General features: G+C 43.5%; 9 protein-coding genes and 3 non-coding genes across 20 annotated transcripts in view; 4 read left to right on the top strand and 8 right to left on the bottom strand.

Moving 5' to 3' along the window:
* Positions 1-18338, bottom strand: part of LOC133108001 (diacylglycerol kinase delta-like) — a 34723-nt gene extending 16385 nt beyond the window's left edge. Inside the window, exons 1-5 of one of the 2 annotated variants that reach the window (XM_061217384.1) lie at positions 18195-18338; positions 13010-13120; positions 12026-12106; positions 570-674; positions 348-480 (exon numbers count right to left, since the gene is read on the bottom strand). In XM_061217384.1, the coding sequence (XP_061073368.1) occupies positions 348-480; positions 570-674; positions 12026-12106; positions 13010-13120; positions 18195-18329 (565 nt within the window). In that variant the 5' untranslated portion in view covers positions 18330-18338. Of the gene's footprint in view, positions 1-347; positions 481-569; positions 675-8309; positions 8760-12025; positions 12107-13009; positions 13121-18194 lie in introns of those variants that run through there. The other variant, XM_061217385.1, reaches the window with a different exon arrangement.
* A 3779-nt stretch (positions 18339-22117) lies between these two features.
* Positions 22118-23928, top strand: LOC133107544 (collagen alpha-1(X) chain). Its single transcript, XM_061216533.1, has 4 exons — positions 22118-22286; positions 22583-22663; positions 22839-22919; positions 23009-23928. Exons 1-4 carry the CDS (start codon positions 22118-22120, stop codon positions 23926-23928), a joined length of 1251 nt encoding a protein of 416 aa, XP_061072517.1.
* A 1047-nt stretch (positions 23929-24975) lies between these two features.
* LOC133108018 (S-arrestin-like) lies at positions 24976-30117 on the bottom strand. The gene is made up of 14 exons (XM_061217422.1): positions 30000-30117; positions 29518-29578; positions 29201-29245; positions 28771-28970; positions 28349-28408; positions 28068-28135; positions 27850-27985; positions 27660-27744; positions 27497-27569; positions 27205-27342; positions 26955-27032; positions 26703-26717; positions 26375-26434; positions 24976-25431 (listed from the first exon to the last, which is right to left on the bottom strand). The coding sequence occupies exons 1-14, from the start codon at positions 30045-30047 to the stop codon at positions 25323-25325; spliced, it is 1176 nt and encodes a 391-aa protein (XP_061073406.1). The 5' UTR covers positions 30048-30117; the 3' UTR covers positions 24976-25322.
* A 3165-nt stretch (positions 30118-33282) lies between these two features.
* atg16l1 (ATG16 autophagy related 16-like 1 (S. cerevisiae)) lies at positions 33283-45418 on the bottom strand. Of its 3 annotated transcripts, XM_061217395.1 has the most exons (21): positions 45248-45418; positions 44912-44979; positions 43770-43891; positions 43498-43591; positions 43106-43211; positions 42657-42730; positions 42304-42555; positions 41544-41609; positions 41204-41296; positions 40987-41046; positions 40759-40803; positions 40471-40573; positions 39907-40012; positions 37419-37489; positions 36633-36704; positions 35367-35487; positions 35044-35149; positions 34801-34950; positions 34680-34727; positions 34408-34509; positions 33283-34327 (listed from the first exon to the last, which is right to left on the bottom strand). In XM_061217395.1, the coding sequence occupies exons 3-21, from the start codon at positions 43879-43881 to the stop codon at positions 34234-34236; spliced, it is 1875 nt and encodes a 624-aa protein (XP_061073379.1). In that variant the 5' UTR covers positions 43882-43891; positions 44912-44979; positions 45248-45418; the 3' UTR covers positions 33283-34233. The 3 variants fall into 3 exon arrangements, with proteins under 3 accessions (XP_061073379.1, XP_061073378.1, XP_061073380.1); XM_061217394.1 differs by lacking the exon at positions 44912-44979; XM_061217396.1 differs by lacking the exons at positions 40759-40803; positions 44912-44979.
* LOC133108777 (small Cajal body-specific RNA 6) lies at positions 35790-36054 on the bottom strand. Its single transcript, XR_009704707.1, has one exon. It is a non-coding gene; the product is annotated as a small Cajal body-specific RNA 6 (non-coding RNA).
* LOC133108776 (small Cajal body-specific RNA 6) lies at positions 39567-39831 on the bottom strand. Its single transcript, XR_009704706.1, has one exon. It is a non-coding gene; the product is annotated as a small Cajal body-specific RNA 6 (non-coding RNA).
* LOC133108778 (small Cajal body-specific RNA 6) lies at positions 40141-40410 on the bottom strand. Its single transcript, XR_009704708.1, has one exon. It is a non-coding gene; the product is annotated as a small Cajal body-specific RNA 6 (non-coding RNA).
* A 1065-nt stretch (positions 45419-46483) lies between the features above and the next one.
* Positions 46484-51544, bottom strand: cldn15lb (claudin 15-like b). Its single transcript, XM_061217415.1, has 6 exons — positions 51417-51544; positions 49852-50092; positions 47470-47634; positions 47272-47353; positions 47001-47114; positions 46484-46840 (listed from the first exon to the last, which is right to left on the bottom strand). Exons 2-6 carry the CDS (start codon positions 50069-50071, stop codon positions 46741-46743), a joined length of 681 nt encoding a protein of 226 aa, XP_061073399.1. The 5' UTR covers positions 50072-50092; positions 51417-51544; the 3' UTR covers positions 46484-46740.
* A 2153-nt stretch (positions 51545-53697) lies between these two features.
* On the bottom strand, positions 53698-89632 carry LOC133108010 (presenilin-associated rhomboid-like protein, mitochondrial). 2 transcript variants are annotated; one of them, XM_061217402.1, is made up of 11 exons: positions 89470-89632; positions 58984-59152; positions 58085-58310; positions 57743-57883; positions 57430-57478; positions 57199-57294; positions 56777-56926; positions 56491-56561; positions 56293-56394; positions 55992-56089; positions 53698-55893 (listed from the first exon to the last, which is right to left on the bottom strand). In XM_061217402.1, the coding sequence occupies exons 2-11, from the start codon at positions 59058-59060 to the stop codon at positions 55761-55763; spliced, it is 1143 nt and encodes a 380-aa protein (XP_061073386.1). In that variant the 5' UTR covers positions 59061-59152; positions 89470-89632; the 3' UTR covers positions 53698-55760. The 2 variants fall into 2 exon arrangements, with proteins under 2 accessions (XP_061073386.1, XP_061073387.1); XM_061217403.1 differs by lacking the exon at positions 89470-89632 and adding an exon at positions 61329-61340.
* Positions 58291-69139, top strand: LOC133108008 (nucleotidyltransferase MB21D2). Of its 3 annotated transcripts, none has more exons than XM_061217399.1 (2): positions 58291-58402; positions 66188-69139. In XM_061217399.1, exon 2 carries the CDS (start codon positions 66190-66192, stop codon positions 67447-67449), a length of 1260 nt encoding a protein of 419 aa, XP_061073383.1. In that variant the 5' UTR covers positions 58291-58402; positions 66188-66189; the 3' UTR covers positions 67450-69139. The 3 variants fall into 3 exon arrangements, with proteins under 3 accessions (XP_061073383.1, XP_061073381.1, XP_061073382.1); XM_061217397.1 differs by lacking the exon at positions 58291-58402 and adding an exon at positions 60613-61186; XM_061217398.1 differs by lacking the exon at positions 58291-58402 and adding an exon at positions 61717-61765.
* LOC133108014 (fibroblast growth factor 12-like) lies at positions 71757-119145 on the top strand. 2 transcript variants are annotated; one of them, XM_061217417.1, is made up of 5 exons: positions 71757-72029; positions 104731-104841; positions 108095-108198; positions 116414-116612; positions 117071-119145. In XM_061217417.1, the coding sequence occupies exons 1-5, from the start codon at positions 72011-72013 to the stop codon at positions 117202-117204; spliced, it is 567 nt and encodes a 188-aa protein (XP_061073401.1). In that variant the 5' UTR covers positions 71757-72010; the 3' UTR covers positions 117205-119145. The 2 variants fall into 2 exon arrangements, with proteins under 2 accessions (XP_061073401.1, XP_061073400.1); XM_061217416.1 differs by lacking the exon at positions 71757-72029 and adding an exon at positions 88509-88849.
* A 2325-nt stretch (positions 119146-121470) lies between these two features.
* Positions 121471-133649, top strand: LOC133108006 (interleukin-1 receptor accessory protein). 2 transcript variants are annotated; one of them, XM_061217393.1, is made up of 11 exons: positions 121471-121541; positions 123815-123876; positions 124806-125076; positions 126851-127037; positions 127277-127439; positions 127880-127951; positions 128979-129105; positions 129203-129351; positions 129431-129574; positions 129932-130075; positions 130968-133649. In XM_061217393.1, the coding sequence occupies exons 1-11, from the start codon at positions 121528-121530 to the stop codon at positions 131447-131449; spliced, it is 1815 nt and encodes a 604-aa protein (XP_061073377.1). In that variant the 5' UTR covers positions 121471-121527; the 3' UTR covers positions 131450-133649. The 2 variants fall into 2 exon arrangements, with proteins under 2 accessions (XP_061073377.1, XP_061073376.1); XM_061217392.1 differs by having other exon boundaries at positions 121473-121995.
* Positions 133650-141466: the final 7817 nt, after the last annotated feature.

Raw genomic sequence — 141466 nt, 5'->3', positions numbered from 1 at the left:
TTCATGCCAGGACATGCAGGAATGGCAGAAGCTGTAATCATGAACTCCCTACAAAAAAAGCTGCTTCTTCAGTCCCTTCAGAAAAGCTGTGCTTATGAACACTCGAAGAGCAGCTCTGTATTTCTGAACCTGCTGCTCAGTTTGACAGAAACTGCAAACACACGGAAGAAAAGGACCCGGTGATCGGGCCCTTGAGCAAGGCCCTTAACCCACACTGCTCCAGGAGCTTCACTCCTGTTCTCTCTCTCTCTCTCTCACCCCACATGCAACTGTTCTCCCTGGCATTTCTCCCGGGGCATCCTTGTAAAAGACGTTTCGATGAAATGAAACCCGGCGCTGGTGGTTACCTTCGCAGGAGAGGCCGTGGGACGTGACGCCGGACAGCGCCTCCCGGCACACGTTACAGTACGTGGGGCGGGCGTGCGAGCAGGCGTACCAGTTGTGCATCCCGGAGAAGTGGTCCATGCTGTACTGGGTGGACTGCGGGAGGAGGAGGGGCAGAGGTCAGAGGTCAGAGGTCGGAGGTCGGCGGAGGTCCCAAGGCGACTGGACTGGAGGCTGGGACTCACCTCGAAGTGCTCGCGGTTCTGCACGCTTCGCACGGCGGCGATCCAGTCCTCCATCTCCTTCCTGTTCTCCGCACACAGAATCAGCTTCCGGCAGGGAGTGATAATCTGAGCAGGAAAGGAAGGAGGGCGAGCGCTGTTACTGTGCAGTCTCTCTTCCCTGGGCAAACAGCTACTGAGTGATAAAGGCCTCGGAAGTGGTCTGAAACAATGAGAATTCCCATAGAGCTTAACTTTAAAAATCATATCGTCTCATGAGCAAAGAACAACACAGCCTCTTTCTAACCCTAACCGTAAGCGAAAACAATGTGCTTCTCATATCAGCTGATTGTTGAAAAAAAAATAAAAAAAATTAATGCATTCTGTATTTTGGAAACTTTATTGCCAGATTTACAATATTGATGAAAAAAAACTGCACAACAGTGCGTAAACATCATCATGCTCTCGCTAGACAACAATGGAGTATCTCGCTGTTATGTCGTTTTTAACTACACTCACTGAGTGTACAGTCTCTGACAGGCTCTGGAGTTTTCAGAGAATGGCGGGAGAACATCCAGGGAACTCCGCAGGCAAAACACGCCTTGTTAATGAGAGAGGTCAGAAGAGAAGGGCCAGGCTGAAGAGCATCTCTGTACACACAACGTGTTAAACCACTTAAGTAGATAGGCTCCAGCAGCAGAAGACTAAAAAATAAGTCTTAGGAAAACCTAATAATGTGCTCAGTGAGTGAATATTGTTTTTTAGAATTAACTGATATGCAAACATCATTTGGAGAAAGAGGTTGTTTAACTGTCTGCATAAGAAGATACAATTTTTTAAGTTTTTCTCTATGTGGATTCCCATCATTTCAAACTATGTCCTAGGTCCAGTAACTTTTTTGTGGTGGGCGGGACTTTGACACTGAGTGATCCAACTGACTGAGATACAAACACTCTGCCCTCCAGCGCATGGACATCTTGTCAAGTTTGTTCTAATAAGGGCAGGAAGGACATTCGAGTCAGCGGGAATTTCCTCCAAATGGAACACATCGCTCTACAGTCCAAACAAACAGACTGTGAAAAAACGCACATCAGGGCAATTCCACAGTAACCGACCTTACAACTGCAGGATGTTTGAGTGGTAAAGTCCAATACAGCCACATAAGAGACTGACATTATAACCCTCAGGAGGAAATAACTCTTATTAGTCTCTATTATGTGAGTTATATTGGGCTTTACCACCCAAATATCCAGCAGTTGCGACATCAGTTACCGTGCAATTGCCCATCAGGTCCTCTAATCCTTTAAGGTGTGAGATCCCAAATATGCAATTACAATGTTCTTAACTGAACATATCAATCACGACTGGCAACAGAAAGCAATGGAGTTCCAGACTGTTCAAAGGGTTAAAGAATGAACTTTCTGCATTTGTCACACAGGCGAATTCTCCCAGGGGCTAAAGCTAGCAGAGGACTGGAAAAAGAGCGTGGCCCAGAGGACCCAGGCCAGAGGAAGGGGCACATGAGTGATGTCATCGGGACGGACTGCTGTGGGAAAGGACTGGAGGGGTTGCAACCTTTTGTGGCGCGGGGGGGGTGACGGCCCTTCCCCTGGGAGGAGGTAGGGATGAGGTCTGTTTGCGCTGGCACGGAGCTCGCTGACGTGACGTGGAGAGGCTCTACGGCGGAGTGGCATGGGGGCGCTGTGCCGGGGCTCCACAGCGGCACGGCAAACAACCCGAGAGCCGATGTCATTTGTGCTGAACGACTGGAGAGCCGATGTCATTTGTGCTGAACGACTGGAGAGCCGATGTCATTTGTGCTGAACGACTGGAGAGCTGATGTCATTTGTGCTGAACGACTGGAGAGCTGATGTCATTTGTGCTGAACGACTGGAGAGCTGATGTCATTTGTGCTGAACGACTGGAGAGCTGATGTCATTTGTGCTGAACGACTGGAGAGCCGATGTCATTTGTGCTGAACGACTGGAGAGCTGATGTCATTTGTGCTGAACGACTGGAGAGCTGATGTCATTTGTGCTGAACGACTGGAGAGCTGATGTCATTTGTGCTGAACGACTGGAGAGCTGATGTCATTTGTGCTGAACGACTGGAGAGCTGATGTCATTTGTGCTGAACGACTGGAGAGCTGATGTCATTTGTGCTGAACGACTGGAGAGCTGATGTCATTTGTGCTGAACGACTGGAGAGCTGATGTCATTTGTGCTGAACGACTGGAGAGCTGATGTCATTTGTGCTGAACGACTGGAGAGCCGATGTCATTTGTGCTGAAAGACTGGAGAGCTGATGTCATTTGTGCTGAACGACTGGAGAGCTGATGTCATTTGTGCTAAATGACTGGAGAGCTGATGTCATTTGTGCTAAATGACTGGAGAACTCATGTCATTTGCATTGAACGACCGGAGAACTGATGTCATTTTGCACTAATTTTTGGGGAAACCCTGCTGAAAGCCAGGTCAAATTCCAGCGCACACCCCTACCCTCTCCGCCACTTCAGCTTCTAAGGTAAATTCAAATCCAACCCTGGTTTTCTCTTCTGGTTTTCTAATTTACTGAACAATTAGTGCTACAATTAGGCCATTCTGTCTTCACACCAGACTCCCAGGTAAAGGGAGGGTGGAAAACCAGCAGTTCCCGGCTCTCAAGGATCATGATTCGGTGATCCCTATTATAAGGTGTTGATTCAGGAGTACCTCATTACTTTCAATTGAAGTGAAATAAATATCCAATGCGAGTGCCATGGATTGCCTTTATGCAATTCTGTTTATGTTTTTATGCTATTGAAATGGACAAAGAACCTGATGAATCAGGAACTCATTTTGGACCACTGTGTTTTACAGGCAGGTGCCTTTCCCCCCATTATCACTTGGTTGTTTGGTCATGGAAGAGAACATTATTCTTAATGGTGGCTGTACACCTCCATGACTACTGAATATTTTTGGAGGTCTTCCTTTGCTAGCACATCTCAGGCAGACCACAGCAACATTTCACTCAGAAAAGACTGTTAAAGACTGTTATGGGTAAGCTTGGTTCACCTATAAAAACACACAACCACACTGGTCTGGGATAATATATTTACATCCTCCAAACATCAGACTGACACATTTGAAGTTCATAGATTCAATATTACTCCATTCTGCTAGGTTCTTAGTATAAAATGTTTGTGGGCCTAGTATGTTCATACAGTGGGCTCCAGAATTATTGGCACCCTTGATGAATATGCAGAAACATACTGTAAACTAAAAAATAATAGTTATTGACAGAAGCAACATGTGCAGTGTGCTTTATTAATGATTATTAATTGTCTAACTTTAAAATAAAACAAACAACAGGTTTCACAATTACCATCACCCTTGGCAAAGATAACATCTCATGAGTCTTTTCCAATCATTTGTGAGAAGGTTGCAGAACACATGTGGAGCAATTCTTGACCATTCCCTCCATACATAACTTTTCAGAATCATCGATATCCTTGGATTTGTTTTTGACGGGATTTAAGTCTGGAGAAATGGCCGTTGCATAAGACGGATGTTGTTTTTGCTTTGTGTGTGGGTTCTGGGGTATGTTTGCAGTCAATGCCTAGCCTCTGACCAAGTCTCAGCTTCTGAGCAGAGACAACCAGGTTTTCTGCCAAACTTTCCTGGGACTTTGTTGAATTAATTGGGCCATTAATCTCAAATAGTGCACCTTCACCACTGGCAGCACAACAATAACCCAACTCCATATTTGACAGTAAGCATGAGGTGCAAGTATACCGTCCTCTTCTGGTATGCATGGCCAAAACGTTCAATTTTGGTCTCATTTGATCATAGCGCTCTCTTCCAGTCATAATTCCAATGAGGTTTGGCAAATTACACATGCTAGGTTTTGTTTATTGTGCCCAGTAAGGGCTGTCTTCCTGCCTCCCTTGCAAAGAGTATGTTGGTATGGAGATGCAATTTCATGGTTCTTTTTGTGACTTAGTGACCCCAAGAGGCAACCAATCTCTGCAATTCTTAAACCGCGATCCCTTGGTTCTTTATGGCCTCCCTCACCTTCTTCCTCACCGTCCGTGGGGACAATGTGCACTTGGGTCGTCTTCCTGGCAAGTTTGTAACCATTCCATGTTTTGCACTTTTTTCCTTTGCACCCATTACCTTGCGACCTCATGAATAAGTAGGTACACAGGTGTTCCTAATAAAGTGCGTGGTGAGTGTAGATTATTATGCGTGTCATTGTATGCAGCCATTTTTTTCATTTTTATCAAGGGTGCCAATAAAGCTGCAGCCCACTGAATCTGCGGTCCTCACACCTGGATCTGGAGACACAGCGAGTCCTTCATGGCCTGGAAAGCTGGCCCTTGGGGATGACTCCCAGCATTACTCTCAACACACAGAAAAAGATGGGTTCGACTGTGGGATCGACTGCAGTCAAGAAGGCTATTTTCGTTATGTTTGTGTAAACCCTGTGATTCGACTGAAAAAAAACTTGGATACATCATAATCTGGACCTACGCATTTTAGCAAAATCTACAGTTGTCCTTCACCAAGCCAGAGTAAACACTACATGAACAGACCAGAGCAGCATTTAGCAATAAAGAGTATTTCTGCTCCGCACTGACCATTGTTTAGCTTTTTTATTATTATTTCATGGATCATGTGATTTTCATCTGTATTTCACTGTGGTGTACCAACCCAAACCTGCCCCTTGTGAAAATAATAACATTTATCCTGGTATAGCATACTACTTCTTGCCCCAGATACCTGTATGAGTAATGAATAAGGAAATACCCTCTTCAGGAGTGTGTGTGCAGGTGGATGAGCGGAGATATTTTTTCAGTACCAGGGTGCTGAGTGTCCCATCACTGCTGGGGGTGTGTAACACACACTTTCACCGTTCCCCTGAACCTCCTTATGTTTCAGAAAGGAGGAGACTCACCTTCCTTGTGTAGCGCAGGAACCCCACGAACGCACGCACGTATGCATGCACGCACGCACGCACGCACGCACCTCTTGAATGGCTTTGTAAGACGCTGCACTATTCTTTCGAGAAAATTCAACCAGCCACAAAAGGCACACTGTAATATTTTTAGTCGCGGCACATTTAATAATAGCTTCCAACACACACATCATTGTGGTAACAGCGCTAGGGGTGTTGTTTTTGGCCGGGGCGGGAGGAAGGAGCTCTGTGCGTGGTTTCCTTCAAAGCTAACTCAGTAAAAACACTGTACCATCACAGTGGGAAACAGCTGGCAAATTGGTCACCGCCATAATAACAGTGTGTGGAGCTCTGGCTTTTTAGGGATATTGTTGACTTGTTCCGTCAGGTGCTCGATGCAGGGACACAGGACACACCAGACCGAACCTAGAGCGGCACGCACGCTGGTGCAGTGATCTGTCTCGCAAGGCAGGTTTTTGGTTTGAGTCCCGGCCGGCCTGATCATCCCAGCGTGAAGTTGGCGTGTCCTCCCCGTGTTTGCACGGGTCTCCTCCCACCCCGCAAGGCATGCATGTGATAGGTTAGGAGTGCGCCTGCTATCGCACTGGCCTTAGAACTGGAGCTGGTTCTGTACAGTGGCTATCCACTGCTCCCAAGTAGCTAGGATAGGTTAAATGCAGAGGACAAATTACTCCACAGGTTTCAATGAAAGTACTTAAAATAATTACTTAAAGTAACTTAAGAATTGGAGCAGATGCATGCTGAACTCTGATAGTTCCCTTACCGTTTGCCTCAAGTCTAATAACGAGGGCCTTTGTATTAAACTGTATGGTGCATTCTTAAATCTGTCTTTCCTCAATGTATCTCGCCGCCCTGCTCCCTTCCTCTACCCAGGAGGCCCCCGCCACCACAGGGGCCCTCTCTTTCCGGTGTTAGCATGTGCTCAGTCACATGTACAGGATAAGAGAGGGCCCACCTTTCTGCACTGAAACCCCAACATTAGTGTGTGCTGGGTCACATGCACGGGATAAGAGAGAGCACACCTTTCTAGACAAACCCCAACGTTAGCGTGTGTGTGCTGAAATGTACAGGATAAGAGAGGGCCCACCTTTCTACACTGAAACCAGTGTTAGCGTGTGCGTGGTCACATGTACAGGATAAGAGAGGGCCCACCTTTCTACACTGAAACCAGTGTTAGCGTGTGCGTGGTCACATGTACAGGATAAGAGAGGGCCCACCTTTCTAGACAAACCCCAACGTTAGCGTGTGTGTGCTCAAATGTACAGGATAAGAGAGGGCCCACCTTTCTACACTGAAACCAGTGTTAGCGTGTGCGTGGTCACATGTACAGGATAAGAGAGGGCCCACCTTTCTACACTGAAACCAGTGTTAGCGTGTGCATGGTCACATGTACAGGATAAGAGAGGGCCCACCTTTCTACACTGAAACCAGTGTTAGCGTGTGCGTGGTCACAGGTACAGGATAAGAGAGGGCCCACCTTTCTACACTGAAACCAGTGTTAGCGTGTGCGTGGTCACATGTATAGGATAAGAGAGGGCCCACCTTTTTGCACTGAAACCCCAGCGTTAGCGTGTGCGTGGTCACATGTACAGGCTAAGAGAGGGCCCAACTTTCTGCACTGAAACCCCAGCGTTAACGTGTGCATGGTCACATGTACAGGCTAAGAGAGGGCCCACCTTTCTGCACTGAAACCCCAGCGTTAGCGTGTGCGTGGTCACATGTACAGGCTAAGAGAGGGCCCACCTTTCTGCACTGAAACCCCAGCGTTAGCGTGTGCATGGTCACATGTACAGGCTAAGAGAGGGCCCACCTTTCTGCACTGAAACCCCAGTGTTAGTGTGTGCATGGTCACATGTACAGGCTAAGAGAGGGCCCACCTTTCTGCACTGAAACCCCAGCGTTAGCGTGTGCATGGTCACATGTACAGGCTAAGAGGGGGCCCACCTTTCTGCACTGAAACCCCAGTGTTAGCGTGTGCGTGGTCACATGTACAGGATAAGAGAAGGGGAACCGTTTCCACACAGTGGACGTCAGCTTCCCAGAACATTTCCTTCACAGCTGCCACACAAAGACACTTCTGTTCCAGGCGGATAAAAATATCACAGGCCCTTCCTCAGGCGTAGCGAGGCACACACATTCACAAACACACCCATGAACACACACACACACACACACACACACACACATATATATATACACACACAGGCCCCATTCATGGCCATTCAGCCCAAGGAAACCTCAGTATGGAGGAGCTCTAGAAGAGGGGATATAGGCGAGACATGGGAAAGAGGAGAAACAGGCAGGAGGTGCTGGAGGGGACGCTTAACCTAACCTAAACTAACGGCCAACATAAACTCAACTTGCACAATAAATAATATGATATCATGGTGACAGCTTTCATCCATTTTACATACAAATGACAAGTCTGGCATTAAAGATCTAGTTTCAAGCCAGCATGCTACCCTCCCAAGAAACAAAAGTGTTATCTTACAGCGCTACAAGAAAGACACAGAATTTGATACAATGTGGTTTTAAGGTTACCTCTACTTAAACCCAAACCGGGCTGTGTCTTTGTTATAATAAGAGGATTAAAGAGGCTACACCAGAGAGGCCTCCCGCTGTGGCCTGAGATAACCTGTACACAGAGACCCATCATCACCCCGGCGTGGGCTACAGACACGCTCAAACATGCAAGTGAGCTGGATACACACAACGCATCTCAGTCTGACCAGCCTCATTTACCGACAGTAGACGCACAAGCATTCCCAAACCCCTCCCACTCCCATTCCAGACATTTTTCACCCTTACTTTCAGAGTTATCCCGGCCTCAGGCTCCCTCTCCGGGGTCCACTCCCGGCTCACACAGCTGAAGGACTGCTATCTTTACGGGCCCGGCGGAAAGAACCAGGCTGACATCCCCCCAGCAAGGGGCAGAAAAGCCGGGTGGTATTCCTCTCCTTGTCCCGGGGGCAAGAGAAGCCGGAATCTCTCCAAAACGGGGCAGAAAAGCAGGGACGTTCTTCCCCAGGTGTAGAAGAAAGGCTGGTATCTCCCTGCTGGTGGGGAAAGGCTGGTAGTTTGGGTTGTGAGGCGGTTTCCTCTGGTTGTGGCAGTTAGTCCCCTTGTTCTCCAGTAAAGAACAGAGCCGGCAGAGGCTTCGCTCCCTACATTCCCCACATTGACTCGCTCCGCTGTGCTCTGAGCAGGGCTGTGGGCTAGACCCCTCCCTCATCCGCTGCAGTGACTCAGATAAACTTCCTGTCGTCATGGCGGCCCGAGCGGGGGCAGGGGAGAGAGAGAGAGAGAGAGAGGGGGTCTGAGGGCCCACAAGCAGCCTGAGAACTCGCTGACCACCCATTTGCGGGAATTGGAGGACGTGATTGGCTGTCTGGCTGCCTGCAAGTCCCGCCCACTGGGAGACGGACAACGGGGCCAGACAGCACTGCCGGGGCCCAGAGCAGAACCCCGGCCGTGCGCACGAAGCACTGATAAGAGCACTCCAGAGGTTATAAACAAAGGAAGCCGCATCTCAGACGGTCTAAATTCAGACCCCACAACTCTTCTGCAGTCACCGAGCCAGAACACCCCCCCACACAAACTTCCTTGGCATTCAGGGAAATATCTTTGTCGAAATATAAACAATATATTCATATAAATAGCTTTATTTATTATCGTTCCGATCACATATCCTGGCCTTTCCCCTCCCTCTGTTTATACACTCCCCTCAGGGTTTACACACTGCGTCATACACGACACTTACTGCGATTACACACTCACTCCGTGCTCACCCTTATCCCAACATCGTTTACACACTCACTCCGTGCTCACCCTTATCCCAACATCGTTTACACACTCACTCCGTGCTCACCCTTATCCCAACATCGTTTACACACTCACTCCTTCCGTTCGGACCACTTGCACGCCCAGGTTTCATACAGTCGCTCGGCTTGCCATCCACTCACAGTCGCTGAGATAGATAGTCGGTGAGCCGACCGAGGCGCAGTCTAATTAACGGATCGCTCTGTCAGTGTATACATATTCACTCAGTCTGTTTGCACACTCACTTGGACACAGTTTGTTTGCACTCTTTCAGAGACTGCATACACAAAGTACACACTCCCTCAGGCAGTCCGTTCAGAAAGCCTCAGTTCAAGGTTCTTACAGCATTTCTAATGCAAAACTCAAGGACTTATCATGGGCCTTCAAGGACTATTTCCAGTTTCCATAGAGCATAAATAATATTTTAAGGACACTTAGTAAAAATGCATGACATTCTCTGAACTGCATGTCCTACCCACTCACTGTAGACAAATTACAGGGATACTGTGTGCTTTGAAGACAGGGCACTGATGTTGTTGAATCCAGCAGAGTTCGGACTGTGTTTATTGCGCAAGATATACAAAGCTACTACACAAAAACGTATAAACCCACAGGAAATTGAAAACTTTCAAGGACGCCATGTGATTTCATATTCTTGGCTGCTCCCCTTTCAAAATCAAACCCTTGAGGTTCTTAACCTGCGGCATCTGTGAGAATCAGGCTGGCTGGTCTCAACTCCAGGGTCTGTGACGCCTGATATGTTAATAGAACAGGGCAGAAAGATGTGATGGGGAGGTTAGGGCCCCAATTTGATTCCTCACATCCATTATTCTCAACACTCATCAGGCATCTGTGGGCCATATAGAAACGTGAGGGACGCAGACTGTGACACTGAGCTTATCTCCTTACAATTAACATTTCGACTGAAAAATTTTCCACCATGTTGTATTTTTGTAAAGTGTTTTCACAGCACACCCAGCTGAGACAGTTTCATATATTTGCATGAAAATTTTAAATATTTTATTCTGACACTTCACAAAAGCCACGAAAAAAATTTGCAATGCAAAATGCATTCATGTACTAAACCAACCAATTCAGCCTTCGTATGCAAAGGTACAAAATGGTAATGATAACTGCTGGTAATATCAACTTTGGGGGCGACATGGCTCAGGCAGTAAGAGCAGTCGTCTGGCAGTCTGAGGGTTGCCAGGTCGATCCCCCACCCGGAGTCGAAGTGTCCCAGAGCAAGACACCTAACCCCCATTTGCTCCTGACGAGCTGGTCGGTGCCTTGCATGGCAGCCAATCGCCGTTGGTGTGTGAGTGTGTGTATGAATGGGTGAATGAGAAGCATCAATTGTACAGCACTTTGGATAAAGGCGCTATATAAATGCCAACCATTTACCATTTAACTTTGCCTCAATTATGGACCAGTTTAAACTGCTTTCAAATCAACATTTTTGACCTACATTCACAAACACATGCTGTATAGACACTTTCACAAGAGAGCTTTCTGTAGGTAGATAAATAGATAGAAACCTTTATTTCGACAGGGAAGAACAACAAGTACTCTAATAACTGTTGGGTTTAGGTTGCATGATACGAAATCCGGTACCTTAAGCTTTTGATCTCATTTAATTGCCATATTTGGAGTCATATTCACTGGCCTTTATCTAGCAGTCAGGAATGAAAGGATACAAACATCAGCTAAAGCACAAAAGCCACCCCCCTCCTGCAGTTCACTTTGCCCTTCCTGTGCAGATCCAAATGTGAAGACCTGTTATGGTTCTGCAGGTAGATGATTACTCCCTGGGAGTAATAGTTTATCAAAGCCTTACAGGTTCTAGTCACGGTGCTGTAGCAGTAAAAAAGGCCAACCGGACGCTGGGATATATAGCCAAAAGTATTGAGCATACATCTAAGGAAGTTATACTAATTTTATGCGATACCTTTGTCAATACCTTTATACAAGGTATTGTATAAAGTTCTGTGTGCAGTTCTGGTGACCGTATTATAAGAAAGATATCGAGGCACTGGAAAAGGTTCAAAGAAGGGCAACCAAATGTATTCCCGGAATAAAAGATAAAAATGACCACGAAAGACTAAAGATGTTTAATCACTTAAGCTTAGTAAAAGTAGATTTAAGTGAGATTTGATTGAGGCTTTTAGATTCATAAAATAGATTAAGAAAGCGAACTACAGGAGATTCTTCAGGGTGAGCTCTGTTGGCAGAACGAGTGGAAAATAACAAAGGATAAATTCCGCACAGGAATTAGGAAGTACTATTTTCACAGAGCGTGTGGTCACTTTGTGGAATAGCTTGGGGCTTTTCAAGACCAGGCTTGATATGGTGCTAGATACAATCTAGTTTCTAGGTAGACTCAGAATTAAGTACAATTCAGTGGTAGGAGAAAGGCGAGCATTGCAGCCTGAATGGTCTCTGAATGGTCTGTTCTCGTCTTTTTGTTATGTTATGACATGATATGTTATGTTAGATGTGTTTGTCCAGTATGGCACTAAATTCTCAAATATAGGCAGCCCATTGAGATTCCATAAATGCAACTTATTTTAAAAAGTATTGTATTGTACAGTATGCACTCTCACAGTCTAACACGGTGGACACCCCCCAATCTGACACACCTGCCCCCACACCAGACAAAGGACAGAGACAGTGAAAGATTGACAGAGAGAGAGGGAGGGACTTACAGTGAAGCTGTTGTTGATATTCTTTGTGCTGGATTCAGCCACACTCGCATCGGTCAGGTCAACTTCATCAAAGATGATTGACTGAAAATAACAAAAGATTACAAATATATGGAACAAAAAAACACAGCAAAGACAATCAAAAGACTGAGGAAACCAATTAGGAGTTTTACCTTTATCAGAACCCGAGAAAGACAAAACAATCGTAAGCTAATTAGCACCAGGGTGCTAGCAGCAGGGCACTACCGCTAGTTACTGTATCTTGGCATTGGCCACTGATAATTTTTCCCCATCAGTATTACTTGCAGGGAGACCTCCTGTCTTAAAGCGATGGGGCACTCCATCACATAATCAAGAAACAGCATCATCGCCTACTCCAAAAGAAACAGTAGACCAAATACTCATAGTTGGCCAGTTATAAATATATTGCAGTCCCAAAATGTCAAATGGGCCGCCTGTAGCGTAGTGGTTAGGGTAAATGACTGGGACCCGCAAGGTCGGTGGTTTGATCCCCGGTGTAGCCACAATAAGATCGGCACAGCCGTTGGGCCCTTGAGCAAGGCCCTTAACCCTGCATTGCTCCAGGGGAGGATTGTCTCCTGCTTAGTCTGATTAACTGTAAGTCGCTCTGGATAAGAGCGTCTGCCAAATGCCAATAATGTAATGTAATGTAAAAATGGAAGTGAATAGTCAAGACTCTGAGTAAACCTGAATCCATCCTCACAAACACCTTGGCCTAAGCACACAGAACTTGGAAGCAGTAAAGTCAATACACACTTTGGCACATTGGATGTGATAAAAGACTCTCTCCACAAACACAAACACACACACACACACACACACACACACACACACACACACAGACACAGACACAGACACAGACACAGACACAGACACAGACAGACACAGACAGACACACACACACACACACACACACACACACACACACACACACACACAGACACACAGACACACAGACACACACACCTTGGCGGTCTGGGCGTAATACAGGGTCCTCCCACGCAGCTTGAAGTAGCGTCTCTTCCAGCGCTGGAATGAGTTGGTCTGCTTCATCAGTTTACCCTCCTTCAGGATTGTCTGCAGGGGGAGACAGAAGCCAATCTAAGCCATTGTAGGAAAAGGCAAGCATTGCCGGGCTGAAAGGCTGGGTCTGGTCATTATATAACGCTATGGACTGAAAACAACCTACTGCCCAACCCAAGTACTGGCCACCATGACTGAATGCTGTACCATGACTAAACACACTACAATAGGCCATTAATGATAGAAAGTTTTGTCAAAATGAAACCTACCGTAAGCTACCAAAAATGTTTCACTTAACTACAGTAGCTGTGCTCTAGCCATGTCTGCAAACAAGGTAGCCCACTAGCTAACTACATTTGTTACAGATATCAAAAGTTATTATGCTAGCTAGACTGACTACCATAGACACTGGACATGTTAGGGGAAAAAAACTATTATCAAATCAGGATGTGTCAGCCTATGCTCAATCATAGGATGCACAGGAGTTGGTATGAGGTATAAGGAGAAATTGTAGCAAGTAAAACTCACAATCAACTGGCAGGTGGAGTCAATGATGACAGTCTTTGCTTAAAATAAACTTCAATGATAAATGCACTGAACGAGTGTCATGTTATGTCTCAATTCCATTCCAAAGCTCTCCTTAAACAGTCAAGGACCACAAGTTACTGATCTCTGCAATAAGGCTTTAGGTTGGTAACAGAGAAATCGGCATATAATATTGTTATGATTGTGCAAGCACTGAAACACTGGCCAACATCAGTGGGATCAGGTTGCGTAGGTCAACAAATTTCATTATTTGGTGCTACTCTGAAGTTTCGGTCACCCTTGAGCTCTTGTGCTTCTGCCTGCTTATGGACACACATCTCTCTCACAAATCAAGACCCACATCGGATAGTTTCTGAATCACATGGAAGCTCCAAACCAGAGCTAAGTGTGCCTCCGTATGTGGCAAGTCACCCTGAGATGCAACTCTGCTGCCCCCTACTGTCGGAAGCTCGCAAGTATGATTTCCTGACCGGTGGCATTCAGCAAGAAATAAAATACCAGCAAGAAGCAAACCGCCAAATGAAAAACCATACAAAGCATACAAACTCTCATTAAAATCTGTGATGTAGCCCAAAAGTGTGTTGAATTGACACAGACTTACCCTAACACAGTCCTCCACTACATGTATAATCAACTCATAGCCAAGGGAGGGAGGCTTTTCACTCAGCAAGGCTATCACACCTCACTGCACAACAGTGACACTTACACTTCATCTGAACCTAGCGTAAATCCTCAAATTGTGTCTGGGATTCTATTTGAAGCCGGGCCTCGGATAATAGCCGGGGGCGTGGTCGATTCGGACAAATAAAGGCTGGCCCCCAAATACAAGCTGGGGTAATATTGCCTAACAGTAGGGCTATCAGTCCATGAGCACTAGAAGAATTGTTTCGATTTAACTCAATGAAATAAAAGAGCTCTTCTTAATATTTTATATTGTTGGTTGGTTTAATACTGTTGCCAATGGAAAGTCGTTGTCCTACACCATGGGTCTCCAACATGTTGCTCTCAAGCTACCAGTCGCTCGCCGCCCCTTTATGAGTAGCTTGCCAAAGGCTGAAGCAGTATACATTTAAACACAATTGTTGCCGCGAGGCATTCCAGCCTACAAATTTAATAAAAAGTAAATCAGGCAAAATTAAAAATTCACTCAATTTAGGCTACGCAATAAGGTTTCCATGTATTTACAGCACAGCGCACGTTCAATAAATGAAATAAAGCGTTTGCCTTGGCTCGCAATAAACAGACAAGTGGAAATCCCAACACCCTTTCAACTACATAAAACTTAACAGTGAACCATCAAATACCCCCCAGATTTCAGTGCCCATCAGTCCCAACATTTAGCAATAGAATCAAACAGTCCAAATGTAAATTAAATCCCAAACCAAAGCGAAAATCTTTTGATAGCCTACCAGTATGCTGCTCACAATAAAACGCACTTTAGGAAAAAAAAGATCCTTAACTTGCTGTTATCTACGCTAATTTGTTATTGTTCATGAAGGCGTGTCTGGCAAGTTGTTATTTTATGTCTGGCAAGTTGTTATTTTATGGATTCTGGACTTGCATGTGATTTATTGTGTTTGAGAATATTTGCAATAAACTAAGTCTGTTAAGACTGACACTATGACTTACCAAACGGTGTTCCTGATTAGCCTACACTAATTGATTTCTGAACGGTTACAGGAAGTGTTGAACAGTGTTGGCCCACTTTAAGTGTAGCCTTTTACTTTATTTCTAAGAATAAAGCCTAATAACAACAGAACAACAGAAGCCTAATAAGAAATAAAGGCCTGCCTCGAACATAAGCCTGCCCCAAATAAAGGCCTGTGCTTTGTGCAGCCTAAGTAAATAAAAGACCCCGGCCACAATTTGAGGATTTACGGTATGTCTGCTTGTGCCAGGCTTGCAAGTTCCGCAGTCTTCTGACTGGACCAATTACTGGCCTAAAAAGGTGTTTGCATCTTCTCAAACTGATAGATGACATTGCAACAATGGGATGGACTTACAATTACAATTAGGATGTCAAAATTGGGGGTTAAAGAGAAAAAAGGAATAATATGTTGCCAATTTCAGCAATATCCCATAAAAATGAATGCTGGCCCATCAAAGCCTACATAATTGGATTAATTACTAAGCATAATCAACGCAGATAACCATATGCTGGATTTACTCAGCAGTTCACCATTCAGGCTCTTAATAATCAAACTCCTCCAATTTTGCTGAGACTTTGTGTAAATATTCTGTATATATTCAATGAATAACATCCAAATCCTTTGGATTTGTCATTCTAGAGATATTGGGTGGTGGTACCAAAAAGGTCACTTGCGAGTGGAAATTCTTATGCGTGTCGATTGTGGAGCATCATAACTTTGGAAACCTGAAAACGTGTACTCTGAAAGAATTTTCTGTGTACATTTTTACTGCTTAAAAAAGTAGTTATGGTCATTCTTCATCAATGCTAAATTGTGGCACTTGCTGTTTTTTTATATTTTTTAATTTTTTAATATATATTTTATGGCTTACTACATCAGCATACAGCACCATTGATGTATGATATATAAAATAAAAAAAGAAGATATTTCACAAACCATTTTCTAAACAACTTCTGTACTGAATAAACATTTGCAATTTATTTGTAGCTTTTTTCAAACCTGCATTTTAATGGATTTCTCATGTGACTTGTGTATTTGTTCCTGTAAATTGAGGTCCTATTTCAACCAATCAAAACATGCAAATGCATGACAGTAGCAAATACATTCTTTGTACACAAGTAGGCCTATTATACCTTTTGTAGTACTCAAAGTTTAATTTTGATCGTTAACTGTCTACCTTACCAACTATTGGAATATCTAACACTATTAGGACAACTTTGGCACTGTATAATTTTTTAATTTGCTATATCAGTCAAATTATCCTCACATCAGGCTCATAGATACACTCGCTCCCATGCAAATGTAGCATTTTTCATTTCATTTTCATTTAAAATGCATAAATTCAGAAGACTGGCAGTGGTCCCAAAGTCACTATCTCTGACAGATATTTGTCATACTCAGCAATATGATTTAGACTGCCACAGTACCACATTTGGCATTACTGTCTTTCAATACAATTGACTTAATGCAGTGATAAGCAGTGATGTAAAACTTGAAACCAGAATATCAAGAATATTTTGCAAGCAGCATTATTTACATATCTGAAAGGCGTACACCATACACTTCCGTGCAAGTGGACATATTTGACACATATAATAAAATAGGTTTATATATATATATATATATATATATATATATATATATATATATCTTGCAAATAAGTATCACATCACTCAATTCCTGTCCTTACCTTTTAAAGTTCCTATAGGCTACTCGTTTTATGCCAACCAAGGAGGGCAGAATTTAAAGTCTCAATAAATGCTGCGTGCCTTAGAAAGCCAACCTCCTCTGTTTACGGAACAGGTGGTCTTTCAGGTCAAACATTTGCGGTCAAACCGACAGAACAGTACAAATCTAAAGACATTAGGTCAGCTGGTGCCTGGATTATTATTAAACCCCTCGTCGAAAACATCTGGATTATAGAAACCACTGAATGTCAGAAACGTCAGTACTAGGAGCAACATTTTACAGAAACATTGTGCCTGTCCCGTTTAAACACAAAAGGAGTAGAATCATCTTGCCTAACGTTATGTGTTTAGCTGTCGCGCCACCGATTAACACCTGTTACTGTTGATCAACAAAGATTTGGACACCGCTATCTTTCTAAAGTAATATACAGCACAGAACAACTCGTCTTTCGAGATCAAATAACGTTAAAATAAATCTTGTCGACAGACACAATGTTAAACTAATGTATACTCCAGACTATGTACACATTGCACCAATTTACACCAAAACATCGAAAATAAAATTACTAACCTATGCCCTCATTAATGTGATTCCATTCGACACGTAGTGTTAACTAGGCTACAGACACCGTTTGCTAGCTAACTTCAGATGCAAGTTAGCTAACGTTATAACCAGCCAGTTTGTTACACTCCGTATAAATCAGAAATACGGTTAGCAAATAGTGGTGCTTAAAATATTAAGTTACCTGACCAGCAAGGTAACTATTAAGTAACTTACACAGACAATTAAATTACGTGATTCGCATTGTAAGTTACGTTCCCAAGAAAAAAAAATTGTATAATAACTTTGCTTGCTAGCGAAATCTTTTTACGGAATACTACATCACAAGCAGGTTATTAGCGCAATATAAAACAAACAAACAAAATAAAATTAAAATAAAATAAAATAAAATGTAACTAAACGAGCTTACGATCTGTTCATCAATTCTGGGCAAATGATCATATTAGCTAACCGTTAATACACACCCCCATGCAAAACCGTTAGAATACCTCACTGCTGCCAAGAACTAAAGCATTGCTTTTCACGTCTTAAGTCTAGGCATGTCTGACAGGAGACCGGATACATAACAAAACCAAGCCCGAGGCATCTTGCCGGCCTAGCAGAGACGCTAGCTAGCATTTCAGCTAGCTACGGTATTTGCAATTGCGGCAGCGTTTCTTTACTGTTCTTTTTAAAGCCGCTACCTTGCTTCGGATCTGGCCAGAAGTTGATACTTTCCGGATTAATTTCTGTGGAGACCCCGGTTCTTGCTCTGGTTCGCTATCAGAAGATTCGTCCAGGCATCTGCCCGCAGCCTCTACACCGGCCGCCACCGCCATCCCGACAGAATCACCCTGGTGATAAGTATTGTATATCACGGAGTTGGCGCCCCCAAGAGGCGAATACATTCAAACGCTTATTTGCTCACTACCGCCATAGTGGACATCGTTGAAATAATCGGGATTCGTTCCTTCAGCCACATGGAAAGGTCGCAGGTGAATTAAGTATGAAACTCATATATCAGTGAATGGCAGGCTACTGTATAATTTATCTGAAATGCGAATTTAAGAAATTTCATATCCACTTTATGTTCACTCAACAATTTTGATGTCAATGAAACGATAGCACATTTTAGCATTGTAGCCTACCATTGCCTGTGAGAGCTCTGAGGTGAACAATCCAGGTTCAGAAAGTAAATGTTATTTGTTTATTATGAAAGTACATTTTTAAAATTAAATTATAAAAGTAAATAGTCAGGAGGTAGAACTAATGAGTGAAATCAGCCCATTGGCAAGGAGAAAAAAGTGCCAGGACTTTTACTTTAGGACACATGTTCCTGCAGATTTTGTGAAAGCAGCATGAAATTAACATGCAGACCGATAACGCTTGAGTGGTACTTAAAAACGAATCTGATTTGATTTGTTTTATTTTAACGCTGTAAAAGAGGGATCACAAATGAATTACAGAATTCACTCATAGTTTTGCACCCACAAATTGTGCATAACGTAGGGAACTGTGTAGCCTATTACATGGCTACAAAGTAAACAAATAAACCTATTGTTTTAAAGAGTAATATGATGTAATATATTTTAATATGTACACAAAACAGACAGGTTATAGCTATGCTGCAGTAATGTAGTAATGTACCGTTAACATTCGAACAAACATGACTGGCCCTTTATTTCTGTTACTGCTATACGTCTTTCAATGTACTCCTCAAGTGGGATAGTAATAGTGACAATATACATTACGTATACCACTAGAGTATGCGTCAAGTAGCTAAAAGCTAAACATCTATTCATTCGTTTCTAGTAATAATAATGACAAAAATATCAATGTAACAAACGTAGTATATTAATGGTAGACCTTGTAGTCTTGTAGTACTTGGAAGTTGTAAATTCTCCATTAGACAATATAAACTGTGTTAATGAAATTATCTTATTAATATGTGATGCCAGGGACTGTTTTGCCTGTTGGTTAGAAATGTATCCATTGCCATTGTTTGATATTATCTAAGAAAATATAATCGAAAGAGTAAACTATGTAGTCCATAAGTCCATGAATGAATGGTCAAACACCATCCTTACAAAAAATTCAATGGTGAAGACCTCAAGCTTGAATTCAAGGAATTAGTAATATTCTGATTGACAGAATGCAAATAATTAAATGGGACAAGGATGAGTAAGAGCAGTCGTGAAATGTATTTAAGTGGGGTGTGTTTGCTTATCTTCTGGAAATGAGGGCAGTTATTGGGTGTAGGCATTAAGGTTACATTATCTCTTTGTGCCTAGACCTTGTTTTAGCATCTCCAGTTTCCATTTTGTGTTTGATATATTATGGAGACTATGTGAATGAAGTGATCTCTGGTTCCATAGCCTGAGGTGACTCTGGTCCCAGATCTCACAGCCCCCACCCTCCAACCACCAACCCCAAAGGGCACCATCCCAGGTGTAACATCTGCCCTTATTCTCCTCAGTATGTGGAAAGTACAACAAGTCCAGAGATCCCTCTATAGGGGCTTGATTGTTTCCAAAATGTCCTCCCAGCTCAAGGAGTACTAAGCGTTCAAACCCACCTTCCAGGCCCACCATCAGTCCTGACGCTATTTTAAGCCCTGGTGCCAGATTGACTGGAATATTAAAGATGTTTCTCAGTGTGTTACCACCCTTTTCCCTGAAAAGCGAAACTTCAGTGTCTAATATACATTTAAACAAACAGTACACGTTAGGTTGAATAATTAATGGTGATTAAGGCATAGAGAGAAAAAAGATCAACTTCTCTCTCTCTTTTCAATTCTCAGACAATATTATGCCCAAGATTCATTGGGTTGAAATACCTCTTTTGAAATGGAAAGGAAATGCCCCATCAGAGACCTGCCCCCACAAAATGACCATAACCAGGCCACATAGCCTTTCTTTTCCCAGAACATAGAAATAAACCACCTGACTCCATTGAATATGGTCAGGTGTCAGCTTGGGAGTCTGGGAGTGTAGTTGGAGGTGTCATAGTTCTGCAACACCATGAACCCAAACATGAGAGTTTTTTCCCCCTTCAGTCTATTATGGTTTTTGTTGGAGGTGTTGGTGAGGTCATTATACACATGTATGGGAAATACATAGTCTATGTTTCCTGACATTACACAAAAGGCTTTTATTCTTCTTCAGTGTGTCTTTGTGAGAATAGCAGAGAAGGTGGAGTCACACTGTATCACACATGTATAAATTAAACATTTCCTGGTAACTGGTGTTCATTCCATCTCATTTTGACGAAGATGACTCCAAGCTCTACAGGATCGGTAAGTGTGATGACCAGTATCTGGCATAGAGTGGTCAATGATGCCCAGATATATCTGTCTCATGGTGTGTCCAGGTGGGTTAGCAGACTGCGTATAACTGGGACAAAGGATTGTATGTAGGCACATTTTTAAAAAGTATAGGTGTCTATTCAAAGCATCTGTGTGTTATATGTAATTATTCAATTAATAATAATAATAATAATAATAATAATAATAATAATAATAATGGTGTAACAGTACTGTCCTATGCATAACACAATGCTAAATACATCCACTGATAAAATTGCCTTCATGCATGATTACATTGATGCTTAGGCAACTTTTAACAAAATGTCAATAACATAAATTGTATTGTGCAGAATCTTACTATTAAACTCAAACACTTACAATACAGTCTATTATGATGGCAGTTAAAAGCATAACCCCTGTGAGCATACATATACAGATTACCGTCAGAACTTTTATTCCCACCACTGACTGTAAGTTAGGTATAAAAATTTTGTCTGGAATCATTGCTCATTGTGTGACAGACTTATTTAATAATGACGGAAAGTGGAATGACTTAATATGTAGGGAGCATTTCCTGTGTATTCCCCAGAAAGACATTCCGTTTGGTTGCATGTATCATTGTTACATTTACTTTTTTTTTTTTGTTACTTTATAGTGTGTCTGAAGTGTAATCAGTCAATCTTCCTCTTGAGACCCGGACAATGACAAACAATGCAGTACTAAAAGATATATGTATCGTTTTTTTTCTTCTGTTTTTCGTATTTTTTTTTTTTTGATTGAATGTCCCTTGTAGTGTAGGTTTCAGCACAGTAGTTTACATGGTTCTTGTGATTAAGACCAGATTCTTACCCCCTAATTGTTGGGTTTTAGGAGAATATTTTGTCTCTGGTTTCTGGTGTAATGCATTCTGGCTGTCCCTTACCTTTCTGTTGTCATGTATCTGAACATATGCGCTGATGCTTCTGGTTACTTGTGCTAGAGACATGGCATCCAAATGTGTGAAACAAAATGCCCCTGTAGTGGGAGGCATAAGAACTTTGGTACTTTCAAGATAAAAAATAACAGTTAAAACTTCTCTGTATAAAGCAGGCATAGTATTTGTTTTCTTTCATCCTTTACAAATAATAAACATATCAATAATTATTATTTTAATTATGGAACATAATTACATACGTAGTGTTTGTGTACCCTAACCCCCCCCCCCCCCCCCTCCCGTTCTGTCTCCAGATGATGTGGACCCCATTCGGGCTGGTGCTTTGGATCTCTGGATTTGCAGCGACTATGGCAATGTCTGATCCAATGGGAAACTATTCTTTGGACATGATGTCTGCTCCGCACCCAATCATGAATGATGATGACAAGTCGTACTGTGAAATGCTGCTGTCGGGGCCAGAGCCACCACCCATAGAAAGTCTGCCCTGGTTCTGCATCTGCTCCCACTGCAAAGGCACAGTCGGACCCAAGGGCGAGCATGGGGACAAGGGTCCGCCAGGTACATATTCCTCCTTCCCCTGTGGCTAACATTAAGTGGCCATCCTGAGAGATTGCAATTCTGTTCAACATACTGCTGTTCTGACAATATATCATGAAATATAGGGATATAGCATTAAGTCTGGTATGGTTGGCACTCCTTGGAAAGCCTCTATTAGGATGACTTGCTACTTGCAGCTTGCATTAATACATTTTTACCAGTCTGGTCTTTGCCAGGCAGTGGCTGGTAGTAGAAATGAGCAGTCTTGAGAATCCTCCCATTACTCATTCTCTCTCCCTCTCGCTCTCCTTTTTCAGGATGTCCAGGCAGCCCAGGCAGAAGGGGCCAAACCGGGTTCCATGGACCTCCAGGATTCCAGGGTCGACCAGGCCTCAAGGGTAAGAGCACTACACCCATACTAACACAACCCAATGACCCAGCGACTGAACAACACAACCTGTCAATATTAGATTTAACTTTACCCTATTCTACAACAGAAAAGACCAAAACACACTCTCAAAATCCCTATTCCAATCTCAACATTGGCATGTGTGACCGTTTATTTCCTCCCAGGACAGAAAGGCGATGTAGGAATGAGGGGAGGACTTGGGCCAATGGGCTCGACGGGGGCGAAGGGCGATCCCGGCTTGAAGGGTGAGTCCTTTGAGGCCGGAGAAAAGGCATCTCTGCACGCGAGGCATTTGTGCTGCCAGCGCCCGCTCACCTCTGCATTCTGTTCGCAGGGGAGAAGGGGACCCAGGGTCTGGAGGGACACATCGGGTTACAGGGGCCCCCGGGCGAAGCGGGGGAGTGCAAAGAGCCGTGCGTGTCTGAGAAGGGTCCCCCAGGTTCGCCAGGGCTGCCTGGATACACAGGACCAAGAGGACTGCCGGGGGTCCCAGGAGGTTCTGGGGTCAAGGGCCTGAAGGGAGACACAGGTGAAATGGGTCCTGTAGGCAGGCCAGGGTCAGATGGTGAGAAAGGGGAGCAGGGAGTGGAGGGGGCATGTAACTGCCAGGATGGAGTAGATGGTGAAGATGGGACACAGGGACCCCCAGGTCCTCAGGGGGACCAGGGGGATGCAGGCCTTCCGGGTGTGAAAGGAGACACTGGAGAGAAGGGGGATATGGGAGAGATGGGTATGATGGGAATGCCAGGGCCTTGTTCTCCTGCCATCCAATCATCCTTCTCTGCACTCCTGTACGAAAATTACCCTGCCCCTCGCCGCCCAGTGCCCTTCCAAAATATCGTCTACAACAGACAAGGACACTTTAACCCTGAAGGTACCTATACTGCCCCTGTCAATGGTACATATGTTTTCAGCTACAACGTAGTTGCCTACGGCAAGGTGCTCAAGACGGGGCTGTTCCATAACTACACTCCTGTAGTGAAGAGCACTGTGGTCCCTAACCTCGGAACCGTCTCACAGCAGGTAGTGCTGCATCTGGGCACTGGTGATATGGTCTGGATGCAGGTGAAGAGCTACACCACCAACGGCATGTTCTCCAGCAACGAGCACAGCAGTTCTTTCAGCGGCTTTCTGCTCCACCCCGACACCTGTGGCATGCCAATGCTCCGAATGTTCCCAGAACCCCTCCCTACACAAGAATACGCCTGGGGTGACGAAGATGAAACCACACCCACACCCACCCTCACACCTTAAGTGTTCAGTCTAATCAACTTTCCGACTAAACCGCCAAACACTTCTCCTGTGTATCATGGGCTCCTCCCCTCTCCTGCTCCCTCACGGCTGTGATTTATATTCTGATTTACTCAGTCACCTCTGCAATTAAACTTCTGTACTCAACTAATGACACAGGGAGAGTGAACATACATGCCCTACCATTATTTCCCTTGTCTTGTTGTGAAAGTGATATCTACATTTACTTCCTGAATAGACATACCATAATAGATTTCCGGCTGGTTTTCATTGGAAAATGCCAGGATCAGGATCACTGGTATTTGGACATCATAGATTATATCAAAAGCCATATTATAACCTTTTGAAGAGTAGGTTTTTTTTCTTTTTTTTTCTTCAAAAGTCAGTGTTCTAGAACTGACCAATTACAAGTAGTGATTGTTACATCAGCATTAGGATGTTCAGTGATGAACATTATAATCACCTATTTGTGATCTAGCACCTTAACCCTTAGAGGTGTTGGTTTTTTGGAATGTTTTTTCAAAATTCTAAGTCGGTATTCAAGAACTCCATCTATTCTAATCTCCTATTTGTGATGCTACACCTTAAAAAGTGAAGTTAAAGAGGCATGCCTGGGTTGCAGGTTACTGCTAAATGTGCCAGACGGAGGCACATTTAGCTTAGACTCAGGGGGGTGGGTTCTTCAATCAGATGGTTGTGTGAAAGTGACAGGGTGGGACGACGTGGTGAAAGGACAAACGCGATGTCTACAAAAGGTTGAACTTCCTGTAACTTCCTTCCTCTATCACAGAGCCAGAATTATACTACCGCATAAGACCCACTGCACAGGGAATTGTGGGTTTATTTTTATCTATTGTATTTTATTGTATGTTTCCTCTGTATGTTGTTTATCCTTTCTAAAAAAACCACTCAAATAAAAGGTTAAAACCAAGACTCCACGTTCACCCCCACGCACCCTGCTGCCCTGGCCTCGTCATGTCCACAGAGACGTCCGCAATACACCTCCTTTTACTTATTCACGCCCAGTCATTAGAGGGGAACATTCTAGGACTTTATTTATAATAGCATAATTAGAACCATACAAAGCCAACAGCATTCTTTTCCGTTTGCATTTACACTGCCGCTGACAAAGTCTAAACACGAGACAAATCTCTGAGCAAAGGTGTGTTAAGCGGGAAACGGTGGAGCGGAAGCCCGACCGGCTCCCCTAGGAAACAGATCTACACAATCTAAACAGATCTTCTGTTGCCATTACCTACATTCCCCAATCCATCTACGTCGCCATGTCCGACTCTGGCCCCTGTGGGCCTGCCGTTGTGACAGCAGTGGCCTTAAGGGGGCGCTGTCAGCGTTGCTATTAAAGATGACATGGCTGGCTCCGCTGCGCCTTCATGTCATCACGACACCTCCGCCGGGGAAACGTTGTCCTCCTCCTCGTCGTCCCCGATCATCCCTTTCAGGTAGGTACGCTTGAACTCCTCAAACACCAGCTCGTCCTCCATCTCACTGTCACGTCCAGGGGAACGGACACGGACAAACAGGGGCTAACGTCAGTCTCGCACGCAAGAGCGCTCAGTTCCTGTCAGAGATCTCATTTAATCATTTATTTTCTGATGGCACAAACGTTTATCAGAAGAAGAAGGTGTGATAGATAAATAAGGAGTCATATTAATTGTAAATGAGATCAGTGAGAACCATCAGGTTTACTGTAGTGTACCTTCAAATAATTAATCCTGTATTACATGCGGACCAATGGGGATAATCACAATCTCACACTGACTAACAGACAACAGGGTAATATCTCACTGAGTAACTCAGACAGCTGGGGGTAATCACACACTGAGTAACTCAGACAGCTGGGGGTAATCTCACACTGAGTAACACAGACAGATGAGGATAAAATCACACTGAGTAACTCAGACAGCTGGGGGTAATCACACACTGAGTAACACAGACAGATGAGGATAAAATCACACTGAGTAACTCAGACAGATGGGGGTAATCACACACTGAGTAACACAGACAGCTGGGGGTAATCTCACACTGAGTAACTCAGACAGCTGGGGGTAATCTCACACTGAGTAACTCAGACAGCTGGGGGTAATCACACGCTAATACAAACAGACAGACCTCATCAATAAGTATAAGGATTAAGAGACTTACCTGTCTTTGACTGGAGTATGCAAAAGGAAGGCAACATGCAAAAACATGTTCAAATGTGTGAGTAAACATGCAAATAGTATTACACCAAACAATTCAAATAAAAAATGGCAATACTATCTCAAACTGGGCCAAACCAGACTAATACAATGTGTGTATTCTAATAATTCTATTAACACTTCAAATCTAATCTATACTGAAAGTGGTAGGTGTATTATCTGGTGGATGCAATTCTTTTTCATTTATGTTCATTCTGCATGATTTTATGTCATTTGGGCGGAATGGATGCACTTTACCTGCATCCGGTTTGGGGTGCATCAGCTGGAATGGCACCTCAACACCAACCTCACTGAAACAGAGACGAACGGGAGATCACTATGACTGAGAGACTGAAGCACTGTGAGCAATGGACCATCTACATGCCAGGAATATATAGAGTAAGACTAGTGAAACTTTCTAAGGGAGAATCTAACTGATACTTATGAGACAGCGAGTGTCTGACAGCCTCACTGGAACTGAGACTGACTCTGGCTCAGTGAGAATGACAGTTGGATTCATGGCACAGTCCTGACAGGGGAAACTGAATACAAAACTAAAAGTGACAAAACAAGTCTTACCTGGATCCAATCATCCTGTAAAATAAAAATGATGTGAGGATTAGATGTGAAGTCAGATTCTAAATCAGAATATCTTTCTATCTCAAGTGAAAGATCTCTCTATCTCTTTCTATCTCTCTTTCACACACACACACACACACACACACACACACACACACACACACACACACACACACACACACACACACACACACACACACACACACACACACACACACACACACACACACACACACACACACACACACTGACCCGCCAACAGTGAGCTTCACCACAACTCGGTACGACACCAGGATACCAAGCACCTCTTTCAGGACACCCTCCTTCACCCTGTAACGCAGAGAGTGTGTCGGCACCACGATCATTAAAAACCTACTACTGTGTTCAGCAAAAACTCCTTTAATCCAGCCAAAGACGGCAGGTTACAGCACTCCCAAACAGTGTATCTGTATTTAAAGACCATGATGCGTGCGGGAAGCACTATGACATCACAGTGACTCACAGGCTCGAGGAGGCCAGGTTGGTGTCCTCGTGTTTCAGCTTCCCATCCAGAACAATACCGCGCCTCTCGCGGTTATTCGCCAGCAGTGGAAGGAGGGTGTAGACCTTCTTCAGGCTGGTGGAGGGGGCCACTGAATCGCTGGAGCAACAGAGAACTTGTGTTAGTCCACCACAAAAAGCTCTGTTACAGCTGCCTATATGCTGGGGTGAATCAAACTGAAATTAATAAAATATAACAAGTTGATTTATTAATAAAAATGTACAGGGCGGTCGTGTGAAACGTATATACTCACGAGGTGTCCTCAATAGCCACAGGTTTCATATACTTATCATTGCAATACAGCACCACATTGGCTATCTGCTCCACTGAGGACAAAAAGAGGCATGAAGAGATAGGTGAGTTTCCTCTACACCTGAGGAGACGGGTCAGTTTCGCTTTGAGTCACACCTCCTTACCTGAAACAGAAATGGCCTTCACGGTTTTGCTGGAGCTGTTTGTGATGTTCACAAAAACATTGATGGGCTCTCCGTGGTAATAAGTCTGCAGAGTAAACAGATAACTGTGAGCGACAGTCCTCTTTCTCTACTACCAGAAACAATACGACTCAGTTCTGGGGCTCATTCTTAGTGGTGACTGAATGCTCACCTGCTTTTCCAGGCTGACCTCCACGTGTAAGGGTTTGTCAGACAGGACAAACTCACGCGTGGTCTCATTGCAGGGGGCTGGTCCATCTTGCTCAGGTGCATACTGCACTTTGCGAATTGCCAGACGCACAGAGCTCCTGTTGGGGGTCGGGGTTAGGGTTAGGAGGGGGCAATTATCACCTCTGGTTTTAGACACAGAGTGAACGCAGTTAGACTCACCGTTTATGGATCTTCTCATCCTGGCTCTCAGCAACAAAAGCCTTCACTTCAAACTCCACAGCACAGTGCTACCAACAAAACAGGAGATAGCATTTTATACATGATGCAAATTCCAAAATAATGAGCACAAATTAACATAGAGTGATAAGAGAGGAGCAGAGAGTAAGTACAATATGGAGAGGGCTACATTGTGCAGATACATAGATGGTTGGGTAAAGGGGGGATGAGAAAGGAGAATAGAATGAGAGTGAGAGAGAACAGCAAATGAACAGCGCTCTCACCTTTCCAACGTCTGTTGGAAGAGGCTGCAGAGCCACAGAGCATGGCAGGTTGTCTGGGAACTGAGAGACACACAGAGCACAGACTTTACACACAATTCACACAAATAACCCACTGTACAACCCACCCACTTTAATGCAATAGCCCACTCCACAACCCACCCACATGAATGTAATAACCCACTACACAACCCACCTACTTTAATGTAATAACGCACTCTGTGCACAGCCCACCCACTTTCATGTAATAACTCACTCCACAACCCACCCACAATAGCCTATCATACACGCCAGTACAGGCACAGCACACCTGCTTAAAGAACGCACACACAGTAGCTTTATTCAAATGCACCCATCACAGTTTTTGGCGTGAACTGAAAGGTCGCGCTGATGAGAAGCGCTGTCGCCCACGGCGGTCCCCTAACCTCGAAGAAGAAGGGGTACGCATTGATCCCCAGCTTGTGCAGCAGCCTCTCCTGCATCTTGGTGTGCATGCTCCTCTCTCTGTCCTGCAGAGGGGGGTACACCTGGCGGGTGGACAGGAAGATGTCCCTGCGGAACGCCACGCCCAACACGTCCATGTCATCTCGGCCATAACGGAATGTGCAGGAGAGCATGATGTACACTAGGGGGCGACAAAGGCTTTTATTTTCAATGAAAATTCTTATTTCTCAGCAGCTACCCGCATAGAAACATTACATTTTGTACTTGCAAAGTGGACCTAATATATTGACTGTTGAAAGATTTTTTTGCTTAGCAGAAACTCTCATCCAATGTGAATTATACAGGTAAATGTGTGTACATCTGTTTTACAGGTGAATGTTTCACTGAGGAACAGTTGATGAAAGATAATACCTTTTTTCCCTTTCAGTTGTTCGGGATCGACCAGAATGACACCATCTTGCGGATAAAGGAAAAGTATTGATTAGAACAGCTTGTGAAAATTCCGTACACCCACACACACACATGCTGCATACACACGTATTAGCACGTGCGCGCCCACACACACACACACACACGCACACGCACACGCACACGCACACGCACACGCACACGCACACGCACACGCACACGCACACGCATGACTCATTGTTCAGTTTGCCATTATTGAGATGAGAGGATTTATCTCTAATTCGAGTCTAAGACTAATTCGATGATTCTGTTGGACTCACCCACTGGGTCCACCAAGTCCACATGATCCACAAAATCCCTCCTCCCCATGTACATCCCCACCTGACCCAAGAGAAACATTGTTACCCAACAAAGCCCCTTTCCACCAAACAAAGCATCGTTACCCAACAAGCCCCTTTCCACCAAACAGGGCTACAGGACAGAGCAGGAGCTTCTAATTACATCATTTTATTGACACAGTTACTACCAGGGCCAGCTATCCAACCATATTAACAGCACATTTATACTTAACCACGGCTTCAGAGAGACAACTGGGAACAGTTCTATATTATATAGCAACCATTCGAGGGAAATAATATCATCAAGTTATGGTATGGTTTGTATGAAGTTACAGTGGTAAGTATGACATTACTGCTGTGAAGTGCATGTGCAACATTAAGGCATGCGCCGTACAAAGGTGCCTATGATGCAATAAAGCACGGGAGCCGCTATTCTACATTGACAAGACGAGTATTAGACTCACCGACTTGTCACGAGAGAACTTCTTGAAGACAACATGTTTGGGGCTCATGGTGACTGTTATAATCTCCTTACAACCTGAAGGACAAAAAGTGGCATCAGTCTAGCCCTAAGTCCTCTACCTCCACCCCACCCCACACCTATGCTTCAAGAACTCCACCTCCACCCCACCCCAGGCCTAAGTCCTCCACCTCACCCAACCCCAATGCTTCAAGTCCTCCACCTACACCCCACCCAACCCCAATGCTTCAAATACTCCATCTCCACCCCACCCCAAACAGTCCATACTGTCCAGAGATGAGAAGTGCTTCCACTGAACTGAAACCTTCTCGATGGAGTCAACACTCAACGGTCACCATCATTCCATCCCAAAGACGCAGAGACCCATTTATTACCCCAAGAACCAAGCATCCCCTACTACCATCTAACCAACCCTGCAGCTAAGCAGTACTGACTGCCCCCCACTGTCCCACCCCAACACTAAAGTGGGCAGTGGTCATGGACTGACCTGAATCGGCCGCTGTATCGAGCTTATCTGGATCCCGCGGAAGTGTGGAGTCGCGTCCCCCGAGACGGTATTTGTACCCCCGCGTGATCAGGTCCGTCCAAATCCACTCCCACGCCCGCCCGCCTCCGGCTAAAGACGGAGTGGATTGGGCCGATTCCACCCTGTCAGCGCGATTACACCCCGAGCCCAGGCACGAGGCTCTAATCCCTCTGCCCGGTGGTGCGGGAGACACACACACACCGACCGGAGAGGACACCTGCAGACACATCCATCACACACACCCTGGCCCGGCGTTTTGGGATGGGTGGGTACGACTGCAGGCTCGCGGTACATTAGTCACTCTGATAGGGAAGAGCAGTGTCGACGAGTATTGTTTACCATGAGGTAAGGTGAACATGCTGTCATCTTACATCACAGGACAGCGTGGGCAGAGGCTGTAATCCCGGGTGGTTTGTGTCAGCAGTCTTGGCGCTACGCTCAGCAGAGCCATTAGGAGATTACCTTCAGGAGGGGAAATTAATCATGATCTGCGCTAGCACTGAGCATCACGCATACACTGCCAGATGAGAACAGATCCAGCAGGGTGAAAGACAGGTCACACATACCTCATATGGACCCTGGGTCAGTACGGAATACAAAATTTGGAGATAATATTAAGTGAGATGCAACGTAAGGATTGGTGAATGATGCAGTGGAAGATTAGCAAATATGAAACATTTTCGATTTATTGCCAGGACTTCATAATGCGAAAAGGGTAAAGAACTGCTGGTTAAAACTGAATGATACACAGAAAGTAATCACCCCTTACCCCCCCCTGCCACCAGAATAACAAATGAAAGTCAGTTGCAGGACTCATGTTGAAACTCATATTCAGGTGACAGACGTAGAAGTCTCTAAAACTGAGACTGAAAATTATAATTCCCAGTGAGACATGAAGACATCTTGAGATGTTCTCATGAGTGACACCCTAAACAGGTGCACACAGCTACGGCCCTGTTGTGGTTACGGCCAGGGGGTAAATTTAAGCTCCACCTCTCCAATTCAAAACTGCACTCTGACAGGCTCCTTCAAAAGTCCAATATTACAGCCCTCCTCAGCGGCCTGTTCACAGGTCTGTGTGAGTGACAGACCGGCAATCCATCACTAAGCAAGCTAATGTTAATGCATCAATCCACAACATGGTTGAATGCTAAAACAGGAAAGAAGTTGTCGACGAAACCAGAAAGTGGAATGGAGCAAAATCCAACATGGCTCATGAAATCTAAATAAATCGGACAGGCATAAGCTGACATCCAATCAGTTTTATGGAGAGGCATAACAGCAGTAGTTAAGCAGCCAGCCATTAGCTAACACACAGGTCCAACGGATTACTTTCAAGCCATCTTTAGCATATTCCCAAGAGTTTCACTGTTCTCGTCCACAAAGAGTTCTATGGAGGCTAGGGCTTTTTCCGGAATAGTTTGGTTGTTCGGCAATCACTTTTTGTAAGCAAGTATTCCAAGGCATTTACAGTAGGGGAGATGGAATAGTTGTAACACTTTTTTTTGCACTGCCACACAAAAGCCATTGAAGGTAAACTGCTGATTTGTCTACATTCCCTTCTTAAATCGGACTGCCAACCAATTTAGAGTATAAAACTAAACCAAATAGTTAATATAATGCACAATTAATGTTAGATTGGTCTTGGATCATGAGGGTCAAAGAAGTGAGAGGCAGTAAAGCAGGCCCTCATGAGGCTGAAATTAGAATTAGAATTAAGAGACAGCTGAAACATCAGATGAGTAAAAAAACCAACTGTTAGTGAACAAGAACCCGCTGACTCCGCAAAACCCATTCAGACACAGGAAATCAAACGAAACAATCCGATATGTATTCTTTATAGAGTGCATACAATTCACATACAATATATTCATTTACAGTGCCAGTCTGATTGCAGCACAGAACATGATGGGCAGCTCACAGGTCATGTGACCTAGCCCCATTCCCGTCCCCGTCGTGCTTCCGAAGGGGCAGGAGAAAGCAGAGGAATAATGCAGAAGAGCCCGAGGCCATCAGCCAGAGAGACACCTGTCCACCTGAGGCTGCAGGTTCTGCCTCAACAAAAACAGAACGGAGAACACAAGCAGTGCATCGGACCAGATCAGTGCGACAGTGCCGCACCCTGGTGGTCGGAGGGGGTAAAGAATCAAACAAGGGGGTGATCCAAAAATAATAATATGAATACAACACTCAAGCATTTGCTTACACTCAGCGCAATGAGCAGCAGCAAGTATTTACAAATTGTTTACATCTGGAATGCCATTTGAACTATACGCATTTTGAGTACATAGACACGAGAGGCGATCAGTACATCTCGTAATATTTCTTGAGTTCTTCTAGATTAATAACAGGATAATACTGTACAAACGTTCAATAACCGCCCTCTTCATTGGAATCGTATAAGCAGCATCACATTAGAACGGATAAAGTATTAAAGCAGAGTGATTTTGTTTAGTTACCCCCAGCTTGTGAAAGCAGACCAGGGCTTCCTGCCCAACTTCCAAGTTTAAAAATAGCACCCGCTAGTGTCACAAACTTCTGCACCATTAAGTGTTCTTTAGCACGCAAGTGCACGATGGGAACATTGCCCAGCATTGTCTCCCTCTTAACTGTCAAACTGAGCACAGGGAACTATATTTTAAAAGGACACGAATCACATTATTTGCATTTGATATGCAATGAGCACAAATGCTATTTCTTTGACAGTTATGAGTTCTGAATTGATCACCCCCCCCCCCCCCCCACCCGGCACCACTAAACCATAGACCCCTCAATACTGTATATACAGATGTACAGGCGGAGGTGCCAGATGGCTTTCCCTCAAGGAGAACACATTTCATGGTTGCATCAAAGGTGACAGCTCCACCCACCAGACATTTTACACGACAGTCATGACCAAAGTTCCCCAACTCCACCCAGTCACCCATTCCAAACCAGAAGAACATACTCGCTGTTGAACAGCCTTGGAGCCCACAGCTTTCCAGTCTTTGTGCAGAAACCGTTCCTTTTGCCGTCATGAAGATTTTTTGAATTCCTGGTTGCTTCAAAGAACTGTTAGAACTCAATAATTTAAAGCCATAAATAAAAATGCATGCTTGTGACCAGGTAAACGACATCAAGACTGAATGTTCCAACGTTAACTTTTAAGACTCAACCCGATTTCCTTTCAAAAACACCTTTCTCTCTCCCCCCGCCCCCCCCCCCCCAAACTAAAAGGAAGAGGAAATTGGCTAAAATTGTTAACCAAACTAATATTAATGCAGCCAACTGGGCATGCTCATTTAAGCAAGCCAGAGAAACGTTTCACCCAACGCAAATTCAGTAACTGACATTCTATACAGGTTATACTGTATTACTTTAAAACAAAAAATGTAAAATTACAAACCCTGCTTTAAGTTCTGCATTGTCTTACACTAATTCTCCAACATACCTATTGGCAGGAAAACAGGAAATTGACAAACACTGTGCAAAAAAGCAAAACTGTGGGGGGGGTGAGGAGTTGAACAGAAGTATGAAGGACAGAGGGAAAATGAATTCCAATTTAGCGATTTCCTGCAGGCCTGAAAAATCTGCATAGACAACGCTCAGGAAGTGGTCTACAGCTCCCCCTGCAGGCGGATATTAGCATTGCTCCGTGTCCTTCAGTGTCACCGATGACACGGGGGATCCAGTGGGCATCGTGGACAGCCAATCACAGGTCGGACCACAGCACGGCCTTGCTCCCCTTCTCCACGCTGACCACGTGGGCTCCAGACGGAGACCAGGACACGGCGTTGATGGCGGAGCTGCAAGAGAAGACCAATCAGAACAAAGATGCGGCAGGGAGCGACCAATCGCGGCGGAGAACGGGGGCGGGGGGACGGACCTGTGGTGCTTGTCCAGGGAGCGCTCCAGCTTGCCAGTCAGCACATTCCACACAAACAGGGTTCCCTCCGCAGAGCCCGCCGCTACGTAGCACCCATCGGGGCTGAGGACAGTCACGCACACACAAAGCCACACGTTTAATATGCCTGGTATCACAAAGCAGGATAACCAACTTAACTGGATAACTGCACCGAGTAAAAGCCAGAATACTTAAATCTGGAACATGGACCTGGAAAAAGCCCAGTAATCCCCTGAAAAGGCACACAGGCTCACCTGAACGTTACTCGAGTCCAGTCCGACCCACACTTGAAGCCGTCAGCACTGTGGAGAGAGCAGAGGGAGTGTGAGGAAGGATAGTGTGGTCATGGGCCCTGCTCCAGGACAGAGATCTCACCTGAAGGTCTGCCGCACGCTGCTGCTGCGCAGGTCGATGATCTTGACCAGGTCGTCACGGGAACAGGTGAGCAGCTCGGAGCGGTCCTGGTTCAGGTCCAGCGAGGTGATCCGGCCCAGGAGCTCCAGCTCCCGAACAATACTCTCCGCCCTGAGCATGACACACAGCATCAGAGAGAGAGCACGAGAGAGACCACACACACACACCACACACACACACACACCACACAGCTTTAGAGCTCACCTGATGTCCCAGAAGCGCACTTTCTTATCAAAATGGCCGCTCATTACGCACTGCTCTGTACACACAATGTCATTACAGCTGGAGCCTGCAAATACTGTCTTCATACCTGAGACAGAGAGAGGAGCAAGTGAGAAACATTTAAAAATGAGGTTAATCCTACACTACATTACATACACAAATGTAATGAAATGCAAGGAATCAGAACTTATATTTTAACAAATGTGAATATCCAGGAAATTCAGGAGCGCCACCTAGTAAACACCTAGTAATCTGCCCCCTTTGCCCAATAAGCTACAGCAGGAATTGTGGCAAACTGCTCTTACAGACTTTGCTGCGGAGGTCCCAGAGCTTCAGGGTCCGGTCGTAACTCCCAGATACGATGCGGGCATTGTCCAGGAGGAAGCGCGCAGACAGCACTTTTCCACTGTGTCCCGTGAGGGTGTGCTAAGAGACAGAGAGAGAGAGAACCGGACACTAAAACACCTGAATGCTGCGCCAACCTGTCTACCAGGGATCAACCCAGGCCCTCAAATCCAAACAAAGCCATGGTTCTCTTCTCCTGGGTAATTATCTGAACAATTAGTGCTACTGCTCGGCCAGACTGTCTCCAGACCCGACTCCCAGGCAAAGGGAGGGTGGAAAACAAACAGCTCACAGCCCTCTGGGACCACGAGCTGCCAATCCCCCACTGGATATGCTACACAAGCACTTAAAATGTAATTTCTGTAAATAAAGTACTATGGGAAGGTCTCAGCTTGAAAACTGGAGATCATTTGCGCCTGTTCCTGCCCCAGACCCAAATACTCCTTGGCAATGAGTTATGTTGGACATCCATCATCACGGTGACCCCTTATTCTCGAGGAGACACAGGCTGAGAGGTCATCCCACCTGTCAGAAGCCCCTGAACCCAACGTCACACACCTAGAGCATGCTGGGAAAACAGGGGCTTCTGGGAGTTGGAGAAGCTGGGGGAAACTTGGGCATCAGACCTTTTACAGAACATCACAGACCTCCAGCAAACAAGAGACAAGTGTTTACAGTAAACATTGCCTGCAGGCAGCAATAGCACAAATTGTCATCTAGAGGAAACTGCTTATTGCTGAATGCATTACTTAAGAAAATAATCTTACAACAATTCTTTGTGTATTGTGGAATTTGTATTCCATTCGTAATTCTAACTCTGGTGGGATGCATTATAATATGGTAATTGCTTAACTGAAATAATTTTATTAAAACAATTATGCATTTGCATTAGTTCACTAACCTATAGGAAACCATGTTCTATAAATTAAAGGACCTTTGCACACACCACGAACAAGCAAAAGAAGTGCATGTCTTGACCCACCACCGAGAACCATTCAGAAATTATGTGGGTACAATACAGGAGTAGATATCTTTATTACAAAGCTGAAAAGCTCAAAGATTGACAAGACTGCACATTTGACAACCAGCACTGCTAGAACCAATCAACCAAGGTAGTTTAGGGAATTTCCAATTGGTGCTTCATGCTTCCACATTAAGGCAGTACAGTTAACCAGTACCTGACTGAGGGCGGTGGGAATGAAACACAGGAGAGCACAAGTACTCACCCGCAGCCTGTAATCGTCTACAGTCCAGATCCGGCTGGCGAAATCATTGGACGCAGCAAGCAGGTAAGAACCCTGAGGACAGACACCAGACTTAAACTAGCCAATGAGAGCTCAGCACTCTGACAATTGCCAGTGGTGCAGGACTGATCAGAAAGGAAGGCTGACAGGGAGATGACTGGCAAAACATTTTCCTCCCACCCCACCTCAGCTGGTACGTGGGGAGTGTCCCGGCACAAAATGGCTGCCATGCATCACCCAGGTGGGCAGTCGAGGTGAGATTGGCAAATCTTGGCATTCTAAAGCCTCAATGTAAAATGCAGTGTGTCAAAAACTGCTATACAAATGCAACGATCGGTCTAAAATATGTTTCACTCAACTGTGTGTGTTCTGTATTAGGGGGAGCACACCGATCATTCAGTGGAATTAGTGTTTTTGGTGTACACAGAGCTGGGGAAAAGGGAATAAGGGATTACGCTGAAGGCAGGTGTACACAGCAGAAAGAATAGAGTGGAAGTGTACCCGATTTCATCAGCAGGACAAAACCCTCGGGATACATCAAGCACTACAAGTACCAAGGGGAAAGAGCAGGAGACACAGAAGCACATTGGAAAGAGGGAGTAGATGAAGCACAGAGGGGTAGAGTAAGTTTGTGTGTGTGTGTGTGTGTGTGTGTGTGTGTGTGTGTGTGTGTGTGTGTGTGTGTGTGTGTGTGTGTGTGTGTGTGTGTGTGTGTGTGTGTGTGTGTGTGTGTGTGTGTACACAAACACGGGTGCAAGGCATACTCACCGCACTATCAAACTCAATGCTAGTGATCCCAGCGTTGCTGCCAGTCAAAGCCCCTTTGTACTCACAATGGCCTGTGGAGATCAGCACACATCACTAAGGCAGTGTTCCCCACCAAGACCAGACTGACTGACTGCAGTGGAGCAGCTTCAGAGCAAGCAAAGATCAAAGCCAACCAATTACAGCTCTGTACACCAGCAAGTGCTCCCAAGCAGCATTACCAACAACAGCAAGGGACCTATGAGGAGTAGGGGAAATTGCCCAACATCTCACTGATGCCACGCTGGATTACCAAAGGCAATATACAGTCAGGTCCATAAATATTGGGACATCGACAATTCTCCTCTTTTTGGCTCTATACACCGCCACAATGGATTTGAAATGAACAAGATGTGCTTGAACTGAAGATTTTCAGCTTTAATTTGAGGGTATTTACATCCAAATCAGGTGAATGGTGTAGGAATTACAACAGTTTCTATATGTGACTCCCACTTTTTAAGGGACCAAAAGTAATGGGACAATTGGCTGCTCAGCTGTTCCAAGGTCAGGTGTGTGTTATTCCCTCATCATCTCATTTACAAGGAGCAGATAAAAGGTCCAGAGTTCATTTCAAGTGTGCTATTTGCATTTGGAATCTGTTGCTGTCAACTCTCAATATGAGATCCAAAGAGCTGTCACTATCAGTGAAGCAAGCCATCATTAGGCTGAAATCAAAAGAAACCCATCAGAGAGATAGCAAAAACATTGGGTGTGGCCAAATCAACCGTTTGGAACATTCTTAAAAAGAAAGAACGCACCGGTGAGCTCAGCAACACCAAAAGACCCGGAAGACCACGGAAAACAACTGTGGTGGATGACAGAAGAATTCTTTCCCTGGTGAAGAAAAACCCCTTCACAACAGTTGGCCAGATCAAGAACACTCTCCAGGAGGTAGGTGTATGCGTGTCAAAGTCAACAATCAAGAGAAGACTTCACCAGAGTGAATACAGAGGGTTCACCACAAGATGTAAACCATTGGTGAGCCTCAAAAACAGGAAGACCAGATTAGAGTTTGCCAAACATCTAAAAAAGCCTTTACAGTTCTGGAACAACATCCTATGGACAGATGACAAAGATCAACTTGTACCAGAATGATGGGAAGAGTATGGAGAAAGAAAGGAACTGCTCATGATCCAAAACATACCACCTCATCAGTGAAGCATGGTGGTGGTAGTGTCATGGCGTGGGCATGTATGGCTGCCAATAGAACTGGTTCCCTTGTATTCATTGATGATGTGACTGCTGACAAAAGCAGCAGGATGAATTCTGAAGTGTTTCGGGCAATATAATCTGCTCATATTCAGCTAAATGCTTCAGAACTCATTGGACGGCGCTTCACAGTGCAGATGGACAATGACCCGAAGCATACTGCGAAAGCAACCAGAGTTTTTTAAGGCAAAGAAGTGGAATGTTATGCAATGGCCAAGTCAATCACCTGACCTGAATCCGATTGGACATGCATTTCACTTGCTGAAGAGAAAACTGAAGGGAAAATGCCCCAAGAACAAGCAGGAATGGAGACAGTTGCAGTAGAGGCCTGGCAGAGCATCACCAGGTATGAAACCCAGCGTGTGTTGACGTCTATTCGTTCCAGACTTCAGGCCGTAATTGACTGCAAAGGATTTGCAACAAAGTATTAAAAAGTGAAAGTTTGATTTATGATTGTTAGTTTGTCCCATTACTTTTGGTCCCTTAAAAAGTGGGAGGCACATATACAAACTGTTGTAATTCCTACACTGTTCACCTGACTTGTGTAATGTAAATACCCTCAAATTAAAGCTGAAAGTCTGCAGTTAAAGCACATCTTGCTCGTTTCATTTCAAATCCATTGTGGTGGTGTATAGAGGCAAAAAGATGAGAATTGTGTTGATGTCCCAATATTTATGGACCTGACTAAGCACCATTAAGGGTCAATATTGCTGCTAGTAGCAATGAAAAGGTGTACTTCTCACTACTGTTGAGCATCATGGGGAAGTGATGGGTGAGGACAGATGATAACTGGACGGATAAAGTCTATTACAGGTTTAAAAGTACAACAGCCCCTCAAAGGACAGTCGCTTCCATTTTGTGAGTTCAGGTCAGCATTCCAGCCCTGTTATTTAATGCACTGATGGTCTCAGCTTGAAAACTGGAGATCATTTGCCTGTTCCTGCCCCAGACCCAAATACTCCTTGGCAATTGGCTATGTTGGATGTCCATCACCACCGTAACCCCTTATTCTCGAGGAGACACAGAGTGAGAGGTCATCCCATCTGTCAGAAGCCCCTGAACCCAACATCACACACCTAGAGCATGCTGGGGAAACCGGGGCTTCTGGGAGCTGAAGGGAAGCTGGGGGAAACTTGGGCATCAGACCTTTTACAGAACATCACAGACCTCCAGCACCTGGGACATTGACGGCAGGTCATGCATGCGCTCCCTTAACTGAGAGCGCAGGACAGAGTGGATGTACCTGAGACAACCTCCCAGAGCTTCACCCGTCGGTCCATACCCCCCGTGGCCAGGAGACGAGACCCAGGACTGAAACGCACCGCGTTCACCTCTCCGTCATGAGCGTCCTGTGAACACACACACACACACCATGAAGACAAAATCACAGGAGCAATCAAACACACAACATTCACAAGTCACTCAGGATAAGTGTGCTGATTTCACTGTATAAGATTACTGTACTGATGGGGGTCAAGGTCTCAGCTTGAAAACTTGAGATCATTTGCTCGTTCCCATCCCAGACCCAAATACTCCTTGGCAATTGGCTATGTTGGATGTCCATCATCACTGTGACCTCTTATTCTCGAGGAGACACAGGCTGAGAGGTCATCCCATCTGTCAGAAGCCCCTGAACCCAACATCACGCACCTAGAGCATGCTGGGAACAGAGCAGGGGCTTCTGGGAGCTGAAGGGAAGCTGGGGGACACTCAGGCATCAGACCTTTTACAGTACACATCACAGACCTGCGCAGACGTGTGTGTGCGTGCGTGCGTGCGTGCGTGCGTATTGAGCAGGGATACTCACAAATGTGTGCAGGGCCGTTGAAGGGACTCGCACTTCTGCACACACCCCAGGCTGCGTCTCTGCACCGTCAGGTGAACTGCCGAACGAGTTTGCGGACCGCCGCCTGCCGGCACACAGCACACACTCTCACCATGGAAACTCTCCACCCGCACGCAGCGTACGCTAAAAACTACCCTACACACCCCACGCTACCACATCCTCTCCAGCCAAAGAACACAGGTGATCGTTCCCTACAACATGAACACATCCACGCACAAAAAGGCTACAAACTACATTGTGCAGCTTCACCTGCAGTCAGGCGGGTGGAGTCCAGGCATCACAGACTCAGACAGGCTGAAGACAGACAACAGAAACCAACATCCAGGACACACAGACGCAGAAGAGGCAGGAGGTGGAGGTTCAGTGGAGAGGAGAGAGAAACGAGCAGTCATGTCACACAGCAGAGGCTCACAGAAACCGTTTGTAAGAGCCAGTGAGATCTGAAAACACTACAGGAAACATGCTCACAGCACATACCCAAAGATACTGGATATGGAGTCCAGGAGTCCTGACGAGGGAGGCTGGGAGTTGCGCTTGCTGAGAGAAAAAAAGGACAAAACTCAAATCTTCTGAGCACAGCAACACGTTTTTCAGACACTCAACTCAAGTCAGTCAACTCTAATAGATAGTATTCACAAAAAAATATAGGAAACACACCACCTAAATTCAGACCCTAAGCCAGACTCAACCCTACCTCGGGGTGCGGGAGGAGGCTCGGCTGGGCGAGGTGTCCGCTGGCCCCGCCCCTTCTGGGGCGTCATCTGGCAGAACCTCGATGTCATCATCCCTGAGAGAGCGAGCGAAAGAGAGAAAGTGAAAGAGAGACTTGAATTGGCTGCACTCAGAACAGAAACCTCAGAAACCAGCCGAGACTGCAGCCCCCCAGGACTAAAGTTTGCCATCCCTGTCCTAAAGGTTTACAGAGTCTAAATTATGTATAGGCTATGGTTGCAATGAAGCAAAATCAATCATTTTCAGCATAACCGAATCGTGGAAATTTGAAATTGAGCTGAAGTGGAATGGGCTGTACTCACGGGTCGAGGGGCAGGGGCTCCTTGGCTGCCTCTGCTAGGTCCTTCTGCAGTTTGGCCTGTCTGCGTCTGAAACCAACAGAGGAGTCAGCATTCCCATCTGCACAGAGCATACCCCCACCGAAGTCCATCCTGGAACCCACCCAGTATTCAACCAACAGGTCAGCGATTACTGTACACTAAACTCAATGTCATCATTAGGCTCTAGGGCCAAGACAATCAAACCTGACCCTCGATCTGTTTGTCTGGCTAAACATTACATTCACTAGATGTGTCTGGACTAAATCAGTTCCAGATCTTAGGAATGAAACCAGCAGTAATACTGGCCTTGAGGGACAGTTTTTGAGTTTCCCTGCTCAAGGGTATCAGCATTATCTGATGCCCTTGGAGGTGGTTTACCTCAGCTTTTATTTGATTAGTTAACTCAGATTTCCTGAGTCTCAACCCACTCAAACCAAGTATCTACACACTCAAACCAAGTGGTCCCCAACCCTGTTCCTGGAGATGTCCCACCCAGTAGGTTCAAAGCACACCTAATTCAACAGCTACAGATCTTGTTGAGGTACCAATTAGTAGAATCAGGTGTACCAAATTAGGGTTTGAGCTAAAACCACCACCAGGACATTTGATCTCCAGGAACAGGGTTGAAGACTGCTGCAGCACCTAGGTGCCCTGCAGCACCTAATGAAGAGTTCTGCAGAAGGTCTCCCACCAGACTGAGCCCAGCGGACCCGGTCTCCCCGGCCCGGGGGAGTTTGGTCACCTGGTGTCCTTCTCGTTCTCTGCGTTGAGGCGGTTGGCCTCCTGGGCCTTCTCGGCCATCCAACGGGAGACCAGCTCCTGGTTGTCCTCGGTGGTGCGACGCAGCTTCTCCTCCAGCGCGCCGAAGGTGATCTGCAGGGCGTCGTACTCGTCCTTCAGCGTCTGGTTGGCCCGCTCCAGGTCCTGCAGGTTGCTGCGCAGGTCCCGGCACTCCGCCTCCAGCTCCGAGATGCGCTGCTGACATTGCAGCATCCTGCCAGCAGGGGGCAGAGCGAGGTCACGCGGGCCAAAACGTCTCGCATGTACAGTCGCGTAGGCGCAGCAAACACGTTCACGTTGCAGATTCACACTCACTTGGCCTCATTGCCCTGGATCTCCTTGTCCTTCTGCTGCATTTGGTTGTTCAGTTCAATGACATTCTGGGCCAGCTAGAAAGGAAGGGAAGCCATTTTGAACACAGGGATGCACTGTGGTCATTCATGAAAAACACACACAGCACTGTTCAATCTACATCTAGAACAGGGGTCCAATCATGTGCCATGGGAGGGGAGTAGGTTCCATGAGAGTGTACAGGTTCATATTCCAACAAATCAACACCAGCTGATCTCTCTGGTTGAAGCAGCGTTAAGTGAAATTGATTGATTGGAATGAATGAAAATCTGCACTCTCAGCCCTCCATAGCACATGATGGGTCCCCTCAGGTCTAGAGCTAGAATAGGTCATTGAGACAAAATAATGATATCCATGTATTGTTTGATTCAGTGTCCTAATCAGAGGACGCCTGGACAGACGGACAGACGGACCTCGCCGCGCTTCTTGTGCAGCTCGGTCAGCTCCTCCTGGTGCCGGATGCGGATCTGGGCCATCTCCTGCAGCAGGGCATCGCTGCGGCCCACGTCTACTCCAGGGCTGCAGGACACAGACGGTTACCTCCCATAGCCGCCCCACTAAACCTGCTGTTCCCCTGTCTGTCTCTCACACACACACACACACACACACACACACACACACACACACACACACACACACACACACACACACACACACACACACACACACACACACACACACACACACACACACTTCTTGTCTCACCCACATACAGAAACACACGCTGAAGCTAAGCACAACCTCAACGTATGCACACGTATACGAACACACATACTGCAGTCCAAGGGCCAGCACCCTTACCTACCTCAGATCATGTCTATTCGGGTGATCAGATTTATCTGGCTGAAGCCTCTCCGACAGCACTGCCTGCAAATCAGATTTCTCCAACAAACGATTATCTGAGAGAAAGAGAACATGCTTTTATTCCAAACAGTTTTTACTACACATTGTACTTCAAGTAATATTGCACTGAAGCATCAGCTTTGTGAATAACACAGGATGCATAATCAGGTTAACAATTGCAGGAATCCAGCAATTAACCAATCCTGTGAGAGAGAAGGGTGGAGCTGCTCTCACATTGGTGGATGATCTCCTCGAAGGCCTGCCTCTGCACCCGATCCCTCTGCTTCAGCTGCTCGGCGATGTGTCTTTTCCACCAGCACTGCGTCCGGCGCTCGGCCCCCGACATCGCCCCCTATCTGCAGACACAGAACTACTGAGGTTTTGTGGCCCCATTGTATACCACATGGTTTCCCCCTGATAAAGATGGTGCAACTGTCAAAAACAGGAAGATACATTTGCTTCCTTTCCTCAGCCTGCAACCTTTCCACCTTACAAAAATCTGTCAACCAAACGGAAACAGCACTGAAATCAGAGAGGCATTTCCTGTGGGTGACCCACAGAAAGAAACACGCCAATTGCCAGCTACTGAAACATGGATGATCCTAAATTGTTAACTGCACAAATGAGCTGCAGGTTGATTCCAAGATCGCAATTCAATTTAACCAAATAATTCAATTAGTGTATAGTGCTTTTGTGCCCTATATACCAAATATACAAACTACAAGGCCAGAGGACACTGCACAGGCCCAAAAGTGCACGGATTTAGCCTTAAGTAGCCATCTTTTAAAATAAGGCACTTCATTTAAAGATGGCCTGGCATTCGTTGATTTCAACCAGTGGTTGCGCCAGTATAGTAAATGGGAAGTACTCCATATCTGAATCTTAAATGCGATTAAATTAAATCAGTGTGGAATTATTACACTGCGGACTTATTTTAATGTCTCTAACGTTAAGTCACCCTTTATATACGTTTGTGCTCGGCAGACATGGAGTAAGTTAATCCACTCGTTACAGCTGCAAACCAGTCTTTGAAGCCATACGTGAAATTGCATTGCATATTTACCTAAACGTCCACTTTCATTGGACACGCCTGTTAAACTGCGAATCGTTGACTACTAACCAACTGACCCGCAATGCATAGAGTTGAATAGAGCCAGGGTAATGGGGGGAGGAAAACCACTGCTCAATTTAATGTCGTGAAGAAATGTCGTGAAAAACACGTAACGTTAACCTAGTTGTTTGTTAACTTTATAAACCCGAAACCTTACCTGGTTGTTCAATAAATTCCAACTAGTATAAAAACACCCCCATATTCCTTGCGACTTTCTCCATATGGCCCGTAATTATCCATAATGAGAACCAGCCGCTTAACTTACCGAGAAGTTACCGGCTACAACCATCCAGTGTAACGTGCTTGTGATAGCCATGCTTGCTACCTTCCCATCTACGGTTTAAACGGCAAGTTAGCATTTGCTGGGATGCTACAGATCGCAACAGAAAACAATGATCCAGTACAAACAAGTGACCAAGCTTAACTTGTAATATTTAACTTCCACGTTCATTCATAGGTCATCTTTAACGTATTAGCCCCGTTTCATAATTTAGCACCGTGCATTTACTGTATAACTCGGTAACGTTAGCCGTATTAATGCACGATTGCACAGTCACTGCTGATATTAACCAAAAACCTTTAAAATGACAATACTACTTACCAACTATAAATACGTCCACTGTGTCCGAAAACCGCAACCAGTACAGACGTGGTTAATGTCGGAACTGTGCTGAAAAAATACAAAAATGTATTCTAATGCTGCTTTTGCCAGTTAAACCGCTAGCTAACTAACTAATTCCTGCGTCTAGCAATTCATCCGCCATCTTGGCTGTTCGGGTACTTCCTGCGGAAAGGCCTAATATTTGGAAATCCGTCGCGTGAAAATGACGTCTACAATCATCACGATCAATTTAGGTCCTTTATGCGGTTTGAGCGTTGAATGAACTTGAAAATAACTGTTGTCCGGAAAGTATTTATTTATTTATATAGGCTAACTGGAATGATATGTTCCTAAATTGTAACCTATATATTTCGTAATAGAAATTTGACCTGAGACAATCTTTAGCGCAGTGAGTAGCCTACTGTGCAATGGGAAGTGATTGTCACCCAAGAAGCTGAATTGTTATTGTTCTCATTTAAGCTAATAATACCAATTTACTAACTTGCTGTTTTTACAGCTGTTCATTGGAAGCTGAAATATAATGCTTTTTCTCACTCAAGGGAACAGCAGAGTAGCACCCAATAACCACTACTGGTTCTTATGTGCTGCTGCTTTATTTCCAGCAGAGGACAGTACAATGCAGCTACCTACCGTGGAGACTGGGCCTTGCCATTCATTTGATCTGATAAATGGTTTGAACATAAACGCATCATATGTTTGTTGTTTGTCCAATATTTCAATCCAATATTTCTACCTAAGAATGTGTGTGTGTGTATGTGTGTGTGTGTGTGTGTCAGGGAATGTGGTGAATATTCATCTCTGGCTTGTTTTCAAAAATTTATAGTAAAGTTTTAGGCATTTAGCTGTCACCTGGATCACAATTTACTATTTTCATACAACCCATTTTTTTTTTTTTACACATGGACACATTTACTGAACCAATTTAAGTACCTTGCTCAGATAACTGGCAGTTTCCAAACAATTAATCAAACCTGAAAACTTGTGAGTAACATGTGCAGTCCCCTAACCATTGTATGATACTGCCACCCTTTTGAAGTTTTTTGATTTAATTAATTAATTATTTTTGGTTTTTGTTTTTTTTACAATTCTCCACATTCTCCTTGTGGGAACTGACCATATTTGTCTTGCTATAATTACTGCCCTGTGCACTAATATATATTGTTTGGAACTCTGAATTACATAACATCTGTCAAATAAAGAAGCCATGCAACTTGATACCAAATAATGATTTATTAGTCAATGAATGAATTACAAAGTATGTATTTATTTAGTATATATCAACGGTTCAAACAGAACTCATATTCAATTAGAGCTCATAATTACGAAACAATTTACAAAAAAAAGAAAGAAAAAGAAATATATAACAAAAATTGGTTAGCAAACCAGTCAAATAGGCTAGGGACAACTGTAAAAACAACAATTAATATACAGACATGTAAGTGTTTCCAAATCTAACGATTTCTGAAATGCATTTAGACATATGCCTTTGTACTTCCAGTATCGGTTGAAGCCGGTGCCGGTTTGTAGATCTTCTGATCTTGGCCAGCTGAAGAGTAGTTATAACCATAATTTCTGCAAAGTAGAGGACAGCATGTCATTCTTACTTTATTTTTTAACACTGAGCAGGACATTTTACTTTAGCTTTTTTGGGGGGAGGAGGAGGAGGGTTGGGGAGTTGGTAAGATGGTATAATTTGGCAAAGGGGTGAGTTTTAGAGAACTGAATGACTTACCCTTTAGCCGGAGCAGAAACAGCCCTCTTGCAGGAACAGCACAGGAAACCCCCTCCCAAAATGGCCAAGCTGGCTCCACCCCAGCCCATGTACAGGCCAGCTCCAAGTTCAAACCTACCGAGAGATGGGAAAATATCTGTCAGTGTTCGCTAGAACTAGGAACAAAATCAGGCAGTGGGAAATTATCACATGAAAGTCCTGTTCCTAGACTGTATTACATATATGATCACAAGAGAAAATGGATCGTAATCACGCCGTTCTCTAAACTCACTTGATGCCGCCAAAGAAGGGATCGTAGAATTCCTGCACGACTCGAGCGGCATACCAGGAGGCAGCTGTCAGGCTACAGAGGCCTGTAGCAGAGAGAAATGAGACAAAATTGTAGAGCAGCTCAAACTATTATTTCACTCTTCCTCTTTGATGTCATATTTCATCCAGCCATTGATTTTGGGTGGATAATGGAACACACCTGACAGCAGGAACAGAGCACCTCCAGTCAGGGCAATCTTGCCCTTGGCCTCTTTAGAGGCACTACCGATCTTCGTACACTTCAATCCCAGCAAGGAAACAATAATCCCAATCAGGCCCAGCAGGAGGGCAACAATCATCAGAGCACGGCACGCCTGCACATAACCTGCACACACAGGGAAACAAGCATATAAATTCACAGATGCATAGAGTTACGATGACAGATAGGCACACAGAAGCGAATGTACAGCGCTATAGACATAAAGTGATGCAGAGTTTGGAATGTATAGGCTGGGATTTAGTCAACTTTGACTAACATTTAATAGCAAGACATTTTTCCTTCACAAACACAGTTTGGTGAGTTCAGCACTCACTGAAACTACCTCCCAACTGACTGTAGTGCTGTTCAGATGACGTTAAGGGCAAACGCTGATTGAATAGAGGTCACAGAGTTACAGAGATTCAGGCTTACAGGAACATGGGCTTTGGTACACTCAACTTTTACTTTTCTTTAAAAGGAACAGTTTTTTAGGTGATTGCAAAACCTGCCTTACTGTGGCTAACCAGCATTTTCATTTGAGTGTGAGTAGAGGCTACAGACAAATTTAATCTAATACATGGTGTTACAGAGATTGAGAAAAATGCAATAACAGAAATAAACCCAAGTGACTTGATCCATCACTCTTGGGCCTTTATAATGTGCTGTAGAGTGACCACAAACAATTATCTAGCCTGCTGAGGGAAAGGGCACTGTCCTCTAGCTCAGGGCATGATAAGTGGGTTAACTGGCGAGAGACAGGGTGTGGTTGACTCTCTTCACTTCCTGATAAGAGAGATTGTGACACAAAATGGCAACCATGCCCAATGGCCAGCATTGCAATAAAGTATCTAACTGCTTCTACATTATCCAACCTTTCTGTTTTTTTTAAAGATTCCCCTGTAACCAGAGATTCAATATCAATGAGATTTACTGCATAGCGGTCAACAGCCTTTTTCTGAAAGCTCTCCAGTAGTCCTATCCTTTTCCTGACACTTCTCTATGTGTCATAGTTTGAATTTCTGTCCGGAGGGCTGTGCCTGGCACCTGTGAGTGGTAGTCAAAGAAACGGACCACAGATATGGTCTCGTGACTTGTTCAGCCGACGTTGTACCTACCTGGCAGGGCTAGCATAGACTCAAAGTCCCTACAGTTGGTGACCCCAGCACTGTCCTCAGCGCAGGAGTGCCACAGGTTCTCATACTGCCGGTTCGAGATGATGACGCTGCCGGAGAACGTGGACACCTTCCAGTAGTCATTGGCAATAGAGGCACCAGTGAGCACCCAGCTCCCCACACACAAAAAGAACCCGGTCACTTCCAGTGCGGTCGACATTGTCAGTGTTCTTGAGCCAAGATCGAATACCCCCCGAAAAAAATATAAAAAGCACAAAGAAAGGAACAGGCCGAGAAAAGTCACGGCAAACAGGCGGGAAGCAAGCTGGTCTTCTGCGTGTCTTCTTGCTACTGCTGTATCACTGACTGTCCCCTGTTCTTCGTCCAGGTGCTGGGGACTTTACTCTCTGTGTAGGGGCTATAAAGTAATCAAGAGCCAAGCCCTTCCCTACGTGTCAGGATGAGGATGGAGGGAGTGGCCGCTCAGGTTTCTGGTTAACGGTGATCAATATGGACCTGACCGTTTATATTCCATGTTGAAAGTAATGACATCACTTTTTGTGTTTGTCTGTTTGGTAAGGATCAGTCATGTGACACTTGGAGCTAACACGCAACATCCTCTTTCAATGGTAAAATGCTTTCAGTTGCAACAATAATAACATCTAATATATATATTTCTTTATTTATACATTGGGGAAGACCAAAGGGTTGAGAATAGTGTGGAATTATTCCACTAGGAAATACTGTGCAGACATGAATAGTGACGCATTGGGTAGATCATTTTGGATAATGTACAATAGTGGAGTGGAGTCTTGTGGAGAAGTGAAAGGTCCTGGTGGAGTGTGTAATAATGTGAAGATATACATATCAGTGTGTTTATAGAAGTTTATAGAAGACTGAACAGAGTGTAAAAAAGTTGTGTATAGCAGTAGTGCTAGTAGTTAGTAGTGTCATTTTTAGAGCAATGGAAGAAATAATCTGTGTCTGAATATGAAACACACTCAAAATAGGTCATTATTATGAGTAACACAAAACTGAACAGTTAATGATTGGCAAAACTGGTTTTATGATGCAGAGACAGAGATAATAACTTTATGATCAGAATTACCCAGCTACCCTGAAACTGTACTGGCCTTTCCTGTGTGAGTCAGAGGTATATTCTGTGTGTGTGTGTGTGTGTGTGTGTGTGTGTGTGTGTGTGTTTGTATGTGCCTGCTTGTTTAGGACTCACCTGGCAGGCCCAGGACAGTCTTATATGTGTTACACTGGACAGCTCCTGAAGAGGTAGCTGCGCATTCCATCCACAAGCCCTGAAACTGCCAGCTGCTGGAGGTGACGGAGTCCACGTGACTCTTCACCTTCCAGGCATGAGAGCTTGTGCAGCTGGACTCCAGGATCCAGCCCAGGAGGCCCATGAGCAGGCCCAGGATCTGCAGCACCAGAACCGCCATGTCCCCAGTCTGAGGCACCACCTGACCCAACACAACCCAAAAATACCCACAAAGAGAGAATTAGAGAGGAACACACTCACTCTAACAATCCTCTATGTCTACCTGAGTGATGGTGCTGGATACTACTGGCACACCAAGTCTCCAGAGAAGTGTATGAGACTGTTCTGCAGCCTTGAGTAGTGTGTAAACCTGGACCTCTCTTTACAAATTTCTACCCATTGTTATTTTTGGGTGATTAGGAAAATGTAAAAGCAAAGTTACAAAGCAAAGAGAACCTTGGGCTGCTGGTTGGAATTCTAAAAAAATGGCATGTTTTTTTTTTCTATTTTCTTCCCAATTGGGAAAGACCGACCATTTCTATCACTCATACGCCATAATCCATTCTGGAGAGCGCAGATAAGCACATGCTCTCCTCTTCGCACAGAGGAGCTCTGGAAGAATGTAGAAGGTCAGAAAGGTCACGGCATCATTACAGACCATATGATGGTCACACCACCTGACTATGACTGTCAGAGCACTGATGTCAAAAAAGTTGCCAACTGTTAGTTTGTAACTAGAACTACTGTATGTTCTATAAATATTGGCTAGATTGTCCAACAAGAACATCCACTCATAGCTAGTGCAACCTTATATTCTAATTATCTAATGCAAACAATCAAATGAGACATTTCCTAAATTAATTCAATCAACTCATCCTCCATTGTCAACCCTGCTGAACTCAGACAAGCCCCCCTCCAAAGCATGTGATCTCAGCCCTCGCTTGTTATTACATCAAAGTTTACAAGTTGTGCTTGCCCAATGTGAGAGAAAGACACTTCATGTACAGCTGAATTTGCAGGTGCCCATTTGGTCAGGAGGGGTCACTGGTGCTCGATGCCATCAGCTAACTGAAACCCTCCCATCTCTGGGCAAAACCCCGCCAAGCTGCCAACCAAAGTCACCACTGGCATGGTCCACATTCTATACCAGACAAGGGATCCATCCATACACGAGAATGGTGTCTTTACTGAATAGGTTACCAAGCAGCCTCTGGTCCCAGTTCTTGTGTTATTTTCCAAGCTCACACCTCAGCATTGAACTACTATATGAACAGCTCTGATTAATGTACCGATCAGCACTTACACCTACTTTTTGTAAACAAGTAAATGTAAATAATGATGTATCGCAAATCTCTATATTGACTGAATTCCTTTTTCATAGAATTTTACTTCAAGAGGAGCATGAAAACAGGAGGTATAGTGGTTTGAGTGAGGAGACCCCAGGCTTTTGGACAAGCTGTAAAGGGAATTATAGGTAACATCCTAACCTCCTTCCTCCCCTTGAAACATAAAAGCAAAGGCCTTACCTCTGGTTGTGGTCTCACGTTTGCCGGACCAGTAAGGAAAGAGACAAAGGACTGATCAGCGGTGTGACCGAGATGGACGCTTCCAGAGTGGGGAGAACTTTCTGGAAGAGCCGTTGTGTCCCTGGTGAGTTAATATTGGGCTGGGGGTCATTGAACCCCTCATCAGCAAATGTGAGCACACATACTCATGGTACATTCAAGACAGAGCACAACCATTGGCTTAGCAATGTACAGACCCAGAACCTAGACACACACTCCCTGGGACACACTGGGACAATGGGAATCAGTGAGACACTGGGACTGAGACACTGAGACAGTATCAGGATCATGGCTTAGTGAGATGATTTTATTCATTTTAGTTAGTGCTTTATGTTGATCCCAATTTGTCTTTGTGTGAGCTATTCTTCCAGGAATCCACAAGGTCATTGAAAAAACATGATCTAAAACAATCAATATTGTACAATCTCTGTTCCTAATTTTGAAAATAATGAATCTTATTCATTTTAATTCTTTATCGATTCGATCTACAAAACTAAAGTTTCTTCCTCTCTATTTACCACATAGGGTGACTCACTATCTTGGCCTCTTGAGCAGTATCATCTTGTCTTCTACTTATGTGAATGAAACTCTACCGACTTTCTTTTGTTCTTAAAGACTGTTGCTCCTTTTGTGAAAGTGATTTTTAATCAATGGGAACCATTACTCATTTTTCCATGCTTGCTGTTTTGCATCGCTGATAATAAAAATGAGCCTGATAAGACACAACTGTGTAGGCTACTTTCTGTTTCATACTTTTTTGATTGGCGGGTCATTTTGTAACTCTGAGGGGGCTGTAGGATGTTACTGAAAATTCACTGAACATTCATTGCAGGCGGTCCTGGGACCAAATAAGTGGTTCAAAGCAGGTTGTGAACAATAAATGAGTTAAGCGAGGGTTGTTGGTCGATTTAGGTGGTTCAGTTAGTGCTGTGGAGGATGTGTGGGAACATGCGGGCACTGAAACCATAATACTGTACATCTCAGTGATTCACATCACAGAAATGGTGACACTGTCTTTCCAGAGGTTGCTTGGAAGTATGAAGAAAATGTAGCCATTTTGGGAATGTTCTGTTTTGTTTGACAGAGTGAGTCACCCTGTAATGATCGGACTCGAGAGAGCGTGAGAAGGACAACACACACTGCTTCCACCAGCACTCTTCTCCCAGGCTGGGTTAATGGATTTCTCTCTCCGTGTCGGTTGGTGGACTTTGGCTTTAAATTTGCGGTAAACATGGAGGTCGATTTCACTGTTGACTTTTTGCCAAGCAGGAGTTTACCCACAGACACAAGTTCAAAATATCATTCGCTGAGAAGCCACAGCTCCATGTGACACTTTCATCGCCAAGCCCACTGTGTCTACTCTCGGATTATATTAAACTACAGTGGGTAAATTATACATTTCTCGTAAACATTATGAGGATGGCAAAACCATTTACTTTCAATTGCATTAGCCACCTCCCCCACCTTAGACACTCAACAGTAAACCCCTGTGTTGGTAAGGACAGAGGACACTGCCAGCGTTCTTCCCGCTTTAAAACAGAAACTCCGCTGTGGGTGGGAGTTGGGAACAGAAGGTAAAGGCTTTATGGCTTAATGACCCGGTTAATATTTTACTATCTGTAGGGGCCAAAGTCTACTCTCCCTGTGTTTCTGGATGGGTGGAAATAGAGGGAATATTGTTCAGAGATGTATTTTGGTCGATAATGGGAAAAGCAGACAAAGGGGTAGCACTAAGACTAGTCCGAACAGAAGTATTAGACTCCGTGGGTGTGTCCCAAATCTTGAAAAATTGTCAGTCGTCAATTTGAAATCAAGGGTGTGTCCCAATAGTCAAAAAACTTGTCCTTTCCCCCCCTTATGTCCTCCCCCCGTACGAGGACACATTTTGAGTATTGGGACACACTCCCTATTTCAGTCTCAGCATTACCAGCTCAAAATGCATCAACTGTCCTGTCATGGCCACGTGTGGAGGTCATGGAGCGCATTTCTGATATGACTCACTGCCCCCTGCTGACAAGTGTGAAGCTACTACCTGTTACCAGTCTCAGGCTAGAGAGAGTGAAGTTTGTTTTGGGAGTGTATCCATGTTTCAGGACAAGCAGAACCCTTATAATGTGATCAAGTCATCTCAATCATTGTGCAGTAAATGCAGATAACGCCAGACCCCTCAAGTTCTGCTACGTTTCACAGTCCCAGTTGGAAAAGACAGTTCAAAACAAATCTGAACAGTATAGACGAACAATGGCAATTGAAACTTTTTTAATAACAAGAAATCTAGCTTCATTTAAAAAAAATACATTTTGATACTCGTCTGGCTGACAGCTCTCCAACACTAACCAAGGACGCACTTGAAAGGCCAATCCCCAGCCAAGACTATCATAAAACCAAGACAGACAATTCAGGTGTTTAATGCTGAAGGTCGAGTTTGAAGTGCAACTGTAGGGCTCTTAAGGACAGGAACCTATGGATGTTCATTCACTCAGTGAGGACCGGACATGCTTTAATCCCAACAGTGCAGACAGGCCTTGAGTTATAACAGCTGCAGAATGAGAACACATTCCAGTCCTGTCTGCAATGTGAAAAACATGAAAACTGCACTGTGTGGGACTAACAGTCTTTGGCTAGTCTGCCTGTTCAGGCAATTGCATCCCTATCAGAAAACAAAAATTTAGGGTCAGTGATGATCTCCAAACAACTGCTGCCACTCCCCTGTTGGCAGATAACCCTAAAAGTAAACTTGTATAATCACAGTAGTCCAAAACGGCATGAATGCATCATAGTAGTTTAGAAAACATTAGCATAGAAAAAAACTGACATACAGTTTATGATCATAGTACAGGACATTGTGTGTTGTGGTAGGTCAGAAAGGTCAGGGCATCACTACAGACCATATGATGGTCACAACACTCGACTATAACTGCCAGTGCGCTGATGTAAAAAAAACCAAAAAAAAAACAGCCTAATGTACCTCAAGATATATTATATTAATATTGGCTTCAATGCCCTGTATGACATGTTGTCATTTATTTTATCACAGTCCCAGTCCACTCCTACAGGACAAGCATGTTCATTCTTAGCCAGTACAACTTGGTTTACTCCAATTAACAAATTGAACTTTACATTTCCAAAAGTAATTCAATCAACTTTTAATTTATTAAAGCATTCCCCCTTTCCCTTCAAATTGGAAATTCAAAGTGGCCCAATCACATTCAAGCTGCAATGCTTATTGGAACCTCCACTGTCCATTTGGAAGCGTGCAAACAAGCACGCGCTGTCCTCCAAAGCATGTGATGTCAGCTGCCGCTTCTCATCACAGGGCAGTTCGCAAGTCCTGCTCGCAGACACGAGTGGAAGGAACACCACTCATATGGAGTTCAACAGGAGAACATGAGGACACCACGTTTTCCAGAGACGGTTGACGGAGCAAAACAAGTCACCATATTCCTAGATGAGTGAACCGCGCCCATCCCTGAGCAAATACGAGTGGCAACTCTGTGTGGCCTTGGCTGCCAGCCACAGCTGGCACTGGCACTGTCCAGATTCAATGGCAAATCACTGGGGCCGTGCACTATACCGTGCACTATAACAGTTTCTTAACAGGATGAGCCAACCAGCAGCCCCGAATTCACTTTTACCACGGCCGGTGCTCACGGCCTGCTGATAGCAGCCTATGTGGTGAGATGCGCTGGAGGTTACAACAAAGATAGACCATGCTAGAACACAATCGAGACAACCATGAAGCAAATAACACTGCAAGTTACCACGTGCTAGTCTTTGGGGACAGCTCTCAGGACTCTGCCTTTTTACTTAATAGGTTGGTCGTAACCATTATGTCAGTCTACTAGAGTTTGGTAGATATTTTTCAACTGCGTAAAATCCATTGTGATATGTATCATTACAGTTCTTTACCTAAAATAAAAGATATTTTTGTGTCATTTTCTGATTGCAGTGACTTTCACCTTCAATTAACTTGTAATTTAGAACAAACCAGTGTGCTGTAATGTGCAGTAGTAAACATACAACATCGGCATAAATTATCACAAAGCGTCACCTAGCACCTCCAGCAGAGAAACAGGCAGAAACCCCCTCTGCTGGGTGAAAAGTCTCTCAGAGATTACTTTAATGAAAAACAGCTGCATTTACACATAGGGATAAAACTGTTTATACAATGGCAGGCCTGGGTGAGGAGCCCGCACCCAGAATCCTCTCCTCCTTCAGTCCACACGCGGGGTGCGGTTCAGCCGCCGCACGCCCGTCTCCGCACGGGAGTCCTATGTCGTCACCTGCTCCCTCCGCGAGCGAGGCCTAGAAGGTCCCGGTCCCGCCCGCGCCCCCGGCCGCGCCCCCACCGGGGCCCTTGGTCCTCAGCTCGTGCCACATCTTCACCAGCGGCTCGCGGTTCTTCCAGATGAGCTCGTGGCCGTACGTGACGTACCAGCTGCGGACATTAAAGAGAAGACGGGCGGACACTTCAGTAGGGACAGAGAGACGGTTACCTTGCTGGGGAGGGTAACGCGAAAGTAAAAAAAAACTCACATTCCGAACAAGGCCCCGCCCAGGTGGGCGGCGTGGTCAAAGAACTTCCATCCCAGAACAAGGCCTGCTGCGTCCATGGCAACAATGGCTTTCAAGGCCTGAGAGACACAGATGTATCACATAACAGAAATAAAAAATTAAGCCGCAGAAACCCCCCCGCCGCCGACCCTATGTTCGTCTGACAGTGTCTGCGCGCATACTGGTGATTCCCAAAGTGTCCTCCAGGGGGTGTTAAGGGCACAGAACCCCCCAGCTTAAACCCACAGGCGTGGTGTGGTGCTGGGAATAGGAGTTCACTCACGCTGCCTGCAGTGAAGGTGAACATGGGCAGGAAGATGACAGCTAGCATGGCCTCGGGCATCTTTGTACACACTGCAGCCAGGACGGTCATTATGGCACCTGACTGAAGAAAACAGGAACTATTACCGGGAAGGAGACAAGAACTGGTGTTCTTGAATACTTTGAGTATTCTGTGTTTGAAAAGGAGCATAAAACTCACGGCGCCAAGCGAAGGGCCCAGGCGTCCTGAGGCTGTCTTAGCCACATAGCTGCCGAATGTGGAGATAACACCTGGGAATCAAGACAACAATGTCAGCGAGCACCACAGACGCACTCCATGTACAGCAAACAGCAGATCTGGGTCAAATATGTAATGGATTTGGATTCAAATACTTTTCTATGCTTTACTGAGCTTGTGTGGTGTATTGGAACCTATTAAATACTGTGCAAACTCCACCTTCTGGTCCTGGACATTAGAGGTGACTGTTACTTGCAGGTTCTCTTACCTGCAGACAGGTAGACGGCCATGAACTGCTCCGGGCCCAGCATAGACACAATGCTGGAGGAGAAGCTCCACAGCACGTACATGTTGGCCGCCATGTGAAACAGGGAGAAGTGGCTGAAGGTGGAGAGGATCATTGGAAGGCACAGCGCCTCTAGGGAGCAGAGCACAACCCCCCCTCAATATGAACACAATCCTCCAAACCAGCATGACAGCCAGCACCCACACCCAATCAACAAAACCCACTGTTGGCTAGAATTAGCATCATCACTAGTCAAGCCTCACTCAATCAATGCTAAAAGCAAATGGACATGGTGTGGTGTGTGCGTGCGCGTGTGCGTGTGCGTGCGTGCGTGTGTGTGTGTGTGTGTGTGTGTGTGTGTGTGTGTGTGTGTCTGTCTGGGGCACACATACAGACATACTTACTGGAAGAAGGGTTGGAGGTGAAGTATTTCATCATAGCTCGCTGCAGGGAGGGAACTCTCCAAAGGCAAAAGACCAGAGCATTCAAGCCAATGATCCCTGTAGGGAGATATAGTCAGAAAAATGATTTAACAAACACAATCTTGACCATAAATTATATATTTTAACCATTTCATAATGTTTTCTATCCTTTTTATAGAAATTTTGACAAAGAAAAAAGAGCTCGAGAAACACCTGTAACTGTCCTTTGACCCTCACTCAGACTGTTCCACCATTGGTTCACCTGAAACACAAGAGCCATCATATTTGGCTCCGACAAGAAAGGCTAAAACACCTCATTCCCACACCTCCATTACTGCCCACAGCTCCACCCAACACCCCACCCACAATCCCCCTGCCCTGCCACAAAAACAAAATGATACACACAGTCAGGTGAAACCCTAAGCCTTACGCATACCATACCATAACAGTGAGAACAGCAAAACTGATCCGGGCTGAGGGTCAGGGGACAGAATCTGTGACACACCACATTTTTCCTGCATCCTACCTCTTTGCGGACGTCACCCTGCTTCTGTGGCCTCAGTTTTTCCATCCAATCCGCTCGCACCTCATCAAAGTAGCTCTGGACACGGGACTTCAGAGACTCGTATTGCCAGATAGCTGCTGTGCCGAAGGAGCAGCCTGTGAACTGACAAGGAGTTAGACGTCATATCCACAAGAGTGAAAACACAGACTCAAGAGTCAGAGTCATCAGGAGTCAAATGATTGAGGAGTAGGAGGCCAAGCACTGAAACCAAAGGCTAGGGTCTAAAGGATTGTCTCAAAATCTATGAATATTTCAATGTATAATCTTGTTTACAGTACAGGGGAACCGCAGGAGAGGACCTACCCCTACTGTGAATACCAGAGGCTTCAGAAGTTTGCCAAAGGACCTGCGGGTAATGTGGACAGCGGGGGGCTCCACTTGGATGGAATATCCCTTCTTCTGGGCTGCCTCCTCGCTGGGGACTGTCTGCTTAGATCCAGCTTCCTCCATCTCCATCTCTCCCTTCTTGCTCTCGGCCTTTCTTGGGGCCTTCCGGAAGCCACATCTCTGTTGTGTGTAGATGGTAAACCTGCAGGAATACATAATCCAGAACACCTGATGATACCGCAAGATTTCATCATCTGACCCCATAATGAAGTCTTCTCTCCTCAGGAAAAAGCGGTAGGCTTCTGTATGTAACGTTAACTGTATAACCTGCCTAGCTTGCAAACCGTCAAGTATCTAACAGTGAAATTAAATAGATACTTTTGACATATCAGATTATCACTTTAACGTCAAACGGGGGCTAGCTAATTTCAAGCTACTAATAAGCGATCAAAGTTCACTAAATAACTAACTTCACTAATTAGCCTAGTTAGTAGCTAACACTAAATGCTGTAACCTACTGTACTGTTCCCAGTAGCAAGCTAAATGCAAATAGCTATCTGACGTTACTGCAGTAGCGACGCAATGTCTGTGAAAATTAGAAGGCCTACAAATATGTCGCCTACCTTGGTAATTCGGAACCTTAACTACCAGAACGAATGACATTTTCTGACTTATCTTGCTAGCCTAGAAACTAGCTAGCTAACTGAAGCTCGCTACTAGCTAAGTTAGCTAGTAGATATCTACTGCTAGCAGACATCTAATGGTGTAGCCTACCGGCTGAAGCACCATTGACATTAGCTAGTTTCATCTCACACTTGCGCCCGTAGGAATAAAAAAAAAACAATTTGAACTACAAATCATTCTCCTCGACTTACCCCTTTGTCTTTCCTTGTGAGGTGTGAGAAAGTAAACCTCCTAAAGTCCATCTTTGTAAACATACCCTCCACGCCATGTTTAGAGTGACCGGCCCCTTCTCGCCATCATCTACCGGGTCACCGAGAATATCTGCCGCCGGGGTGCTTTCTGAATTTTGCGCAGAGACATCTTGTGGAGAAGGAGAGAAATAACGATAGGGCGTGCATATCATTGAACTGTAATGTTGCATATACAGAAACATTTTGACAAATTACGATTTTGCATAAATTGGTAGACAAGATGGCCAAAGAGGCAAGGAAGTGGAACGCTTTATAAGAAGTACCATGCGATCTATAACTTCTCTTCTTGTAGTGGTAGATACCACAATTGTAGGCTACCGTTTTGCTGTACTTAGTCCAAAAGGAAGATTTTTGCTGTTCAATTATTAATTGAAGTTAAGGTGTTAGTCCGACATTGGGTTATCATTTTTCCCAGGTAGAAAATCGGCCCCTATCATAAGCTGTAGAAAATATGCATAGCCTATTCAGGCACATGGATTAAATAACCAGACAGCGCACAGAAAAAAAAAAGTCAATTTAAGTCGTATCTCCTCCGGATATTCATTTGTATGTTTTGATATGCAGAAAAGCAGAACCTACACCGAGAAAGCTTTTAAATATAGTTTTGTCGGTCGTTGTTAGTTAATGTAAGAAAGCTTTAGGCAGCATAAAACCTGGGCCTGGATTCAATTAAAATGTATCCTTAAATGTGACTAACAAATAATCTAATTAACACTTTACGGACTAGGTTTTTGTCAGTCAACTGCATTGCTTTAAATTACCAGGAGTGAAAGTGACATCAGCATTAGAATGTTCAGTTAAGAACATTCTAATCATATAGGCCTATGTGTGTTGAACTTCTTCACAAACTCAATTTGCTGCACAAACTAAGCTGTATGTATGCAGAAATTAAATGCAGAAATTGCATTTTGATTGTTAGTTGAAGTTAAGGACAAATGTCAATTGAATCTCAGCACTGGTCTTTTCTTAGTTTTTTTTAAGAGGGAGTATCCTACCTGTAATGCCACATAGTGGAAATTACTAGTAGATGGGGATTGCAGTGTTTTGAATTGATCAAGAGAAATTGAATGTAGCCTAAGTGTTGGGCTATAATCAGAATGTGGCAGTGTAGGAGTGGACCAGGCATCCCCTGTCAATACCCTAATCTTATTCATTATGAGGTAGCCTACATTTCTACACGGATCCTTGATTGCTGCTTCTACTTTGACACGTTGCATTCATATGAAATGCAACTAAATTCAGTCTAATATCTCCGATTCTTTATAGGCTATAGCCTACGAAAGGTGATGCAACTATGATTATTGCAATTTAGATAGGGATATGGAGCGGTGAACTTGGTATTGGCCACTCCACACACAAAGCTGGCTAACTGGCTTCTTTTTTGTGGTGCTGGAACGGTCGATATCCAATATTCATTTTGTGATCTCAGATATTTTATATGACCGAAGACCATAATTACAAAATATCCTGGCAACAATGTGACAAAACTCAATTCAGTTTCTATTCATTGCTACAAACTTCAGTTTTTACGAGTGTGGCTAATTCATACTCCATTCGTGGGAAGGCGGAGAGATGCAGCGGAGTAGTACTCCGGTTTGCAAGAGGTGCAGGTGGCTTTTGGATGACAAGCAGGCAACATTCAATTTCACATTGTGGGGACTTATTAAACTTCTCTACCGATCGTGTCAGTTATTCAGTATGGTCACTTTACATAGGTTATTACGTCTATAGTGATTTAACGGGACAAGATCACACACGCATAACTGGAGTAATGCAAATGATCAGATTTCAAGGAAAACGAATCGCTTCCGCCTCTTGCGGTGTGAATATCCCTGAGTTACCGGGTACGTGGGGCGCTTGTTCACAACGTTATTTTTCCTTGTGAAGATGGCGGCTCCTGTTGTAGCCAGCCGGGCTGGATCCACCAACAGCGTCGGGAACAGCCCCACTGCAACACCCAACAACCCAAATAATAATAACAAAATAATACCCAGCTACCCAGAACTTGATTTCAGGTCCGGTGCAAGGATTGAGGAATTGAACAAGCTTATCCAGGAATTCAGCAAACACGATCAACGCGAATATGACGACCAGAGAGCCTTGGAAATTCACACCGCGAAGGACTTCATCTTCTCTATGCTTGGTAAAGAAAATTGTGCTATTAAGTTGATAAAAGCCTTATCCTGTTGCAAGACATAGCTAATTAGGCTACATTTCCTCGATATCGATATACATTTTTCGAAAACCTCGCAGCATTTCTTGGTATGTTAGCTGCAGGAATCTACCTTGTGCAGTGTTGTTCGCGTAAGCTAGGATAGTTCATCGAGTTCATTTGCTCATTCTCAGCTCCGCGAAAATGAGCAATTGTATGCAAATGCATTTTCATTAGCTGCATTAAATACAATGATGGTGAATAGTTTTAGTTAGCGAGCTTTATTGATAGACGATTATGATTTTATCTGTTGTTTCAACATTGAATATCGATAATGCATTATTTGCATCAGGTCACTTTACTCGCAGGTGTGTTGTCAGAGCCCACCGATGAGCAGGTGTCAGTTTCTCTAATTGACCGGCTGCATCGTGTGAATTCAGAACACCTGTCCTGTTCACTCAAAAGACAATATTAGGTGATGTTAGTCGAATTCAAATATGCTAGCTGGTTGTTGTCATTAACATAATTTATATATTTTAATTTGGGGAGTTTCTGCAAGACCAAGGCCCAGTAAGTGCAAACGTCATTCTATGCAAAAAAATCAAGGCTAGCCACTCTCTTACATCAAAACATTAGGGTCAGAATGCATTAATAAATGCTTTAAAAAAGCGATGACGTAGTTCCATTCGTGTGGGGTTGCTGCCCTGCCCTTTTGCCTTTCTAAAGACCACCAGGGTGGGTTCAGGTATTAACGTGTGAATAAAGTTACCAAAATATTTCTGATTGGCTGTTAATAATATTCATTAATAATATTCGTTTACTTTAACTATATATTGCATGATTGTTAAATATGACGTATAGCCTTCCAACGTGTTACCTTTCGTACTGTATAGTCATACACGCAAGCTGCACGTCAACGCCCACCAGCCTTGATTGTAAGTGAACCACCGCCTTTCTGTCTTACTATTACACTGCTGTACAGGAGGCATACGATCCTGGATCCATCAAAGTGGACAAGAAAAACGCCACTGCGCCCCGTCTACACAGATTAATTCAGATTAATTCCAGTCGGACTGTCCACATCTGTGTAAACTTGCCCCAGTCTGCTGGATTTGGAGTGTGTCTGTAGGACTTTATAAACCAATGAACTTAAGCATAAAGATGACTTCATTATGAGGAATATGCTAATTTTAATTGATGATGTAACAGATAATTGCAGCAGTGGGATGAATTTGGAAGTGTACAGACCGATTTTTGTCCTGCTCTGTACAAATAAATTCAACTAACTTCATTGGCTGGAGCTTCATCCTGCAGCAAGACTGTGACCCCAAACATATTGAATCTAAACATTCATCAGTGAGGCGTTGTTGCTTTGATTTGCTTTTATGTTCATCCTTTAACTTCATTTTTCACAGATGAAAACGGGCAACTCAACACACAAACCACTGTTTCTACAAAATTGTAAAACATTCTCTCGTAAATACCATGAAATAAAAGCTGATCCTCATCATCTTTTGAAGATCCAAATGCCTTAAGTATATAGCAAAAATGGGAAATTTCACTCTACTGTTACTGTTTGGAGGGCACTGTATGTTTTCAAAGCAGATTATATTGTTAATAAGGGTAAATAGCATCTGCAAGACTGCCTGTACCTCCTCATCCACTATTTTTGCTCATTTAAATGACTTTTTTGCCTTCCTCTGAGGGAAGGGCCTTAGTAAAAATGTCACTGGCACTTATACAGAATATTCATCAGCATGCCTTTTGGGTGTGAGGTTTGTAGTTGGTTAAATGGAGGAGTTTTGGTTTGGTTGAGGTCACAAATGAATACCACTGATTAAAATGTATTCTAAAAGTGCTCTTGAGAAGATATACCACCATGAGCTCAGTTTAAATGATGTACCATCATGTGTGGTGCCATTTCTCTCATAAATGATCAAAATTTTCCATATAAAACTGTGGAGCCGCATCTTTTGCTTAATGACTGTTTCGTGGCAGTATTTTGTTCCAGCAGCCTGAGGGGCCCCTGCTTTACTTCCAGCCTTTAAAATGCTTTGGGTTCCACCATAAATAGCTTCATTACATCGGCAATTTTGACCTTTTCTGGTAAAAGGGTGAAAGAAAAGGCTGATGGTCACAGTAATATACCATATAATACCATGTGGTTCTCAGAAAATCTTAGCCATTACATTTAAAAAAAAATTTTTTTTTAAGATGTGGCATGAAAAGCAAGGTTGGAGTACAGTGGGATTAGCTTGGCACTGAGGATCAAGGAACATAAGTGTATCTTTTGCAATTAAACCCTGCCTGGGTGAGCTGTTGTGCCCTTGGGCATTGAAGGCAGAATTGCTGCAGTAAATATCCAGCTGTGCTATGGGAGGCTATGTGGCTAGGCTTTGTGAGGCTGTGCCTTTAAAAGGCCCGTACGCATCAGCATTCTCTTCTTGGTTTTAGCATCTAAAACGCCCACAAAACAGTCGCTAAGAGCTGTGATGTAGGTTTTTTTGAAACGTCCCTTACCCCTCCCCTCCCGCCTCCTGTGGTCAGCTCTGTTTTAACATTTAGCGATGTCATCCAATAAATGCAAAAACATACGTCCTGTCATGTCAGAGAAAGTTTTACAAACAACTTGTGAAGTTAGACCCTAAAATATGCATACTTCTACCAAAATTGTGATCGCTTTACTTTAATCAGAGAGGCAGGGTATTACCAAATAATTCATTCCAGGAAGCTTTTTTATAAGCAGCCCAGTCAGTCAGCATGCGCAAAGGCACCGTGACTTTGAGACTGCTACGGACAGCCAGGGAACGCTGGCCTGCGTTCCCTTGACTCAAGGTGTCATAGCAAATGCTGGCAGTCTTAATAAAGCCTTAAACAAAGAAATGAAAAAAATGCCTATTCGGTTAAATGTTAGAATTATTACGTAAAAAAATAAAAAAGTGGCTGAGTGTTCGTCTTCATTGAATTCCTCAGGTGAAACATTGTCACATTAAGTTGGAATAGTGAAGAAGACTGTGAGGGGGTCAGACCTAGGCAAAAGTGGTGCCATTTAGGGGAACCATTTTGTTTACATTTCCATATTTACTTTGTCATGAAACATTTTGCTGAGCTCCTGACTCATACCACTTAATGCAATGGGTAGGGACGTTCTTTAATTTCCTTACCAAAGTCCAATCTGGCAGTTTTACCATGGCCCGTTTCATTTGCCTGAATTCATCCTTGCTCCTCCAGCTGAAATGACGCGATTAATTGCTATTGAACATCGCACCGTTTGATGGCTCCTTGGTAAGGTTAGTGACCCTCTTTGCTCTGAGATCGCTTAGTGCTCTCATACTTATAATATAATATATATAATAAAAGGCACCATATGAAAGTGTGTAATGGATGCCCTACAATCTCTGCCCTCATGTACCCTCCTTTTTTTTTTTTTTATCTTATCAGCGCTGAGAGGACAGGCTGTAAACTGAGCTGATGGTGGTGCAGTTTGACTGCAGTACCCGGGTGTGTCACCTGTGTCGACAAGCCTATGCTGTATTTCCCACAATCCCTCTCTTCCTGGTTGCTTCAGTTCAGGCTTCAGTCCTGGTATTGGGCTCTGCTTGGGTCTACCATTTTGTGGAAACACTTGTTTTCTGCCAATCAAAGACTGGTTTAACTTGGGACTGTGGGGGGGAGCGGGCCGGGCCACGGGCCACTTTTGAAACTGACATTCTGTAGGATGCAAGGCAATAATTACAGATTTAATTTTGTAAACACAAAAAGTAGTAACACAAAATGGATCCAATGTTGAGAATGAGTTCATCAGCGAGCTGCCAGTGAATTATTTATGAGAGGATGTGGCATCAAGAAGAGGCTTGAAATTGAAATGGAAAAGGTAATCAATATGGCAATTTCCCAGCCCCTAAGTCCCTAAATTAAATGAGCAATGAACTGCACTGAACTGAACACTCTTGTTTGTTGGCTATTTAAACCAAATCTCCCCTTTTAAGGTCACAAGAAATTAAATATGCGAGGAAAATATGCAGTATTTAATATTCATTTTAGAACTGTTGTTGGGACCTTGTCTTGTCATCTACCAACTTAATAGTCATACTCTTACTCCTTCTTTTGGAGTGACATCACAGTCTGCAGTGGACACTCACCTACTGGCTGACATTTCTTTTCCAGTTCCTGCCAAAAGTTCAATATTAAAATGAGATTTAAAGATGTATGGGATCAAACAGTACCTGGATGCTAGAATGAAATGCCTGGATGGGAAAAATGTTTGAGTATTGAATTAAAAGGTATCGGAGCCCAACGTTTGATCTGCCTACGGAACATGCATGTTTACTATGACTTACTATGACTGATTAGTTGGACTGCAAACTTGTATTTACTGCAATTCCCATGATTTATGTCCCAGCTCAAGAATAGCTCTGCTGTTCTGTTGACAGAAGCAAATGTGTAGGACTTGTGATTTGCATATAGTCTCTGGTGTTTTACCCTATCCTGATTCTGATGCATTAGGAGCCTTCACTGATGCTGCCCCAGATTCTTATGAGACCCATGAGATGATGGCTTTCTTTAAGATGGAAGCGCTTGTCCACTGTAACTCTACTCGGTCGCATAAATCATTTAGTAATAAGTCTCCCAAGTCCTTTGGACTGCCTTTCCTTTCTCGGTCTCTCATTGGCGATATGGAAACAGACATGCAGTCAGGTCATTGCGATGCTGGAGCCAAGGACTCTGTGCTGTGTGCCACGGGTCATGTGATGGACTAGCGAGACTGTCTGGGGCCACTGTACCTGTAGAGGCGGGGGCTCGTTGGAAGGCTGGCAGTAGATCAATAGGACACACAGAGTGGTATAGAGTAATGCACAGAGGACAATGCATCCTCACAGATCAACCTCCCATGGTCTAGAACACCTCTTTCCCTCCTACCTTTCTGAATCCGTATGAAAGTGAAACCTTGCTGTGTATTAGAAACCTTTCCTTGCCCTCTCCGGCTCACAGGGATGGTGCAGAAGCTGGACCAGAAGCTGCCGGTTGCGAACGAGTACCTCCTCCTCTCGGGCGGCGTGAGGGAAGGCGTGGTGGACATGGACCTGGATGACCTCAACGTCTACGCCCGGGGAACGGACTTTGACCTGGACTTCACCTTGCTGGTGCCCGCGCTCAAACTGCACGACCGCAACCAGCCAGTGACCCTGGACATGCGTCACTCTGCGCTCTGCCACTCCTGGCTGAGCCTGCGGCTCTTCGACGAGGGCACCATCAGCAAGTGGAAGGACTGCTGCACGGTGGTGGACCACATCAACGGCGCCACCAACTACTTCTTCTCACCCACACTGGTGGCGGACTGGTTCTACGAGGCCATCGGCGTGGTGCTGCAGGAGGTGCAGAAGAAGCCCCAGCGGGGGATGCCCAAGGTGGAGAAGGTGGAGAAGAACGGCACCATCATCTCGGTCATCCTGGGCGTGGGGAGCAGTCGGATGCTGTACGACATCGTCCCCGTGGTGTCCTTCAAGGGCTGGCCGGCGGTGGCCCAGAGCTGGCTGATGGAGAACCACTTCTGGGACGGGAAGATCACGGAGGAGGAGGTGATCTCCGGCTTCTACCTGCTCCCCGCCTGCTCCTGCAGCGGCCTGAAGGAGAACGAGTGGCGGCTGTCGTTCGCCCGGAGCGAGGTGCAGCTGAAGAAGTGCATCTCGGCCAGCCTGATGCAGGCCTACCAGGCGTGCAAGGCCCTAATCATCAAACTGCTGTCCCGGCCCAAGGCCATCAGCCCCTACCACCTGCGCAGCATGATGCTGTGGTCATGTGACCGGCTTCCAGCCAATTACCTGTCCCAGGACGACTTCTCCGCTCACTTCCTGCTCGGCCTTATCGACGACCTGCAGCACTGCCTGGTCAACAAGATGTGTCCCAACTACTTCATCCCGCAGTGCAACATGCTGGAGCACCTGTCGGAGGAGACGGCCATGCTTCACGCCCGCAAGCTGTCCTCAGTGCGCTCCGACCCGGCCGAGCACCTCCGCACGGCCATCGAGCACGCCAAGGCCTCCAACCGGCTGACCTTCGACCTGCAGCGGCGCGGGAGCGTGGCCAGCCTGCCCTCGCCCCAGTCCGACCAGGGGGACCCGCAGCCGGACGACCGGCTCGCCAAGAAGCTGCAGCAGCTGGTGACGGAGAACCCGGGGAAGTCCATCTCGGTGTTCATCAACCCTGACGACGTCACGCGGCCGCACTTTCGCATCGATGACAAGTTCTTCTGAGCTGCCGCCTCCCCACAGAACCCCTTTTCCTGTCTGGAAGCGCTGGTGTTTTTCCCTGGTGATGTTTTCTGTAGAGCGTTGTGATTTATACTTTCTGTGATTTGTCACATACACACACACACACACACACACACACACACGCACACCAAACGAAGGAAGGCACGGTGGTCTCTGTTACCATGGTGACAGTGGTCTATAACTCCAGTGAGCAGGACTGGAACAGGCTGAAGAACTGAGAATGTGCGCAGAGGGGTCTGAGTGCAGAGGACTGTAAGGGGGTGGCTCATGTCACTGCTGAACGTGTAAATGGAAACCGTTTTATGAGGTGTATAACAGAGACAAACTTCAGTCCTTTAAATTAAACCTGGCTCTGTGCCAGGAGGCCAAATTGCTTTTCAGAAAGTCAGGCGTCTTTGACCATTCCTGTGTATAGATTTTTACTTCTCCACTGTGATAAGTTGAATTACTTCTATCTAGGTACTTTATAACTGCATATAATAACCTCCTTTTTTTTTTTTCTTTTTTTTTTTTTTTCAATCATTGAAAAATGTATAGAATATTTTCTTTTCAGAAATTGTTTTGTTTTCTGGAATGCAGAATATGCCAAACCTGCAGGATTGTGGCTGGTGGAGAATGAGCTCCATCCTCAAGTGCAATTAGTCACGTACACACACAACCATAACAGGCTAACAGTAATGTTTACTGCATAGTAGTTTCATGGGAATATTTCACTGAATGAAACATTTGCATATTGTTATTCTTTTCTAGACCTCCAGGACTTTTATGCAGAACTCGGTACTTGTTCCAAACTGCAATTACTTTTATTTATTAAAGTACATTGATGCTTTTTGATTATGCAAATTGGGTTGAAGCTTGACTCCTGTGTATTCCTCACTCTGAGAGAAGATCCTGCCTCTATTGACATGAATTGATTATACATCCTTACCATTACCATGGATCAGTCTCACAGCTGGCCTTCAGAATGGTCCAATCCCCTAGCAATCGTCTCTGACCAATCGCACACCATCGCTGTCGACGGGGACCAGTCTGACCAACCTCGCCATACCCATGGACCAATCCAACTGCGTCACCTTGAACATGGACCAATTCCTCACCCCTTGCCTTCACCATTGGCCAATCCTACAGCCTCTTTGCCCTCACCGGCCAATCCCACAACCACCCCAAACTTTGACACTGACCAGTGACGTATTGGCATATTGAGGCGGATCTGCTGCTCCCAGCTGAGAAACACAGATAATCTGGATCTCTGGATCTGTCCTCCTAACCTGGCGAGACCCGTACCAGGTACTGCGGAACTCCAGAGAGAGCGCCGTTGGGAATTTGTGATATGAAAATATGAACAGAGCATGACCCACTTTTAAGAGAGCGCTTTGTATTGACTTTTGAAGATTTATCTAACAAATACAATGCAAAATAGATAACTAAATTGAATGATTTGACTTAGAGATTGTACGCTTGATGCAGACTTGATTGGACTGTGATTCATCACACTTGAAATGTAGGTATAACCCCCCATGTTAAAAGAACATTCTATTCTTTGGCCAAATCAGTGCTGTGATTCATATAAGGGCAACAAACTAGTATGTATATAGTTGTTCAGGATTGTCCACTGATGATGAGGTGTTTCTAATCTTATATTTGCTTGTGTAAAATAATTCTGTATCCCAAATCTGAATGTGAGTGAAATATGTTCTAGATCTCATTGCAAATTGAAAGCGTCCTGTGGGACTTGGTACAATGGCTGCAATGTACTCTCCAGTGCCATTCTGCATGGGGCAGTGAGTAGAATCACTTGGCTGTATTACTTTAGTGTGCGGGTTGAATTATTACACATAGGCCAATGCATTGGCTTTTGCCGCGGGAGGTAGAATGTGTCCTTTGACGTTATATATGAATTCAGAATTGCTGCGGTCTTAAAAAATCATTATGTACTTTACGAAATCCATACAGTGCTGTCCAGTTTGTCCCCATCCTGGGCTGGTTATTTTAGTTTCCTGCTTTCTCAGCACCTGTCGGCACACCTGCAGTGCTGCCCTGAATACAGCCACTGTCAGAAAGGGAACCATTTACACGGTCTGTATTAATGCCTACTACGCTCATCTAGCCACGTTATGTATAAATGAACATTATCCCTATTAATCCACTGTACATGCATGCCTCAACACTACCCACAGGTTACCACATTAGCCGCTCACAGTTCATGTTGACCACACCCTGTTTAGTTCCCATTGACCCATACTTACCTATGCTAAGCTACATTAGCAGTACCGACCACAGTGTTGCCTCACTGGCCCAAACCACACTGATGTGTGCAATCGACGCGCACAAGACCTGACCGACCGCACTGGAATGCACTCATCGACTGAGACCGTCCCGGTGCAGACTGACCGCAGCGGTCCAAGCGGACCAAGGACAAAGATCTGCTGACCACGGCGTCCTCCGCTCTGACGTGGTCTGACGCGGGCCGTCTGTCCCCCTCTGGCTGCCCGCTCGTATTTCGGCATGTTTCTGAGACTGGTCCATGTCTTATAAACAGCGCAGCTTATGTATCTTTCAACAGCGGATGTGCTTTGAATTTATCCTTCCTGCTGCCCTACAACTTTAGACTTTACAGGTTTAAACTGCCCATATGCTACAAGATGAAAGCCAAGATGATTTATGCATTTCATTAATGTAACAACACAATATTCACAACTCATACACACGGAGGAATGATTAATGACCTCCAGACATGGTCTCTCTGCAACATGTTTTGGAGTTTTTACAGGAAATGTTATACTGCGCTCTATTGTTCTGGAACATTTCAATAAATAACTTTATTTAGGAAATGGCCCAAATGGGTTCTATGTTTCCAAAGAATAGTGGGTTGTCTAGATGCGCATGAGTAGAGACATGTAAAAGTCTAATCTTCAAATGATAGCCGCTCATCTCATGTGCTTACATCATCGTGCCCACCTCCTGTCCTTCATCTCCCATGCTCTTTATTTTCCCTCGTCATCTGATTTCCTCTCCGGGCCAGAAGTGAGACTCATCAGTTCTCTGCTCTGACATGGTGTAATTAACTTAGAATTTGAGTAATTTGGCTCAACGAGCCCCCGTGAGATTCACTCCTTACAGTCTTCTGTCAGCTTCTGTCAGCCGGTAGAACCAACACCACATGTTATCATGGCAACCTATTCCAGGACCCTGTTACCTCATTAATCTACTCTCACCCGCTGTTACCATGGCAACCTACACCTGCACCCATCTCCACAGCAAACAATACCCACACCAAACTTCTTACACACCCATGCGTCACTTTGCAGCTTTCCTATGACAAGCTACACCTGCATAATACAAATATATCTATCTTGCATACAGATGACCATGTTACAAATAAAGATTTTTGAATTTCCAAATTAAGCCATATCATCCTTGTTCATATTGAAACTATGCACTTTACAAGTATAGCTTTGTGGTAGATATCTCACTGAAAGCACACCAAACCAGATTACCATGCTACAAATAAAGGTATTTCATATTTTCAAATCTATGCTTGCCTTGTACATATTAAAACGGCATACTGTACAAGCATAGGTTTATAGTAGATCTATTGCTGAATGCTTCAATGCATGTAATGACATGTATCAGATAAGCCATCTCAATATCAAAGTGTCGTTATAGTCGTAATTTTGTATGTCTGGGTGTTTAACAATGCCCGTTTATGCAAATAGATTGAATACTTTACATTTTAAACACGTGAATGAAAGGCGTTGTGTGAATCATATTAAATGGTTTTTAAAGACAATTGCCCTCAAAGAAAGTAGCTAACAGTGGTGATAGCGAGTATGGCGATGGTTCTTTTTTATTATGATCAAAAAGTATTGGCGTAAGCATTATATTGATCATGATTACAATCATTTCAGGAGATAATAGCGATAATTCAATCAGGTACTTGTCGTGCGATCGTTTTCTCAAAAATATAATTTTCAGCACAACCAATTTAAGTACTTTCAGGACACTATAGACGCTCATACATGCAATGATGTTGGATGCTCCAGCTCTGTCCCCACGGAGATTATTATTTCATTTCATAGAGCACAAAACACTGCTCTTTAGATAAAATCGTACACACAGTTGCATAACTGTGGATACATTTATTTTAGATGTCACCTTAAACCTGAACCGCGAGTCGTGACGTCACTCATGTAGTTGATAGGAGGGGAGCTGCAGCACCACAGCAAGAGGACAGCTCCCGATCGCGGCGCGCGGACACAGGTAACGCACGAGCCTGGATGAATATACGCACAGACTCCTCCGTAACACTCCCAGCATTCACCAATCTGCGACCCCCACCCCAAACAGAAATAAATCACAGGCAAACACAAAATTTGTGTTTTGACAGCTGTTCTTACCGGTCACGCCTGCAGATCACAGATCGGCAAGGAAAAGGGGTTCCGGTCTGAGAAGAAGCGGCACATCCCAACAGGACCATTAAGCTACACGGCGGAACGTCTTCCACTTCCCTTAACCACTCAACAGCACACAATCACAGCAGGAGATGGAGAACAAGGGCGTCGGTAAGGGGCTTAATATATTTTGGAAGCAGAGGTGTGAACTGATCGTATATGCGGAAACGTAGCGTGGTTATTGATAAGGCGGCGCGGGGCAGTGCGTGGCGCGCTTCTGTGTGAGTAGACTGCGGTACTAGGAGCTCGTTCTCAGGACAGGTACCTTGCTGTATGCTATGCACATTGCAGCAGTTGAGCTTTAAGTGTGATTTGCCGATAAAACTATGTCTATGTCCGATTTCACCTGCTGCTGCGATGGTGCTGACGGAATCAATCCCGGCAACTCGAGCTGACAGGGCGCTGCTTTGTTTTCAGACACAAGCCTGATGCAGCAAAAACGCAGCTCCGCGGGGCTTCGGGAGGGGAAGGGTGTCTCACTCCCTCCCGCAGCTTTGGGCGACGCCAGCACGCACTCAGTGTTGGTAAACCCATAACCTATGGTGTGTTTGCTTACACACTGTTTGTAGAAATGATGAGATTTACATTTTGCGGATTGTATTTACTGTTTACTGTTCTGATTGTTTGTAATTAAATATATGTATATATTTATCTTGTGAACAGATCAAATACAGACCTGGGTATGGCCACATGAGCTGAAAGTGTTCAGCATTAGGTGTGTGTGCCCTTGTGTGTGTTTGTTTGTGATGTTAGTAATGTATTAAGGGTCTGTGTGGTGTGGCATGTTAGTCAGAGGCTCAGCTGGCCTGATCAGCATGCAAGAAGTGTACTGATCCATACCGCACAGACACCACTACATCACAACATTAGGGCGCGTTAGCTGTACACCTATGTGTATGTAAGCGAGAGAGAGACAGAGAGAGAGAGAAAGAGAGAAAGAGGGACAGATAAATTGGGCGTGTGCGTACTACATGCATTTGAATCATATAGCAGAGACTATATGACTCAAATGCATGTATGATTATGTCATCAGTCAAAATACGAGGTCAGACACAGCTATTTGCATAAGTGAATGCTGAGTCTTCAAGTTTTATGAACTTTGAACGTGTTTAAGCCAAATATCTCTTGAATTTGATAGCGTTTCCAACCAGATTTCAGGCATAGGTTGTTGTTGACACCTGCATCCCAGACTCATTTTGAGCATATGGTCCATGCTCTAAGTGTTTTATCAACACACTGGAATGTGTCACTGTTTTGACACACATACCGGAGTGTACTAATGCACAAATAACCTATGCTTAACAATAACCTATGCATGTTATTCCAACAAACATTTGCTAATGCTATACCAACACAATATGATGCACTCGAGGCCCTGACACAGAGTTGTTGTGGTTGGGATCTATTTCCATTAGGGAATTTCATCCCTTAGAAATAGGAGGCGCCAGTTCATTAGTCTTGGATACAACCCAATATACAATCTTTCAGTGTCCTTTGTGAATAGCATTCAAGACAAGCATAGGCTGGGGCCTACAGCTGAAACATTGCAGATTTTGGTTTTGGGTATCTCGTTGACTCTGATTTACAATTTGCAATTTACTATTTTAGCAGACACTTTTAGCCAAAGCAACTTAGAACGTGCTTTTCACATGGTGACCAAAAATAACAAGAGACAGAGGAAGCTACAGTTATAACCATCGAGTGCCATCGAGGTGCTTCCCTCAAGACCCGTGAGATAAGTGGCAAGCAGGGTGAGTTCGTTTCTTATATATAGAAACGGTGAATTAAATAGAAACGCTGAGGTGTAATTTGAAAAGGTCAGTTCTGAGATGTTGTGTGGAGAACGACCGGGGTAATCTGCCTTCCTGAATGAACGGGGAAGGTCAAACCGGGGGAACGGGACGGAGCGGAGTCGATGCTGTAAGGAACGCCTGCCAGGTGTTCAGGGAGAGGGGACAGCCAGCTGGCAGGAGGACACTGAGAGGAGAGGTCTGGATGGAGTGTGGGGTGCCATCATTGACTGGAGATGGGAAGGGACAGTACAGTTAGTGCACTAGTGGGACTGATTTCAATTGAACGCTGACAGCTGCTGGAAGACAGAGAAGGTTGTTCAAAAATGTTATGTAAATTCTGGAAGGATGAAGCAGCATTCTGGATCAGTTGCAGAGGCCTGGCAACACAGGCCGGTAAGCCAGCCAGCAAGGTGTTACAGTAGTCTAGACAAGAGGTTACAAAGGTATGTGCAGGTGATATGTAACCTCTACTTTCCCCAGGTTCAGCTTCAGGTGGAGGGTGGACTTATCTGACACAATGTCAGCCAGGCACGCTGAAGTACTCACCTGAACTTGGGTGTTGGAAAGAGAAAAGGAGAAAGAGAGTTGAATGTCATCAGTAGAGTAATGATATGTCATGCCATGAACAGACCAGACTTCACAATAGCCTTTGTCCTACATGGGTAGGGTTACTTTGGCCAAAGTCTGGCAAGGATGACCATTACATGGGTTCCTGTAGACTTTGCAACAAGAGACTATCCAAGGGAAACCAGTTTTCAATGGTGAGACATACAACTGATGGTGAGACCAGTGCTACTGTAACGCTCAAGAGGTGCCTTGTGTGCTGTGTTGTGAAAATTAATCACCAGCTTACAGAAGAATGTATTGGTCTCTCAAACAGAGAGCCAAACATATGACTCCTTTCATTGACTCACATACTCTTCTGAGTAACTTGTACATTCCTCCTTCTCAACTCCTGCTGTTCTCTCAGCACACTGGTAGGATATGATTGACGATGCACCAGTGTCCCTTTAGATGACTTTTCATCTGCCCAATTGGGGCTTTGGGTCAGTAGATTACAAACATAGTCTTGTATTAATTTAAAGGATATTTCAGCATCACTAATTAAAAACAGATATAACACTTGTAAAATGGTGACATCCTTGCATATTAAATAGCAGTGTATAGTTGTAACAGACATGTGGGCACCATGCGGGTCAGGTCAGAGTTCAAGGGTCAGAGGATATTATGCCGCACAACTGTCATGAAATATACTGTTATGGGTTGAACACAAAACACAATAAATGGGGGTACCACATTTCTATAACACATTATATTTAATGTTATATTTCTCTGCATACTATTACATTATATGGACTAGCATATACAGGAGGTGCCTGTTGGACATGGTGAGAAACAGTTATGGGAAGAGTGGGTGCATCCGGGATATGGGAATGAGATATGTGGACCAAGGAGCGAGATGTTTGTGACATGGAAATGGATATGATGGAATTATTAGTGATTAAGTAGGTGGCATATTTTAGGTTGTTGGGGAGGAGTATTTGGTGCTGAATGGGAAGGGTGTTCGATGGTTCAGTGGGAGGAGAATATGCTGCAGCCTAAGGTCTGGTGTGTGATATGTTGAGATTACAAGGCTAATTTCATAAACTGATATTAAACAAATTCAATAAGCTTACCTGGTTTCTTTATCATAAGCATTTAGCTATTTAGCTTTAGCTTATGATAATAATACATACTTGTTAAATGAATAAATACATAATTAGAAGTTAATTTATACATAGTGTATTTATTTAGGGGTGGCCTGTAGCGTAGTGGTTAAGGTAAATGACTGGGACCGGCAAGGTTTGTAGTTCGAATCCCAGTGTAGCCACAATAAGATCCGCACAGCCGTTGGGCCCTTAACCCTGCATCACTCCAGGGGAGGATTGTCTCCTGCTTAGTTTAATCACTGTACATCGCTCTGGATAAGAGCATCTGCCAAATGCCAATAATGTAATGTATTTATACTGATACATTCATTTACTGTATGTAGGCCTACATGTATATGGATTCATACAAACAAATGAATCTGCACACATTTTCTATAAATGCATATACCTACTGCATTCATGCATTTAAAGTGTTACCTTTATAACCTGTTAAGGCAGTGAATGGAGACATCCGCACACTGTTGTCGACTCCCAGACTCAGCAGGCTTCCAGGTAGTAAAGTAGTAAGGGTTAAAGTATCATTCTGGGACAGCTGACTGGTGCATCTGTTTCAGACATGCCAGTGTAGTGCAGTCACAGTGCAGTATTCCTTTGCTCGGACCGAACCAGGACTGGACCAGGGATTCCGGTGGGCTGACAGTTCACCAGATCTTCGCCCAGAGAGAGAGGCTTTCAATCAACAGAGTACCTGCTGCCATATGGCTCACTAGCACCCCCTCTGCTTGACCAGGGACATACAAGTTCATGCCAGCTAAACTGTCCTCTTGGTGCATTAGCTGAAGCGCTTAGCTGGCAGCTTCCTGAGTGAAAAACAGCCTGCTGACGTCACACACATCAGCGGATCTTCCTGAATTGGCAAGGGATGTTTAAAGGGAAGGGCAAGCTTACATTGTAACTCAGCATAAAATAATTTTTATATTATAACCATTGTCTAAACAGTGAAGGCAAATGTGTGCCTCAACCTTACACAATGAGATTCAGGAAGCATTTAACTGCATGATTTTATATCTGCTCAACCAGAATATGAATCAGCTGTGCCACAGATGTGTATTCCAGGAGTGAGATGTTCTCATTTGCCAACCATGTGTGCTAAATGACCACACCCCCCCCCCCCCCCAAACACACACACGCACACACATGGTTGCATATGCATAAGCACACACACACACACACACACACACAGAAGCACACACACACTGATGCACATGCATACACACACAGATATACATACACACACACACACACACTCAGATGCACATGCATACACACACACACACAGATGTACATGTACACACACACACTCAGATGCACATACATACACACACAGATATACATACACACACACACACACACAGATGCACATACATACACACACAGATATACATACACACACACACACACATGCACATGCATACACACACAGATGTACGTATACACTCACACACACACACACACACACTCAGATGCACATGCATACACATACACACAGATGCAGATGTACAAGCACACACACACAGAAGCTCACACACACAGATGTACATGCATACACACACACGCACACAAACTCAGATGCACATGCATATACACACACAGATGCACATGTACAAGCACACACACACACACACTCATGTTTCTGAAAGGGTCTCTGCTTTATTTGTACAGATTCAGATCACTGGCCTGGGTGAAAGTGATGTTCAAAAGGAGCTAAATCCCACCACTTCAGAAAGGTGGAAATGTGGTTTTAAAAAGCTGACATTATCCTCTCACAAAAGTAGTGACAGTGCTGTCAGTACATGTTTTCAAACATGTCACATATAAAATACAGTGCCTCCAGAGCCATTATAGTGAATGGAGCTATCCATCCATCCATCCATTTTCTAAACCGCTTATTCCTGGTCGTGGGGGCAGGGGGGTGATGGAGCCTATCCCAGCATGCAATGGCATGAATATTTCCTGAGTCGGCAGTCCATCACAGGGCCCACACACTATTGACTCACACATTCATACTGTACCTACGGGCATTTTAGAGTCCACAGTTAGCCTGCTGCATGTTACATTACATTATTGGCATTTGGCAGATGCTCTTATCGAGAGCAACGTACAGTTTATTAGACTAAGCAGGAGACAATCCTCCCCTGGAGCAATGCAGGGTTAAGGGCCTTGCTCAATGGCCCAATGGCTGTGTGGATCTCATTGTGGCTACACCGGGATTAGAACGTGTCCGAGTCATTTACCTTAACCACTACGCTACAGGCCGCCCCCATGTCCTTTGACTGCAGGAGGAAACCAGAGAGCCCAATGGATACCCACGGACACAGTCGAGATTCAAACTTGCCACCTTCTTGCTGTGGGGACAGTGTGCTATTCACTGGAAAGGAACTAAATATTTGTAATATTTAATGTCAGTCGAAGCTTATAATTTAAGCTTTAAAAATTATGTTCCTTCGAAAATTAGTTCACAATAAACAGATATGGCTGAGAGCCCCCCCCCCCCCCCCCCCCCCAACTGCGCCTCAGAAGTTTGACTGGACAAAACATTTTCAGCAAGTAGTTTGGATTTCAGTCAGCAGATACACTGCTGGTACATTTTAAGCACTGCCAGACGATTCACAGGCTGTGGCTTTTTATAGAGCTGTATGAATGAGTTTCTAAGATGCACACCTTCTGGACAGTAGAGTCTGCCTGTGCCTGCTAAAAACACAGATATATACACAGACTATGTCAGGATGGGGCTACATGGGAGTGAAAAAAGAAAATAAACAAACTGTAGTACTATAGCATCTTTGACTTGGAGGTTGATGGACCTATGCCTGGGGAGCTGTGTAAGGCCATGTCTGGGGAATGGTTTACCCTTTGCTTAATGTAACTATGGCTGATGGAGGGCTGATGCAAGTGAAAAAAAAGATATTTTGAAACAACAGTGGTTTGTGACTAAGAAATGCAGTATTGGATTATTACAGTACTTATGCAATGAATGTGGTGAATTCTGTAGGTATCTAAAAAGTTGTGTGTTCAGTATTGTGATACCTACACAGACACAGCCACACCCACATGGCAAAACCTTACCTTATTTTAGCTTAGCTTAAGACAAGCTTTTTACTATTGAAGATAATTGATCCACATGCCTAATGCACACACATATTATGATGTTATGACACCATTGTGTCTGCACAGTATAGGCAAATGGGTCTGAACTGTGTAGCATGTACTGTATGTGTGGGTACCATATATTACAAGCGTATATCTCTGTCTCCATAGGCATTAGTATGTAGGTTTCTATGTTGAGGCATGTAGGTGTGGCTGTGTGCCTGTATTTGTGTGTGTGCGTGTGTGTGTGTGTGTGTGTGTGTGTGTGCATGCATGAATGCGTGTGTGTATGTGTGTATGTGTACATGCGTGAATGCGTGTGTGTATGTGTGGATGCGTGTGTGTGTATGTATGTGTGCATGTGTGTGTGTGCAGGAATGTGGGTGTGCTTCTTCTCTTCATTATGGCTGACATCTTCCTGCTGACCACAGCATTTTTTCTGTTTACTCCAGACTTCCTTTCATTAATGACAAGCTCATGGGGCACGGTAGTTCACCACTGCCTGTTCATATTTTACACGCTCTCTAACAATTATTTTACATCTCACCAACCGCCTTCATCTTCACCCCACCCCTTTCTCTCATCCTCCTCCTTTTTTCCTTATCCTGCTTTTATCTCTCGCTGCTCTTTCCTCTCTGCCTCGCTCTCTCACTCTCTCTCTCTCCCTCTTCCTCTCTCTCAGAATGATGAAGTGTTTGATAGCTCTGCAGTAGCAGACGGGGAAGCTGAAACGCTGCAGCCTCTGAACCTGGACGTTGGGTTCAGCAGGGAGCGCTCAGCCAGGTCTGCTCTGGGCTCACACGTGCCGCTCCGTCTCCGGCTCGTATTCGGATTCAGGTCTAAACCACGGCCGACGCGTGAACGTAGAGTAATTCAAAATAACTGAAGCTGAATCTCACTGTAACGTACGGCTGTCTGGAGAACACAACCTCCCCCGGTGGTTATCGCAGAAGGGCATTGTTTGTGTTGAAAGGGACGCTGAGGCGCTGCCGGGTTTCAGCCCTGCGATGCGCAGCCGGGTCTGCGCATGCGACTGCGACGCGCAGCCGCAGACCGGCTCTCTGAGCTGAGATTCCCTGGTCACATGACTGCGTCTGCACAGCGCTGAATTATTTAGCGGGCGCTTAATGGCGGAGCCGAGCTGGGCAGCGGAGCAGGATGCTAGCAGATACGCTCCATTGTCTATCTGTTCTTGTTATTTCCACAAAGACTTTCCTGGCTTCCTTCCATCACAGATCAATACCTCTCTAATGTCCTATTAGAGAAGGCCTTTTGTCTGTCTAACATTCTCCCACAGGTACTTACTATGTCCCTCAGCAGCTGAGTTTTGGGTCTGGATACAAGATACAGGAAGTGAAGGACACACCCTGAGTGAGAACGCCCAACATTTTCTATGAAATGCAACATTTGTTTTACACCGTTTTTGCTAAAATGCACCATTATCTTATAAAGACATTAATATTTCATTTTATTTTCCTACCACAGCAAACTGCTTGTAAGTGACTGAGCAAAATAGTTTAATTGCACTAAGTGGAAATAATGCAAGGAAAGTTCACTGGAATTAACCTCTGACCGGAAATTCTTAATGGATAAGGAACTGTCTATATGTCTATTATAAGCTTATGCATGTCTGAGAATTTGTTTGCATGTGTGGAAAATTGTTGGCATACAGAGAAAACAAATGTGTGTGTGTCTGTGTGTGTGCATGCATGTGCGAGTGTGTGTGTGTGCTTGTTTGTGTGTGCATATGAGGAGCGTGTGTATGTGCATCTGTCTCTTATGAACTGGAATATCATACAGTGAAAGTGGTTACATACTATAATGCATATAATATTGTAGCTAGCTAATGAAAACATCAATAAATGACCTTTAATCTAATTAAACAGAGGACGGAGTAGGTCACCATTTCTGTTGTAGGTACAGTATATTTCGCACATGTCTGAAGCTGCCTTTTGTTGTGTCCAACATTGCCATGGTAACCTCAGCTCCAAACTGGCTTGGCCCCTGTCCAGTGGTCGTGTGTCAGGTGGCTTTGTCAGCAGGCTGGCCCTGTCAGGAACTCTGGCCTGAGTGCCCACACTGTATGCACCGGATACAAACAAATACAGTCACATTCAAAACAGCGATGTCAGGACACAAATAAACTTCAAAAATAAACAGGGTTTATCAGTCGCTAGTGCCATGAACAAAATACTCAATGACTCTATTCAAAACATACAGTACATTCATTTATAGATATTATATTAATCTGTAAATGTATTTTTATATTGTAATGAATTTATTTATTTATAATATAATTGACTTGAAATAATTATAAATCTTTCAGTCTTGTATTGTTTTGGAAAGAAAATAACTACCTAAAACTATTCCAACATACTCTTTGAAAGCTGTTGAATTCAACTGAATCCATTAATTTATAGTAACATACCAACTCAATACCAGTGAAATCAAATATACACTCAGTGAGCACTTTATTAGGTATGTATTAGACTTATTAAGTCTTCTACTGCTGTAGCCTATCCACTGTTTGACGTGTTGTGTGTTCAGAGATGCTCTTCTGCATACCACTGCGTGGTTATTTGCGTTACTGTCACCTTCCTTTCAGCTTTGACCAGTCTGGCCTTTCTCCTTGAACGTCTCTCAATTACAAGGTGTTTCTGCCCGCAGAACTGCTGCTCACTGGATGGTTTTAGTTTTTTTCCCATCATTCTCTGCAAACTCTAGAGACTAGTGTGCGTGAAAATCCCAGGAGATCAGCAGTTTCTCAAACCACCCTGTCTGCCACCAACAATCATTCCACAGTCAAAGTTACTTGGATCAAATTTTTTCCCCGTTCTGAAAGTTGATTAACTGAACATTAACTGAAGCCCCTCATGCTGCCACATGATTGGCTGATTAGATAATTGTATTAATAAGTAGGTGTTCCTAATAAAGTGCTCAGTGAGTGTATACCCAGCCCAATCAAATATATCCACCTAATTGTGTAAACGTGTCTGTGGCGATGGCAGTTCTTGTCTAAAAACATGCAAATGTGCAAAAGCAATACAGAAAACAATTATGATTTGGGAAAGAAAGATGGCAGTATTTAACCCACAAATCAGTGTGATCCATGATTTCAGAATAATGACAGTCATTTGAACACATTGTTGCAATAGCCCAAACTGTCAATTGTTTGTTGTTTTCTTTTATATCCATTTTGTTCATTAGTTATGGGTGCTTTATTTCCATTTAGTGCAATTAAACTATATTGGTCAGTTACTTGTAAGCAGTGCGCTGTGATATGAAAATAAAATAAAATATGAATTTTTTCATAAGACATTGGCTGCACCATTTTCCAAGTGGAATTATGTTTTGGCACAGCAGCATTGTCTATTTGTTTTATTTATGATTGAAAAGGCAACATTATTCAACATTTCTGTTTGTTTAATTGACAGCTTACCTTTTGAAAAAAGCTATATATATATTTTCTTATTGATTTCTGTTGACGTTAGGGTAAAAAAGTGGATTTTATTCCTTTTCAAACAAATAAAATTTGTTGTAATCCCCCAAAGAGCATATTTATACAATTATAGTAAGGTGCTGCTTCAGGATGTCTCTTTATTTACAAATCAGCGTAGATCAAATATGGTACATCGATACAGCTGAAATATAGCATTGGAGTGATTGCTCTAGACTGTAAGCAATCTGTTTATATCTGCAGCAGTTTTACATCACTTTCCCATAAAACTGTCTGACTGTTTCCTAGTTAACACTCTCACTGGCACAAAACGCAAAAACACACACAGTCTAGAACAATTTTACAGCTCAGCTTAGCAGCTACGTCTTGACTTCTGAATCTACTGATCTGTGGGAATTTGTTTAATTGGCTTTAATACATAAAGCTTATTTGGAGGTAAAATGTAGAGAGTACAAATCTGGAGCTGTATATATAGATACCGGGAACAAAGTTCAGTCCCAGGGTTTCTCTAAATTGTTAGATAATTGTTCTGGGTAATTGTTTTTTGAGTTCAAGGTCACTGGAAGTTGCATGTGCGTGCACATGTGTGTGTGTGTGTGTGCAGCGGTGCCAGGCTAGTTATGTACTGGTGTTAAAGATTTTGTGCTGCACCTGTCCCTGATCTGAAAGCCTGATTTCTATTCTCAGTTTCACGCCTGTGAGTGAGCACTGTACAGACCCATTATACCGGGGCCTGTTGGAACTAGTAGTCTGTGAGAGACGTTATTAAAAATGATTGGCCGATTAGTTTTTAAAGGTGCAGTAACCTTCAGCACCGTCATTGTCGGGAACAGCATCAGCTTTCGCAATCTAAAATGCTGTTCCCGGTTCTGGAAGGATCCGGGATGCAGGCCACATGTGCACTTTATTGCAGTGGTGTAAGAGGCCATCAGCATCACAGACTCAGGCAGTGAAGAATGATGGAGCAGGGCGAGGCGCAGGTGTGGCTGCACAGCTGCTGCCTGTCATGCAGTAACTGCACAGTGAGTAGTCCCATGTCATGTGAGCTTGGAAAAAAATAGGACATTTCAAATGCTACATATCTTTCCACTTTCCACACAGAATCAGTGCCAGCCCCTTCTGTATAACAGACAGAGATGTCCTGCAGTGTCTGTAAGCTGCTATTGGCCACAATACATGGGTGACTGTTGTTTATTAATATCAAAACAGTCGTTAACAATAATAATGGTTATATATTTTGTGTTACTGAGGTAGACCTATGCCCCCTGCACTTCAGATTATAATGGAAAACATCCAGATTCCTTATCAAATCTTAGGAGCACAGAACCTAATTATGTCTTCTCAGACTGCTTTAGCTGAATGAACTGCATATTTTATTACCAGAAGTATGCTCCACATGCTTCTGTAAGTAACAAAATGTATTTATCTCCCACGCAGTTTATTGTATTTGTTTACATTTTATCAAACCAGAATCACCAGGTGGTAAGCACTTTTATCCACATTATCCTGTGGTTCTTCTAACTACATGAGATTACACAACTAGTACCTGCAGTTTATTGTTTATATAATTTAACTGATTGGTAGTTTTTCAGTTCTCAATAGTGTCATTTGGCTACTTGTTCACTAGGGTCATATTTCTGCTAGTTCTGTCTGGCTATGTAAGCTGTTTATTGTTTCGACGTGAGTGTTTATCATTCTATTGCTTTGTGCTGAAATAGTTACAATCCATTGTCAGATTTATCAAATAGGCCCAAGTCCTTATCTTTGTTGTTCTCTTAGCACTGTACTTCCCTCTAGGGTCTTTCAGCGCACTTGTTCCTGGTTGTGGGTATGCACTTTGCACTTTGTTGTACATCGCTCTGGATAAGAGCATCTGCTAAATGCCAATAATATAATGTAATGTAATGTTGGACTTTCCAGTCACAGCACTTAATTTTACTCTCTGCTGCTGACCAATCAGCAATCCTTTTGCAAATGGTCTTCTGTCCAATCAAAATAGCACCCCCTATATACTCACCGAGCACTTTATTAGGAACATTTTAACTTTATTACACCTACTTATTCATGCGATTATTTAATCAGCCAATTGTGTGGCAGCAGTGCAATGCATACAGTCATGTAGATACGGGTCAGGAGCTTCAGTTAATGTTCACATAAACCATCAGAATGGGGAAAGAAATGTGATCTAAGTGACTTTGACCGTGGAATGATTGTTGGTGGCAGACAGGGTGGTTTGAGTATCTCAGAAACTACTGATCTCCTGGGATTTTTACACAGGCTAGTGTGTAGAGTTTGCAAAGAAAAAAACAAAACAGTGAGCAACAGTTCTACAGAAATGCCTTGTTAATGATAGACGTCAGATGAGAATGGCCAGACTGGTCAAAGCTGACATTAATGTGACAGTAATGCAAATAACCCCACATTACAACAGTAGTATGCAGAAGAGCATCTCTGAACACACAACGCATCATAACTCAAAGTGGATAGGCTACACCAGTAGAAGTCTAATAAATACCCAATAAAGTGCTCGGTGAGTGTATGTTTGCGTTGGTTGGCACTTCCATTAAGAACAGCACATTTTGAACCTCAATATCTCACCTGTTTCAAAACCAATCTCAATGCCATTTCGCAGGTCTACTCAAATGGCCAATTTTGGTATTGCTATGTTGCGCCATTTCTGTGTTGTGGAGCCCTTTAAAAGGACACATTAAGATTTTTCTGGCGCAAAAATAACTTCATTTTGTGGGCAATTCATAAATATACGTGCTTTTTTTAATTTCATGATTGTACATTTAATTATTTATTTTAATTATGCCTCAACATTTTAAATTTCAACGATGAATTGTCCGTAGACTTAACATTGGGGAGACACATATTAAGACAAATTATGCTAATTGAACGACTGTTATGTTCAGCAACTGCCACTGACAGTCTGGTGGACTGTCTGATAGACTGTCTAAAGGAGGCAGTCAATTTATGAAAACAGCACAGTAAATAATCTGATAAAGTAAAGCGAGGGCGGCCAAAAATAGGCCAGCTAGGTCGGCGTACATAACCGGAAAACTCCTGGATGGAGTTTTCTGAGCTGCAACCCTTCGTCAGGGGCGTCTACCTTAGTTAATGTAGCTAGCTATATCGGCTAATTTCCATTAGTAAAGCTAAAGTACGGGGTATCTGTTTTCTCGACCTGCACTGTATGAAATTAAACAAAAGCGAATTAAACATTTTTGCTAGCCAGCTCAGTGAGATAACAGTGCAACGTTAGCTAACTGGCTAGTCAGCTAATAACGTATTTGTCTGTAGAATTTGTATACATTGTAGTTAGCTAGCTAACTTAAGTTAAGTTAGGTAGCTACTGTAGCTCTAGAGTCTAGGCCAAAGTAACCGCTAGGTAGCTCTACTGTTATATTGGGTGTGATTTGGGGTGAATACGGTCTTTTCAACAGGACATTCGTGGCTGACTTGATGTTAGCGACTTAGTTAGGGCTGTTCAATTACATTTCTTGTCTTTTGAGGCTTTCAGCAAATGCAAACATTTCACAGTTTTTGTGATTAATTTAGGCTATATGAATTATGCATTACATGTATTATATTGGAAGATATCTTTGGTTGTTTTTCTGCCATGCTACTATTATTATTAAAACTTTTTTTTGGCATTGCTTTGCTTACTTGGCACCTTTCCTATCATCACACCCTTCTTGCTATGAATTATGGGTAATTCAACTGGCAAAGTCTGGCGAAATCTGTCCTCAAGCAGTGTCTCTGGAAGCCCCTGCACGAGCCCCCTTGCAGACTTGATGAATTGGGCAGCCCCTAGCCACTTCACAAGAATGCGCCTGTTAAGTCCACCGGTCTGCGAATGTGGGGAGGGGGGGACATTTGGATTCAGCTTGTGGCTCTGGGTGATATTCTGTTTGTCCTGTCGTCCCCACCTCTCGTACCTGGACTCCGGGAGGGAGTCACTGGGGCCTGAGCTTGTGGCTCACTGTAAACACAAAGAGGCTGGGCCACGCCCGACAGTGTGATATACTGTGGCTGCTGGCACCTTGCCTTGCCCCCTCAGCAGATTCAGTTGCTCTTTAATTTTCACACCATGGAAAAACTCCAGGCCTGAACCTGCGTCTGCATCCCCTCCATGCTTTTATGTCTATGTAGTGCTTTCCATTCTTACCAAGCTATCCTCTGTACCCGTCTAATTATAGAACACTACCCAGCCCCCGGAGACAATGGGCTTCTTTACTGGTAGGCTGTGAATACATATAAACACTAAACATGGCTCACATTCACTTTGCTGATGGGGATATATTGAGACAGCCAATCAGGCCACTAATGAACTTAAAGCAACCAATCACAGTAGTCCTATTGAAACCCAAAAAATATGTACAGTAGTGAGCAATGCTTAGCTTTGCACAGCTTAGTAAACAGCTAATTTATACCTTCTCAGTATCCTCCCCTCTCTCCTTTTGTACCCTTCTGCGTTTTCCATCCTACCCACCTACTCTCTCTCTCTCTCTCAGAGCTATTGACCTGACACAGTGAAAAAATAGTCTTGTAAATGCCCTGTAAATCAAGACCAAGACAGTTTTTGTCATTTCTACAGGAAAATATTTCCTTCAATGAGTCACACGTTATTTAACATGTTACTTGTTTTTTGGTAAGTTATCTGTCTTGAAATCATTAAGTCATTTTAAGTGTTACAGTAGTACATTACATTTAACAATAGTCTTCATGTAGATAATTGTTCAGGTGAGTGAATTTAGTGCCATGGAGGAGTTTGATATGCGGATATGAGCTTACTGAAGGCATTTTTATGATTGTCAAAACAGCATTTGTGTTTGAAGACAAAGTATCAAGTTATGGAAATCAGACTAGTTGCATCATTCATCCTGAACTGTAACTAGAAATGGAAGAACGTGAGCGCATATCAGATTATGTGAAACAGCTTTCAATATATTGTGTATTTGGAGGGATATCTAAGGGTTGTCTTTACATAATTTAGTTACATAGAGTTAGCTACACACTGTACATACAGCATAGTAAATATGAATTTAAAACATAACAATTAAGTAAACGTAACTTATTGACACGGTGTGTGATAGGGTTTACAGATAAATAAGTTTAATGAATATTGAGCAAGTTAAATAACTTATTTTTAAGCATATTTACAAAATGCAATGGTGTCTTATCCACAAAACCATTTCCCCTGAATGTTCTTGGTCTTCAGTTGATGCCACAATCAGTCTGCACATTTTGCCACAGCCTTAATGTCCGTCTCTTACTGGTTCTGCATGCTTTAGCATAATTTCCTGTTAGATGGCGGAATATGTTTATTATATGAAATTGAATCAAAGTGGCTGTGAGCCAGTAAAGTCAACAGCAGAATGACTTGCTTACTTATTATTTAAGGCAGAGTTAATAGTCATGGGTCATAAACTCCCTGTCCTTGTTTCCACCATCCCCCCCTTCCTGTCTCTCTACAATTTACATTGCATTTTTCATTTCATGCTGGTTGATTGGAAACACATTATGATATTTTAAGTAGAAGTGACAGAGCACATCAACAAATAAATAGTTGACGGAAGGTTATGACTATACACATAATACATAGTTAATGACAGCAATAATTCAGTCAGTATGGATATTTATGATTTGTATTCATTATGTTTGTATATTATTTCGTAGCCTATAAGATTTTGTAGGTGCGCGTGTGTGTACACGGGTGCGTGCCAACATTCTGGTGTGCATATATGTGTGCAAACGTGCATGTGTGTGCGCATGAGTGTGTGTTTGCATGCGTGTATGCGGGCGTGCGTGTGTTTTATGGCTGTGGAAAACAGGAAGACAGCCCGTGATTATAACCCCTTCGGGTTTCCTGTGAGGCAGATGCCAGGCGTGACACTGGCGGGGTGATCTGCTGCCGCTGAAAGCTGCCCCGAGACGAGGTGACCCAGCTGTCACGACCAGAATAGGGCTGCTGGGAGTGCGCTGCCGCCTTTTTCCAAAGGAACGCTCCTCGCGTCACTGCGTAACCGAAGCCTGCAGCATCATCTGCTGGCCATGCACACAACCAGCACCCCAGTCATGTGATACAGGCTATACGCTTTCAGAATGGCTGCCCCTAGCCAAGCCGTGACCAAATCAAACTAATCCAGTCACGAAAAAAAGAAGTAAATAATTAATAAATATATTGTTGTCATGCATACACACACATAAAAATGCATAGTGCCCTTCTTTAACTTAAGCACCATTCATCTTATTCATTCACTCTCATTCACATCGCCACACACACTCTCTCTCACTTGCACATTCCCCAAATCTCGTTTCCTCATTGTCTTGCTTGTGATTTACGCTGCCGGTGTCCGGTTATCCCAATACCTCCAGTCTCTTTTCTCAGTCGCCGCTCTGCGAGAATCTCCTTCTCCAGCACTTTCTCCACGTAAACACAGATAAAAATAGAGCCCCTTTTCCAATGACAGCCATTTACGCTACTCAGAATAAGCACTATCCAATTCCACCTCTGCACCGAGACACAGGATCGCGTATCATCATGATCACAGGTCTGTGTGAAAAGCTCGAATTGAGACTGAGGGAGGTTTATTGGAGATACACGGCGGTTTCATTGATAAAGGTGAAAAGGTTGGAGGTGGTGTCTCATTGCAGTGTTGGATTTCCCTTCTTAAAAGCGTGTACGGACAAGAGCTGCAGGGACAGACAGCCGGGTAAAGAGGGCGAGACAGGGCTGTGCGTAGAGACACGGCACAACTCCGCTCAGCGGCATGACACGCTACTGCGGCCTCATCCGTCGCCTGCTCTCCAGCGAGTCTGGAAAGAGCGGGGAGAGCGATTCGGAGGAGGTGGCCACAAAAAGCGAGCACACGCAGCAGGGTGAGTCTACCCTCTTCCCCTCCTGCTACCTCAGTCTCACTCTCCCTCTTTCCCTCCTGCTACCTCAGTCTCACTCTCCCTCTTTCCCTCTTGCTACCTCAGTCTCACTCTCCCTCTTCCCCTCCTGCTACCTCAGTCTCACTCTCCCTCTTCCCCTCCTGCCACCTCAGTCTCTCTCCCCCTCACTCTTCCTCTTTCCCTCCTGCTACCTCAGTCTCACTCTCCCTCTTCCCCTCCTGCTACCTCAGTCTCACTCTCCCTCTTCCCCTCCTGCCACCTCAGTATCAGTCCCCCTCTTTCTCTCCTGCTACCTCAGTATCAGTCCCCCTCTTTCTCTCCTGCTACCTCAGTATCAGTCCCCCTTTCTCTCCTGCTACCTCAGTATCAGTCCCCCTCTTTCTCTCCTGCTACCTCAGTCTCTCTCCCTCTTTCCCTCCTGCTACCTCATTCTCTCTCCCCCTCACTCTCCCTCTTTCCCTCCTACCACCTCAGTCTCTCTCCCTTCTTTCTCCCTCCATCTCCCTTCTTCCTTACCTCTCCTTGCTTTCCTTTTCAACACTCTTTCTCTCACTTTCACCCCTTCTCACTCTCTGTCTCTTCTGTTCTCTCTCTTTCCTTACCTGAACTGGTTCTTCTTCAACAGGATCTTCTCCTTCCTCTCTGTTACGGACCTGTAGTGAAGCGATAGCAAGTTTCTCTAAGTCCTGAGATTAGCTGATACATACTGCACCCATATTTAGGTAGAGCTGTTCCACAGTTGTGCTGAGGAGGCTGTTGTATAGCGTTTGTGGGGTAGAGCTGCTATACTGTATGCCTGTGGTGGAACAGAGTGGTTATACTCTTGAGTAGCAATAAATCTGCTGTGCTGTAGGACCTGTTCAGCAGACAGCCAGCAGTACGTCTGTAGTGAGGTGCAGTAAAGCTGTCACATTGGAACGACGAGAACTACGAGAGCACACATCCTCACTTCATAGCTGCAAACTTAGAAAAACTGCTGTACAAACTTAGGTACAACTGCTGTGCATCTACAGTATTTTAGGTGTGGTGGTTATATGCATGCAATAAGACAGAGTGAGATTATAATGTTTATATATATATATATTTATATATATATATTTATATATATATATATATATATTTATATATATATATATATATTTATATATATATATATATATGTATATATATATATATATATTATTTGTTTTCGTCAAGCACTGAGGTGTGTTCCACAGTTATAAGAGTAATACCATTTTTGTATAACAAACATATTGTTTTCCTGCGGCCCTGCAATTTTAGTCCTGGATTTTAAAGTCATATAGAGTGCTTTGTCATACATGAGTAAGAGGACCTGCGTCCATACTTATGCTAACAGCTGTGATTGGGAAAACAGCATTTCCGTACTTAATAACATCCAGAGATCCTTAAAATGAGACGTACCATTTAATTAACTCATTACCCTAGTGCCAAACACTTTTCATGAAGATTCAAATTATTTTAACAGGATCGCTGTGAATTGTGTGATTCAATTGTAATGTATTTTGCTTTCTGTGGTTGATGGCTTGGGTAGGTCTCAAGAAAGTTTTTTTTTATCTCAAGGGACTTCTTGGCTTAATAAGGTTAAATCATAATAAAGTTCAAATAAGAAATATGATCATGCTGAAAAACAACAATAAGCGAAATATGAACAAATTTTTGATATATTTTAACATCTTAGCGTGGAGTTCAGCATAGGGTTGCCACACACCCTCAGTAAAGCCAGTGAGAAAATCTCAGTGTATAAATACCTCTCATCAGGGCACATGCTGTCATGCCAACATCTCTGGCTGGTGTCGACCACCTCAGCTTGCCTTTCCCTGCAATGTCTCACATCATAAATATCTGTTTACATTTCCACCTGCCTTGTCTGTGTACAAACACAAACACACATACAAGCGAGGACAATTATCTGATTTGCTAATCATACCTCTATTCATACATTTACCCTAGACACTTCCTTTATACAAACATATACAGTTCCCAAATAAGGTGAAAAAAAGGAAGTACTGTTTAAGTACTCTCTTCAGTGAGAGAACAAATGCACTTTGAAGTCTTCAGGAGTTTAAATCAGTGTCGAATAGATGGGTGTTCATCCTTTGAAGACAGACTTTGTGGTGCATTGAAATGCATGACTCATTAATGAATATAATTCAATAACTAGGGCTAGAAGAGATGCTGTAGAAATACAAATATACCATCTTAACCGGCTTGTGCCCCATCTGTGTGTGTGTGCATGCCTGTATGGTGTGTGTGTGTGTGTGTGTGTGTGTGCATGCCTGTATGGTGTATATGTGTGTGTGTGTGTGTGTGTGTGTGCATGCCTGTATGGTGTGTGTGTGTGTGTGTGCATGCCTGTATGGTGTATATATGTGTGTGTGTGTGTGTGTGCATGCCTGTATGGTGTATATGTGTGTGTGTGTGCATGCCTGTGTGTGGTCTGTGTGTGTGTGTGTGCATGCCTGTGTGTGGTCTGTGTGTGTGTGTGTGCACGCCTGTATGAGGGGTGTGTGTGTGTGTGTGTGTGTGCTGTGTGTTTTTGTCATTAGAGACTGACTCTGTAGACTCTAAGTTGTATTTATAGCCAGCAGCAGCTGTGTGTATTCGTCTTATGACTCATCAACAGCCCAAACAGAGAGATGTCCTCACCAGAGGACTGCCGGTGTGCTCGCACATGCGTGTGTGGATATGTACAGGCCCTGCATGTGTGTGGATATGCACAGACCCTGCATGTGTGTGGATATGTACAGATCTATGAGCACGTGTGTGGATATGCACAGATCTATGAGCATGTGTGTGGATATGTACAGATCTATGAGCACGTGTGTGGATATGCACAGACCCTGCATGTGTGTGGATATGTACGGACCCATGAGCACGTGTGTGCATAACGAGTATTCATTTCATGACAATATGTGACCCATCTTGCATTTACCAGTCCTTTTAAAGCTCATATATTCAGAATAGACAATTAGGAGAAATAGTCAAATAAATTTCACCTCCAATCACTTTCCCCACCAAACTAGAGGGATATATAACATTATTACTGAGACAAATAAAAATATAGAATTCCACTGATCGGTCACATTAACATGTAATATCCTACTATCCAGTATCTCATTTTAGGTAGCATTACTGATTCTACAAGACTGTGCCAGCTTTTAGTGGATTTATTTTGATAGCTTGGCTGATTGATCAGTCAAGCATACAATCCAAGCTAAAGATAATGCTAGAAAAGCAAGAAATTATAAAGATTTATGATATATAACTCAATTTATGACAATATGTTAAATCTATGTAAGAATGTTTTTTTCAGCTATGACTATGTTGGTAATACTGACATTGTAGATATAGCTTCTGCTTCTGTCAATTGCCACTGCTTATTTGAACAAAACCAAAATGCAAAAATAAATCCTCATATACATATTTTCTAAAAAGTATTTGCATATTTCTCACATCAATTTCTCAGTATCCTGATTCTGCATATTTCTCACATTCAATGGTTTCAGATTTAATCTGTCAGACAAAATATAGACTAAGGGAATCTGAGTAAACACAAAATACATTTTTAAAATTATTATTCCATTTATTTAATGGAAAGATTTATCATACACCTCTCACCTCAAAAAGTTATCGCCCCCTTCAACTTAATAACTGGTTGTACCACCTTTATCAGAAATAATTGTAAAAAAATGGTTTTGATAATATGTTAAGATTCACATTCACATATCAACAAATTCTGGAATGTGTGACATATAAATTATCAACCTGTGGATCCACCTCTTCCCATCTGTCTCATCTATTATTGATTTGGCTTCAAACTAATGTTTGAAAGGGTAAGAACATTCCATTTGCCCCATTCACATTTTCTAAATTCCTCCATCCTTTCCTTGCTTCCTTTCCTTGGATTCTCCAATGGGTGGAGTTAGGAGCTTGGAAAGGACGCAGGGAAATTAAGCAAAGAGGCCGATTGGAAAGAGCTCTTGGTCCCACGTATGACATTCATGAACTGGGGCTCTTACCAATCCTTTTCCAATCTTCCAATCCTCAGATTATTTGACTGTAATTGGACTTGATTATTCTCTCTGTGATTATCCTCTCGGTGGGACTTCCTCAAAAGTATGGTTTACTTCCTGAAAAGTGTGCTCCCGAAAACACTCAGCAAAACCACAGCAGTATGTATGTCATCCAGTGATCTAAGTACACTGCACTGAGGGAAATGTTTTAGATGAAAGAAGTTGCCACTTAACAACTTCCTCATCCAGTGTTCTCAACTGGCTGGTACGGGAAATTTATTTTACCTTTATTTTACCAGGAGTAATCACAGGAGTATTGGGCAAAATAGCAGCACAAGTTTCATATATCAACGTTAAAAAACACAATACAACATTAAAAGTAGACCACCACAATACAAATTAAGAAAAATAAGAATAATCAGATCCTTAGGTTCCATAGCATTAACATTCAGTGTCCTCAAGGTCTTTAATCCTATTTTTAAAACCATCTGTCGTTATGAAAGAGTGTAGTTTGAGATGGCCTTGCTGATCATTCCATGACCAAGGTGCAAAGACATTAACCCATCCACTTTGCCCCCTTGTGGTTGAGTTGTTGACATCCCAAATTATTTTTGCTTTCACATTTATAGAACATAAAAAACAGAAGGAACAGCAAAGGAGGGCAATAAAACTCTCCCTCGCCACACTCACGTTTTACAACCCTCATCTCGCCACTGACAATAAAAGGCATATTCTAACAATCCTTGATACCATTTCTCTCTGTCAAAAAATCTAGTTCTAATATAGGAACAAAAATATACAATTCAGATGCATGAATAAACACATGGTTTTTTTTTTCTTTGTTCACTTTTATTGCACATCCGGGCAACATATTTCCGGTTTGGTAGAAATATCCGTTTATTTTGCAAAATATTTGATACAGACATGTTTTGGGAATCAAATATCCCACCTGGTTATGAAGCTATGACTGTTTTCTGACTAATGTTGAAGTTTATTTTGCATTCTGTCCAGCTATTTTTGAGAAAACTATCCATTTGCTGGGACTATACCTAAGTGAATATCATGTTGTGTAAATGCATTGCTGGGTCATTTCAGTACCAACTAATGTAAAACATGGTAAGCTTCTTGTACAGGGTTTTCTATCCTTTCCAACAAGGTATAATGTGTCATATTCAGGTGACTGACAGTTTAGAAATATTTCTGCATTCACATAGCAGGATGAATATGCAAACGTGCTTAATTACAGGATTTCAAGTTGCTATAGATAAACCTGTAATTGTACTGGCTAATTGTGCTCTGGTTAACCTGGAAATTAAGTTCCATTTTAGATGTGATGCAGGTTGGTTAGAAAGCATTGTGAGTGAATAAGTGAGTAATCCTTTTTTGAGAGATTTTTGGTCACTTTGGGCAAGCTTTATAAAAACATACTCTCATATATGTAAATAAATAGTAACATGTTCTTCACATTTTGCATCAATTCAATGGATAAATAAGCTTTTCTAATCATTCATGCATCTGGACAAAAAATATGCAGATGTTTTGTGTTTGGAGAGATTTGGGGACTGTTTTGGGAAAATGCATGTGGAATTTGAATACCTGTCGATATCTTAACCAGATTTTGTACAAAAGTTGTACACAAATATAAAGTAGATCTGGGTTGGTCTTTGACTTAGAAACTGATATATTCAGTGCTAAACTATAAAAACGGCATTTTGTAATTTTTTTTTGTAATTTTTGTATTTTAGTGTATCGTTTGTGTACACTGTATATATATGCTCTGATATAAATCTGTCTCAAATATCTGAATGGTACAAGCCTCTTCATTAATTTAAGTCTTCAACCATCTGTGTCTAGTAAATCGTTTTTGAGATATTGACACTTTTATAGGACAAGTACAAAATAGTTGAAATTGCCTTCTAGCGGGGCAAAGTGGAAAGGGTTAAAACCATTTTACCAAACACTGTATGGGTACTATGGATACTGTACAAAATCTGACCCTGTGACTGAAGGTTGTAGTCAGGAGTGAGCACAAATAAGGAGGTCGTTTTCGCAAGAAGGCCTTATAAAGAAAGATGTACCAGTGGTTTATTCTCTGTCTGTGCAGTGAAGACAGCCCAACTCTCTTATACAGATTACAGTGATAGCTGCAAAAACGTGCTACTGAAATAAATCTCCAGGCTCCATGGAAAACAGAATCTAACATTCATGGTCAGAATCTGATGATGTATTATCATGCATGGATAGAGTGTCAACATAATCAATAACTGAAAGAAATGTCGCTGAATTAATTATTTTCTTTCACTAAAATAAAAACAAGATTTGTTTCTAAAATACAAACCCATTTTCACCCGAGTTTGTAAGACACTATGTGATCTGTAAAAGACAACTTCAAGGATAAAACCAAGATATTTAAGTATGGACACTTTCTCAATTGGCTTGTCACTTAAGGTAGCAATCTGTTTTTCCCCCACAGCTACCTTCCTATATAGAGGGTATATCTAGTCCTTGACAGAGACTGTAGACAATGAAATACTTATTCCAAATTTTAACAGAAAAATGTCAGGACTTAATTGTGTGTCAGTTGTATGAATATATCTAGGCCTATAGGACATGTATGTCTCACAAGGTCGACCTTCACAGCGGCTTTCACGTCACTGCATTGCCATAAATTAAATATGACGCATAATATTTTATCCTCAATGCTAGCTTGTCGCAGAGGAAATGTTATATTGAGCACGAGAGATTAATTATGAAATCACATTAAAACCTCTGAACAATTCAACTATAAAGCCCGCTTTTAAACGTTGTGTCTTTTCAGAAAAGCATATTCGCCTTTAAGCGTAAAAGCATCTTCTGACGTAGTCTTTACCTTCATTTCCACGTTCCCAGCGAGTAGATACCGAATAATACGCCGTTCAACCAATCTGTAGCTCGCAGAGGTTTCGTCACTTTGAAACACTGGGAATGAACAGCTCGAATTACCTCATCCGCGGAAAACCCGCCACTAATGTCCCTGCTGTTTAACTCGGCATGCACGGTCGAGCGTAACCCTCATTTTACGTCCAATAGTAAAACGGACACGGGCTTTGGGAAATTATTCTGACGTCCTTTTGCTTCTCGCGACTGAGGCCCCAGTCTGTTTTGTCAAACTGCCTTTCAGTGAAAACTCTCAAGATGCTTCGGTTTAGCGTATGGATATGGAATGCCATTTCCGTAATTTGAATGAATTGAACCCAGAATCTGGATGGTACGGCAGTCATCCTCGGGCGGCGATTCTCCAGGAAACCCATATTATATATTGCCTGGATTGACAAAGGATCACACAAACGCAAATCAATGAAGATTTTGAAGCTTTTCCTGAAGAAAGGAGCGCATATGCTGCAGTGTCTTTGTGGAAAGCGATCGAAGCCGACTACAAGCACCAGCGGTGAGGCATTATATCGCATGCTTTCTTTTGAACATTGAAACTGTTCGCTGTATTGGTCGCTGAGATTCGTGTAAGCACTCGCGACACTGCTGCGGTACGTTTTCCCAAATGTCTCTCAACGCTGAATCAGCCGGCTGTGACGGCGGCGGCAAACATGAAGACGAAACTATCAATTCTGGCATGTTTTGAAAGGATACATGCCAATGGTTACATGGGTAGCCTACAAAGTGTTCACTGTCACGTGTCTTCACTGGCTGGATGGATAGGTCATAAATGTTCCCCCTGACGACAAAGCGCAGCTGTAAGTTCACCCAGAGCCGTCAGAAAGTAGCCTCAAAACTTCTGTTAGTTCATGGTATTGAATGTCCATGAACAAACAGAGTTTGAGATATTATGCGTTGTGCTCTTGTAATTGGCTGTAATTGGAATATTGCGTGCTTAGTGTGCAGCCTCTTTAGAGGCCTAAACGGTTTCAAATATACCGTTCCATTTCGCGATCATTTCGCTAATCACAGTATAGGCATACACAAATATTAAAACCTCTAAAGCCTGAAACATAGGGTAGTAAATGCACATTTGGGTTTCGGTGCTCTTGCTTATTGAGAGGCGTGCGTATGCTTAAGTGGGTATGCCTACATGTGTGTTAATGCGTAAACTTGTGGATGTGTGTGAGGGTGTGAGGGTGTGTGGATGTGATGAGCGTAGCAGGGATATTTAGCACCTTGGAGAGCAACCTTGCAAGGAGCTCGAACTTCTGGCGATTTTTTCCTTGAAGACAATATTGTACAACAATAATTACCTATAACTTTTTGTTAAGCCTTTAACTTGTACATTAAGAATAGATTTTTTTTTAGTTTTTCTTTTAATTTTTACTGAGTTTTTAAAACCATCTGTTATATACAGTTTTTGATCTACAACCCTCAACTATCTGATTTTGTTGGCTATTGGTAAAATTAAATGTCAAGATCCAAGCAAACGATATCATCAGTTGATATGAAAAGCTTAAAATCTCACGTTTAGATTTGTTTTGTTGTTGTTCTTTTCATAAAGAAAAAATATATCTATAGTAGCGCTGTGTTACTGATTCTGAATATCTATAGTTATGCACTTGTATTCTGATTGTGCGTCATTCTCGTGTGATTGATTCTCAAACAGCACTTTTTTGAGTTCAGCTCTGCGTCTATGTCTCAAGGGCATAGTCACTAGGCATTCACATGTACCTGACCTAATCCAGAGGACAGAGTGGCTTACACACAGTGAGTCACAGAGGAGTCTGAGTGGGTAAAAGTGCACTCTTCTGACAGTCAGAGTCTCTGTACAGTTTAGAGAGAATCTCAGTGTGAGTTGGCTGCTGAGTTAGTCAGACAAGTATCTGCTGAAGTGGTCCACTTTGGTTGTACCTTGCTGTGAATCTTGGTAGCCAATAGTGAGGTCATCTGACATTGGAGTCACAGTGCAGTCTCCTGGGAGTCAGAGTCAGGCTGCTGAGGAACACAGAGGAGTGAAGAATGCAGAAGGCATCGGGTCACAGTGTATTCTGATCTGTGTGTGAAATTGTTCTAGCTGATCCATGTGCAAGCTATAACTCTGTTTGGCACATTAGCTTGTGCAATCTTTCCTGAGTATATGCTCTCCCACAAACCTTAAAACAGGAACTGTTTTGTTTTACAGAGAGTGAAAGAATGTATGGGGACATAAATGCATGAAATTTAAGCTCAGTTAAGATTTGACTGTTCATTACTGGGAAACTGATAATTTTTTTCAGTATGTTTCTTTACATTGTAAGCCAATATTCACAAAGATAGTTATCATGATAATCTGCACTGTTGTCTGGACAAGTAGGAGTACAACATACTCTGAGCAAAGGGTTTCTGCAGAATCGTGACAATACACCCCCTATATACACTCACTGAACACTTTATTAGGTAGACCTGTACACCAGCTTGGTAATGCAAATATTTAATCAGCCAATCATGTGGCAGCAACTAATACATAAAAGTCATGGTCAAGATATTCAGCTGTTTTTCAGACCAAATGTCAGAATGGGGAAGAAATGTGATCTAAGTGACTTTGATCATGGAATGATTGTTTGTGCCAGAAAGGGTGGTTTGAGTATCTCAGAAACAGCTGCTCTTCTTGGACTTTCACACACAACAGTCTGTCTCTAGAGTTTGCTGAGAATGGTGCAAAAAACTAACAACATCCAGTAAGCAGCTGTTCTGAAGGCAAGAGAGGTCAGAGGGGAAGGGTCAGACTGGTCGAAGCTGACAGGAAGGTGACAGTAACACAAATAACCGCACATTATAACAGTGGTACGCAGAAGAGCATCGCTGAACACACAATGCATCAAACCTCTAAGTGGATAGGCAGCAGAAGACTTAATAAGTCTACAACACAAGTCTAATTAATACCTAATAAAGTGCTCAGTGAGTGTATGTATATTCATGTATGTATAGTCATATTTATGATTTGTGTTGTTTACGTGGTACAGTATATATAATGTACACACACACACACAAACATACACGTAACATCATTAACGTGTATGTGTGTAGAGTGTAGTGTACTTTCATGAAACCACAAAGACAAAAAATAAAAAAAGGCAAGTTTCACAAAACATGTCTCTCATCTGGTGCCTTTTCACTGAGCACCAAAATGGAGATTTATCTAAATGGGATACAAATCCCATTTGCAAGTGTATTCTACTTTTTTATCCGAAGCAGTTTTATTGTTTATTTTCAGTATGGGTAACTGTGATATGTTTTATCTTTTCCAAAGGAAATGTTCATTTTTCTTCTGATTTAGTATTTGTGCAGCAGAGAGACCAGAGTGAACAGGAGAAATGCAGCTAGCTCTCCACTGATGTTCTGGACTGCAGAAATTCATTATTCATAAATCCCCACAGTGGAAGGCTATTTTTAGTATCTTGACCTTGATTTAAGAAAAGCCATTTGTTTGTTCAAAAGTGTCATTTTTATCAAATGCAGATGTAAATGGATTAAAATGATTGCTTCAGTTATGAGAGCATTAGTGGTTTTCTGGGGAATTATGCTGTGCAAACAGACACTTTGGAGGGAAAAAAGTGGTCTGGGTGGTCTGTGAGCATGTGAGTATATTAGTATTTTGAGAATGGTGCTGTGTGTGTGTGTTGTCAATGCAATAAATATCCTGAATGTCATATTTACTTTATTAATCTTTCTACATGTTCTGCATCTTTGACAGAATAAACATTAAACTAGGCTAACTGTGCATATAATTGCTTTGTTGTTCAATTGTTTTGTTTTCATTTCTGTTATCAATCATTGTCATTCTGATGTGATATTCTACCCTTCTATTTTATTCTCGTGCTGTACACTCAGTGACTACTTTAGTAGGTAGACCTGTACTCCGGCTTAAAGCAAATATTTAATTAGCCAATCACGTGGATAGGCTACAGCAGCAGAAGACCGATAAGTCTAAAAAATAAATCTAATAAAGTGCTCACTGAGTGTCTATCTATGAAATTTCACCCAACCACTTCTCAATGCTTCTGTCTGCAATTTGTGGTCTGAGCATAGACAATGATTCATTGGTAATTATGTTCAGATGGTGCCCTCTGCTGGTAAAACAAAATATTGTCTACCTATCCTTCATAATACAAATTTCGTGCCTGACAATTCTTGTATGATTTCTGCATTGTGATGAAGAAACGACTGACTACAAGGGAATTTAAGTTTTAAAAAATGATGAATGTTGTGGATGTTTACTGCTGTTGCAGAAGGCATGTCAGATTGCTCTCTTCTGTAAAAAAGTAGAGGAGGAGTGTTTGGCACTCCAACCAGAACAACACACCTTCACTGACATAGTATACCACAGGAAAACTGCCATCTTATCCTGAAAAGGTCAATATAGCAAATAATAATTGCAGACGAACACATAAGTTTGCTCGACTAGAATATGCTGTTATATCAACATGAAATACTGCAGTTTGATTATGTGTGTGCTCAGAAATCCACCCACAAAAGCTGTAGGTAATATGTTTGGTGATGGTGAGGGTTCATCATGTCACTTGAATCTTTATCTAGTGCCACTAGTGGAAATGCATTTAATACAGTACATTTTATGTTCTTAAATATCATAATATTAGTACCGAATGTTTGATTGGTAGATGACAATTGAATGGACAGATGAATAGTTCAGTGAAAAGTCGACCGTGAGTGATTGGTATAAATAAAAGATTTGACATCTGCCACGCAATCTCTTGTAGCTGCCATGCATGCTGAATTATCGGAGATATCTTTAGATTCTTTTTATAAATACAGTTATATTTTACATTCGTGAATTTTGCATGAGGGAAATATCTAAATTAGTGATTTGTTTTCTGCGATGTGCATGCACATAAATCATTCAACACACTTTCGCTCTCAGTGCATTAGCAGTGTGTGTGTGTGTATGTGTGTGTGGGGGAGTGGGTCTTTCTATTGCAGAGGTGTACTCAGAGAGGGCATCTCTGAACTGGGAGCTGTGGGTGGGAGGAATCTCTGTTTGGGTAGTATAGCAGGGTACCTCTGTATTGAAGAGATCTGTACTTTATAATACCTATTTTTTTGGATGTGTGGGTCTCATGTTATTTGTTTTAAACTCTGGACAGGGCCCTGGCTCTATGTGGGCCGTCTCTTAGAGGAATGGGCTGTTGCGTGATCTGACTGGTTTGCCTCTTGCTCAGTGTGAATGGACTGCCAGTGGAACTATTTGTAGATTAGCCATCCTTAAATCTAATCATTCTGGAGATAATCGAAAAATGGGCATCCATCACACAATAGTTGTAAGAGTGCATTGATCCCTTCTCATCTGTCCATCATGGGCTTTATATTTATCAAAGACGGTAATGTTACATTACTGATTGCTGTGCGAAACTATTAGCTACCAATCAAATATAATTTAAAAAATCAAATGATTAATTTCTCAGATAAAACACGTAATTCCTGTTCACATTTGCATAATCGATGTTATTCACAGCGCTATGAATGTTGTAGTGCAAGAAAAGTTGGGGTTTGGCTAGGTGCCACAAACTCTAAACATCTATGGAGACTGATCTGCATCACTGTAGGCTAATAAGTAACACTGATGGATTACTGAGGCCACGCGCGACGTCTCATTGGCTGTTTGACAGCTTGAAATGGCGGGGTGTGTGGGGTAGGTTCTCTTCGTATGGCTGTTTTACTTTGAGGGACAGCCGTGAGCTTCTGTTTTAATGCCGCAGCTCGCTCCGTTAGAAACGTCCCCGCCCTCCTCACGCCCTCTCTGCCTCTAAGAATTTCTCATCCAAACCTCAATCACGTAGGATTGCGTAGCGAGAGAAAAGGCAGCCGGGCAGCAAGGCACTCATTTGGCTCAGTGAGAAGGACCGATTCCTTCAACTGCTTTTGAAATGAATATTTTTATTTTATTTTAGTGGTTTATAGGAAAATGGAAATATTGAACATTTTCATAATTTTGTGAAGAGATTTTACGTGGAAAACGAATATATTCTAATCACTGAAATAAAAAAATTGACGCTACTCTTGAACATATTCATGAAAGATGCTCTGTGGCTCAGACTGGCGACTCGCGCTTCGAGTCTCGAAAAGCAATGCAGCAACTGTGCGCTGGGCTGAGCTGGCAGTTGCCTCGCGGTCCGCTTGACAGGTGTTTGCGGTTGAACTTTAAAAGTTGTAAAGCGATGAATTTGACAACAAGGTTGCCAGTAGACTGTTGAATACAAAAATTAAGTAGCTTTCCCCAGGAGAAGTCTAAGTTTTAGGATTGAATTGCGCCCATATGCAAGTTCGGTAACATCGTTTTAGAAATGCACCTACATGATAATTCAGAATGGAATGCGTTTTATTAAGGATCGTTTCTGTATTCATAATTGTGTGGACGTCATGCAATAACCGACGAGGGCATATAGTTTTACATAACTAGCTACATGCGTTTTCCGCGTCCCCTCTCACTCTCAAACTACTGAAATACAGAACACTGCCTTCATACAATGAAGAGGATACCGCGTATATCACCGGGGTAGTGTGGAAATGTTATTGTCCTGCCATTTGACAGCTCCGAGAAGATGATACATTTTTCAGATTCGGATTCCTCACCTTGGAAATTTTACGCGCGAGGATAACTACAAGCAACCGCAATCTACAGCACCCGTCGTACAGTTTTTCCTATTATTGCGCGCAGTCACTGCATCTGCCTCTGTGGAACACCTCAGCCCGCGGGGAGATGGCAGCGGCGATCGCCAGCTCTCTGATCCGACAGAAACGCCAAGCTAGGGAGGCCAACAACGACAACGACCGGGTTTCCACTTCTAAACGCCGCACCAGTCCTAGTAAAGACCCCCGCTCTCTGTGTGACAGGCATATTTTTGGCGTTTTCGGCAAAGTTCGCTTCTGCAGGGCAAAGAAAAAAACAGTTCGGCGGAGACCAGGTCAGTGATTGAATTTTAGATCTCCCCGAAGTGAATTCGTTAGCCCCAGGGTGATCTCTTTTCTGGCAAAGCCCCCCCCTGTTTCGTTATTCACCTGCTGTTTTCTATCAAGTCGACCAAAAACACCAAAAACTATCACTTCAAATATATCCTGTGATATGAACGTTGTTTTATTATAGTATTGTTCCTGTCAATATCTGTTTATCAGAGATGTACAGATGGCCCTTTCACCCTAGCACACATCTTTATTGAATTCTTTATCACAGTATAAAACATGCACTATATAAACAGAGAAACATCACCTCTGCAGCGCACCAACATGTCAATTATCGACTGGTCACTTTCAGGGTGTTTTCAATCTGTGTGGGCGTAGAATTAGATTGGTTGCTCTGTTTATATCAGTGAACCATACCCCAGTGCAGACACTTTGTGGATGTGGTTTTGGCGCACAGAAAAGGGGCTGCAGCTCATTTCAGAGTTATGGATAGTGGGGTTTCAGCTGTCTGGCAGAGTGAGTGCGGTGTCCATGTTTTTATCATATATCTGAGCTGTGATCAAGGACAGGCCCCTGAGATCTGCCTCAGGTCCTCCACTTCAGGTGCTGAGGGCTGGAATGACTGACATGGCAACGCTGCACTGGACTCTCTGAAACATGCTGTTGTTCTTCCTCACTGTAAGACGCCTCCTCCAGCCCTTCACAGGTGTGTCGTGAGGGTGTCAGGCTAGGTCAGCAGCCGAGTTTCTGTCCGTGTGCTGTGCCAGTCGTCTCCTCCCCACCTCCCTCCCCCTGTGGGACTCCTCCCGTACACAGGAGCAGACCACCGGCTTGCTGTAATGCTGTTACCCTGACCCTACTTTTCATTTCATTCTTAAATTATCTCAGTGAAGCAGGCTAAGACTGGCGTGGCTCCCATAGCTTCTGCGTGTTGTTGTCAAATGTGTTGATTGCAGGAGTATAGATTCATGCCCTCATTTCACAGATATTATCGCATTTAACAGTAAAATCAAACATGACATTTGTACAGATATCTTTCCTTTGCACTGAAAATTTAAGGAAGCCATATGTACTCCCATGTTTACTCGAGCTGTACAGGCATGCATGTGTTTCTAAACTCACACACAAACACATATACACACACACGCACACACACAGAAACAAAAATACAATACTCGGGAAGTCGGGGTCTCAATGTGCAGTTATTGTGCAGCAGCAAAGCCTGTGGGTGTTGAGCACTCACTGGTGGTGAAGGGCTCAGTAGTGGAGCTGAAGGTTGGGGCTGCTGTCACATCAGACACTGTAAGCATATATCTGTCAGCTCAGACTGCCCTGAACCAGTACCAGCCCCACATGAAGCGACAGCATTCGGCTATTTCAAGCCAAGTCAATGAAGGAGATGTCAGGACTGGTCACAGCCAGTGGTCTGAATGTGAAAGTTATACTCTGCCATGTCAACTGATTCTTGTGCGTTATGCTTGGCCGGTTGGCTGAATTTGGGAGTTACATTGAGCAGAGAGGGGTGAAGGGGACCTGAGGACACCCTGCAGGGAACTGTTCTTCTCCTGTGAGGGTCTAAGCCTCACCTCACCTGTGAAAAACCTACACTTGGACCCACCCCTTCTTACTAACACATATTTTTGTACTGCAGGCTCTATCTACCTCCTTCTAATTGATGGTTATATTCTGTGTTTTCGTATGTGTGTGTGTTTGTGTGTGTGTGTGTGTCTGTTGTACTTGTGACTGTGCTGTGTCTCTGAGTATGCAGTATGTGTGATAAATTGATATGGTTGTGACTGACATCTGTGTGACACTGATACAGTGTGTCTACAGTATGTGACACTGATGTGTGTATGCGTATGTATGTGAATGCATGTGTAACTGATTCGCTCTGTGTTTGATTATGGATGACGGTTGTGAAGAGGCGCAGAGTCTGATCCTGGTGTTGTTGTGTTTCAGAGCCGCAGCTGAAAGGCATCGTGACCCGACTGTTCAGCCAGCAAGGCTTCTACCTGCAGATGCTGCCAGACGGCACCATTGACGGGTGCAAGGACGAGAACAGCGACTACAGTGAGTCAGGGGAACTCTAATTCCCAGCATGCACCATGTCCACAATTCATCAGGAAGTTGATGACATGGCTGCCATAACAACATCATAGAATACATGCATTGCTCTATATTCTTCTCACTACAAGTGTGTGTGGGTGTGTGTTTAAGTAAGACAAGCACAGAGTTACATTGTACTGATATTCAAAATCTCACTGTCAGTTGACAAAGTTCCAAAATCATAATCATAATGAAAAGAATAAATGACAACGTTCCACCTGTCAGACCTGACATTAATGCTGGTACTCCTGTGACTCACAGACCCAATGCATCTGCCGGCTGCTCGCACATCTCTTTCACAAGCACCCGTCCTGTCCTGCCTCCTACCACCTGAGCTGCAGATTAATAACTCAGTCAGATGCGTGGAATCTGTTTCCTATCGCCCTATGCAGCATCAGTTATCCGTCTCATATTCTCCTCTTCCTGACTTCCTTAGCTGAAATAAGTTACTATTAATATAATTTCTTCCTCATGAGTGAAGGTGTTGTTTAGCACCATGAAATTTGGGAGCTGGGAGATGTCAGCTGATGAGGCGAAAGATCCGTCAGTCAGTTCCTCATTAGAAATGAGTCACAGCTATAGACTGTAGAGAAATATGGAAGTGTATGTGACGTCACCTTCACTGGTTTCTATGGGCTTGTGAAAAGCCTTTGTGACACTGTGGAAGTGAAAGTTTTGGGCGCTGCCACGTTGTGCAAAGACTGCCAGAGACTGTGCAGTAGGGAAAAGGGGGACCCTGATATGTTCGTTAGTCCGGGGTGTCCACTAAGCGCGTGAGATACACTGACTCAGCAGTAATGCAAACTGTCCCTGATTGTCCACAAAATATTGTCCAAATAACACAATAGCTTAACAAATCAGGAAATGGAGAGACATTAGACAAAGATAAAAAACACCTTTTGTGACTGCATTTTTGGGAAAAAATGATTGACTTCGTATTTTACTGTTATCATTGACTTACATTGAAACGGGTGGCTGGAGGCAGTGAACAACGTCCCTCGACAAGACTAGGAAGGAAGCCTGAAAAACAAAGGGCGCCGAATGCAGGGAGACCTGGGGGGGCAGGTGTGGGGTGGGCTACAACCGCACATGGCTCTAGTAAATGTTGAGGGTCCAGCTCATTGTCAGACTCTTCTGTGGAATTGGGCCATGCTGTGAGAATGGAGTTAACGAAACAGATGAAGACATACAGCAGCTTCCACAGCTCAGCAAATGAACAATAACCTCTTCTTCTTGCCCAAAATGAGTCACTCTCCCCATCCATCGCTGAGAGCTGTGAGAGAGGACAGAGGAAGCCAGCCCAATACGAACATGGCTTCCACACTTGTCTCTTCAGCTTTACATGGAAGGAACACGACAGAATAACTCTTTTATGAGTTCTCCCTGTTCTGGTTGCTGAGATGTTTCTGGCTGGAGGTGTTGTAGGAGTACAGTGGGATGGTAGAATAGAGGGGAGAGTGTGTGTTGCGGTTGCTGAGAGGTTTCTGGCTGGAGGTGTTGTAGGAGTACAGTGGGATGGTAGATTAGAGGAGTGTGTGTTGCGGTTGCTGAGATGTTTCTGGCTGGAGGTGTTGTAGGAGTACAGTGGGATGGTAGAATAGAGGGGAGAGTGTGTGTTGCGGTTGCTGAGAGGTTTCTGGCTGGAGGTGTTGTAGGAGTACAGTGGGATGGTAGATTAGAGGAGAGTGTGTGTTGCGGTTGAATGCTTTATGGGGGAAGGAGGAGCAATAGCGGGCGTGCTGCTGCCTGGGGCTGTTTCGGGAGGAGATCTTCTCCCACTCACACCGGGGGATTTCTCCTCTCATCTCATCCACTCTTTTCTATCTTGATCGATTACATCATAGCTCTATTTATCTGCCAGGCCCACACAAGAGCACGCAACCTGCTTATCCCTCTACAGATTACTAGGGAATTTTACCTCTATTTGAAACTATTTTATAATTATGGGACATTCCTTCTTAGAAATGTACAGGGATATGTGTTGGATTGGTTTGGGTTCTCAGGAATCTGCTGCTTGGGTTCTGGGAGTTCCAGTGTGAGGCAGGAGAATGTCCGATGAGAGGGGTAGAGAGACAGAAAGGAGAGAGTCAACAGACTGAGACTTTTGTTTTATGGCCACAGCTCTATAGTGACCCTGTTTTCATTAGTTTTCCAGCAAAATTCAATCTCTGATTATATAATATAAAAAGCAAATATCCATAAACTAAACCCCCACCATGATTACCTTGGAAGTGTAATACTACTACTACAAAAAAGATGATGATGATGATGATGATTATTATTATTATTGTTATTATTATTAAATACAATTTCCCCTGTGCCATGATTCCCCTGTCCCAGTTCTCTGAAATGTTCTGGGAGCCCACTCTTTTGTAGAGGCCTGTTGACAGAACCTCTTCACATTCTATATTTGCACACATTTCAACCCACGCTTGGAGTAAGATCCCTCTGGAAAGAAATGGTCCATAATGCAACAGTATAGTGGGCTGACAGGAGCTGAAGCCTGGGTGTGTGACTGATCCAGCACTGGCTGTGTACCTGCCAACAAACAGCCACCTCCAGAGCCCCACATCACAAGTGCCTCACACCATCCTACTCCTGCCAGCCGAATGGTTATGTCTACCTAATGCTAGGAGATTCATCTAGCGGTTTCAGCGAAAATCAGTGATTCAATGCTATAACATGGTCATTTTTCATCTTTGATCATTTCACAAGCGAGATTCAAAGAAAATATATTTTGCTAGGCTGTTTACCATAACTAGGATAGACAAATCTTTTATGTAATAAACTAAAGTATGCAGGATATAAAGAAATCTTCTACTCATTTAAACTGAGCCAATTTTGCACGCTGCGTTCACCTTTTGCATTGACAGAATGGTGGGATATGAAGACAGGAAGTACAGTATGTGTGCTTGTACACAGGCAGTGTTCAGCAGGCAGTGTAGCGGATGGGGATCACTGCGAGAGGAGTTTGGACACAGCACTCGTCCTTTCACTCATCCCATTTTACATCTTCTCAGCTTGCATCAAATGTATTTACATTTGTATGGTGTGTTTGCAAGATTTTCATTCATTTTCTGTCCCACAAAATAATTCATTAGTATTGCTTTTGATCCTCAGATATGTTTCTGCATAGATTGTGACGCATGCAGGAGATGACCGGACGGGTGTGACGGTGGCAGGGTGCAGGTGTGTGACGGCGCGTTGTGTTTTTCAGCCCTGTTTAACCTGATCCCGGTAGGACTGCGGGTGGTGGCCATCCAGGGAGTGAAGGCTGGCCTCTATGCAGCCATGAACGGAGAGGGGTTCATGTACACCTCAGTAAGACCTGCGTTCCTCCTCCCAGTGTGTGTGTGTGTGTGTGTGTGAGTGAGTGTGTGTGTGTGTGTGTGTGTGTGTGAGTGTGTGTAAGAGTGTGAGTGTGTGCGTGTGTGTGTATGGGTGTGTGTGCAAGTGTGTGAGTGTGATTTTGTGGTGAAATTGTGATTTAGCTATGTGCATGTCTGTACGTATGTCACAATGTCTGGAAGTGTGTCTTATACTTTTATTTTTATAACATTTATGGCCATGTTGGCCTTACGGCAGCACGTGTGTTGAAGTGTATTGCTGTCAGGGTGCAGTGGTGTCTGTACAGGGTTGTACTCATAGGTTGACCCTGCTGATGCGTGGCTGTGTCAGTGCAGCACTGTTGCAGTAAGGCCGTTAGTAAAGGTTTGCGTTGGTTGTGGTGTTACCTTTCTCAGTACACATTACCTCAGGTCTAATCCTTCACATGGGGGTAACCACACTGTGGAGGATTTTAAGCCTTTACTGTGTTTGCTGAACAATTATTTTCTGTTGGCTGGTCAAACTGGACCTACCTGACTGTGCTGTTCCTTTAATGGAGGTATGAGAGATTGGTGCCATTAGTGGCCCTGGAGAAAGACATATGTGAAGCTTAGAATTAGAGCCCATTAGGAGGTAATTCATTTTCTCTTAATTCAGCCTGCTTAGCCTTTTACAGTACCCCTTTAAACTCCACATTAAAACACAAAACACACTGTGGTTGGTTTTTAATCATTTAAATGTTTTCCTGTTAAGTGGAGAATCATGGATGCAGTCAACTGAATGTAAACAGCTGATAATGGGGAATTATTTTTTGAATTAGAGTAACGAGATTGTCCGCTCCCAGGTGGGATTTTAACCTCAGCATTCGTTTAAACATTCGCATTTTAACATTCGTTCAAAGATTTTTGTGAGACAAACGCGTTACCAGTCAGCTAAAGAATTTCCTTTTGAATTTGAGGGTTACGTCATCAGGGAGCATTGTCGCGGTAACCTGCTACGAGCCTTCGTTTTCTTAGCGAACTAGCCGAGTTAACCCTGCTTCACTAGAACGATTCTGTATCTTGTGAAAACATGGAAATGAAGTTGTTTATAATTACGTGTCTAACGGTAAGTTGTCCGCTTCCATTAACTGTCGCCACTGGCACTGCTGCTCACGTGCTTGTCACAGAGGGAGGCGGGGCGTCACAGCCTCTCTACGCTCAGGTGCTGCTTCCCGGGGCTATTTTAGAAGTGTGCTCAAATTGACATGTAAATCCCAGAGAGTCGTCGCAGGAAGGGATAGATAGACTATACATAGGCATGAACTTGCTGCTCCAAATTCACCATTAGCGTTACAGCTGAGGTGTACTGGGGCGGTAATATGTGTGATAAAATACACACAGAAAGGTATTGCTCTGACCAATGGCCATTTCATGAATCGTTATGGCTGAGTCAAACATCTATTGGTAATCAAAGAGTGCTGACAAGAGGGCAGGTGCTTGACAATGTAAAATAGACTAACTCTAAGAAAGGGCTCATTAGTGATAAACCTCTAACCTGGAATCCCCTGTATCTTAATGATTGTAGAGAGACAGGCACAGACATAGCGGTACTGGTGTTTTGACATTATTTGACTTCTTTAGAGTACTAAGAGCTGACTTCTACTTTGGTACACACATCCATTATGCCTGTGTGCTCTATTAAGTTGCTTTACATATTTCATATCTTCTTGAGAGCTGGCAGAAAGTTAACGTTTTATTTTTGTTGAAATAATGCAAGTATCTTGGGTGACGATGTCCCCAAAAGAGGGAAAAATTTGATTGCTGGGTTTTAGGAGTATATTTGAATGGATACCATAATATTCTCTAGTATAATGTCAATAATTTACACTCGCGGCAAAACTTTAAGAAAACAAACAAAAATCAAAATAAAAAATATTTAAAAGTAAAGTGGAATAAAAACATCATTCACTCCCTTAGGAGCAGGGGTGTCATGTGTAAACTTCAAATATGACCCTCCCTCACATAGTTTGACAGGTTATCTCATGAAGAAATGATCTGTGTATCATCTGTGTAGTGTCATCTGTGTAGTGTCATATTCTTATTATAGACAGTGGCTTTATGTTCTGCTGTTTGAAGGCAGTGCAGCATAACAGTTAGGGAACTGGATGTGTGACTCCTGAAGGCCTCCCAGGCTGTATAACATTCACATTGACAGTTCCCCCTCCCCTCCCTTCCTGCTGCATATTATTCTACCAATACTTTCTCAGAGGTATTCGCTGTGTTTGGAAATTCAGCTACCATATTGGGTAAATGATATTCGGAATCAGTACTGATGCCAATGTATTGTACATTTATGTAATTCCTATTTGAATAGCAAATTTTACTAAACAAAATGTTATTCAAATTCAGAACGGTGTGAAGTTCTTTAGGATGGAGAAAATGATGACCATGGTAAAGTGTGCAACTGGAGGTTTAGATTGAGAACAGTAATGACAGCCTATGTCCTGCTGAAGTCTCTGTGCCCAAGCCAACAGCATAGCTCTGGAGCAAGCCAGTAAAATTCAAACAGCTTTATTTCCACAGAAAAAACCTACCTGGCAATGCCTGTACACAAGAAATAAGGGCAGTGATCACAGTGTGGAAATATTACTAATATTAAGAATCCATAGATTGTAAATCTAAGTAATATCATAACTCTTCTGGCCCTCCACAGTCTCTGGGGTGTATCAGTGGCCATTCACTGTCCTCCAGGCTATGGAGGGCAGCCAATAGGTAGCTGGTTTCCCCAAAGATGACTCAGAGGATCTGATAGGCTTTGAAATATGTGGCTTATTTATTGATCACAGGAAAGTGTGTATATCTAATTTCATTTTAAATGGCACCTTTGCGGAGTAAGCTCTGTATTGTTCCCCTGGAGATGATTGTGAGAATAAATGAAACGGTCGCTGTTTCTATAATATCCTGTCAACAAAAGAAACAAAACAAAACAAAAAAACACCTCATGTGGTCACTGTTATTATTTATTGCAGTTATTTCGCTGACACTTTTATCCAAAGCGACTTACAGTTAATGAGACTAAGCAGTTGTCAATTCCTCCTGGAACAATATGGTGTTAAGGGCCTTGACAACAGCTCAACAACTGTGGCTACAGTGGGGCTTGAACCACTAATCTTCTGGGTCCCAGTAGGCTGTGTGCCTTTTTCAAGTAAGTCACAAGTAATTTCACCTTTGGCTTGGAGTTCACATTTCTGTGCAAATCGGAGGGTACTGCCAGGATCATGACTTTTAATTAGTCTAGAAGTGTGGCGTAAGAACTCTCAGTGGACACTCAACAAATGAACAGACCGAGCAGATCAGTTATGTATGGAACCCATTGGTCAGTAACACAGGGAAACAATGCAGTGGTCTTTTGAAGTTATGACACCACTGTGCTGAGTCAGACTGCAGCACCCCCTCGTAAATGAAAAAATCAACTTGTGCCTTCTTCCACCAGCAGTCTCTGAGGGACAACCTGCTCCAGCTCTTCTGACAGGAGCTCTGAGAGACATGCAGGAGCCATATGTGAAATACGTCTTCACCTGCGTCTGTCTTCTGTCTTGTTGCAAATGCTTTTCCACTGTGTTTGAGTTCCCTCAGCAGTGTTCTCCTTGTGGTTGTAACAGTGCGGTCTGTCTAAAGACTGATTTATAAATTATGCATTTTCAACTGAAAAGCGTGTTGTACAACACTTTTTCTCAGTATCACGCACCTGCAGAATTTTGTGATGTCGCGGACACAGTCATGTAAACATCAACTGGCATCTTGTTACCATAGATACAACAGAACCCTCATTGCAGACCTTTGCCTAAGTATAAATGCAAAACACTGTGAGACACTTTTATTTGAGTCACAGGACAATTATCGCAAGGTTTGTGCGACGAGTATAAATCAGGCTTGAGTCTGTATCTGTGTGCTGGGCTGCCTTGTCTGAAGGATGGAAGGTTAAAGTTCAGAGTTTTGTTCCCCAAGAGGACAACAGCCAGTTTGTGGCCACTTGTGGCTTCCACACTGACATTACTCAGGGGAGTAGGGGTATGACATCACTGGAATGGAATGGAATAGAATGGAATGGAATGGAATGGAATAGCTTTATTGTCATTGCACAGTACAGAGCAACGAAATTACAGTTGACAGTTTCATCCCGTCCAAGAAACATACAGAGGCCATTTCGTGGCCAACATGGGGAGGGAGACAGGAGCAGGAGAACTATCATTAGATAAGAAAGAAACAATGGGGGGAGAAAAAAATACAACTCCCCAAACTGGGCTCCTTTATGGGGGCCCAGTGTGGGATTAGGAAAAAAAACCTCGGCTCATAAGCAAACAATTAAACATCACAACAAGAAAACTCGAGACATGCACATTTTGGTATTGGGAAAGGTCTCAGGGAGGAGAGGTGTCACAGGTCAGACACTGACGTCAGAGTGATATCACCTGTCCCCAAATTCACGCTGTGGGGAACTCCTGCCCCTATTTTTACAGTCACCTGCGTTGATGTTACAGGCGTGTTTCACAGTTTGACGGCTGTGGTGTTTTTTCCACCTGACAGAGCTTCGCCCCTCAGCACTATAGATAGTTCAGTCTGTACTCCTGTTCAGACCCTGCCCTGTATAGTTTGCAAGCCATTGATTTAGTGGAGCCTAGTCTGCTAAATTGGCGCTGTCCAGCCATCATAGAGCTCCCATTGACCCCTTCCCCTCACCAGGAGGGACAGGGAGACTGACACTCACCTTCTATCTTTGGAATGAGAGTGATCGTCACTGCTTTGTCAGCCCCATGCAGATTGTATATACAGTACTGTGCAAAAGTCTTAGGCACCCTAGACTTATTTTCATTTTTTTGTGCGTGTTAGTATAAAATAACACATTTGAGATTTCCAAATATTCATTTCCGTTCTGGTTCCTCAGTTGTGGAATGACTTGCCTACCACTGTCAGGACAGCAGAATCCCTCCCCCTATTTCGACTCAAAACCCACCTTTCAAACTCTACCTTAGTCCTCCCTCCTGATTTCCCCTGCCCCTCCTTTCTGATATCCCTATCCTTGTCTAACCCCCCCCCCCCAAAAAAATTAAAAAATAAAATAAAATTTGCACTTATGATGACGACTATGTTTAGAACAGCATTCCATTTGTGTTTTCCTAGTTTTGGATGTGATGCTTTGACTTGTGGTAGAACCTATGCACTTGTAAGTCGCTTTAGATTAAAAGCGTCTGCCAAATGACAAAAATGTAAATGTAAATGTAAATGTTGGTGGTTGAAGTTGGTGTGTTCAACACCGAAGGACTGAAGGAGCTCACTGTGAATAGACTGTCCTCCATTATTTAGTGCACTCTAACTGACCTACTTTACTGTTCTGACACTCGCTGTAGTTTGATAGCATTCACCTTACGAAGAGATGAATTCAGAGGACCATTAGACCCACCCACCATTATCTGCACATATACCCCTGCTCCCCACACTCCTACCCAACCCTTGCAGCCTTATCCCTGCCCCCCATACCCCTCTAAACACCTAGCCAACCCCTGCTCCCTACACACCCTGTATCCCTGTGCAGATATCACGACATACAGTTCTTATCCCTTCCATTGGCACATTACCTCTGTCTATTAAAGTTCTAACACCCTCACCTTCAGAATAATTAAGTATGAAACTCAAAACTAGGTGGAGCTCCTAAAATAGGTTTATTAGGTGTCTATCTGTTTCACAAAACCTGTGCCCAAATGTAAAGTGCAGGAGAGTATGTGATTTTAATTCCACATTTATGGCCGCTTTATCTTCTGAACTCTGGCTGAATTGGGATAGAATTTTATTTTTTATTTTATTAGATTTGATTTACTCTTTGCAGGGTTTTATTCTTTGAACAGGCTCCAATGTATTCTTAACCTTCAAGATAAACCCTGAGAAACTGGTGTCTCGGTGCTTCTTTCCCCTCTCCTTACTAAGAAGAAATACACAGTTCACTTCCACAGTCACTCAAATTCTAAATGGTAAATGGTTGGCATTTATATAGCGCCTTTATCCAAAGCGCTGTACAATTGATGCTTCTCATCCACCCATTCATACACACACTCACGCACTCACACACCGACGGCGATTGGCTGCCATGCAAGGCGCCGACCAGCTCGCCAGGAGCATTTGGGGGTTAGGTGTCTTGCTCAGGGACACTTCGACACAGCCCGGGCGGGGGATCGAACCGGCAACCCTCCGACTGCCAGACGACTGCTCTTACTGCCTGAGCCATGTCACCCCAAATTCTCAAACATGAGGAAAGCTGGATGGGGGAAATAAATCTGATTTCTTAAATCACACAAAATAATATACCATTCCAACATAAATGGTTTTATTCACACTGGCTAAAATACATTATTCCTAATACCTATTAAACACCCAGGTCAGATCAACCTGTCAACCTATTTTCCACTTGAGCAGCTGTGATCTGAAGCTGCTTATTGCTCTGCAAGTGACACTACTACTTGAGGTGGAACGTTAAAGGGTGAGTTAGTACTTCCTGTTGACTTCCTGTCACTGCGGTGAGGCTGCTACCACCACATGTTTGGCTCGCTCTGCTAACCTACACATGGATATGCAGCTACTGCTCCTGTTGGAGGAGGCTGTCACTGAGCCCAGATAACCACACTGCACACACTACAGCTGTGAACTGTTTCCTGAGATACACCTATCTGTGCATCGCTTTCTCGTGGTATGTGTGTCTGTGTGTGTGTGTGTGTATGCATCTGTGTGTGTGTGTGTATATGTCTGTGTGTGTGTGTGTTTGAGTGTGTGTGTATGTGTGTCTGTGTGTGTGTGGGTGGGTGTATGTGTCTGTGTGAGTGTGTGTGTGTGTGTGTGTGTGTGTGTGTGTGTGTGGGTGTGTGCGTCTGTGTGTGTTCTGTAGGTAGCATGCCTGAATACTGCCTTAGCTCTTTGGAATCCCAGTCATTCTAACAATAACATTCGATGGATGTCCAACCTCCAATGGACAACTGTATGTGCTGAAAATATCTAATGTAACATTCCGGGGATAGTCTGGAAGCAGGACGTGTGTCTCTCAGGTTGGTGGATCGATCAGGTTTACTGTCAGTCTGACTGTGCACTATGTAAAGGCATTGTAGGTATCTGCTTCAACTGAAACAGTATTTCCCAGCCCACCCAACTACTAGAGCCAGCTTTCCCACTGGGCTTCAGCTATAAGAACAGAAAAACAATTATCTGCATGGGTGGATCAAGTACAGTGTGTAACAGTGTCAAAATGTCACACCAATAAACCTCTCCATTTAAAGCAGGTCTACAAGTGAATTCTGTGGGGTTCTGACACTCACTGACAATTTTAACCAAGTGCTCCACACCATATCAATGATGATTTTTTTTGCGTAGAATCTGTCTTTCTCTCTCTCTTAATCTGACAGAATCTATTCTGTCTGATTAAAGCGTGTTAGAATGACTGGAACTATAGAGAAGTACCAGGAGAAAAGACTAACCAACTGGGACTCAAGCCCATGACCCTCTGGGTACTAAGCACAGCTCCGTTGGCTCAGAGCCCCAGCAGGGTCTGGGGAGGATGCAGTCAGGTGATTGACAGCTGTGTTGGCAGTGAAGGGTTTGGAACACAGCCTGAGTGCTGTCATTGTGGGAGGGGCCTGTAACCATGGCGCTGCTCTCTGGGTCCCTGTGTAGATCTTGCCTGGGTTTCTCATTCTCCTGCACTTATGTAATCTTTATGTAACATTATATTCCTGCTGGTATTCTCAGAGTCAGCTCATCACCACCCCTGCTGAGAGACTTAAGATGGGTAAAGGGGGTGAGTTTAGGATTTTGAGTGCAGAAGAGGCGAAGTGATTATCATACCAACCCTAAATGACTGTCACTCGACACCTATCTGACAGGTTTGTACACGTCATTTATTTCACACTGTGGCAGAGCAATCGATGAGAAAAACAACGTTGATTCTGGTGTGCGCTCTATCATGGGCCTCTCTTTCAGCTTCAGTGGGGGGTGGGGGGGACTGTTCACTGGCTTGTTACTTTCAGAAATAGAGCAGTGGTGCTATTTCCAACTCATCTAAAAATGCATTGCAATCAGCAACTCTGGTGTATTGTGGGGCTCCACTGGGATAACCACCTCAGAACATGCTCTCTCATAGCTCTGTGTCACGCAATTCAAACAACTCTATCTTTCCCCCTGTTTCCCAGGATGTGTTCACTGCAGAGTGTAAGTTCAAGGAGTCTGTGTTTGAGAATTACTACGTCATCTACTCATCCACGGTGTACCGGCAGCATGAGTCTGGCAGAGCCTGGTTCCTGGGCCTTACCAAGGATGGTCAGGTGATGAAGGGGAACCGGGTTAAGAAGACCAAGCCTTGCTCACATTTTGTTCCCAGACCTATTGAAGGTAAGACTCATATCATATACTTATGACAGGTGCATTTGTCAGATGAAAGGAAATATAGTAAAATGATCTGTGTAACTTCCACCCCACTCTGTGGCCCTTCCCCAGGGTAACTCAATATTCCTGACCCTGACTCCAAAAACAAAATGTACACAGTCATGCTGCTAAACTTTTGTCTGAGAATGACCTACCAGTGTCTAAATGTTGATGACAGTGAAGGCACCAGTACATACAAGACTCTCAGAAACCTTTACATTTGATGAAAAAGCATTGCGGCTCATCATGGGTCCAATCAGGACTCCCCACCCCCCACCCCTATCAGATACATAAACCTTACTTTGGCTCCCTCTCCACAATCATAGCTATGAGCTATAGCCATATACTTATGGTATATGACTGTATCTGTGCTCTCTCAGTTTTGTGTTGAAGTGTAATTCTGACCCATCTCCTCTCCTCTGTAGTGTGCATGTACAAAGAGCCATCACTGCATGAAATCGAGGAGAAGCAGCGCTCCAGGAAAAGTTCAGGAACTCCCACCATGAACGGCGGCAAAGTGGTGAACCAGGAGGACAATACAGAGGAGGATGGCTCTTAGCTGCACCTCGGAAGACCACCCTGGATCCCAACTCCTTCATTTCTTACACATTGTTCCAACAAAAATGAAAAGAAGACAAAAAACTGAATTCTTGCCTGTGAAATATTTTAGACAAAAAGGAAAAATATTTGAAATCAGGACATGAATTTACATTTTATGCAAAAGTCTGCTGTGTGGCAGCAGGAGGTTCCTCTCTTCTCTACAGTATTAGTGTTTCAAAGTTAAAACTCCCAAATAAGCTTTAAGCCATGTTAGACTTTCACGCATTAATTTATGAATGCTGCGGTTCTTTCACCTGCTTATATGTGTTGTTACTTCCATGAATAATAATATTGTTATTATTCATTATTGCTCTTATTCTTCGCATCATTATTATGGTTTATTTTAGGACAGTTAGGAATGTTTTTGGCATTGGATGCATAACTGCCAAACTGTCAGATGTTGGAGATGTCTCTGTTTGTTAGAAGGGCACACTGTCCTGAGGGCTTTCTGGGGGGTCAGGACAGACCTCCCTGTTCATCTTGTAGTGTAATCATAAAGTATCTTAGATAGGTGTAATCAAAGATGCTTTCTCCAAGATGGGAGACAGTGGTCTCTCAACGGGGATGTTCTGTCCTAGGTCTTGTGAAGGATCATGGAGGCCTCTACACTTGTGCCCATGAAAGTTACAGCCATATGCAATGCTAAAAAGAGATAAAAGAGGTTTCCAATGTGTTGACTTATTGTCTCTGTCTGCAGATGCCCTGCCCCAGAATTTACCCAGTCAATAACTTAGAGAACCCACTCACTCACATAAATCAGTTGAGGGGGGGGGGGGGGCATGTCATAGTATTGCATTGGGTCTTTCCACAAAGAATGCCTTGGTTATATAAGATCAGGTCTGCTATTTTTTCTGGACACAAGTTCAGTCCTGGTTTCTATATCTCCTGTGATTGCATGAATACCAGTGGAATTAAGAATGTTCCAGATTTTTTTTTAAAGTGCTTTTGGTGTGTTTATTGACTATAGAGCTAAATAGCCTGGGAATAGAATCTAAATTGTTCACCATCATGAAGGAGGTTCCATTTTAAAGGAAAGTGATAGAGTTGGATTTATGGAGCAAACCTGGCCCTCGGCCATTCTTGTGTATAGCATGGACAGTTGTATGAAATGGACTGTGATCAACCCAATATTTCTGTATCTGTATCTTTTCTATTATAACTAGAAATCAGCCTGATTGGTAATAGAAATTAGTTCAGAGCTGGCATTGTGCAAACAAATAGTTGTTTGACATTTGTAGGATACGCTAACAGGGACGATAACACAGGTGATAAGACCGAAGCACCCGCATAACATGAGGACTGGAGATAGAGTCCAGAAACAGTGTTTCCCTGAAGGTGGTGAGCTGAATCAACACTTTTAACTGATCTCATGATTACACACAAAAATTGCTTATGGAAATAGTTCTACACAAAATGATGCGTCCCGATTAGCTCGGCCTCAGCAGATTTCCCCCCCCAATTTAATTCAAGCTATGTTCTGCATTTCATCAACTTCATGAAGGACATGAAGGCTTCTTCCACAAGTATCTGTAATGTCTTTGAGAGTCTTCCACTGGGGGAGTGACACCAGGATCATGTGAGCGTCAGAGTTCATTGGCCAAAAGGGGGGAGGGTGTGTGTCTGTGGAGCCAGGACAGCAGTGCATGTGTCCGCTGGCCAGGTGAGAGTGCCAGTGTGCACTGTGTGTGTGTGACACCGACCCTGCACTGACACTACCCATTCACTGGAAGGTAAGACGGGGGGTTTAGCATCTGGGGATACTGAACTGTTTATTTGTGCTTGCTGATTTTTGCACCTTTAAGAAACACCTTCATATGCATTATGAAATATGAAGCAGAAAAAAAAACAATGAAAATAGGCCAAAAGATCATTTAAAAATAAAAACGGACAATACAAAATACGCCTCTCTATGCTGCTTTTCTCTGACTACAGGCACACACACACACACACACACACACACACACACACACACACACACACACACACAATACTCACACAGGCACACATGGTATATAAACCCTCCCCAGACAAATACACAATCTCTCAGCCTCCACTTTCACACAGATACACAGGCATTTTGCACACAATGCACATACCGGACTGTATTATAGTGACAAAGTCACACAACATCTGACTGCATGTGAACTTGATGGATGGAGTTGATGGATGGCTCACCTGCAATCAATCAGGTAAGTCTGGTGCTGTTACCTGAATGAGCAGGCATGGTGCCAGGTGAGCCTTTCTTTCTTACTTAACAATGTTGCGTAATGGCCCTGATGTGTTTTACCATGTGGGAGCATGCTAGTAGGTTTGGTATGGGATAGTATTGGGTACATAAAGACATACAAAGTCTTAATATGTTAGGACATAACAGGGTGATATGAGATGGGATGATGGATGTTGGGAGATCAGAATGTGTTGGCAATATAATGGGGGTGCAGTTCAGAGGATTGCTGTAAAGCAAGAGCATGCTGGGAGATTGAGTCTATTGGGAAGTTAGAGTACAGCACGTTGGAGATGAGAATATGGTCATGACACTTCTGGATGCTACTGTATGCACTAGCCTTTATAAATAACTTTATTTCCTACACCATACAGGTCACTGCTTTCGTTCAATACTCTGACATCACTGATGTGCAGTAAAATGTTGCATTCTCATATCTGCATTGGGACCAGTTTGTGTCTGTCACTGCTTTAACAGGAGACATAGCATGGCTGTAATGGACTGCCCTGGTGAAAGTAACCATGCCTGGTCCACAGTTTAAATGGGAATACCCCTTCCAAGGGAACAAATGCTTCAGACTGTCCAATGATAATTACACACACTTTGTATGATGCGTATAGTTTAGGAGACACTCCCTCTGACCCACCCACTCAGGCATGCTGTATAGGACTGAAGCAACTTAAGCCCCTTGGGCCATGTTATAGAAAATACCATGACCTCTTGTCCTCCCATCTTCCTTAAAAAGCTGAGCTCAGTTCAGGGGGTTCAGTACATCAGTAAGAGTGTATCTAACCTATCTGCTTCCATTCATGTCACATGCAGAGCCTGTGAACCTCAGAATACAAAAACGCAGCTTGAACAAAGCTGCCAGGGAAATGTGCGCAATAGTAGCATAACTTCTTAGGAGTCACAGAAGAATAGTGATACTATGTTTCACCTTCAAATTGGCTGCAATATTTCTGACAACACCATTTCAGAGGTGTACAGAGCACACCTTCTGGGAAACATGCATGTACAGCTACCTACCACCGTGACCAGTGACGAGTTGACTGTAAACTTGCACAACTGAGACAGGCAGGCAGTCAAGCACTGAACACAACAGTGGGGTTACTATTACACTATCAAATCAATAACTTGCCAATCACGTCCAGGTCTGGTGAGTCTTACCACCTGGGAGCCATGAAACAAAAATGTTTTTTGATATGTACAAAATATATGCATACACAACACACAATTTTATACTGAATCCAATAAATCTAGGAGGTGAAGGACTGTACTTTCAGCAAGCCGTCTAAAAGCTTGTACTGCTTTTCATTCGGTTTCTAAACTGTCACTTCTCAGAATACCAGGGTGCATAAACTGATTACAAGACTCTGGATGATTCTTGTCATTAAGTGGTCAGAGGGCTAGCTGTATAAAAAGCAACTCTTCCCACAAGGTTTTGTATTTCTTTATACACACAAATTAAAAGGCTAGTAGTATTAATTGAGACTAAAACAGCTGTAGGAGGGAAGTTTGGTTATATTGTTCTACGCAAGTGGTTATACATTTTTCATCACTTCTGTACAGACAGAGGCATTTTCTCTCTATTACATAAACAGATTTCAGCAGAAAAAGAAAAAAACACGTTCTTACGCAATACAGGAAATGGTCAGGGTTATTCTGAATGCACCAAAGAAAAAAAACCCCAACATCTAGCTATGTAGGTAGGGTATAGGTCGCAATCGTATAATTATATAAACCGTTATGCAGAATGCAGTTTTCGCCTATTCTTCCAATAGATATTCCAGCCCATTTATTTCGGATAAACTGCAGACGCAGAGTATATTAATGCGTCCATATTTTGCTGGTTGTTGTTGTTTTTTTAAGAAGAGTATATTTCATGAGTATGCAGCTAGCCTTAATCTGCTTGCGTTAGATACACTCTTACTGATGCTTGCGACGTCCCAGACATGTTGAAACAGATTTGAGAATTTCCTGTAGGCGGAGTTTACTGGGAAACTTGAGTTCTGTTTCCGATATAACGCGAAAATTAATCCAGAATTTCTAGATACAAGCATGGGACTTTCAAGGTATGGGTTAGGATTTCTTTCAGTTTTTCTTAATTACAACTACATTTTTGTTGCGTAGGTTAGCCAATCTAAGGCTCCGTCGTAAGAATGATAGTAGCCTACTGTACTTGCGAGTTTACACGGTTTACTACCGTGTAGTTATACGATTTAGATGGCTAAATATTGCACAACCCCGTCAGTTTCTTATTTCCTTTCCAATTGGCTGAAGTAACAAACTGTAAAATTACCTTAAAGTAGCTAATCGGGACCAACTTCATAATTGTCGAATTATAGTAGCCTAAACAGTACGGCAGAAGCGTGTCTAAAACAGACTTCGATTGGATGAGGGCGTCCAAGTCAGACAGGCAGGCTATTGAGGTATGATGGTTATTCTCCCCTGGACCAAACTTGCACATTTTCAAGTCCAGAGACTTCTCATCTTTTTTATACAACGAGGGCTTGGTGACAAAATTGGGTAAGAACACGAGGTCTCTTTCTGTCACAGTTCTTCAGTCTATACCTGCCTGTTTCGTAGGCTATGACCCGCTTCGCGTCGTCATGCGTTCCTCTCTGCCTGACCCATTATTTTCAGAAGCTCGGCGTGGGAGCAGTGTGAGCGTAGTGCATAGCCCCTGGATAACAGTCCCTCACCTTTCTAATGAGACCCCCCTTTCTCACCAAAATGTGTGGGGTAATTAATTTTCTAATTAATTTGTGTAACCTACTGGACCATGTAAAAGCTGCTGTTGTTCCTACCTTGTGTGAATCAATCCAGTTCTTTTTTAAATTAGAATTTAGCCCCATTAAGGAATTGAAGACCTTCTACTGGAATCACTTGCTGTAATTGCTACAGCCACTGCAAAACTACAGTATCGGACTTGGAGGATAAGTGGATGTTTAGCTGATCAAATAATGAGGTGTCTCCTGGAATAAAAATGTAGCTTGTATCCTAGCAAGTTGCTTAATTAATTTCATTTGAAGCCCCTGATATCAGCATTTATCTTTATATGGCAGTGGTTGAGATAATTTTATTTTAGTTGAGATAATTAGCAAAATGGAGCTCTTTCAAAAAGTAGCAAGTTTGTGCTGTAGTATCTTGTGCTGTAGTGTATGAGGTTAGGAATTGACAAAAAAGTAGGTAAACCCAGAACTGAACTTGAAATTGCCACAGTTTGGTAAGCAGAGCATTTGATTTGGTTCTTACTGTAGTTGCCACTTGATGCTATGAAAAACAATGGCCTACAGATGTTAAAAACAATTAATTAAGGGACAAACAGCCCAGCCATACATGACAGTGGCATTACCTCTTTTCATTTCATTCAGGCAGGTTTTTAATTTCCAATGAATAATAATAATAATAATAATAGCAGCTTGCATTTATGGAGTGCTTTTCTCACACTCACTTCAAAGGTGCCAGAACTGTCACCCCACATCAAATGAGGTGAAAAGGGAAATAGAAATCTTTGGTGTTTGAAAAAGTACATCACTAAATCTTTGGTATGGTATTTACGTGTTAGGAAATACCATCTGAAAGAATCGAGAATAAAGGTGTTACGTGCTAGATTCTTAGTTACCAAAACATATGCTCATGCTGAGTGCATACACTTCTGACAGCAATGATTACATATGCAGCTAATTGAACAAGAAAATTGTGCGCCAACTTTTTCAATATTTTAAAATATTTAATCTGTGGTTTAAGCAATGTATGAGCTGAGCATGAACAGATTCAAAAGTTGTGCTTCCTGTTGTGGTTTATGAATAACTCCACTGAATGATACAAGCTAACCTCGCTAAGGTTACATTTATTCACCAGACATTAATCCATATTTAATCCAACATATTGTAGTCCCAATATAAAAAAAGGTTTGTGTGTGTAGCTAGCTAATTTAACTAGCAACCATTTTAGGTAGATTCAAAGAAGCTTGTTTGTGTTAATTTTCAAATCAATTACTTACTTGATAAGAGGCATGGTTGAGTCTTTTATGTGGTGGCTAGAAGTTTTTAATAATAGCCAAGATCTCTCACAGATGTGGATACAATGGTTTTCCTAATGAATTGAGGACCAGAGGCTGTGTGCTAAGTTTAGTTTTAACCCTTTAATATTCCTCCAGATTTTTCAGCAAGGTTGCTGTAGGCCAAATATGATCCACTGCTCAGTTTTGTAGACGGGTGAAAATATAAAGTGCGCATCCATTGAGAAGCGAAGAGTGCGAGGTGCGAGGAGGATGTCACATCTTGCTTCCTTTCTCTCCTGCTCTCTCTCTCCATCTTGTGTCTTCTGTTGTCCCTCCCAGGCCCAGTCTTCTCGCTGTACTCCTTACGCTTTCTGTGCTGGTGGATCCTGGAGAAGCCTCAGGTCAGCTCAGAGACAGACACGCCTATGGGCTCTTTCCAATCGCTTATTTTTAACTGGGGCGGCTGTTGCCTAGTGGCTAATGTACATGACTGGGACCTGGAAGGTTGGTGGTTCAATCATCGGTGTAGCCATGACAAGATCCACACAGCTGTTGGGCCCTTGAGCAAGGCCCTTAACCCCACATTGTAAGTCGCTTTAGATAAAAAAATAAACTGAAGTATTAGTATTAAGTATAGTATTTTACCTCCTTGTTTCTTTTCCTTGCATCCTTTCCTCATTCCTAGCTCCACCCATTGGAGAAGGCAAGAAAGGAAGCAAGGAATGAAAGCAAGGATGGAGGAGTCAAGAAAGTGTGAATGAGGCAAATTAATTAATGGGTCCTTGCTCCTTCACACGTCAATCAATTACAGACATGGTAGATGGGGAGAGGTGGAACCACAGGCTGTTCATTCATTCTTCACACATTCCCAAAAAATACTTCTGCAAAGGATGCACTCATGTTTCCTTGCTCAGTAATTCTTCAGGAGCCATCTTTGAATGTCCTCAAAGATGGTGGAACTTTCCAGGGTAGTCAAGGAATGAGGGGACAAGGAAGGATAAAATAATCAATTGGAATGAGCCCACAGTCACACAGCCCAGTCCAATAACAAAAAAAACAACAACCTTCAGCCCTGTGCTGTAGATAGTGTGACTGTTTGAAGTAAGTGTGCTTGCAAGTGTGGGTATGTGTGTGAATGCACAAATGGCAGTATTTTTGTGTGAGTTAGTGAATTAATTTGTGTGTGCTTGCATGGTTGTGTGTGTGCGTGAGTGGGTGAGTAAATATTTGTTTTTCTGTGCATGAGTGTGTGTACGTGTGTGTTAGTGACTATTGTATGTTTGACTGCGTGTGTGTGCGTGCTTAATCTCTCCGTGTTATTCCCTAACAGCTGCGTGCCGTGATTGGGACACGACACGTGGTGCGGGTGTTGGTGTGGTGCGGGTGTACCAGGGTGAGGTTGGCAGACTGGCCTGCCCCATTTTCCAAAACCTCAGGCTCTCCAACTACAGCCTGCTTTGGTACCGGGTCCAGCCCGGCCAGGACCTGGGGCAGCCAATGAATGTCAGCCGCCCAGGCCACAGGATCAGCGCAGAGGGCGAGTGGCTGTGGTTCCTGCCGGCAGTCACTGCAGACGCAGGGCGCTACATCTGTGCGCTCAGGTACGGAGCAGCGTGCACACTACAGAGAGCTACATATAATATTTTTATTGTCAAACAAAAACAAACAAAGATGCACATTACAATTACACAAACAAAAGCATAAAATACATATGAATAGGAAGGCGTGTTATCCCTGACAGCGAAGGGTCTGGGTTGCTGCATGTTCAGCTCCCACACCCAAACCCAACCCCGCGGCGTGAGTATCAGTGCTACGTCAAAGCAATTAATTGTTTGTGTATATATCCAAAATAACAAGAAGAACTTAATTGTTTATTGCTTTTTTTTCATAATAATTTCATAATTTTCATAATTTCATAATAGTAATAATAATAATATACAGCTGCAAAGTTGTAAATAACAGTAACATCCTTAATTTATAGTGTACCTGTATCCTTATGAGCCCAGATATTGACCTAGGCTGGGCTTCCCAGATGCGCCACACACACCCCAGCGCCACACACACCCCAGCGCCACACACACCCCAGTGTCACACACACTCCAGTGTCACACACACCCCAGCGCCACACACACCCCAGCCCAGCGCCACACACACCCCAGCACCACACACACTCCAGTGTCACACACACCCCAGTGTCACACACACCCCAGCGCCACACACACTCCAGTGTCACACACACCCCAGCGCCACACACACTCCAGTGTCACACACACCCCAGTGTCACACACACCCCAGCACCACACACACTCCAGTGTCACACACACCCCAGCACCACACACACCCCAGTGTCACACACACCCCAGCGCCACACACACTCCAGTGTCACACACACCCCAGTGTCACACACACTCCAGTGTCACACACACCCCAGCGCCACACACACCCCAGCCCAGCGCCACACACACCCCAGCGCCACGCACACTCCAGCGCCACACACACCCCAGCGCCACACACACTCCAGCGCCACACACACCCCACCCCAGCGCCACACACACTCCAGCGCCACACACACCCCAGCGCCACACACACTCCAGCGCCACACACACCCCACCCCAGCGCCACACACACCCCACCCCAGCGCCACACACACCCCAGCGCCACACACACCCCAGCGCCACACACACCCCAGCGCCACACACACCCCAGCGCCACACACACCCCAGCGCCACGCACACCCCAGCGCCACGCACACCCCAGCGCCACACACACCCCAGCGCCACACACACCCCAGCGCCACACACACCCCAGCGCCACGCACACCCCAGCCCAGCGCCACACACACCCCAGCGCCACACACACCCCAGCGCCACACACACCCCACCCCAGCGCCACACACACCCCAGTGCCACGCCCCCCGCAGGGCCCCCCCCTGGGCCGCCAAGCCGTCCCCCGGATCCCCCGTCAGCCTGCGGCTAAGAGAGGATCTGGGAAACAGCTCGGCAACCCAAGGAAGACCCCTCGACACAGTGATCTACATGACAGATCACCCAGCATTATATGGTTCACGCTATCAGCTCGAAAAAAAGACCTGAATTCCAGTTATTAATAATGAGTCATAATAAGTGATGAGCTACAAACCAAAATGACAGAAAGAAAAATGTACACTTTGGTGTGAGGTTTCATATGTGAAGAGAATATGGATAAACTCAGCTATGCAGGACATTGGAAATGATATGTTTGAACTAAAAGGACAAAGAAAAAGAACAAATGAGAATGCTCCTAAAAATAACAATTCATGTTCCAGCACATGAAATGATTAGAGAACAGCTGGGTGAGATTTGGGACAACCCTACTCCTAACCCTTCTCTCAAACAGAAATGGGACTCAGAGTGTGGCCATGGGACTAGAGGTACTGCCCAGACCCAGTGAGGTGTGTGTGACTGAGGCAGCTGCAGACCCCGTCCGAAGAAAGGCTTCTATAGATGAAGGCCTGACAGTCCACTGTCCAGACGTCCAAGAATATCAGCTTCCCAAACGTATATCTGTGGCCTGGTTCGGACCAGTACGTGCACCCACCCCCGGCTGCACTCATCTGCTGTCACCTGTCATCTTTTTCACTTGTTTTACTTGCTGATGTTTGCCTTGCTTCTCACTCTCTGTTCTCGTGTACTGGGCTTACCTTTGTTCCCTATGTTTTTGTTTCTGGTTGCATTTGTGTGTGACTTTCTATGGTTGTCTGTCTCACTTTGTGCCGCAGCCTCTCCGATAACCTGTAACTGTGTACTTCTCTTTGTTGTGCAGAAGTGCAAAACGAGTTGGACTCATGAACGCGTGGTGAAGAACAACAATTTTGTCATTCATAAGATGATTGAACATTATGAGGGGAACTACACCTGTGTGGTCACCTACCAGTCTGGCGGAAGAACACTGAACTTCACCAGGGTGGTCACTCTGAAGGCTGTGTGTAAGAATCAATGCATTGGAACTGTGATACCACAGTAAAATATACCTGATTAAGCCCCAATAATGAAATAATGATTAGTAAAATTACCTACAATGACACTGACTGAACTGAACTGACTCAAAAGGGGTGCAGACCGAATAGGAGAGAAACTGGAGAGGTCAAGGCATGCCCCATGACTGCAGAGCCCAGAGATGTGGCCAGAGTGTAGGGTTTGAAGCTTGACTGAGCTCTTCAGCCACCTGTCCAGTAATAATTGCAAATTGGAACAAAATAATTTTTTTAAACTAATTTCACACCAAAATAATGGATGCGAATGCAAAGCTCCATAGTTTAGCTTTACTCCATGTCAGTCAGCTTTTAGTATTATAAGTTGAGAATAAGTAGACAGCTGCAGTCAGAAGGGGTGGGACATAAGTCTGTTTTCTTTTCCATGTATACAGCTTCCTCTAGGTTGGGCAAAACCCCGATAATACACAACCCAGATCCAAAGGAAATCTACACAGTCAAATTAGGTTTGTGAATTTCATATTTTATAATGTTTTCCTTCATGTTTGTGGTGTACACTGATTTTGCCTTTATAATACCGCTGTCTTCTTCACTAACTTCGGCGTATTCTGTTCGTTAGCTGATGTTTCTGATTGGCCATTGATCATTATTCATACCCATTCATTATACCCATTCCTCAAAACGGGAGGTGGGGTTGTATAAATGTTATGCTTTAAGCTTGATTGGGCTTATTTTTCTTTAAATAATTTTTTCCAATTTTACCCTTTTGCACCCAATTTGGTAGCCAATTATACCCTATCTAATCCAATTAGTGCTAGCTGGGGATACACCGCCTTACGACCCCGTCCCTCGGTGGACCAGGAGGATCTTGCGACACTGAGAGTGACGCGCCTTTTCAAAGCCGTCTCATCTCAATTAGACCGTTACTCCGAGGCACCCAGGGCGCTGTTTACAGTGATCCCGCTAACCCTGCCAAGTCCCTCCCCTGGAGCAGCGAGCCAATTATGCTGCTCCACGAGAGCCGGCCAAACTGGGCTTTTTTGGCAGGACCGGGAATGTGTGCTTCTTTGGGCTTTTTTGTTATTTTGCTTTAATAAGCCCTTTTGAGCTCATAGATGCATTTTACCTGATGTCTGTTTAGGACATGCTTCCAGGAAGTACAAGGGAAAATGTTCAGTGTTTTAAGAGTTTATGAGGACAATAAGGATAAAATGTATGATCCACTATATCACAATTTCAACACTGAAATATTCATGTGTAGTCTGTATAGCCATTGCATTGCACCCTGTAGTAGGTGCTGGATAAAGGTGTGAATATTGAAGTGTTTTATTCCGGCATGGTCTTTGGGGTTGCTTGGGGAGAAAATCTTCCCTGCTTTACTGCAGCTGTGCTCCCTTGCAGGCAGGCGAGTAACTGGAAATGCTGGGGCCCCTTAAAGAATAATGCATTGGGCCCCTTATCATACTGTAGCATAAAGAATGTGTGGCATTGGGCCCCTAGAAGTCTCCCCACTTACGGTGGTGCTGCTTGCAGGGTCTGTGGCCCGCCTGGACTGCAGCGCGTTAGTGTACCACGCGGATTTCAGCCCACAGGTGTGGTGGGAAATCGATGGGAGGAGACTGGAGCTGCTGTCAGATCAGCGCATCACAAACGAAGCCAGGTGAGACAGACAGACGGACGGACAGACCGATAGACTTACCTCTCTATTGCGTATCACCTCCTGGCCTCATCTGCCTGACCCCCCTGCGCTCTTACAGCTGTGAGGAAGATTTGCTGGAGGACAGGACCATGAAGAGTGTGCTTGTCATCCAGAAATTCAGCTCCCAGGACTTTCGGCGCGAGTACACCTGCTACGCCCTTAACAGCAAGGGCAATGCCTCGCAGAGAGCCGTCCTGAAGTTAGAGCGTGAGTCATTTGTGACAGAGTGGCGGCGTCGCTGTGGCCTGCAGTCTGAAGGTGTTAAACGCGCTCATTTGTCTTGCAGCGTACGTGTACTCCGTCGAGCTGGGCTGCGTTCTGGGTGCGGTTTTCTTACTGACACTGATTGCGTTCACGGTTTATCACGTGTTCCGGCTGGAGCTGCTGCTGCTCTATCGTGCCTACTGCGGTCCCTATGAGAGCGACACAGGTGAGGGTGCGATGTGGTCGCCGTGTCACTAGCACTGACATCCTCTCCTTCTCACTGTCGCTCCCCACTTCCTCTCAAATTCAGTCAAACTGTTGATGAAATGGGCGTGTCATCAATTGTGTTATGTAGAGTTTAGTTGATTCGATAAAACAACAGAAAGAATATCAATATAGCCATATTTTTTATCTTTAGTTCCTCCCTTTCTCTTCTGTCACACTCTCTGTCAAAAAAGCTTATTCAAATTTGAACTATGAAAAGCTTTCTTATACCTTTACTAAGGAAGTGGTTGAATACACCTGACTGATCAGAAACAGGAAATGTAAAAATCTCCTCTCTCTGTCTCTTTCTCCCTCGTAGATGGAAAGGAGTACGACGTGTACATCTCTTACGCCAGGAACAGTGAAGAGGAACAGTTTGTGCTCATGACGCTCCGGAGGGTTCTGGAGAACGAACTGGGATATAAAGTGTTCATCTTTGACCGAGACAGCCTGCCAGGGGGCAGTGAGTATGAGACGTCCGCAGATCGGGCAGTGATAGTGGGCCAGCCTGAGAGGGGAGTGTGTGTGAGAGAGTGTGTGTTACAGTGAGAGTGGGCCAGCCTGAGAGGGGAGTGTGTGTGAGAGAGTGTGTGTTACAGTGAGAGTGGGCCAGCCTGAGAGGGGAGTGTGTGTGAGAGAGTGTGTGTTACAGTGAGAGTGGGCCAGCCTGAGAGGGGAGTGTGTGTGAGAGAGTGTGTGTTACAGTGAGAGTGGGCCAGCCTGAGAGGGGAGTGTGTGTGAGAGAGTGTGTGTTACAGTGAGAGTGGGCCAGCCTGAGAGGGGAGTGTGTGTGAGAGAGTGTGTGTTACAGTGAGAGTGGGCCAACCTGAGAGGGGAGTGTGTGTGAGAGAGTGTGTGTTACAGTGAGAGTGCGAGTGTAATGTCGTAGGGTATAACAGAGCTAATGTTAATGTAACTGTGTGTACTAGGTACTGTGAGTGTAACGGTAGCGGTACATTAGTGAGAGTAACAATGTGGAAGTGTGTGTGTGTGGGTGTGTTGCAGTGATAATGTAGTAGTGTAGTGTAGCAGTGTATACTGGTGCTAGTGTTAGTGTGTAACTATGTTTACTAGGTACAGTGAGTTTAACAGTGTGTGTGTGTGTATCAGCAGGTGTAACAGTAACAGTGTGTGTGTGTGTGTGTATCAGCAGGTGTAACAGTAACAGTGTGTGTGTGTGTGTATCAGCAGGTGTAACTAACAGTGTGTGTGTGTATCAGCAGGTGTAACAGTAACAGTGTGTGTGTGTATCAGCAGGTGTAACAGTAACAGTAACAGTGTGTGTGTGTATCAGCAGGTGTAACAGTAACACTGCGAGTACGATGTTGTGTAACGTTCTCCTCCCTCCTCTCCAGCCATCACAGATGAGACGTTGAGCTGCGTGGGCCGCAGTCGCTGCTTGATGGTGGTGCTGAGTCCTCGCTACGTGCTGCAGGGGACCCAGGCTCTGCTGGAGCTGAAGGCTGGCCTGGACACCATGGCGCAGGCCGGACACCTCCGGATCATCCTGGTGCAGTACCAGCCCATGGCCAGGTCCAGCTGGGTGCGGGAGCTGCGCAGGGCCCGCGTGGCACTCACCCTCGTCCAGTGGAAGGGCGAGAAGTCCTCCCACCTGTCCTCACGCTTCTGGAAGCAGCTCCAAGTGGAGCTCCCTGTGAGGAGGAGGAAACCTGCACTCACTGAGGACTGCAGTGCCATCCCACTGACAGCACTCACACACACTGACAGCACTCACACATACACTGAGTACACACACACTGACAACACTCACACATACACTGACAGCACTCACACGCACACTGATAACACTCCCACTCTGACAGCACCCACACACTGAGTATACACACACTGACAACACTCACACACTGAGTACACACACACTGACAACATTCAGACACTGAGTACACACACATTGACAACACTCACACACTGAGTACACACACTGACAACACTCACACACTGAGTACACACACTGACAACACTCACACACTGAGTACACACACTGACAACACTCACACTGAGCACGAGCACGTATGCAGCACACGCATGCACACCAGACCAATGTGGGGTCAATACATACAGTGCAGTCTGTTCTTTTGGCTCTGTACTGCAGCACGTTGGATTCAAAATGGAACAATGAGTATGAGGTCAAAGTGCGGTCCGTGTAGGAATTACATCCATTTTTATACATAGTTGTCCCATTTTAGAGGACCAAAAGTAATTGGACAGTTGGCTTCTCTGATTTGTCCAGTGTACTCAGTCATGTCCGTAGTGCAGGTTTGAGACAGCTTTCACTATCTAGTATTGATTCTAGTCTTCTGCTTGTCTTAGGAGACTTTTATTGGCGTTTGTCAATATGAGGGCCAGAGTTGTGCCAGTGAAAGTCAAGGAAGCAATTAGGCAGAGAAATAAGAAGAAAAAAACTGTCACCGAAACAAATTGTTTTGAACATAATTAATAAGAAAGAGCACTGAGTATTAAATTACAAAATTACAAAATACAAAATTACAAAATAGAAAAGTATTTGCAATTACTTTCAAATATGACAAAAAAATAACATTTCAAATACAGAATTTTCAAATACGAAGTATTTGATTGAATGAAAACACTTTCACAACATAACGCCAGTGGTGTAACATGCACAATTACACCAGGCTGTTGAAAATGCAAGAACTGGATATACAGGGCGGCCTGTAGCGTAGTGCTTATGGTGAATGACTAGGACACCCAAGGTCGGTGGTTCTAATGCTGGTGTAGCCATAATAAGATCCACACAGCCATTGGGCCCTTGAGCAAGGCCCTCAACCCTGCACTGCTCCAGCGGAGGATTGTCTCCTGCTTAGCCTAATCAACTGTATGTCGCTCTGGATAAGAGCATCTGCAAAATGCCAATAATGTAATGTAATATCAGCTCTGTAAGTGGAGCCTTTTGATGAACGCGTCAGGTGACTGGTGATGGCAGTTCAATTAACTGTGGATTATAATAATAATGTTAATATTATTATAATTATGTATGATATGTATTTTAAATGTTTTATTTAAGTGTATTTTTATTTGAATGTATTAGAGGCTCTAAATACTATTTGAAGTATTTATCCCAGGGAAGTATTTATTTTTTATGTACTATGTATGTATTTGGTTTTCCATGAAAAGTATTTAAATGAACCAAATAGAAAATACATTTCATCCATAAATGTATTTGGAAATACTTCAGATATGTATATATACACACTCAAATGCACATACAACACACACAATAACAATTGTTGTTTTGTCATGTTGATAATTTTGCAGATCGGTGTGTAACAGCACTTTTCATAAGACTACAGTGTGTCAGCAGCCAGCTAACATCTCCATAGTCTTTCCACACGGTGACGCTCTTAGTGTGCCACAGCAATGGTGTATGGAAATCAGGGACTGAAAGGTGTGCAGCTGACCTGTAGTACTGTGTGATACAGGGGGCTTATTTAACAAGATGAGTCACTTGGCAGCTCCAAGCTTTCATCGTGATCCTGATCAGTCCTGATACAGAGTACTCTGACAGTAACTCATACAGTGCACATCTTTTCCCATTGCTGGTGGCTGAGGCAAGCTTTCCCCTCTTCACTGTTAAACGCTTTGAGTGAGAAAAGCCCGATATATACAGTAAATGCAACTGTCGTTCTGTCCCTCTTGAACTCATAGTTCTGAGTTGTAACTGAATTTTGTTTTCTGATGGCAGCAATTATCTGGCTCTAAAAATTATTCAGTATAATTATATGTTTCCTTTAAATTAAAGGAAATGTAATAATAAGCAAATCCAACAATTGGACACTGCATTGTTTAGACTCCCCAAAAGCATGATTGACACCAGCAAGGTTATGAAAACCATGCAGGGAGCAGCATTCATAGTTGCTGTGCAGTCATACCTTCACCATTGAAACAGCTGGCACTCCTGGTGGCATTAGTCAGGAATTTTGTTTATTGCAAGCAGAATGAATCCTGTGTTTTTCATATCAGTGTTGATTTGAGGAGACTAATTATAAAAGAATCGTGGTCAGCAACTTGTTCAGATTTTTATTATATTTTAAATAAAAAAAGTATTTTTTAATTGTTGTTTCAGTTTCTTCATGGGTGGTTATGGCAAGATGGCATGTGGCAATGAGACCAATTAAGCAATGGCACATTCGGTATCAGATGAGGACCAAAGCACACACTGGATGAAACCATTCATTCCCCCTGGCCTCATAGCAGCTGCATTCTCAAACTTGCTTAGATGGACTCTACTCTACTCTGGTTAAGGAAAGGAAATCCATTATTTTTGTTACATAAAAGAAAGCAAAAAAGAATCATAATTGAACACTTCAGTCTTGTGAGCTTTGCGTCACATCCAACTGCATGCTACTCCAATCATTCACCAGCAGGTGGCATGTAGGAGCTACAGATGTACCAGCGTTGGTTACTTGGCTGGAGGGAGTCCCTCCTCCCATACAGTTCACTCAAACCCCAGAGGGCCAAATTCAAAAATGCACATTTCTGTGAGTGCCCATTAAGGTTTTAACAAAGGAATGGATGGGTTTCCAAGTGTGTGGGTGTGTGTGTGCTAGCACGCGTATGGGTGTGTGTGCATGTGTCGGGGGGCAGTGTGTAAACCAGTCTGACGGGCCCTATAACAATTAAACTCATTCCTGAGCTGAGGACGTGAGAGGTTTCACCTGGGCGTGTGGGTGATGGACAGGGTGACAGACAGGTCCATACCCACAGGTGAGGTTAGCATACCTGTCTAATGACAGTCCCGGGGGTCCTCTCTGCCTCTCTTCTAAAGGGGATCGACAGTTGATCACTTAGAAAAGCATTAACAACACTTTTTCTAAATGTAGAGCGGAAAGCCAGGGTTACCAGAAGTTCAGTTCAAATACAACTATAACTATCGTGCCTATTTCTATTAACTTACAAGGCAAAAAATTAATTTTCAAAAAAAACATCCTGTTCATTCTCTGTAGCGCTTTTTTTAAAATGACTGAAACCATTGGGAATAATGTATTCTTACTATACATGTGTTTAGAGTATGAATGAAGGACTCACATTTTCAGTCTTTAATTCAAAGCCACATTTTCAACTTTTAAACTCTGAATCGAATGCCCAAAAGCTCCCAAAACCTGTCAAATACAGAGTCAGTGTTCTTTTTTCCACTGTGGGTGAAAGTAATAATTTGCTGAAAACAATAAGGCTCTGGAGCGTGGGGGGAACACAATGCCAGTGTGCACCTGAGGGAGGAGAGATGCCACTCATGTGCACTGCTCTGAAACTCGTAGACTTTGTCACTCTTCCAGTTCCTGACCGCGGATAAAAATCTGTGCACAAACATGCGGAAAATCACCCAGTTCATATTTTTCGGAAGAATACAGCTGACAGGAGCAGGGTAGAGAGGGCAGCAGGGCCAGGCTGGCACGGAGAGCAGTCCTTTTGGCGATTTATTTGGCGTTTATTTCTCGGCCTCTAGAGGGCGCTTACGGTCAAAGGCAGTCATGGGGAGAAGTGGACAGTGAGAAAAGAGCTGTTACCTTGACAACCCTCATGTGACAATACATTTTCACTATCTAATAAGTGAGGGAGTGCCTGAGGCAGTCTATGAGGGGAGAGAGCTTACCCCACACTGTCAGGTAGAGGCTGTCACAGCTTATCTGACAATGTTTTAGAACAGACACATTTAAAAAGGAGCCACATACCTTGCACTTGGAGCAGCGTCCACAGATGGAGGGAGGGGGGTTGTTTCTTGGTCCTCACCCTGAATTGTGACTCATACAGGGCAAGGGGGGTGGGGGGTGTTCAGCCCCCTTCTCTATCTACCTGCACCAGGTGCAGCGCATAAAGAGGGTGTGGGAATGTAGGGAAGCAAAGGGCATATTTGCACATGGCATCCTTATCACGTTTTATGAAATTATTACGAAGTGACATTACGACTGACAACATGCCTGTCGGGTGGTTAAACAGCCCATCGGCTGGAGAGAAACGATCAACCGAATATTCTATATATCATCTGATGACGGGTGCGCTGACGTACCTTCAATCACATCAAGGTCTTTTTGACAGGTGTGACCATTGTGTGAGCACAGTATGACCTCCTCAATGGGAGACCTATTTCCTGATATAATATAAAATCTCCAAAAGTCCAGCTCCAAAAATGGTCCAAAAATGGTCTAATAGAAAATTGAATTGGAAATAAGTGGATTACTGACTCTCCCTTAAAGAGCACAAGGTGTACAGCTATCAACAGCAAGGTAGCTATGGAATAGGACACACATTTCAATAAATCACACATTTAAATGTTTGTGTCCTGCTCTGCTCACGCTCTCCCTTGCTTGGAGAACAGACCAACACTGGCCATAATGAATTGTATAAAAGAGCTGGCATTTTTTTTTATAATCAACTGTCATACTTTTTTATTTTATTCATGTGTCAAGGTAAACAGGCACTGATAAGGTATTATGGTAATACTTCATTTTGCAGTCCCCTAAGTACTGTGTATTTACCAGGTACATACAGTCCTCTCCAAAAATATTGGGACAGCAAGGCCAATTACTTTGTTGTACATTTGGGGTTGAGATAAAAAGATGAACATGAGACAAGAGTTCAGGATTTCAGCTTTTATTTCCTGGTATTTAGACCTATTACATTACATTACAACCTAGATGTGTTAAAATACTTAGCACCTTTGGTATCAGACCATTCCATTTTTAGGTGAGCAAAATTATTGGAACAGAGAGTATTTAAGTAAATTAAATTAAAATTAAGTTTAAAAAAAATATATATATATTTCTTTTGGGGGGGTTCTTCTCTTCAGGAGGTGAAATGCATGCTCAATTTGGTTAAGGTCTGGTGATTGACTTGGCGAGTCGGAAACCATTTTTTCTCCCTAATGAAGTTCTTTGTTGTGTTGGCAGGGTGTTTTGGGTCATTGTCTTGCTGCATGATGAAGTTCCTCTAAATTACACAGAATGTTTTTGAAGACTTCTGAATTAATCCTGCTGCTACCATCATGAGTTGCATTATCAATAAGGATTAGTGAGCCCACTCCAGAAGCAGCCATACAAGCTCAAGCCATGACACTTCCTCCATCGTGCTACACAGATGAGCTTGTATGTTTCCATCATGAGCAGATCCCTTCTTTCTCTACATTTTTGCCTTTCCATCACTTTGGTAGACATTAATCTTGGTCTCATCACTCTATAGAACTTTTGTGGTTCATCCTTGTACTTCTTTGCAAACTGTAGAGTGGGGATTATTTGTGTCTGACCGATGTTTTGGGGTTTTTCTTCACAGCACTCAAAATGTTTCTGTCATCAACTGCTGTTGTTTTCCTTGGTCGACCTGTTTGATGTCTGTTGCTCAGTAAGCCAGCGGTTTCTTTCTTGTTCAGGACATTCCAAGTTGTTATACAAGCTATCCCCAATGCTTGTGCAATGGCTCTGATTGATTTCCTCTCAAGCCACTTCAAAATGGCTTGCTTTTCTCCCAAAGACAGCTCCCTGGTCTTCATGTTGGTTTATCTTTTCTAACACAAATGCAAGAAAAACACAAGACATTCAGAACTATTTATTGTATAACCAATCAATTTAACAGGACATCCTGTCAAATGTTTCAATACTTTTGCTCACCTAAAAATCAGGTGGTCTGATACAAAAGGTGATATGTTCTAAATTGTTTAACAAATCTAGATAAAAATACCAGGAAATAAAAGATGAAATTTGTCATCTCATGTACATATTTAGACATTTTTGACATCCATTTTGACAAACTCAATTGTCTTCAGTGTATAGCAAAAACAAAGGAATTGCCCTTGCTGTTACAATACTTTTGGAGGGCACTGTATGTGGTAATAATAGCACATAATTTTGAAATTACCACTGGTGAAAAGGGTAAATAATAAGAAACTAATACTGAAATATTGAAAACACCTCCTCTACTACCCATGACTATCTTGTAGGTAAGGTTTAGTTTGGTTTTAATACAGGTGTTTCTCAAATTTTCTAGGAAGTACAGAATTAAAAACTTTGGCTATAGCCAACCTAAACCTTTGATAAATACAAGCTAATTAATTAATTGACAGGTAATAGCAGCGATGTATTCGGTTTTAGGAGTATTTCAGTTTTAATTTCTTCTTATTTACCTCATTTTTACCAATGGTAATTACCAAATGATGTACTATACTATTGCCTGGTAAATACTAGTACTCAGGGAATTGTAAAAGGAAGCATTGCCTGTATTATGTTTGCAAATAGTTTCCAGAATTCCAAAACCAACATCTCCTACCTTGCAAACTGTGCAGGTGCAATGGGAATTTGACACTTTTTCCACAAGTTTTTTCCACTATCTCTGATAGTGTTTTAATAACAAATAGCTCTCAAGAAATTGCAATTATTTTTTAAACTTCAACCATGTACACATAGGCTCTATTTTACTGCGGCAGCGAGATTTAACAGCACATGCTATCTGTACAGAATAGCTCAGTTACGACGAAGAGCATACACCACCCTTATCCATATACATTATCATCAGGAAACTGTCAGATATGATACAACTTATCTTCCACTGAAAGTTTGTACAGCCTAAAGCCCATCCCTGGAACAGCATTGCTTTGGATTGATTTAACTGTTATTTACTCATTATACACTCGATAGCTATCAGGAACTGTCAAAGATGCTACTGCCCACTGCCCAAAACGATATTATAGGATTTGAATTTACTGGCTTCTGTTGGCTGCGCAATGGAAAGGGCTCTTTCAGTTACCGTTGTGAAGGGTGCTGGACAGGAATCTGACTGACTGATTGACTGAACATAATTACTTAGTGCACTACACCCTTATCTTGTATAAACAATTATAAAAAGAACTGAACTATATGAAAACAGCATAAAATGAGCAAGCAGAAACTCAATTTTGTAAATAATCCTGGATGGCGGCTTTGACCAAACAGACAACACATAGTACACTACTACTACTGTTAGTAAAGATTGGAAGTGTTGCTAATGCTACTCTGACTTTAATTTTAAAAATCGTAAAAAAGAATAGCAATAACAAAATAATAGCAGCCTTTAGTAGTATATAAACTGTGCTGGTAGGTACATCAGTTTCCTGTTCCCATCCCGGTCTCTCTTCTGTTCCTCGTATAAACTTTACCATTAGCCAAGTGATAAAAGATAGCTAGGTAGCTAGTAATGAGTTTGTACTTTCTTGCACCTGCCCACTACGCCTGATTGAGGTGTTAGGCTTATAGCCAAATAACGTCAAGACGGATTGTGATTTTCTTTTACTTCGACTCCATATCTCTGTTTGATTGGAAAGATAGACTACAGAAACCAATATATAATTATTTAAGCTATAGCTTAAATAATTATTTACGCACTAGAATATAGCTTACCAAATATTAAAATGTGACTGTGTAGTGCTTAATATTTGTCGAAAAGGCTTTTTCACTGAGTCACACACTGAGGAACACTTTAAATGAGAAGCTGGACTGATCCTAGGCTACTTACAATTGAGGTTAAAGTAAACACAAAGAACAGCTACTCTTTTGATCTGCACCGACGAATGGGTAAGAATGCCACAAAGTACTTTAAGAAACTGGTTTTTGAACATTTGATAGTTAAGTCTTCCCGTCAGAAAGTGAGTGATGTTTATTGCCTACTATTTGAGGACGTGTCGCACGCGCATACTCCTGTCATACCAACGCACGTGCCATGTGACACAATTTGTCCCACGGCAAAGAAGGAATGAATGACTGGACTGCATTCTGCAGGGGTACATTTGCACCTCTCGTCACTCCTCGGTACGAGATTGTTTTCTCTCTACTACTAAAGGGTGTAGCCTTTTGACTAGAATGTGTATTACGTGTATTGTTTTATGATGTATACTTAATATTGCCTATTCTTTCCTCTCACAGAATCACGTTTCATGTTACGTTTCACAAGACCTAAATTCGATTTCATTGATCGAAGTGAGCATGCTGTAGGCCAACTTTCTTGAAATGCACGACGATACAGATACTACAATACCATTTAATAGCCTAATTATGCATTCACAGCTGTGCGTGTGGCAGTCAATCGGTAGCCCGTTAGGGCGATAGGCCATGCATTTTATGTGGAGACAAAGGTCGGGTATGTGGTCAAGTCACATTCCAGACTTTCTTAACACGCGACTAAGGAAATTCGATACCTTTTGAGGAAAACAGTCAAACAATAAAACAGTAGGCTTGTGATTGCACTATTTCCCCCGTGTGCATGTTCACAGCATGAACTGTCTGTCTAAATAAAGATAATATTTTACAGCGCTGACATGATGATGCTTTAATATTTTAATTTACACCAGGTGCAAGTCCTGCTGAAAATGATTTAATTAGCCCAATTACATCCGTCATCATCTGACATTAGCTGCATTGATACCTGTTGTATAGGTGATACGGAACGTTTTATTGTCGTGTAATCTGCGAGTGGCGTTGGTTTATGGAGCTAATTAGCTCATTTAGCCAGGGTAATTGGCGGAAACAAAAACCTGCAAGCACAGCCTGATTTAGGCCAGTGTTCCTGTAGGATATTCCCGATCATAATAGCGTTATCTCATTGGTAATATCAGATCTTATCCAGCAGATGGCGTATCAAACAAGTATCATCGCGGTCTGGTCAGCTTTTTAAAGAATATTTTTTGTGTACGATTATGGTTCATTTAAGATGAAAAAGATTAGACCCTGAACACTGAACAACGAAATACGCAATAAATCCCTATAAATAAATAATAAATCAATAATAATAATAATAATAATAATAATAATAATAATAATAATAATCATCATCATCACAATAAATGATCACATGTCCAGGTAATGCATAGAGACTCTTCCTCCTCTACTGGAATGCTGGGAAATGTGATTTTTGTAACCTTTTGTAATTCCCCAAGGCTGAAGATTCACTGCAGGTGAGAGCTGAGACTATGAAGACGGGAACTACACCCCTTTTATTGTGGTTTGGCCACGTCTATTTAAACAGCTTTGCTCACATACATGTACATAGCCCACTTGTGTCCTTGTTGTTCTCTTGTCTTTTCCGTTTTCATCTCACTGACTCCGGTGGTCTCTGTATCTCATCAGACACAGTAAAGGTTTGTGCATATAAAACAAGGAAACTTAACAAAATATTGGAACTTTTGTAATTTATTATTAAGGGAAATGTAACAAACACTTTCTCCACCATGACAACCTGCAAGCACCCAGGGCTCGTGCCTGTGTTCCGCCTTAAGTGAGTTTATAGAGAGTTTTGTGGACCTCGGTCTGTGGTTACTCATCACAAGCCATGAGGAGGTCGGCTGCTCATCCTCGCAGTGGGGCACTGAGAGGGCAATAAAACCACATTAACCATTAAACCATCTGGAATTCAGCATGCTGTGCTGAGGGTGCCGCAGCACGTGTGCACCCCCCACGGGGGCCAGAAGTGCCAGACATTTGGGCCTTATACATCATGTATTACTAAAATCCAATTAGGTCTGGAGATAACGACAGCATCCTTAATTAGGAGGACACACTCCGTCCAGGGAATATTTAACTTGAGGCCATGGTTGCGCTGTTTTATGTCATAGACTGTAACCTGTTCCATATTAATGTCCCCAAAAATACACCTAAAATATATTTTCATTGTCACATCTGCACCTGTTGCATGTTTTTGTTCAATAAGCACATGCCATTTAATTGTCACATACACACCTCTCAAATTATTATTGTCATACGCATATACTGTTTAACTGAACAGATACATACCTATACCTATTCTGGCATAGGTATGGCTTGCAATAATATGATGAATCTTGTATTCATATATGTAAAGTCTC

The sequence above is a fragment of the Conger conger genome, chromosome 13, assembly GCF_963514075.1.
Source record: "Conger conger chromosome 13, fConCon1.1, whole genome shotgun sequence".
Taxonomy (NCBI): Eukaryota; Metazoa; Chordata; class Actinopteri; order Anguilliformes; family Congridae; genus Conger; species Conger conger.
The sequence above is the reverse complement of the archived record's forward strand: the minus strand, read 5'-3'. Positions and strand labels throughout refer to the sequence as shown.

What these genes read in the sequence shown, in the direction of transcription:
- cldn15lb (XM_061217415.1), bottom strand. Translation starts at nt 50,071, where the DNA reads ATGGCGGTTCTGGTGCTGCAGATCCTGGGCCTGCTCATGGGCCTCCTG. An exon ending in TGCTCTGTTCCTGCTGTCAG is followed by an intron (nt 47,354 to 47,469) that starts GTGTGTTCCATT and finishes TCTCTGCTACAG; the next exon opens with GCCTCTGTAGCCTGACAGCT. An exon ending in GTTTCTGCTCCGGCTAAAGG is followed by an intron (nt 46,841 to 47,000) that starts GTAAGTCATTCA and finishes TCTACTTTGCAG; the next exon opens with AAATTATGGTTATAACTACT.
- LOC133108018 (XM_061217422.1), bottom strand. Translation starts at nt 30,047, where the DNA reads ATGAGCCCCAAACATGTTGTCTTCAAGAAGTTCTCTCGTGACAAGTCG. An exon ending in AGTTCTCTCGTGACAAGTCG is followed by an intron (nt 29,579 to 29,999) that starts GTGAGTCTAATA and finishes CTCTTGGGTCAG; the next exon opens with GTGGGGATGTACATGGGGAG. An exon ending in AACCTGGCCTCCTCGAGCCT is followed by an intron (nt 27,033 to 27,204) that starts GTGAGTCACTGT and finishes TCTGCGTTACAG; the next exon opens with GGTGAAGGAGGGTGTCCTGA.
- atg16l1 (XM_061217395.1), bottom strand. Translation starts at nt 43,881, where the DNA reads ATGTCGGGGGCCGAGCGCCGGACGCAGTGCTGGTGGAAAAGACACATC. An exon ending in TGCACAAGAAGCGCGGCGAG is followed by an intron (nt 42,731 to 43,105) that starts GTCCGTCTGTCC and finishes CTTCCTTTCTAG; the next exon opens with CTGGCCCAGAATGTCATTGA. An exon ending in TCCCTGGACAAGCACCACAG is followed by an intron (nt 34,328 to 34,407) that starts GTCCGTCCCCCC and finishes CTTCTCTTGCAG; the next exon opens with CTCCGCCATCAACGCCGTGT.
- LOC133108008 (XM_061217397.1), top strand. Translation starts at nt 60,931, where the DNA reads ATGGCGGCTCCTGTTGTAGCCAGCCGGGCTGGATCCACCAACAGCGTC. An exon ending in CTTCATCTTCTCTATGCTTG is followed by an intron (nt 61,187 to 66,187) that starts GTAAAGAAAATT and finishes TCCGGCTCACAG; the next exon opens with GGATGGTGCAGAAGCTGGAC.
- LOC133108014 (XM_061217416.1), top strand. Translation starts at nt 88,741, where the DNA reads ATGACACGCTACTGCGGCCTCATCCGTCGCCTGCTCTCCAGCGAGTCT. An exon ending in GGACGAGAACAGCGACTACA is followed by an intron (nt 104,842 to 108,094) that starts GTGAGTCAGGGG and finishes TGTGTTTTTCAG; the next exon opens with CCCTGTTTAACCTGATCCCG. An exon ending in AGGGGTTCATGTACACCTCA is followed by an intron (nt 108,199 to 116,413) that starts GTAAGACCTGCG and finishes CCTGTTTCCCAG; the next exon opens with GATGTGTTCACTGCAGAGTG.
- LOC133108010 (XM_061217402.1), bottom strand. Translation starts at nt 59,060, where the DNA reads ATGGCGTGGAGGGTATGTTTACAAAGATGGACTTTAGGAGGTTTACTT. An exon ending in TCACAAGGAAAGACAAAGGG is followed by an intron (nt 58,311 to 58,983) that starts GTAAGTCGAGGA and finishes GTATTCCTGCAG; the next exon opens with GTTTACCATCTACACACAAC. An exon ending in GGCGGGGCCTTGTTCGGAAT is followed by an intron (nt 55,894 to 55,991) that starts GTGAGTTTTTTT and finishes TAATGTCCGCAG; the next exon opens with CTGGTACGTCACGTACGGCC.
- LOC133108006 (XM_061217392.1), top strand. Translation starts at nt 121,901, where the DNA reads ATGATGGTTATTCTCCCCTGGACCAAACTTGCACATTTTCAAGTCCAG. An exon ending in GGGCTTGGTGACAAAATTGG is followed by an intron (nt 121,996 to 123,814) that starts GTAAGAACACGA and finishes TGTCCCTCCCAG; the next exon opens with GCCCAGTCTTCTCGCTGTAC. An exon ending in AATCTACACAGTCAAATTAG is followed by an intron (nt 127,952 to 128,978) that starts GTTTGTGAATTT and finishes TGCTGCTTGCAG; the next exon opens with GGTCTGTGGCCCGCCTGGAC.
- LOC133107544 (XM_061216533.1), top strand. Translation starts at nt 22,118, where the DNA reads ATGTCTGCTCCGCACCCAATCATGAATGATGATGACAAGTCGTACTGT. An exon ending in TGGGGACAAGGGTCCGCCAG is followed by an intron (nt 22,287 to 22,582) that starts GTACATATTCCT and finishes CTCCTTTTTCAG; the next exon opens with GATGTCCAGGCAGCCCAGGC. An exon ending in GGGCGATCCCGGCTTGAAGG is followed by an intron (nt 22,920 to 23,008) that starts GTGAGTCCTTTG and finishes TTCTGTTCGCAG; the next exon opens with GGGAGAAGGGGACCCAGGGT.